This window comes from Hemitrygon akajei, unplaced genomic scaffold, assembly GCF_048418815.1.
Source record: "Hemitrygon akajei unplaced genomic scaffold, sHemAka1.3 Scf000121, whole genome shotgun sequence".
Taxonomy (NCBI): domain Eukaryota; kingdom Metazoa; phylum Chordata; class Chondrichthyes; order Myliobatiformes; family Dasyatidae; genus Hemitrygon; species Hemitrygon akajei.
The window spans coordinates 516294-660472 of record NW_027332007.1 but is presented as its reverse complement, the minus strand read 5'-3'; the positions used below and the strand labels follow the sequence as shown (position 1 = coordinate 660472).

The 144179-nt window shown below is 45.7% G+C and overlaps 1 protein-coding gene across 1 annotated transcript; it reads right to left on the bottom strand.

The window, feature by feature from the left end:
• Positions 1-71905: 71905 nt before the first annotated feature.
• Positions 71906-128540, bottom strand: LOC140723622 (NACHT, LRR and PYD domains-containing protein 3-like). Its single transcript, XM_073038196.1, has 11 exons — positions 128384-128540; positions 87048-87139; positions 85424-85578; positions 84343-84514; positions 84193-84243; positions 74952-76689; positions 73700-73786; positions 73372-73542; positions 73046-73216; positions 72723-72890; positions 71906-72558 (listed from the first exon to the last, which is right to left on the bottom strand). The coding sequence occupies exons 2-11, from the start codon at positions 87106-87108 to the stop codon at positions 72471-72473; spliced, it is 2862 nt and encodes a 953-aa protein (XP_072894297.1). The 5' UTR covers positions 87109-87139; positions 128384-128540; the 3' UTR covers positions 71906-72470.
• Between the last annotated feature and the right edge of the window lie 15639 nt (positions 128541-144179).

Sequence of the window (144179 nt, the reverse complement as noted above, 5' to 3'; positions counted from 1 at the left end):
TTCTGATCTGTTGTTACCTCTGAGGATCTATGGGCTTAAACGTCTAGAAATACTTGTCCCTTCAGACTCAGCACAGATCTGCTATCGCTGGCTTGTGTTCTAACCATACCCGACTTTCCAACATGCATCAAAGTCATTGAATCATGTTTGTAGAAAACAGTAGAACAACGCAAGGCCGATCACTGACCCACAACACTGGTCATTCGATTAAATAACGAAAGGTAGTGAAATTTGCATTGGAGTGACAGATGCAATTTCATGCAGTTAAGTGCCAGGTTTTATACTTCGGCAGGACAAGTCGAAATAGGACTTATGTTGAGAATTTACAGGTACCCAGGAGTGCCATGGAGTAGAAGGATCCTGGAATACAGGTCCTGAATTTCTTGAAAATGGCATCAAAGTCGGAAAGAGCGGCTTTGGCACATTGGCCTTCACAGACCAAAGAATCGAGTCCAGGCGTTTTGATTTTATTTTAACGTTGTATAAGACACTTGCGGATTAATTTGGAAGAGAGCTGTGTGCAGTTCTGGCCACCTACCTAAAGGAAACATATCAATATGTTTGAAAAAGCGCATAGATATTTTACGAGAATATTGCCGATTCTTTACGAGCTGAGTTATAAGGAAATGTTACATAGCTTAGGACTTTATTCCCTGAAGCGTGGTAAAACGATGGGATATTTGACGTTTGTGTAAAAAATTATGAGGGGTATAGATGGGGTAAATGCAAGTAGGCCTGTTGAATTGAGTTTGTGTGAGACTAGTGGTCAGAGGTTAAGTACGTACGGTGAAAGGTTTAAGAGGAAAATGATTGGGAATTTCTTCACTCAGAGTATGCTGACAGCGTGGAACAAGCTGCTGGCGGAAGTGATGAATGCAGCTTCGGTTGCAACATCGAAGAGAAGTTTGGATAAATACTTGAGTGGGAGTGTTACGCGGGGCTGTCGTCCAGGTACAGGTCGATGAAATTAGTCAGAATAGTTCCGCACGGACTACATGGACAGAAGCGACTGTTTCTGCGCTGCAGTTCTCCCTGTCTCTATTCTCTCCTAGTCTTTAGAAACATGTCTGCTTGTCTCGCCCAACCTACCCCATGGAATAAAGTTTCACTCAGACCCGGTGAGTTATTCTAGTTTAGGCACATTCGGATATCGACCGTATTTATGGACACCCGTAGCAGAATTCCCCCTCCCTTTGGTGAAACACGTAAGTCTAAATTCCGCCCTCTTGACGAATACCGACGAAACGTATTAATTTGCATCCTCTCCCATGTCTTCCCTCGTTTGCCCATGACTTGCTGGAAAATAAAACTTTTGCTTGCGCCTTTGTCATATCAGCCAGTGAAATCCCTTGAACACCGCGGGTTCTTGCTAATTTCACTTGGAGCAATTCTCCAGACTTGTCATGTACTTGGCAGGACACTGCGACTAGTTGCACGCTGTATATAGTGAATTCAGTTATTACACGGTTGTGAGCATAGTTTCCAACAAATCGAGCATTATTTCACCGTCGAATAACAAGGCATTTAATTTTATTTCACGTCTGAAACCTGAGCAATCACGGATGCAGTTTCCTCCTTCAAACTGAGACGTCACCAGCATAAACAGAACCGTCACTATTACAACAGGTGCATCACTGACGGTATTGACCACACATACAGTGACAATGGTTGTCCAGCTCCCTCAATGACGGCAACGACTTTAAAAATGTTTTTATTCAGGTCCGTGAATGTCCGCACTGACAATTACATTGCGCAAACAAAACTTTCTCTGACTAAACTAATACTGTCGTTCCATTTCCAGTCCCTTCTTGGACACAGCAGTAATGTCCATGTTTAAATTCGTAATAATATTGCAGACATTAATCCCCAATCATCACTGACCACACACTGCGACTAAATAGAAACATAGAAACATAGAAAGCCTACAGCACAATTCAGGCCCTTCGGCCCACAAAGTTGTGCTGAACGTGTTCCTAACTTAGAAATTACTAGACTTCCCCATAGCCCTCTATATTTATAAGCTCCATGTACCTATCCAAAAGTCTCTTAAAAATGAAACTATTGTATCTGCCTCCACCACCGTTGCAGGCAGCCCATTCCACGCACTCACCACTGTCTGAGTAAAGATCATACCCCTGACATCTCCTCTGTTCCTACTCCCCAGCACCTTAAACCTTTGTCCTCCATTTCAGCCCTGGGAAAAAAACTGACTATCCACATGATCAATGCCTCTCATCAACTTATACAACTCTATCAGGTCACCTCTCATCCTCCATCGCTCCAAGGCCGAGTTCCCTCAACCTATTCTCATAAGGCATGCTCCCCAACCCAACAAAAAACTTTGTAAATCTCCTCAGCACCCTTCCTATGGTCCTATAGTGAGGCGACCAGAACTGAGCACAGCACTCCAAGTGGGGTCTGACCAGGGTCCTGTATAGCTGCAACCTTACCTCTTGGCTCCTAAATTCAACTCCGCAATTGATGAAGGCCAATACACCGTACGCCTTCCTAACCACAGCGTCAACCTGCGCAGCTGCTTTTAGTGTCCTATGGATTCGGACATCAAGATCCCTCTGATCCTCCATACCGCCAAGAGTCTTACCATTAAGACTATATTCTGCGATCATATTTGACCTACAAAAATGAACCATTTCACACTTCTCTGGATTGAACTCCGTCTGCCACTTCTCAGCGCAGTTTTGCATCCTGTCAATGTCCCGCTGTAACCTCTGACAGCTCGCCACACTATCCACAACACCTCCAACCTTTGTGTCATCAGCAAACTTACTATCCCATCCATGTACTTGCTCATCCAGGACATTTATAAAAGTCAGGAAGAGTAAAGGTCCCAGAACAGATCCCTGAGGAACACCACTGGTCACTGACCTCCATGCAGAACCTGACCCGTCTACAAAAACTCTTTGTCTTCTGTGGGCACGTCAGTTCTGGATCCACAAAACAATGTCCCCTTGGATCCCATGCCTCCTTACTTTTTCAATAAACCTTGCATGCGGTACCTTATCAAATGCCTTGCTAAAATCCATATACACGACATCTACTGCTCTCCTTTCATCAATGTGTATAGTCACATCTTGAAGATTTTCACTCAGGCTTGTAAGGCATTACCTGCCCTTGACAATGGCATGCTGATTATTCCTAAACATATTATACCTCTCCAAATGTTCATAAATCCTGCCTCTCAGGATCTTCTTCATCAACTTACCAGCCACTGAAGTGAGACTCGCTAGTCTATATCCGAGCACAGTCATCCCGGTGGGAATACATTTGACTCTAAATGCCACTCCTGTGCCAGCAGAATAAATTGCTAATTTTCCAGCAAGGTACAATCAACACCAAACAGTTTCTACAGCCACCTGTTTAAGTACATTGTTTTCAGATCGAACAGAATGAAAATGAGACGTTATTAAAGCCCTGAACTAAAATATCAATCCGAATATTGCTTGACGGGCAGTATTCTTTCGGAATTACTTAAGTTCCGTTAAGTCAGTTAACAAAATATGCATCCTTTTATCTTACTAACATTTACAAAAGGGTGGAGGAAAGAAAGAGAAACGAAATATTTTGTTTAGCGAAATGCTACGCATTAACAGACAAACGCTGCCAAAAATAATGCGCAGAACAAGAAAACTATGCAAACGAAAGTAATTCTGAGAAAATGTGTTAAGGAGTTCGTGAATGTGAGTCTGTCAGCAGCAAGGGACCGAATCGAGAAAGAATCTACCGACGGAGAATCATGTGGACCGGTGCCTGGTGGATCTGCACCGACTCTCAGCTCGGCATACTGAACACTTCAGTGTTGCTTGCTGGGGATTACCTATCGGGACTGAGAAGGGTAGCGGGCGCCGACACAAACTGGTTGCAGAGCTGAAGCGTGAGAGTCATCACAGGCCTATTCCGGCTTTTCAAAACACACTTCAGTTCAATAAGGAAACAGTCTGTGCTTCTATCGACATTTCAGAGATCACATTGTTGTAATCGGCAATAATGGGGAGAGAAGCTTTTACCTTCATCCGGCCACTCTCCAACTCAGCTGGCTTCAGCTCTCACCTTTTAGTTTGTCTACCTTCCTTCCCCAATTGTCTTCTTCTCGCATCTTCCTACTTCCTTTCTGATCTGGATAAGACCATTATGCACAGCAGCAGCCTTAGTTCACTTCAGCCAATTCTGCTCTGGTCTCCGCTACCATCCCTGCTACTGTCCCATCCTAATCAACTATTCCCAAATCTCTCTGATGCTTCCCTGATTCCCTTTATTTATCTGTAATACAAATAGATCTCGTTTCAGTTTCACCCTCACACCGCAGGGTGAATTCCTTCACCGTAAACTCCCCGATCAAATACGGTTCAGTACGCAATTCTCAATCCAGGATTGCTATTTCCCTCGTGAGGGCGGCTAAATCAAAAGCTGCTCTAAAAAGACATCGCCATTCTCGCACCTTCCGTCTGCCAATGTCATTCAATTTTTTCCAGATTGCACAGACCGCTGCAATCTTTGACAGACTTCCAGGCTGCCCACCACACTTACAATCGTGCTGTCATCCGAAAATTTGCTGACCCAATTTTCTCCATTATTATCCAAATCATTTGTGTTGATGATAAACACCAACGGACAAGGCTATTTTCCTGGCAATCTTCTTAGAAAACCGCACAAGGTTAGTAAGACAAAAACTATCAGACACAGATACGATAAGCTGACCGGATCAGCTGTGCCTATCCAAATACTTACAAATCCCTGCAGCGCACCAGTTGTCACAAGCCTCCAGTCAGAGAGACCACCATCCACTATCACTCTCTGGCTTCTTCTCCGAAGACAATGCCTAATCCAGTTTACTGCCTCATATTGATTGACAAAGGACTGAGCCTTCTTGAGCAACCTGCCATGCGAGACCGTGCCGAAGGTCTTCCCACAATCCATGTAGACAGCATCCACTGCTTCTGCTTGTACTTACGCTTAAAACGCCACAAAGTTAGTTAGACATAACCTACACGCTTGGAGACGTGTTGGCTATTCCTAATCAGGCCCAATTTACCCAAATAATAGATACATAAATAGATAGATAGATAGATAGATAGATAGATAGATAGATAGATAGATAGATAGATAGATAGATAGATAGATAGATAGATAGATAGATAGATAGATAGATAGATAGATAGATGGATAGATAGATAGATAGATAGATAGATAGATAGATAGATAGATAGATAGACAGATAGATGGATTGATAACGATATGTAAATAAATACATCAGTGTACTGAGAACATGACTTACAGAGCCCTTGAAAGTGAGTCCATACATTGAGCTCTCCGCTCAGGTTTGCGGCGGGTGAAGAAGTCCACGCTGATGTGATGAGTTCGAAGTCTCCGATATACCTACACAGATGGCAACCGCGAGAAAAGAGCGTCACGTGGAACGTGGGCATCCTTGACTATGGATGCTGCTTGCCTCTGGCAGTGCACGTTGTAGATTTGCCCACTAGTGGCTTGTCTTTTTACCATGTCTGGTGGGTAGGGATTGTCCTGTGATGGAACGGGCTGTTTCCTACACTTTGTGTCGGTGTTTCCGTTCTGGGGCTTTGGTGTTCCCATACCAGGCCGTCCTGCAACCAGATCAAATCCGCACTCAGTGCTGAGTGTTACAGCGCAGTCCAAGCCCAGATTAGACAACTGATGGCAAAAGTTTTTTTATTGTAAAACTCAAAATAAGGTATCAGCTTGTGTTCATTTACAAAATCTGCCAACGTGTTGGATTACCGGCATTCCACATCAGCCAAATTGTTTATCCACACCACGGGTGAAATACCGGAGTACTGGAGGAGTCCTGCCATGTGCAGAAGTTCGCTGATGACACGGCCATAGTGGGGTGTGTCAGGAATGGACAGGAGGAGGAGTATAGGAAACTGATACAGGACTTTGTGATATGGTGCAACTCAAACTACCTGCGTCTCAATATCACCAAGACCAAGGAGATGGTGGTGGACTTTAGGAGATCTAGGCCTCATATGGAGCCAGTGATCATTAATGGAGAATGTGTGGAGCAGGTTAAGACCTACAAGTATCTGGGAGTACAGTTAGACGAGAAGCTAGACTGGACTGCCAACACAGATGCCTTGTGCAGGAAGGCACAGAGTCGACTGTACTTCCTTAGAAGGTTGGCGTCATTCAATGTCTGCAGTGAGATGCTGAAGATGTTCTATAGGTCAGTTGTTGAGAGCGCCCTCTTCTTTGTGGTGGCGTGTTGGGGAGGAAGCATTAAGAAGAAGGACGCCTCACGTCTTAATAAGCTGGTAAGGAAGGCGGGCTCTGTCGTGGGCAAAGTACTGGAGAGTTTAACATCGGTAGCTGAGCGAAGGGCGCTGAGTAGGCTACGGTCAATTATGGAAAACCCTGAACATCCTCTACATAGCACCATCCAGAGACAGAGAAGCAGTTTCAGCGACAGGTTACTGTCGATGCAATGCTCCTCAGACAGGATGAAGAGGTCAATACTCCCCAATGCCATTAGGCTTTACAATTCAACTGCCAGGACTTAAGAACTTTTTTAAAGCTATTATTAATGCTTTTTGAGTTAGTGATTTAGATGCATATCATATTATTACTGAGTTAAGTATTGTATGTAATGAGTTTTTGCTACAACAAGTGTATGGGACATTGGAAAAAAATGTTGAATTTCCCCATGGGGATGAATAAAGTATCTATCTATCTATCTATCTATCTCATGTGTTCTGTTACTTAATAAAGGCTCTGGGAATAAGGTTGGAGATTATAGGCGTTGGAAAAGATCGGCAGAAATTCTACGGGATTGAGAATATGGATACACAGGGACTGATTTGGGATAGTCCGCTAATGTGGCTCTGTCCGTGTTAGGTCCTAACTCATCAGTCTTCCGACGTTTTTCGGGGAGGATACCAGGACAGTTATTGAAAGAATAGCAGCGGTTTGTTCCCGCATGGACTTTAGCAAAGCCTTTGTCAATGCCTCACATGAGAAGTTGGCCCAGAATGTTCAGACACTTGGCATTGAGGATGATGTAGCAAATTCGATTCAGCATTGGCTTACAGCAGTGGTTCCCTTCCTGGTGTCCGCAGTCATCTCGGTTAATGGACGGGCTCCATGGCATCCCCTGGCTTAGAGAGACAATCCAGAGAGTGGTGGTAATGGTGGACACTCTGACTAGAGACCTGACATTAATGGAGTGCCGCAGGGGTCGGGGCTGGGTCCGTTGTTGTTTTTTTTAATCTAAATTCACGATCTGATTGATAATATGATGAACTGAAACTACCAATTTGCGGATGGCGCCGTTATTGTTTGCGGAATGGGCGGTGAGAGTGACAAATGGCATTGAATACAGATAAGTGTATATTTTGCGGAGGTCAAACCGTGGTAGGATCTGCACAGTGACAGGCAGAGCATTGAGTAGTGCGGTATAACAGAGGGAACTGGGAATGTCGTTCGTCAATTCCTTCAAAGTGGCCTAACGGGTAGATAGCTTCGGAAGGAGTACATCGCCCTTCAGACAACAGAGTGATGCGTATCGGAGTTTTGATGTTATGTTGAAGTTGTACAAGACTTTGGTGATGTCTAATATGGAGTATTGTATGTGTTCTGGTCACCTACTTGCATGACCGATATCAACGACTTTGACGGAGTACAGAGAAAGTTTACAAGTATGATGCCGGAACCTGAGGTCCGGAGTTAGAGGAAAAGATTGAGCAGCTTTGGAATAAGTTCGGATTCCCTCAAGCGTCCGAGTAAGAGGGGAATTCTCTCAGAAATGTACACATCTGTGAGAGGTATAGATAGGAAAAATACAAGCAGGCGTTTTCCACTGAGGTTTGATCAGAGTTGAACGAAGGCTTATGGGTTACGGGAGAAATATTTCAGGGCAATAAGCGGAGGAACATTTTCACAGGGTGCTGACAGTTTGGAAGGAGCTTCCAGCAGAAGTGATGGACTGATTTCAACATTGAAGAGGAAATCTGAACCGAGACGAATGGGAGGGTTATGGACGGCATGGTCCAGGTGCAGTGTCCATGGGACAAGGGAGAGGATCAGTTCCGCACTGGAGGATGAGCAGAGGAGCCCGTTTCAGTGCCGGACTGTTCTATCAGTCTCTGCTCTGTGACTCTGTTACTGAATGCAACTGCGGGATGTTCTCCAGAGGGGTCAGCGTACATCCAATAGCTTGGGTGTCGGGTGGCATCAACACTGGTCCACTTACCATTTCTCCCATAGTCTATTCTCGGTTGAAATATATGCTGCATTTTGCGTGCAAATCTTTCAGGGAGATCCGCCGGCAGCCAGTAGCACATTCCACTCACTTACCGATCTCCGCGTCAAATAATTAACCCTAACATCTCCTCTGCACCTTTTTCTAAGCACCATAAAAAACACCATAGCCATTTCAATCCTGGGGAAATGCCACTGACTGTCCAGTGATCAATGCCTCTCATCATCTTATACACCTCTATCAGGTCACCTCTCATCCTCCGTCGCTCCAAGGAGAAAAGGCCGAGTTCACTCAATCTATTCTCAAAAGGCATGCTCCCCAATGCAGGCGACATCCTTATAGATCTCCTCTGCACCCTTCCCACATCCTTCCCGTAGTGAAGTTACCAAAAATGAGCACAGTAGTCCAAGTGGCGTCTGACCTGGTTCCTATATAGCTGCAACATTATCTCATCTATGTCCCATTACGCAGTTCATCTCTATTTATCAGCTTAATATGCACTTGATCATCTTCCCAGAATTAACGAATTTCTGAAGTCCGATTTTCAACATCATTTGGTGACTTTGTAATATATTTAAGAATTTAGCATGAAAAACTGCGTCGACATAAAGATTTCCCTCTTTCTGTGCCTCTGGAAGTAAAAGCGACAGCAACGGGAGGGGATCGGGTCTGTAAGAGGGTCAGTGTTTTGTATCTCGCGCTGTATACTTGTCAACGGCTCTGTTTGTGGCTGCCTTCGGTAACGAGAATAACAGTGAGAGTTTGCGTCAGTAACCCTAACGTTAATGTATCATATCGAAGAAGAATATCACCTGCACAGAGAAACTGGGAATCGTATTAATGGTCCGTTATCACAGAGAAACAACAAGGCAGTTAATTGTTTAATTAAAGCTTTTATCATTTGCATTGGAGCAGAGACTCTACTCGCAGGGTTAGAGGTGGAATGAGTGCTGGTGAGTTGGATAACAGAGTACAATCGCCACCAGTGACGCTCAGATAATGTCCTGTCATTACACAGAGTAGTTTGACAACATCGTAATTCATGTTGTGGTCCCAGCATCGACCGTCCCTTGAGGTTTCTTGACAGGTGAGCGTTCGGTTCCATGAACGAAACTGAGTTATTTCCCCATGGGCGTTACGGCTCGCTACTGCGGAGAAACAGCTGCTAATTAGCGGTAATTCACACTAGTCACTGTACCAGCTGTTTGGCAACACGCTGTTCTATAAAAGAATGCCATTCTGTGCATCAGCTACATATAGGACGGAAACATCCAGTGGCGGCGGATTCTCTAGTCTGATCTGTGGAAGTATTTTAAACAGGAGACGCTGAAGAACTTTCATGAACGGGCTTTGTTATATCTGTTTGAATATACTTTGCCGAGCAGAATTTTAAATTCCAACAGACCAGGATTAAAAATGCAACTAGCGAGTGCTATATGTTACACAGTAATCGTGATTGTCGGTATCCCGAGTAAGTACATTTTGGCTACTTGTACGGAGGCAGCGACCTCACGCCGCTCTCAGCTACTCTGGTTTGGTTTTATTCCGTGTTTATGAAAACGGTCGCGTCATTGTTTTCTTTACGAGGTGACCTTTTGTTTCTCACTCACATTCCATGTCAGAATCGTTGCGTAGGCGGGCCGCTTTCAAACGGGATTGTCCAGAAATGACCCGATTCCTTGAAACAATCAGCAGAGCCAGAACTATTCACCGATCACCTGATCTCTCAGCACTCCCTTTCAGATCTTCAACTCGTGTCCCTGTCAGTCATTAATGTGCTGTCTCGTCCCTCTCAGTCTCCTGTCCGAACTGTACAGTCACACCACACACAATCCATGTCTATCAAGCTGCCTGTCATTAGCGAACCCCATTCCTTAGATCTCGGTCACGTGAGCATTTGATTAAGTTTTTTAACGCACAGCAATAGTTTCGCTTTCACCCTATGAAAGTTTATACTGCTTTCTTGTACGGGTTCACGGCAATTTTGATATTTATCAACCCTCTCTAATGTCCCCGATCAGAGGAATAACGTAATTTAGGTCACATAAATCAAGGTAAGACGATGATTCCCCATCTCTAAAATTCATTTGTGAAACATGCGGCTTTACAGCGACATGGTGGTTTCGTGCGCTTCGGCACCGAGGCTGGCTTTTGTTTGGGGAAGGGTGAAAGGGACTCGTCTGATGGCAGGAATTCAAATGTTGCAACATGGTTACCATTTTCAACCAGAAATCTCTTTCAGGCCTCTTCCCGAAATCTAAAATCAGCTCTTTGCCTTCTATTTCTCCGGCCACTGTTGAATTAACGCTATTTTCTGTTCTCTGGCAATTCCCAATCCTTTTCCCATCACCAAATTCTTATCGATGTTCCCGGGTGTCAGCACTGGCCCTTCTAAGATGCGCAGGCGCGCAGCTGCGCGGTAACTGAAATGCTCCCGTGAACATAGCATTTGTGGCCGAGCAGCTGGTATATTTATATAATGTTAATATAGTTTTGGAATTACGCTAATATTTTTCAAAATTGCTGTTAATATAATTATGAAATAGTCTGAAATTAATTGTGTCATTGAACATAATCCATAGCTCTCCTAAATCACAACCTTTACACTGAATTTCAAATTATTTACATAGTCAGTGTAACATTAAAGACAGATTAGAAGTCGGCAGCTCATTTTTAATAAACCAGCGACGCCGTCCAGTCAAATCGTTTTACTTTGCCATAGCGCCAGCCAGTTGCTGTGACCCCCTGGCGTAGATTACTCGTGTTGTGAGTTAAGGTTTGTCATTGTTTGATTTGCATATTATGGAAAAACAACATTTAAAGCGACGCGCAGTTTTATACCCATGTAAAGATTCCCTGCTCTGATCAATGGTTTGTTCGCCAATCAGTGAACGAAAATAGAGGGGAATTTGCTGACCTTGCAGTCGTATACTAACCAAGACCGTCAGAAAGAAACGCAGATGCCTGCCTCTCTCTTTGCAGACACTACGCTTGGTGTTTTGTGAACAGTTTTGTTCGCTCTGTTATAGGAAAGGCAGAAGTACGCTGAAAGAAATGCAGGCAGAATTTACAAAGACGCTGCAGGGACTCCCGGGCCTGAGTTATAGGGAGAGGATCGGCCGTGTAGCATTTCATTCCGTAAGGCAGGTGATTGGTGGGTGATTCAATAGAGATGCGTGGCATCATGATAATGTATAGACTCAGTCCTTTCTATTCTCCATGGGCGTATGGAATCATGAACTAAAGGGAGTAGATTTAAGTTCGTAGGGCAGCGATGGAGTTGGAATCCGAGGGGTATTTTATCACACAGAAGTTAGCCTCTATATGAAACAGCCTGACAAAGGGTGAGACAAGGTCTTTGGCAATACTGAAATGACACCTGCACAGTTTGATGATGTGATCCAAACGACAAACTGATGGCCATGTAGATCGGTATGGGGATACTGAGACGAGTAGCGATAATGACAGGAGTCTGTTCTCTGTCATTCTTGCACTCCACGCACAGCGTGAACGTGAAGAGATAATGTGAATATGTGCAATTGTAAAGCGCGTTATGCTGCGGCCAGCTGTTCGAATAAAGACAGAGCTATTTCTGCTTCCTGTGATGAAGTGCGTTGGAGCTGAACGATGGATTTCATTTCAAGCGAACAAAACATGCTGGAAATTCTACACAAAATGCAGCTTGATTCTGTTTTTGTTATAATTATTGTGTTGGTTTTTGATCCTTTTTTGTTTTCCTGCAGTTAACCTTGTGGCAATCATCATTTTCAGCCGAGGAAACTGCGGTCTCTCCAAATGTGTCACGTGTTACCTGGTGGCGATGGCTGCGGCGGATCTAATGGTGGTGATTACCGAAGTCCTGTTCTACCAGATGGGTCAAGCATATGGACTTTACAGAGTCCTGGACAACGCTCCGTTCTGCCTTGTCCACTACGTCCTGTGTCACGTGGCCGTTGACTGTTCCGTGTGGTTTACTGTCGCTTTCACTATCGATCGCTTTGTGGCCATTTGCTCCGCTGAATTTAATACGAAATATTGCATCCCCAGAATTGCAGGGTTGGTGATTGGTGCAATATCTGTCGGTTTCTGTTTAAAAAACATCCCTTTTTATTTCATGCACATGAAAGGAACATCGTTGGTGACTGGTATCTGGATTTGTACTGGTAGGCCTGTACTTCCTTCCAGAGAATTGTTTGAGTGGTTTTATTGGGTGGACCATCTGTTGATTCCGCTACTTCCTTTCTTCCTCATTTTGACCCTCAATGCTCTGACCGTCAGACAGATACTGGCTGCGAGCAGAGTCCGCAGGGGGCTGAAGGGACGGGGAAATTGCGGGAAACAGCGAGATCCGGAGATGCAGAGTCGGAGACAATCCATCATTCTGCTCTTCAGCCTGTCGGCGAGTTTCCTTCTCTGTTGGGCGACAACCACTCTGGTCTTCATTCTCACGCGATGCCTCTACACAGACCTGGAAATGTCTATTCGACTTTTTCAGGCACAGTTTTGGGGTTCTGTGATTCAGAATTTCAGCAGCTGCACGAATACATTTATCTACGGAGTGACCCAGACCAGATTCAGAGAGCAGGTGAAAGCTCTTCTGCTCTCTCCCGCTACCTTAGTTTTCAAACATTTTAGAAGTCTCAGTCGCTCAGTCGAAAGGGTCAAATAATTTTCACATTCCAAAAGTAAATTCACACCTGCTCTACAAGTGATTCAATGAATTGAACTTCCTGAAAACGTTGTTGTTCCCAGCAGTTCTGCCTTTCCATTATTCCAGGAAATGAAGCATTGTTTTATATAGATCAGATTGCTTAGATATTTCCGTTCTGTAAAATGTATTTTAACTTGCACATTAATTCCTCTAATATCCGGTATTGAAAACAAAGAGATTTATTCTCGAATTGTCCACTATCTAAACCTTTGCAGTGACCCGGCCGTGTTTGCCATCCCGACATCCATTCTCTTTCCATTTTGTTCGGAGTTTTCATTTAATTTAATGTTCCAGTGTGCCTCCTATACCAGCATGTGATCGGGAGATTTATCGGTCTATTCTCTGTCTGGCTGAAACTTTCCAGTTTCAGCAATCGTCGCAGCCCACGATATAAATGACTGGATTGACTGATCGGCGAATACTGCTCCTGTAGTCTGATGATCTACTGGAACATATTTTGATTCCACGTGACATCACGTCAGTTTGTCAAGTCTTCAACACCTACACTCAGATTTTAAACTGTGAATGTAGAATCAAAAACGTCATTCCTCAATCTTTTTCTTTGTTATCCAAATTTTCCTTAACAAGTTATTGAAATATTTCTTTGTGCTCGTGTGTGACACGAAATTCACATTGTATTGCCAAAAGATCGATGCCTGTTTCTCATCCGATCACATTCACTCCGGCCACTCTCTGTCACGTTGCATGTGTTCTCAGGCTATCGTGGAAAGAGCGTGACACGTCTCGAAATCCGGAAGTCTGTCCTTGTACCGGTAAAACTTTGACTGCCGTCAGAGTAAAATAGAAAAAGAGCACTACAAATTGTCTAAGAAGTAGTACTAAACACGATTTATTATAAATTACTATAATTGCACTTTGCACATTTTGAGGGAGAAAAGTAAAGATTTTTGCTCCTCAATATACGAAGGGTGTCAGAAATATAGTCAATTCAATTCAGTTAACTTTTCTTAAGTCTATCTACCCAGTATTAACTCAAAATTAAAATGACGCGCTGAAAGTGAACTGTGCCCACTTAAACGGACAGTTTAATGCCATTCCAAATCACTTTACACACACATCCCAATCAGTAGAGCAACATATTATGATCGAGCCCCAACGGTAAAATTGCCTCTTGGCTTAATTCCGAATTTCTGGAAACATACTGTGCAATCCTGAATTGCTATCTCACTTCAAAAACATTGAACTAGTAACAAGTTGTTACCAATTACTGGAATAGCAAAACTCCCTCGAATTCCTCAAATTCTTCACGTTGCCCTCTCCAAAAGCAAAGTTGCAAAAATGTTAGGTTAGCTGTAATTTCAGTTTAGTTATCGCTATGAGAATGTTTGTAACTTGAGGTGTAACGAAATCAGGAATTCACTTCTAATTTTAGGTGCAAACAGTACTTGATTATTGTTTTACAATTCAGGCAGATTAATTTGCGTTCAGACTGATCTACCTTGCGGAGGCCCAGCGTCAGCTCTCAGACACATTCTGTTACTTACCCGTCGAACAGGATCCCTCCACGGAGCACCAGGCCTTTGTCCTCTACACCATCACCGACCTTATTAGTTCTGGGGATAAATTTCCATTGCAACACCCTGATCCGGCGTCTCCCGTTTCTACTTATCCCCTTCCCCTCCCCTTTATCTTTCCTCTGATTGGTTTTCCACCTAGCGCCTCTAGCCCCCCCCCCCCCCTTCCCTATCTCTATTACTGGGCTTCGGCCCTCTCTTCCTCCCCATTCCTGATGAAGGGTCTCGGCCCGAAACGTTGGCTACTCTTTTCTCACGGATGCTGCCTGACCTGCTGAGTTCTTCCAGCGTCGTGTACGTATTCTTTTATCCACAGCATCTGCAGTTGTACTTTTGTGTTTGGATGTTCTCAATTTTGTCTGGTACCCTGACCCATATCATATTATGTATACCATCGAGTCCCAGTCCCTATACATCCCCCGTCCCTAACCAGGAAGTTCCCAAAGCTCCCCATTTGTATTTGGACACCAAACCCAACGAGTTCCATTCCACCATCACTCTCCTCCGTCTGGCGGAGCTTGTCCTCACTCTCAATAATTTCTCCTTTAGATCCTCCCACTTCCTCAGACAAAAGGTGTACCCATGAGCACTCGCATGGGTCCGAGCTATGTCTGCCTTTTTGTCGGCTCCGTGGAGGCGCGGGGAAATAAATTCAGACAGATATACCAAACACCAGAAAGTCTGCAGATGCTGGATATTCAAAGCAACGCACACAAAATGCTAGAGCAACTAAGCAGGTCAGGCAGCATCTACGGAAACGAGTAAACAATCATTGTTTTTCGGGCTGAGAGCCTTCATCGGTACCGGAAAGGAAGTGGAGGAGTCAGATTAAAAAGCTGTGGCAGAGGAGGAAAAAGATAAAGGGGCAGTTGATTGACGTAACGGGAGAGAGAGTGGGGTGAAAATAAAAGCTGGGAGATTGATTGGTGACAGAAATAAAGGTCTGGAGAAGGGAGAATCTGAATCGAGCAGAGAGAAGTCCATGGAAAAAAGAGACGTGTGTGGGGTGGCGGGGGGTGGGTAAGGGAGAGCACCAGAGGGTGAGGATAAACAGGTAAGAAGTTGTGAAAGGGAGACATGAATGCGGAATGGTGAAGAGGTTGTGGGGGTGAGTGTGGGTCATGACCAGACGTTAGAGAAATCGATGTTCATGCCATGATATTGGAGGCTACCCTGACGGAATACAAGGAGTCAGTACTCGAACCTGTGTGTCGGCGCCTTGGCAGTAGAGGAGGCCGCGGACGGGCATGTCAGAATGGGAACGGGAAGCAGAATTGAAATGGACGGCCACCGCTTTTCGTGGCAGGTGCTCGACGAGGGGGAGGGGTCTTCCGATCTACGTTGGGTCTCACTGATATATAGGAGCTCTCAACGACCGAATACAGTAGATGACCCCAACAGACTCGCAGGTGAAGTGTCGCCACACCTGGAAGGACTGTTTGGGCCCTGAGGGAGGGGGTGCAGGGGCAGATGTTGCGCTTGTTCTAGTTGTAATGATAAGTGCCAGGAGGAAGATCAGTGGGGAGGGACAAAGGAGTCACACAGGGAGTCATCCCTGCAGAAAGCAAAAATGGTCGGGAGTTGTATGAGGATGGGAAGATGTGCTCGGTGGTAGGATCACGTTGGAGGTGGAGGAAGTTATGTCCAATTATGTGCAGAATGTGCATTGTGGTGCGGTAAGTGAGGACAAGAGGAACATTATCCGTGATGGGACGGCGGGAGAATGGTGTAAGGGCAGATGTGTGTGAAATGGAAGAGATGCGGGTGAGGCAGCGCTCATGTTGGGGGAGAAGAAGCCCCTTTCTTTGAAGAAGGAGGACATCTCAGTTGCTCTGGAATGAAAAGCCTCAGCCTGAGAGCAGATACAGGGGGGATGGAGTATCTGAAAGAAGGGGTGGCATTGTTTACAAATGACAGGGTGGAAAGAGGTACCGTCCGGACTGCTGTGAGGCAGTAGATTTATTAAATATACCAGTGGATAGACTGTCCCCCGAGGTGGAGACAGAAATGGAGAAAGAGAAGGGAGGTGTCGGAAGTGGACCTGGTAAGCTTAAGGCCAGGGTGGAAGTCGGAGGCAAAGTTGAATACATCGACCAGCTCAGCACGAGTGCGGGAAGCAGCAACTATGCCATCGTCGATGTAGCGTTGGATGATTCGGGGAAAATTGCTGTTGTACGTTTCGAATAAGTCCTGGTGACTTATCCAACTTGATGCTTTCCAAAAGCTCCAGCACATCTTCGTCCTTAATATTTACATGTTCAGGCTTTTCAGTCCGCTCTAAGTTGTCCCTACAATCGACAAGATCCTTTCTCCGTAGTGAATACTGAAGCAACGTACTCATTAAGTACCTCCGCTATCTCCCCCGGTTCCATACACTCTTTTCCACTGTCACACATGATTGGTTCTATTCTCTCATTTCTTATCCTCTTACTCTTCACATACTTGTAGAATGCCTTGGGGTTTTCCTTAATCCTGTCCATCAAGGCCTTCTCATGGCCCCTTCCGGCTCTCCTAATTTCTTTCTTGAGCTCCTTCCTGCTAACGTTATAATCTTCCAGCTCTCTATCATTACCTAGCTTTTTGAACCTTTCGTAAGCTCTTCCTTTCTTCTTGACTAGATTTACCACAGCCTTTGTACATTTCTTCGGCTTCTCTGCTCCAGGACGAGTAATAGCAGCTTTTCCGGTCTAACCTGCGTCTGAGGTTCCTTCCCGGTAGAAATATTCCCGGGAATATTCTCGGCTACATGACGGAGACATCCACATCCATCCGAAATTGACGGGACCTGAATTGGGAGCCACAGTCCAGCTGTGCCCAGCCCTGCTCCAACATCTTCCTGCTTCTGCCTCTGGGCTTCAAATTGACCGATGTCCATCACTCCCCACTCTCTTTGCGAAGTAGTGAAACTGTCCAACGCATCACAATCACATCGCTTCTCGGAGTGAGCAGTATCTATAGGAGGTGCCTCCTCAAGAAAGTGACGTCGTCATCAAAGGTCCCGTTACTCAGGTCATTCTGTCTGTCACAGCTACAGTCAGACAGGACCCGTATGCGCGTCACGTGCTTTTGTCGTCATGCGGTAACCGCGCATTGTATTACAGAATAACGCAGCTATAAATTACAATAACTAAAGTATCTGCAGAAATAAATTAAATATATCGTGCAGAACGGAATAGAAAAATACAGAGGAAGACATCATCAGCCGATCGATCTCTGTTCTCAAATCTGATTGCGGATGGGCAGAAGCTGCTCCTGAAACACTGAGTGTGTGTGGTCGGGCCCCTGTACCCTCTAGGCGAGCGAAGGGGGTGGTGGTGGGCTGAGCTCTTTACTGATGGATGCAGCATTTTGAGGCATCGCCTTTTGAAGGTGTCTTGGGTGCTTGGGAGGCTGGTGCCTATGATGCAACATTCCGAGAAAACATCTTCCAGCAGATTGATCTGATCCTGTGCAGCGGCCCCTCCATGGCGGACGGTGATGCTTTCAGTCAGAATGCTCTCCACGGTACATCTGTCGAAATGTGCGAGAGTCCTCTGTGACATACCGATTCCTCACAAACTTTGAATGAACTATCGACGCAGTCGTGCTCTCTTTCAGACTGCATCAATATATTGGGCCGGGATGGATCCTCAAAGAGTTTAACACCAATGAAATTGAAACTGCTCACCCCTTCCACTTCCGGTCCGTCAACGAGAGGACTGTTGGGTGGTCCCTCGACCTCCCCTTCCTGAGCACAGAGGCTGAGGGGAGATCTGGCAGAAGGTGCTAGAGTTATGAGAGGCCTAGAAGGTTATTTATTGTGGCCAAGGTAGAAATATCTAGTGTTTGATGGTCTGTATTCAACGCGAGAGGAGAGTAGCTTAGAAGAGATGCGCGGGACAAGTTTCTTTTTTTTTCTACAGATAATGGTGGGTGCCTGGATAATCTGACAAGTGTGGCAGTCGGTAATATATTGTTGTTTACGACTTTGTTGGCGTAGCACATGAACACGCAGTTAGTGAATGGAGATGGGTCATGTACAGACAACAGAGTTTAGTCTCATTCGGTATCGTGTTCAGCGCAGGAGCAGTGAGTTACAGGGCTTGTTCCTGTTCTCTGCTGTTCCATGATCCCAACACGTCCAGGTGATGTGTGCACATTGTATTATCAGTCTGTTCATCATCTTTTGTCCATTCACCCCCCATTCATCTCGTTATTCTGCACTGATGGGTGTAATATAAGACATTGTATCCTGCAACACTGGAGTAACTCTTCCGCGCATCATGTCCCTGACGGGGGGAGCGTTCCCGGCTGTGCAGTGACGTAATCAGTGACGCCAAATTCTCAGGATTCTTCGATCAGCCGCGTGCGGCAGTGTGTAGCTTTGGGTGATTCCAAATGTGAAACTGGAGTTCCCTACGCATTCCCACTCACAAACTCTCTCAGTGCTGCACGGAACAAAGCTGTCACTATTTTATCAATGAAAAATGCATGGCATATTGCAGAGCAGTCTGAAGCCGTCAGAAGAAAATCGAAATGAATATTATATTATTTGTGAGTGGGAAATAACTCTAGTTAATTCATGGACAGGTGCACATTCAGGAATATGTGACAGAATCGGCAAACATAAGAGTGCGGAATACACGGCGGAGGGCGCAATTTAGAATTGTGAGAGAAATGTCTATACGGGCGGGGGGCATGATTGATAAGTTCGTGGCCTGAGGTAGACGGAGTCAACATTAGAGAACTAGTGCATTTATTTTTCAATGAGTTATGATGAGCTTTTAACTTCAAACTTTCTGCGTAATCACTGAAAGTGCTGAAATGCACGTGCATGTAACGTGAACTGTGTAATTCATCTCCTTCGACCTTATCAATCACCCCTGCTGTGGACCACTTCTGGAGGTCCAGGACGGCGACTTCTACAAAGAAGGAATCCGTACGCTTCACGACCGCTGGACTAAGTGTGTAAATGTAGGCGGGGATTATGTTGAAAAATAAATGTGTTTGTTTTTCTAAAATTGATTCCTTCTACCTTAGCCCACGAACTTATCAATCACGACTCGTAAATCCTGCTCAAACAGGAAACTCGGTGCCTCTATGGGTTTTATTTCGATCAGTTTATTAATTTAGTTATGCACTTGTTTGATTAAATTAAATATAATATTTATTTTCCTTATTTTCATTCGACATTTCAGAGATTGTTTTGTCAATCCACAGAAATATTACGGATCGGCTGCTGTTCAAATGACTCCACGTGTTTTAGCAAGAATCGCATGCCGTATAATGCCGGGACGAATGGTCTGTATGCCATGTGACTCTATTACACAGGATGTACCGCTCCACACAACCGTCATCATCATCAGTGCACTGTCTCTCTCACAATTTTAACATAAACCAACTGCAGGGGACTCTTGTTCTAAAAATAGCTCAGGGAATACAGAATCTATTTTAAGAGTATGTACTGAATTTGAGGAACAGCGGCAAAGACGGAGAAAGATAAACCCGCTCACACTGAATCAGAGGCTCACAAGTACAGGACTGAGACGACACCCGTAATACTCGAGAAGAGACGAACAGATAAAGAATGACACCCAAAATCCCGACTTTCACACTGTAGTAGAGACGGACAGATACAGAATGAAACCCACACTCTCACACTGTAGCAGAGACTGACAGATACAGAATTAACCCCACACTCTCACACTGTAGCAGAGACTGACAGATACAAAATGAAACCCGCACTCTCACACTGTAGCCGAGACTGACAGATACAGAATGAAACCCACACTCTCACACTGTAGCAGAAACTGACAGATACAGAATGAAACCCACACTCTCACACTGTAGCAGAGACTGACAGATACAGAATGAAACCCGCACTCTCACATTGTAGCAGAGACTGACAGATACAGAATGAAACCCGCACTCTCACACTGTAACAGAGACGGACAGATACAGAATGAAACCCGCACTCTCACACTGTAGCAGAGACTGACAGATACAAAATGAAACCTGCACTCTCACACTGTAACAGAGACTGACAGATACAGAATTAAACCCACATTCCCACACTGTAGTAGAGACGGACAAATACAGAATGAATCCCACACGCACACACTGTAACAGAGACTGACAGATACAGAATGAAACCCACACTCTCACACTGTAGCAGAGACTGACAGATACAGAATGAAACCCACACTCTCACACTGTAGCAGAGACTGACAGATACAGAATGAAACCCACACTCTCACACTGTAGCAGAGACTGACAGATACAGAATGAAACCCACACTCTCACACTGTAGCAGAGACTGACCGATACAGAATGAAACCCACACTCTCACACTGTAGCAGAGACTGACAGATACAGAATGAAACCCACACTCTCACACCGTGGCAGAGACTGACAGATTCAGAATGAAACCCACACTCTCACCCTGTAGCAGAGACAGACAGATACAGAATGAACCCCACACTCTCACACTGTAGCAGAGACAGACAGATACAGAATGAACCCCACACTCTCACACTGTAGCAGAGACTGACAGATACAGAATGAACCCCGTACCCTCACTTTGCACCGGAGACAAGTGGGTATAAAATGAACTAGCCTTCAGCACCATACTGGCAACAATCAAGTAGATATTTAAACCAGCAATCTCATATTATCCGACTGAATGTCTCCCGTTAGTTGACTGTCTCTGCATTGCTGTCGTACTGTCTCACTAGTTATTTATTCCATGTAAAATGCATCTAAAGTCTCTCTTCATTTTCAGCTTGAAGCCTCCTGCATAATAAGTACTTTGCTCTCCAGCAGACTGAGTAATTACGGTATATTCTTCCAACTCACTATTCATTTTTTCTTTTTCCTGCAACGTGGTACTGCGGCTGTTTAAATATCTCTTCTCTTTCTTCTGTCCCTATACCGATGATATGATCGATTGTAAAATAACCTGTTTCACGGGTACAGCAAGGGAAGAGAAAGGAACGGACAGGGAAATAAGCAAATAATTTAATATGTGCACGTGTGTGTGTGTGTGTGTGTGTGTGTGTGTGTGTGTGTGTGTGTGTGTGTGTGTGTGTGTGTGTGTGTGTGTGTGTGTGTGTGTGTGTGTGTGTGTGTGTGTGTGTGTGTGATTATGTTGGTTTCTGATATGACCTTATCTGATGAGGTGACCTTACCTGGCGATCCTGCATTTATTTCTACAAGGGCACCTACGAGGGAATGACAAGGACAAGTTTATTATTTATGTTAAAGCAGCAGATGAAGACCTTTGTGTACCGAGTGGAATCCATACTCGGCAGAGAATATTCTGTTCAATGATGCCGGTATTTACACCAGAGACAAACGTGTTGATGTTTGCGCTCGTAACCCACAGGACAGTGAATGGTCTTATCCGCCCATTGTATTCCTACAGCTAATTGAACGCCACAGCATTTCAGCCTCTCACTGTTCCTCAGGTAGATTCAACAGAGAAGACAGTTTAAGAGATGGGGGTGGGGGTATACATGGACAGATCTGGACTTCAAGATAACGGAAATAATCATAACCATGGAGCAGCTGATCACAATGACGAGAACATCGATGTCCCTCAAGTCTGATGGGGAACTGGACAGGGTGTCTCTGTACACAGCGGGTATGTTTTATTTCTGATGGCACATAGTGGGACGGGATGGGATGGGTTTGGTGTCTGATGGAGGACTGGGCAGAGTTTCCCTGTACACAGCGGGTATGTTTTATATCTGATGGCACATAATGGGACGGGGTGGGGAGGGTTTGGTGTCTGATGGGGAACTGGACAGGGTGTCTCTGTACACAGCGGGTATGTTTTATATCTGATGACACATAGTGGGACGGGGTGGGGTGGGTTTGGTGTCTGATGGGGAACTGGACAGGGTGTCTCTGTACACAGCGGGTATGTTTTATATCTGATGGCACATAGTGGGACGGGGTGGGGAGGGTTTGGTGTCTGATGGGGAACTGGACAGGGTGTCTCTGTACACAGCGGGTATGTTTTATATCTGATGACACATAGTGGGACGGGGTGGGGAGGGTTTGGTGTCTGATGGGGAACTGGACAGGGTGTCTCTGTACACAGCGGGTATGTTTTATATCTGATGACACATAGTGGGACGGGGTGGGGTGGGTTTTATGTCTGATGGGGAACTGGGCAGGGTGTCTCTGTACACAGCGGGTATGATTTATATCTGATGGCACATAGTGGGACGGGCTGGGGTGGGTTTGCTGTCTGATGGAGAACTGGACAGGGTGTCTCTGTACACAGCGGGTATGTTTTATATCTGATGACACATAGTGGGACGAGGTGGGGTGGGTTTGGTGTCTGATGGGGAAATGGACAGGGTGTCTCTGTACACAGCGGGTATGTTTTATATCTGATGGCACATAGTGGGACGGGCTGGGGAGGGTTTTATGTCTGATGGGGAACTGGGCAGGGTGTCTCTGTACACAGCGGATATGTTTTATATCTGATGACACAGTGGGACGGGGTGGGGTGGGTTTGGTGTCTGATGTGGAACTGGACAGGGTGTCTCTGTACACAGCGGGTATGTTTTATATCTGATGACACATAGTGGGACGGGGTGGGGTGGGTTTGGTGTCTGATGGGGAACTGGACAGGGTGTCTCTGTACACAGCGGGTATGTTTTATATCTGATGACACATAGTGGGACGGGGTGGGGTGGGTTTGGTGTCTGATGGGGAACTGGACAGGGTGTCTCTGTACACAGCGGGTATGTTTTATATCTGATGGCACATAGTTGGACGGGGTGGGGAGTGTTTGGTGTCTGATGGGGAACTGGACAGTCTATCTCTGTACACAGCGGGTATGTTTTATATCTGATGGCACATAGTGGGACGAGGTGGGGAGGGTTTGGTGTCTGAACGTACCAAGTGGAGCTGCTGTGTAAAAATAAAATGAAAGTCTGCAGGAGGAGACTGGGAGGGGTTTTCATGTGTCCCTGGATCCAGAGCACCGTGAGGGGAAACCGGATCTAATTGTAGATGAAATATTAGGCCTGACCGTGAAAATTGCTGAAAATACTGGAAACATCGATTCCGGAATGTTTGTGGAAAGAGAACCACAGTGAAAGTTTCAGGCTGGAAAATGGGAACAGTCGTCAATACACCTGTGGAATGTTGGAAATAGAGCCGCTCATTGCTCATTTTCTGGTCTCATTGCACATTTTGCTCTAATTGCACAGAGGGATCTGACTGAGGTAATGCCAATGATACTGACGTGTTAATGTTACATTCCCACAGCATTCACACCTGAGACACTGCCGGTGATGTAATTTGTTTGTTCAATAACAATGGTGGGAGGTGGGACCTTGTCACTGGAGATCGATCCCCTGTATAAATCAGAGCCTGTTGCAGTACGTCAGCCCAGAGTGTCTTGCCGAGCTGTGGAATTCAGAGCAATCGTGTTCACTGCGTCACTCAAATGGGATATCCAGTAATCTGGCGGATTGAAGACATTTACTACCCTGTTATTTCAGCCGTTGGAATTCCCGGTAAGCCGCCGTCATACCTGCAAACGGCAGAAACTGAGAATTAATTCCGATGTTCTGAAGTGTTTCTGTCGCTACTTGTTTCCACAGCCACCTGCCCAGTCCCCGCATTTCAGTCATGGGCGGAAGGCGCTGACAATATTAATCCCATTGCTTTCGTAGCAGGCAGCGCTCCATATTGGAGCCGAGATGCTGCCTTTGACTGAAATCCTCTCCGCTATCTCGATATCATGTAATAATTGTGAATCGAAATGTCTGCACAGGAGGACACCGGGCTACACTGCATCCGTGGGAGCCAGCCGACCTTCTGTTCTGTCAGTATGAATCGACTGTGAATTGCCTGACTGGGTGATGGAACAACGCGAGTGGCTCATTTATGTTAGAAATATGAGCAGAGGGAACCGCCGATGTGGATTTCATTTCATTCCCGTGCGTCTCAGAGCCAGTGATGCTGATATTTAATGTCCATCCCTTACTGCCGCCGTGAAAGCATTTAAACAGCCGTCCTCTCGTCGGTTTGGGAATTCTTCCAAATTTAACGCATTTACGAAACTCCCGGCAAGTTTTCTGTCAGGCGTCTTCATATGTTCAGCGTCCGGTATCGAGCCTTTGAGGCAAAAAAAAAACATTATAAGATCTAATCTGATACTATCCCATTGCTGTTCTATTTCCCCGACGAGTCAGTAATCTGTCTGCTCCTTTCCCTCTCTCTTACAGTTAACCTGGTGGCGATTGTTATCTTGTCCCGAGGAAAGTGCGGTCTCTCCAAATGCATCACTCGCTACCTGCTGGGAATGGCAGCGGCCGATCTCCTGGTCGTTATCTCTGACCCTCTGCTGAAGTGGACTGTTCTCATATACTTCTGGTCTTCCTTCCTCCATCGAACTCCCGTTTGCAGGGTCGGTCATTGCCTGCTTATAGGAAGCACCGGGGTCTCTGTCTGGCTGACAGTTGCGTTCACCTGTGACAGATTTGTGGCCATTTGTTGTGAAAAGCTGAAAACAAAATATTGCACCGAAAGAACGGCGGCTGTGGTTATCGGGGCAGTGAGTGTTCTGGGCTGTTTAGAAAGTGTCCCTTTCTACTTTACATTGGAGCCTAAGATGCTAATTAATGGAGTTTTCGATGGCTGCTTGACCAAAGAGAACTTCTCTACGTCCCCCACGTGGGTCGCACTTCGCATGATACATCGCATTTTCATGCCTTGTCTCCCGTTTGTTCTGATTTTATTGTTCAATACTCTGACAGTCAGACGGATTTTTTACGCCAATAAAGTCCGGATGGGGTTCCGGGGCCGCAGTAACGGAAAGAATGACAAGGACCCGGAGATGGAGAACCGAAGGAAATCGGTCGTTTTACTATTCAGTATAACTGGTAGTTTTATATTTCTGTGGTTAACACTGCTGGTTTCTGATATTTACGTACTGATTGCAAACATCCCTCGTTACTCGGCCACGGATCCGATTTATATCGCAGACTCCACGGCGACGATGCTGCAGATCCTCAGCTCCTGCACCAACACATGTATTTACGCCGTGACGCAGAGCAAGTTCAGAGAGGAGCTGAAGAACGCGGTGAAATACCCGCAGAAACTGTTAACTAAATTCCTTAAATCATAGAGCGACTTGTTGGTTTCTGCCGGAGATTTAAGTCAAACACCATGTTTCCTGCATAATCTATCCACTTGCCGATATGTAGAACCATGGGTAACAACTGAGCGCTGTGAAATACGCATGCGTTTTGTGATGATATATTTCACTCGCTGTTTACCCCGGACGGGTGAAATGTGTCCTTCATCAAATATGTAATATGTAGCGGTCACCACAGCTGTAATTCACCCCGATGGAGGGTCTATAGTCGGTCCCGCCCGTTTTATTTTAATAATCTCCATCGCATCTGATAGAGTTTTGCTCTGGGTTGGTCCAGTGAGGAAGAATCCTCTCCCTTTTCTCCATTCTCTCCGGTGTTTCTGATTCACCCTTTTCAGTGACGCTCACAGTGTTTTACTCCCAATATCCCTCACGTTGTCCTCGCTCACTCATTCCCCCACGCCGGTGAGGGGAACGTGATCAGATTGAAACATAGCGGAGGTGTGTGTGTGTGTGTGTGTGTGTGTGTGTGTGTGTGTGTGTGTGTGTGTGTGTGTGTGTGTGTGTGTGTGTGTGTGTGTGTGTGTGTGTGTGTGTGTGTGTGTTCCTTTCCATTTCCAACTCCTTTTCCATCTCCGGACTGCGTCCGGTCCCGTTCTGAACAAAATTTAATCTCATTGCAGAGTAATGATTTTCACCGTGAGGGAGACATGATCGAGCTTGAACAGAGCGTGTGTGCGTTATTTTCCTTCTTTTCCAACTCCATCTCCATCTCCGACCTGCTCCCTCGTTGTCCCCGCAAATCTCCGGCTTTATCTCTGTTCACATCCCGAGGCTCCGTCACAGTCTGTTTCTTTCCCTCTGTTTCCCCCTGTTCTCTTTTTCTCTCTGACCACAACTTCCGTCCGGTCGCGTACAGAGCAAAGCAAATGTCATTGCAGGAACGTATGTTTATATTGATCATCAATGTACGCTTAAATTTAATCAATTTCCAGAGCCACGGGAAAAAGTTATTTGTTTATTTTTTCTCTCTCGAACTAACTGAGCTCTACCTGGAAGTTTTATCGATGCATGAAAAATAAAAGAATGATACTGGAAATCCGAATTGAAATTACTTAAATTGATGTTGTACCGCTTTCTGACGGAACATTAGTCACTCTGTTGCATTTCCAGTTCCGTCTCACTGATGTCTGTCCTGCCACCGATCAGCGTTACACAACACCGGTGATTCTCCTCGCCCGGGGTTGACGGAAGTAAGAGTCGACACGACAGATATCTTTCCGAGCGCAGGATAGATTTATGCGCCTCGCGTCAGGTATTACCAACTCAACGCTTTATCATAAATAATGCTTCCAGTGATACTTAAGGATTGTGTCCCATCTCCGGCCACCGTGAACACAAAAGCAGCGTGAATCCCAAGCGACGTCATTCTAGTCTTGTCCAATTTAACTCCCAATCAGATTGACTGGCTTAAAGACTGCAACATAATTGCCTGGCAAGATTAAATGACAAGAGCATCGCGTTCCGGAGTTGGTAATGACCTGGGGTTAATTTTTTCTCGTGTAGGCAGCGCAGTTTCTAATGTTGTTGACTGTTGTCCAAGTGTAATCGCAAACTGGAGAACATCTGCAGACGCTGGAAATCAAAGTAATACCCACACAATCCTAAGGAGCTCAGCAAGCCGGGCAGAATCTGTGCAAAAGAGTAAACAGTCAATGTTCCGGGCCGACACACTTCATCAGGGAGATCCCATTTAATAGGATCGGACGTTTCTACCATAATTATATGTATAAGACGATGAGCGGCATTGATCGTGTGGATAACCCGTGGCTTTTTCCCTGGGACAAAATGACTAACACGCGGGGTATACTTTGAAGGTGCTTGGGAATAAGTACCGAGGGAATGTCAGAGTCCAGTTTTCACACAGGGAGTGTTGGATGCGTGGAATACACTGCCGGCGGCGGTGATTGAAGTGAATACAATAGGGTCTTTAAGAGCCTCTCGGACAGGTACATGGAACTTTGAAAAGTAGAGGTCTATGCACCAGGGAAATCCAAGGCAGTTTCTAGAGTGGGTTTCATGGTGGGCATAACATTGTGGGCCGAAGGGCCTGTAATTGACTGTAGGTTTCTATGTTCTATGTTTTTTTAATTGTAGTATCGGCGACAGATGATGATGTTAGACACCCAGGCATGCCTCTCACAACTGCTGGTAATTGTGCAGAGCACTATGCACTGGGTTCTCTGCGGTCCCGTGTCGTTCTGATAAATTGCCATTAGTAAACCCTTCACATGCCATCCTGCTAATCGCCCTTAAGTATTGCCAAAAAAGTCACTCATTATCACGACCTGTTTTTGGAACTGGTAAACTAAGAGAATTACCGGGACTGCAGGTTGGTACAAGCCCTTCCTGATCGAATAGTGCTTTATGACAGGTTTCATGCTTTACATTGCCTCCAGTGACAAATCATGTAGCCGTATACATGATTTGTCGTGTATATAAAAGTACGAGGAAAGACATTCTTGCCATAGAGGGAGTACAAAGAAGGTTCACCAGATTGATTCCTGGGATGGCAGGACTTTCATATGAAGAAAGACTGAATCGACTAGGCTTATACTCGCTGGAATTTAGAAGATTGAGGGGGGATCTTATTGAAACATATAAAATTCTAAAGGGATTGGACAGGCTAGATGAAGGAAGATTGTTTCCGATGTTGGGGGAGTCCAGAACGAGGGGATCACAGTTTAAGGATAAAGGGGAAGACTTTTAGAACCGAGATGAGTAAAAACTTCTTCACACAGAGAGTGATGTATCTGTGGAATTCTCTGCCACAGGAAACAGTTGAGGCCGGTTCATTGGCTATATTTGAGGAAGTTAGATATGGCCCTTGTTGCTACAGGGATCGGGGGTATGGAGAGAAACCAGGTACGGGGTTCTGAGTTGGATGATCAGCCATGATCAGACTGAATGGCGGTGCAGGCTCGCCGGGCCGAATGGCCTATTCCTGCACCTATTTTCTATGTTTCTATGTATAGAGTCTTCGTGTGGTGGGGCGGAATGTACAAGTCCCTCCTGATGTTTGTTTATCGCCCACCGAGAGGGAGGTGCCTCCGAAAGCCACGCGTGTACGACATGCTCAGGCAAAGGAGGGGGAGCAAAGATGACAAACTTTGTTTTAACGATGAAGAAGGAAATATTGTACATCCAGCCTGAGCGGAATGGAGTTGTAGAGCAGCGTTAGTATTAGGCAGAGTTAGACACTGTGTGCGGTTTAACTCCTGTAACGTCTGAAGCACGGGTCCGAGTAGTTGAGAAGTTGCAGTCTTTTCTGACTATAGTGACATGAGGGGTTGAGTTTGGCAATTCAACTCGTCGATTCTGTTGTTCACTCAAAAACCCTACTGCCACTTTGTCCATTGGACCATAATAGATGTGTCCGGTTAAAAAAAGAGTTTCTGCTCTGTTACGCACAGAAAGGAGCTTCTGGTGATCGCTCGGCTGAGATGTTTCGGTGTATCGGGCGGTGCGATGGAAATGCATGAGAGGTCGGCATGTCAGGATAAGCTGTCGTTGGTTAACATCTTAGTCCAAGTGTATTTTTGAATTCTGTGTTTGGCAGCGCAGAGTTGTTCTGCAATTCTATCATGTGTCAGGGAAACGGGAAATGAAGTCAGTTATATTGTCTTCTGATTTTTGCCTGCACCAGGTTCCCTCTCCAAAATCACACTGCTGACGGATTGCCCCACTCGGGCAGTCGAACACGGTCCCCTTTAACCACGTCCCCATGGTAACGGAATATCCATCATTATCGTTTCCCCCTCTATTCCTCTGGGGAATTCAAACGCGCTTTGTACTGCAGGCCAAGTGGGTTCCGCACACAACTTTTCAGAACATCTCAACATTTCCAGGCAAAGAGTTATAAATTTCACAAATTTGTCCCATAGCCCGAACTTCATAGCCCAATTACTGCGGCGGTGCCAATAATACTTTTTTTGGATATTATGTAACAGGATCGAGTTCTGAACTCGCTTCTTTCTTATTTCTCCCCGTTTCCTGTTCCAATACGCAAATTATAGACATGTCCTTTTTTTTGAGACCCCTCGACCGTTCAGAAGCGACCTTAAAACTGGGCTCATCTTTCCTTGCATAGTTCTTTGTCTTGCTGTTTGTCCCCTCCGGTCCCTCTGCTTCGTTTGACTGAGCGGGGTCGGGGTGTTTGATTCTGTAGTATCGCATCTGCTGACATGAAAACTTTGTCCAGACCTGAATCCGGCCTGGTCACAGGCTGTCTAGGTGAGGATATAAACATTGAGACGCCTCCACTTTCTTTTGTTTGGACACTGTTTGGTCAGTCAGTCTATTTTGTTGTTGTTGTTGTTGTTTCGGAGTTTGGTGTCTCTTAGATGACTCCAGCACTTATTCAACTCAAGTCCAGTTTACTGTCATTTAACTACGCACACGCACACCGACAAACGAAACAACGTTTCTCCGACCCAGGGGTGTAAAGCACAGCAGCGCACACAGAACATACACAACACAGCACCACTTCTCAAAGCAAGGACAACATCCTCCGATGAGACAGGCACCAATAAACAAAGTTAAGTGCATAAGTCAAAGCACGTTTTTATATAATCATCCCACGTAGGATCTCCGTCTCCGCTACCAGTTTCCTGTTGAAACTATTTGATATACTTTAACTAAAATTATCCCCATAGAGCCACCGTCCTTTGGCCCGACTACACAAGCCACTAGTAAAAGGAATCACATGGCTAGTATACCCACTTTCCAACCAGACCTCATCAGCCGGGAGACACCAGCGGATCTCCCAGTGGTTTCTTTCCTCGTTCAACCTTCGGATGCTTCTTTCTCGTTTTCTTCTTTACCTTTACAGATAAAAATCTCCCCGCATTACACTCATCAACATTACTATCATTACTTATCATCTTCCTTCAATCTACTTACCTTGTTTTCATCTTTATCTTTACAGGGAATTCTCTCAACTCCTCCGCATTCCTGATCAACGTTACTGTACTACTTCCCATCCTACTTCAATCTACTTACCTGGTCCTGCAAAGGAAAGACAGTCAGTCGCAGGCACAAGCGCGAAAGAAATTTCGTTACATTCCTCTCTTCAAATCTTATTTATATCTATTGGTTTTATTTCCTAATTGGAGAACATCTTGGGTGGGACTAGGATCCGGTTCCGGATCTCCTTATCTCACACAATACTTCACATAATGCTGCCGTCTTTCCTACTTGGTTCCGCCGATCCCATCCTTTCTACCCGCTCATGGGCTAGGATCAGTGAGGCTCAAAGCTGAACACCCAACGGGGGGCGAACTCGAAATTGCCTCTGCGACTCTCAGTTACTCCATCGTTCCACCCCGTTTTGTCGGGATCCTGCTGGACTACAGCAATTTGTCAGAGATAATTCAAAATGAAATTCGGCACCAGATTTCAATAGGAGAATATTTTATTTTAGCAAGATATCATGGAGAGTCCACATGTGTGGAACTCTGAGGTACAAGTAAAAGGCTTGCCTTTAGATCTAGTAGCAGGAAAGCGTGCGAAACCGTAGAACAATAGAATCTGGTCATAATGTTGTTTTCTTGATTTGTGGTTCATCCTTTTCCACCCATCTGACTTGTGCGGCCGCGTTATCGTTCCGAGGAGTATTGGTGAGGAGAGGATATTCTTCAGTGGAAAGCGCAAAAGTCTTCAATTTCACAAACTAAAGCAACATCAGGTAAAACATCGGGATAATCAACGATACAAAGTCCTGCACCGCTTGATTGAAAGACAATGCAAAGAAGCGAAAGAGAATTGGATGAGTGAACAGTGCGGTGAAATTGAGCAGAATGAACGAAGTCATGATTATAGAGGCCTTCACCAACAGGCAAAGGATATGAGGAAATGAAGGAGGACTGTGCCATCAGTTGGGTGTATCGAAGACGGTAGTGGTAATCCATGCCATGATAAAGAAGAGATCATGGACAGATGAGTTGAGTACATCTCGGAATTATTTGAAGATAGCAGGATTGAGGATTTACCACAATCAAATCAAATGACTAATCAGTAGAAAAACAATTGATGTCAGAGATGGAAAGTGCGATTTGGAGTCTAAAAGTCAGAAAGGCGGCCGGTGAAGATAAGATTTCCACTCAAGTTCTGAAATCACTTGGTCCGAAGGGAAAAATGAACCTTTCAGCGATACTAAACAACAGTTATATGACAGGAAATCTTCCGGAGGACTTTCTCAAATCGGTATTTATCGACTTACCAAAAAAGCCATGGACAATAAAATGTAACGAACACAGGACTATAAGTATAATGTCTCACTGCGTCAAGTTAATGTTGAAAAAAGTGTTCGGCAGAATGAAAGGTACAATCAGCGGTGAAACTGAAGAAACACAGTTTGGTTCTCGTAAAGGCTCAGGAACAAGGGAAGGAACATTTGCGATGGAAAACTTCCTGGACAGATGCACTGAGGCACAAAAGACCATCTACTTATGCTTTATTGAATATGAAAAGGTTTTTGATAAAGAAAGACATGAGAAAGTAACAGAGATGCTGAACAAGTACGATCTGGGATGGGAGAATAAGGAAATTGTATTGGAAACAGGAAGCGGCGGTCAGGGCAGAAAATGGGCTATCACCATGGGCATGTATTAAACCAGGCGGAAGGCTCTCCGGATTTGTCCAACATCTATGGAGAATGGATATTTCGGGAATGAGACCATCAGGAGACAGGGATTCCAATCGGAGGCCGGAAGGTGGGAAACATCAGGTGTGCGGATATTGCTGAAGGTTGCGTTGGCTCGCCTGGTTTGATCACCCTCTATGGAGAATGGATATTTCGGGAATGAGACCATCAGGAGACAGGGATTCCAATCGGAGGCCGGAAGGTGGGAAACATCAGGTGTGCGGATATTGCTGAAGGTTGCGTTGGCTCGCCTGGTTTGATCACCCTCTATGGAGAATGGATATTTCGGGAATGAGACCATCAGGAGACAGGGATTCCAATCGGAGGCCGGAAGGTGGGAAACATCAGGTGTGCGGATATTGCTGAAGGTTGCGTTGGCTCGCCTGGTTTGATCAACCTCTACGGAGAATGGATATTCCGGGAATGAGACCATCAGGAAACAGGTATTCCAATCGAAGGCCGGAAGGTGGGAAACATCAGGTATGCGGACGAAACCGCGTTGTTAGCTGACAGAACTGCAAATTATGCTGAATAAAGTGAATGAGAAAAGCCTTGAATGCGAACTAAAAATCAACCCTATGAAAACAAAATCGATGGTGGTAAGCAAAACAAACACTGAAGACTCACTCATGATGGCATCGTTACAAGTGAATGGACAAGACATTGAATAGGTGCGGAAGTTTGAATAGGTTGGCAGCTGTCTGACAGATGACGGGAGATGTGAAGTTGAGATCAGAAGGGGAATAGGTATTGGCTAAGACCCAGTTCATGAAGTTAAAATATCTACTATGCAATCAGAAGGTAGACATCCAAAAGTAGAATCCGCTTCCTCGAGTGTTACGTGTGGTCAGTGCTGAGGTAAGGATCAGAAACATGGATCCTGAGGAATGATGACATGAAACGAATTGATGCTTTTGAAACGTGATGCTGTCGACGAATGTTGAAGATCAGCTGGTAGAGTAAATTTCAAATGAGAGGGTTTTGTCTGAAGTTGATAGACCACGGATATTGCTGGAAAAGATCATAAAGTTAAAAGTTGCTTATTGTGGACATATCGTGGAGAGATAACATCGTGTCGGACTTGCTATGTGGAAAGGTGGAGGGAAAGAAACTAAGAGGAAGGCAAAGAACAACGTGGCTGGATAACGTCAAGGTTTGGACCAAGCTGGACAAGACTAGGGATGTTGTGGACAAGTGTCGGGACAGAGCGACATGCGGGAAATCGTTCGCAAGCTGGAAATTCCAGATGCGACCTAACGACGACGACGAAAGCAGCATACAGCACTGTAAACGTTATATTCGGAAATGTCGTCCACAAGGAGGGAGGTTGGAGATCAGAGAGAGAGAGAGAGGGGAGAGAGAGAGAGAGAGAGAGAGAGAGAGAGAGAGAGACAGAGAGAGAGAGAGAGAGAGAGAGAGAGAGAGAGAGAGAGAGAGAGAGAGAGAGAGAGAGAGAGAGAGAGAGAGAGAGAGAGAGAGAGAGAAGAATGTTACGAGGGAGGGAGAGCGCAGATGCGGGTTGGATTATTCGGCCCCACTTTACAATGGTGGCACTGCAGTCCCAGAATGCTATGCGTGGCGGAAAGCCCTCTAGACCCTCACGGTACATTTTTCTCGGTTTTGACTCACTCTTCCCAAGACCCCCTCATCCATGACTTACCACGTCCGCACAGTCTCCCACATCTCTGCCCAGGCCTGGTCACTTTCTCCCCCCTGTGTCTCTCTGGGCATCTCGGTCTCCCCCAGGCTCCTATATCTTCAGCCATTTGAAATCTCTCTCGTCACCCAGCCTCTCTCTCTACACGGTTTCTCTCTCCTGTCTCTGTTCTCCACTGTCCCCTCCAGTCATTCTCTCTCTCTCGCTGCACATTGCTCTCTCCTACCTCACTCCCAGGTTCTTTCTACCCCCAAATCCCCCTCTCTCCACACTCGCTTTCTACACAGTTTCTCTCTCTCCGTCTCCATGTCCCTCTTCCCCTCTCTCACTCTCTCTACCTATCTCTATCACTCTCGCCACCTTTCTCTCTCCCGCTCCCCCCCCCGTATATCACCCCAATCTCGCCCTCCCACATTCTCTTTCTTCTACCCCAGTCACGCTAAGTTTTATATCTGTAATTAGTTTAGATCACGTTTTAGAGATCTGCTTTCACTTTAACATGGAGTGAATTTTTTATGTTTATTGCTGATAAAAAAAATCCAAATTAAATCCACTATTATACAATGCTGTACAACAATAAAACAAGAACTTCCAAGTTGGTGAATACTTTTCATAGGCACTGTATGGGTATTTGAAAGAAAGTTTAAACTCTTAAAATTGTATATTCATTGGCACAGTTCCGGAAAACGGTAGAGATGTGGATCTGGTTAGATACGTTGCTACTGCGAAGCAAAAATCGGTTCGTTCTGGATTGGAAAGCTCTGGAGCGAGCCTGGGATTATCTCTTTGGAGGATGAGAGGTGACTTGATAGAGTTATGCACGATCGTAAGAGGCAAAGATAGACTCAACCGCTTGTGCCTTTTTTCCAAGATGTGAATAACAAATACGAGTGGGAAAATACGGTGGGTGGGTGATGATAGGTTTTCTATACAAGGAGAGGTAGGGGCTTAGAAAGCTCTCCGTGGTCTATCAACTTCAGACAAAACCCTCTCATTTGAAACTTACTCTACCAGCTGATCTTCAACATTCGTCGACAGCATCACGTTTCAAAAGCATCAATTCGTTTCATGTCATCATTCCTCAGGGTCCATGTTTCTGATCCTCACCTCAGCACTGACCACACGTAACACTCGACGAAGCGGATTCTACTTTTGGATGTCTACCTTCTGATTGCATAGTAGATCATTTAGCTTCATGAACTGGGTCTTAGCCAATACCTATTCCCCTCCTGATCTCAACTTCACATCTCCCGTCATCTTTCAGACAGCTGCCAAGCTATTCAAACTTCCGCACCTGTTCAATGTCTTGTCCATTCACTTGTAACGATAGTGGCTGATATATTGGGGCGATAAAACAGACATTGGCACACCCAGGCTCTCATTTTGATGTATGATTTCTGTACTTCTGCTTTTCACAGTGAACGTGGTGACGATTGTCATACCATCTCGGGGAAAGAGTGCAATCTCTGAAACTGTCAACCGCTATCTGTCGGCCATATATATCCTTCCTTTAACATGCCTTTGCATGTCGAGATGAGAGTTACTTGTGTCACTATTTTGGACAGTAATGGGTGTCCTTCGTTCTGTATTTTCAACTCTGATCCCATTCCTCCTTGTCGTCCTGCTCGATGGTTTCACCATCACGAACAATTCAGTGGCCAGTAGAGCCCGCGGCAGACTCCAGGCTTCTAGTAGTAGTCAGAGTTTCAGCGACCCCAAGATGCGGGACCTCACAAAATCTTCGGTTGTACTGCTAGTCCTCTCAGGAGATTTCATCCTGTATGGACATTGTATGGGGTGATGGTTATCTGGAACAAGATGATTCATGCGGTGGACGTCCCACATTGTTTGAAAATGCCTTCATTCTTTATGACCTGTGCTACGTGCTGCAACATCTGAGCTCTTTACCTCGTCTGTCACACTGAGCTCAGGCAGCAGCCGGAGGAGGGGCTGAACTCTCCTCTGTCACTCATTGTCAAATGGATTCCACACTGGTGGCCTACGTGACCAGCGTCAATCTCTTCTCCTTTCAATAAGGAGATCAGAATGTTGCCCATTAATTATCGGTGTCATTCCAATTTCTCCCTGGATGAATGGACAGAACTCTCCAGTTTCAACACTTTATGCCCTTCACTCTTCCCTGAGGATCCCTGCCAAGCTCATCTATTGTCATTCGGAACTTTGCTCATTTCCTTCAGCAGGCTGATACACTCGGTAACCTCTCGAATGTATCACATAAAGTAGACTAGAACAAAATACATGGTGTGACATAATCCCAAATGTTAGCGCCAGACCAACAAAATGAGAATACTGGAGAACACACCCTGAATATCAAGCAATGTTGTTCAAACACATTGCAAGTTTCAATGTTATAACGAACCACTACCTAATCAACTCACTCATAGCATTCACCTCGTCAATGGGATAGTCACAAATCGGAGCCATGAAACTGACAAATAAATCCCACACTGTCCACCTACAAATCTACTAATGTATCATTAGACCAATGACCACTTCAGAATCACATCGTGAGACAATGACAGCTTGATGTTTCTGAGAGTAACTCGTTCCAAATGTTTGCAGCCGCAAGGATGGAAAGCTCCTGGCCATTAAAGTGCTTTATCTGAGTACAGGTTTTCAGAGTCATTAATAACATGAACATTATGGGGCGCCCGGCTTTTAATTCAACTTCATTATTGTGAAATGCAAGAGGCATCAATGGCTCAAAAATATCGCAATGACACATTTGACTTTCAGCTCCGTCACGATGTCTCTCAACAAAAACACTAAAAGCGACAGAAACAAACTGCGAGAGGAACTCGGCAGGTCAGGCAGCATCTTTGGGAATGAATAAACAGGCGAAGTGTCGGGCCGAGACACTCCTCCAGAACGAAGTGGTGAGACGCCAGAATAAAAAGGTAACAGAGGAGGAGACGGATAGCTGGACGGTAATAGATCAAGCCTGGTGGACAGGAAAACGAAAAGGATCGAGAGGAATGAATCTGATTAAACTGGAGAATGGACCCTACGAGAAAGGGAAGCTGGTGAGGACCGACGAGGAGGTGATAGGCAGCAGAGAAGAGGTAAAAGGCCAGATTGAGGAAGAGAACAAAAGGAGAAGGGTGATCATTATTTATACCGGAAGGAGATTCGATATTCATGCCGTCAGGGAGGAGGCTACCCAGACAACATATAGGCTGCTGCTCTTCCACCCTGAGGATGGTCTCATGATAGTAAAAGGGAGGAAGCTGCTCCAAACAGGAGTAGGAAGCGAAATTAAAATGTTTGGCCTGCGGGAAGATCTGTTTTTGGCGGATGGAGCTGAGCTGCTCGACGAAATGTCCCCCGATTAACGCTGAATCTCGCCAATGTAGAGAAAGCCGCTTCGGGAACATTGGACACACAGACTATCCCAGTGGATTCGTAGGTAAATTGTTGCCTCGCCTGGAAGGGCTGCTTGGGGACAAAGACCGTGGTGGGGTAGGAGGTGGATGGGCAGGTGTAGCGCTGTGGCCGCTTGCAGGGATAAGCGCCGGGAGGGAGATGAATGGTGAGGGACGGAATGGCAATTGAATAACGGAGGAAGCGATCCCTGTGAAAAGCAGAGTGTGGTTGGGGGTAGAGGTAAAAATAAGTTTGTTTCTACGATCTCTTTGGAGATGGTGGAAGTTGAAAATTATGATTTTTTTTGGGTGTGCAACGTCATGGGATGGTAGGAACTCCATCGCCGGTAAAGTGGCGGAAAACGTGGTGAGCGTGGATGGGATGATCCCATTTTTAAAGTGATGCTACCAACAAAGATATCACTAACTCCCGTTCCCATCTCTCGCTTTCCACAGGGATCTTTCCCTCCATGACGCCCTGTTTCATTCAGCCCTCCGCACCTATCTCCCTCACGATGCATATCCCTGCAAGCACCCAAAGCGCTACACCCGCACATTCATCTCCTCCCTCACCATCAGACCGGGCCCAAACAGTCTGCCTGGTAAGGCAACACTTCACCTGCGAATCTGCTGTGATCGTCCATTGTGTCTGGTGCTCCAGGTGCGGCCTTCTCTACATTGGAGAGACCCGAGATAAACTGGGGCTGATTTCGTCGAGCACCACCGCTCCATCCGTGAAAAGTGGAGCTTCCCGGCGTCCAAACATTTTAATTCTGATTCCCATTCCCGATCCGACAAGTTCGGTCCATTGCTTCTTCTTGTGCCACAGTGAGGCTGACCTCAAGAGGGACGAGCGACAACTTATTTTCCGACTAGGTAACCTCCAGCCTGGTGTCCTGAATGCCGATAAAAAGAGATCCCCCCCCCCCCCTTTCCTTCTCTTCACCACTCTGGGCTATTCTCACCCGCCTATCACCTCACACGGCGTCCCTAACTACTTCCGGTTTTCCTGCACTCCACTGTCCTCTCTTATCAGATTTCTTCCGCTCCAGCTCTTCGCCTTTCACCTGGATTCAACTATCACCTTTCCCCTCCTCACGCCATGTAATTCTGGCGCCAATTTGCCACTTACTTTCCAGACATGAAGAAAGATCTCGGCCCGATACCTCAACCGCTTATACAATGCTGCTCGCCCTGTTGAATTCCCCCAACGTTGTGTGTGTGAGTGTGTGTGTGTGTGTGTGTGTGTGTGTGTGTGTGTGTGTGTGTGTGTGTGTGTGTGTGTGTGTGTGTGTGTGTGTGTGTGTGTGTGTGTGTGTGTGTGTGTGTGTGTGTTGTCTTGGATTTCCAGCATCTGTTGCATTAGTTATGTTTTTAAATTTTGAAATAGATGGAGACGCACGGACGAGTGAATCATTCGGAAATAATTCACGCCGTACATGTTTTCAAACATTCCGTTGTTGGAGAAAATGCAAAAGGAAGAAAATCATCTCTCATCACAAATTCGGCAGGAATAAAACGAAGAACTAAAATAAACAAAATTTAATCACGCCTGATTATCCGCTGCTAATAGTGATGGATTTTATACGAACGACACAACACCTCAGAACGGTGGTGCATCTCAAACTAACACAGTTTGTTAAATAATTTCAATATTAAATAAAGTGTAACACAGTCACACTTTATCAATTCAGGTCACTTCAGCTTCAGGAGTGGAACAAAATATCAGCAAATTTGCAGAAATTTATAATCACTGTCCCAGAGAGCAGCATCATTGCTTTAACTCGTTTCAGTTCGCAGGAGCTATTTCTAATGATTTGCATTTCAGGGAACGTTGTATCAATGCATTTCAATTGAAATCGGATTTTGATCAAGAATCTGTCTTGTTCAGCTGTGGCGGGCAATTGAGAGCTCTTTAACATCTTTTCTGTCTCAATTTCAAATCCGCCGTGATTCTTCAAAACTCGTACAAAATGCAGAAGTAAACGGTTTGTCCTTTGTAGGGAGAAAAGACAGCCTGGGCTGTCAACTTAATTCTGGAAATTAGGAAGGTGGTTATATTTTCCAAAGACTTCTGTGCTGCCAGGCCTTTTTCCTCGGTAAGAGGAGAACACTGCTAATTAAGTACAGACTGATCGGCATTTAGTTCATCCCGGAGGCAGAGAATAACACCCGGACAGAGAAAGACGCAAAGCCATGCGCTTGAAATGGCCGCTCTCAGTGATAAATGATTCATACAGAATGCCTACTACATCAAACAATTATCATGCCGATTATATCTCAAATTTAAGAGATAACGCAGATGACGGAGATCTAGTGAAATTCACTCAAAATGTTGGAGCTGAATAAACAGTCGATGTTTCTGATCGAGCCCCTTCTTTAGGATTTGTCTGGGGTCTTTATCGCCGGAGAACTTTGTCCGGATATGGAAGGACATTTTGCACTCGGGTGTTGTGTTACATACCCCGTAACTGGGTGTCAGACCAGCAGAGAATGAAGAATCCGTTGGAGTCTGGTGGTACTATATTCAAAAGTGTTTATTAGTAAAATAAGCAAAACGATACCACTAATGAATATATATATATATATATATATATATATATATATATATATATATATATATAACACAAGTTAGCAATAATAAACCTAAAAGTGTAGGAATAATAATAAGCAATAATAAACAAGCTCCATCGATGTCTAGGGGCAAATGAATTGTTATAGAAAAGTATAAAGTTCAGTTCAGTTCATGAGTGCTGATGTAGTTATGGTTGTTGTGATGTAATCGCTGGAGAGAGAGAGAGAGAGAGATGTAACAGCAACTGTTGCGGCAGGCAAACCTTTTACTCCTTTCTAAATCCGTCGGGTCGTTGTGGCCATTCAGTTATAACCCCTCTGTCATTCAGCTAGACCGTTCTTCTGTGGTGGACTCGTCACTCTGGCATGAGTGGACGCACACACAAGTCTCCACCGGCCCTGCTGTAACACTGTGAGTTTAACTGACCAATCTCCTGGTTCGGTCTCCGATGCCCCCACCTTTCCTTGTGGGTTCCAACACTCAATCAGTGTCCACTGGTGTGTCTCCTGGTGTGTCTGAAGGGTGTCTCTCCAGACCTGTCTTTTATCCCTACTCAGATATCAATCAATTTTGAATGACTGTGTCCATCAAACCAGCGCACTCCTGCATTCCACTGAGGAATGTTAATGAGCAAAATAGTAGAAGATAAATAACCCTTGCAGAAGTCATAATACAGTAAATCAACAGTCTGTCTCCCCTCTCTTATCTGTAGCAGATGCTCTTGCATGTTTTCCATCTCTCTCTCTCATGAGCAGCATAGCAACAGTAATGGTTCGTGGTTCTCGGGGCGGAGGTGATGGGTAACTCTGCACCCCACTGTCCATCAGGACTGTTCATCACTCATAACAGTTGCAACACAATACTTGCTCACGTTTCAATTATAAAAGAAATCGGGAAAATACGCGTAATGTTCTCTCCTGCTCCTCAGTTAAATAACCATCTGTGGCAAAGCTACAGCGGTCACACAGGCAATGAAGGAATGCTTCCGTCCCTTGCTCACAAAATGTAAAAAAAGAACATGCTCTGCTTTGAAATCTATTAAATATAATGCAAGATTCAACAGTAATATTTTCCGTTGCAATAGAGTTTCCATTCTGGTGTCCACGAACCCCTCTGCTAATGGTAAAAGTACATGGCATAAATAGTTTCGGAAACTCTTGGACTACAACATAGTTAGATCTGATTTAATGGAAGGAAACTAAATGACACAGTACTATAATCCCAATGAGTTTGTATAAACGCGGGAAAAGGACGTAATAACGAAAGGCACTGGTGATCCTTCAGGTGCCTGAAACCCTTACATGGTCATGAATTCCTGCAATCCTGATTACGTGTTTGTGAAGGGAATAGGATGTCCCCAATCACACCCCACTTCCACAACATGCATAGCTGTTGACTTCGTAATACTGAAGATTAGCACGTGACACTGACATGATCAATATCTGCACATGCATAAGGGTCCCTGACGTACAGCACGCATTTAGATTCAGCCGAGTTTTTATACACGCAACAAAAAGCTAAGCAATTCAGGCAGCATCTATGGAGAGAAATTTGCAGTTGTGACTTCCGACCTCTTTCGCAATGGAAAAGAAGTTAGCAGAGTTCGGAGTAATGTAGTTGGATTGGAGACCACATATTGCAAATGTATTGCAAGTATATTCATAAAAGTTTCCCCAGATTCGGTATTTAAACTTTTACAAACTTCTACAGACTCACAGTGGCTTGTACATTTTGTCTGCTTTTGCATGTTCATTGTCGCATCTCGTGTCATCGTCGTAATTATTTTATAAAACTACTTTGATATTGAACTTCGTCATTCTTAGTTCTGAGTTTCAGTTCTTCATTTACCGCAGAGGAATTTTAATCCGACGTTATACGTATGAATAGTCACGTGGTGCGCAGAGATAATAATCACATTGTTGCTGCTTAATCTGCTGGTCACGTTTCCATGAAAAACACAACGAGTTATAGAGTGAAAACTGAAACAGTCACCGAACAGCGATACAAAAGTAACCCTCTACATATTTATGGCAAAACACAATTAGGGATAATTAAATTTACATTTTATTTAGAGAGCTTCCCGTTCAGTGTAAACAGATACTTCGCCCCATTCTTCAGCTCCTCCCTGAATTTCCTCTGTGTCAGTCCATAGATACACGTGTTAGTGCAGGAACTCAGCAATATCAACATTTCCCTGGACACTTGTAGGATAAATGTAGGCGTGTTGTAATATTTGTCTGTGAAAAACATATTTACCGCTGCCCAGGTCATGGAGTGTACAATATTGGTTATCCACAATAATATGAAATTGGCAGATAGAGAGAACAACAAAACCATTGACTTTCTCCAGGTCTTAATCTCTGGATCACTTTTGTTGTCAGTATTGTTCCGAAGTCCACGACGAACCATATTCGCTGCTATAATAGATCTGGTGGTTAAAACATTGAACAGCAGAATTAAACCAAATGGTAATAATGGGGTAATGATGGTGTCAAATAACTCGTAACCTCTCCACAGGGATGATGTATAGTACTCGGGTTTGGGAATGCACGTCCCTGGTTCTCCTGCAAAGTAAAATGGAATTGTCTCAACACAGCCACCTACGGCCACTGCCACGATCACCACGGTCGCTCTTCTCTCCGTACAATATCGGGGCCGCAGCTTCTGAAGGCAGATTGCGACGTAGCGATCGAAAGTGAAAACGACCGTCAGCCAAACGGAACAATCCAATGCTACAATCGTCAGAATAGGTCCCACAACACACAGCGGGGGTTTCACGACAAAAACAGCATACTGATAGAGAGCATTGACTTTATCCAATACAACACCAAGGAGAACGACCATCAGATCTGCTGCCGCCATGGCCACGAGGTAGCGAGTGATACATTTGGAGAGCCCACAATTTCTGCGACACAGGATCGCAATCGCCGCTAAATTAACTGAGAAAAGAGAGATAGAAAGAGACAGTAATTTCTCAATGTGTCTCGATTGCTCAGTGTGACGTTGCTTGCATGGTAAAACTGGTAGTCCATATCGCGCCGTTTAGGTAACAGTCCGCACTATTGTTCGTTTTACCAAAATGCATTACCGTACATTTCCCAATACTGTATTCCATCTCTCACTTTTGTGCCCATTCTTCCAATATGTCTAAGCACTGCTGCAATCGCATTGCTTCCTCAGCAATACCTACCTACCCACCCATCATTCGTATCATCCGCACACTTTGCCACAAAGCCGTCAGTCCCATCATGGTAATCCTTGGTGGTGGGGAGAAGAAATCCATGGTGGAAATTTGTGTCTGGGATCGCAGGTCAGCGAATAGTGATTTGCTCAGCGATTGTTGCCGGGCCAGTTGCCATGTGTCATCTATATCGAAGATTTGGATAACAATGTGCAAAACCCGGGGAATAAATTTACAGACGGCAATAAAATAGATTGTCTAATGGAGAGTGAGGTCAGCTATCAAACATCAGGCTGCTATCTTCATCGGCTCAGTCAGTTGGACAAAGAATGGAATGGTGGAGCTTAATTGGGACACATGGAGGGTTTTACTTTTGAAAAGATAAGAAAGGTAGGAGAATCTCAGCGAACCTTAGGGATCCGTGGAGTCTCGAGAATAGAGGTGTGTATATTTCAAGAACATGATTCACTGAAAGTGGAACATAAGGCGGACAGGGTGGTTATGAAGCTCGGATCGAAAGGCTTCATCAGTGAAGGAAATGAGCAGACAAATTTGGATGGGAATGGAAATGCGCATGTCTGTGTTACGCCTGTACACAAACAACTGTGAGCATTGTGGTCACCTTGTAGTTGGAAAGGCTCACACTGAATTAGTCCAGAGACAATTTACCAGAATGTTTCCAGGATTGTAGAAACTGCTTTGCAGAGAGAGATTGATCAGAGCCGGACATTATTCGCTGCAGCGCAGGTAAATGGGAGTTAATCCGCACAGAAAACCACAAGGGACAGAGACAGTGTAAATTCACCCAGTCTATTCTTACAGGGTTGAGGAATCCTGATCCTGACGGCGCGGGTATAAATTGAGTGGGAAATGTTCAATAGGTATTTGAGGCGTAACGTTTATACAAATGGGGCAATTAGTTGAAATATGCTGCGCGATGACGTGGCTGCAGGAGATCCATAATAAAAGGCCGTTGGATGGGTAAATGGTTATGAAGCGTTTGAAAGGTTGTGAGGCGAACGCTGAAACATCGCGCAGCATCTTATTTGACATGGAATCTTTGGATCAAATATCTCTTTTTAGTGCTGCATAGCTCTACCCCTCCAGAATAAACTGGGTTCTCGTTAATCTTAAATTCGAGGTATTTCCATAGAACACTTTTCCCTCTGGATTAATTTCACTTTTCTCTTGTATCCCTTATGAACATCCATTGACCCTTCAGATATCAGTTTCCAATGGACTGACAGCCCGGACAGCACATACCCTTTGGCTGAATACACAGGACAGTCACCATAACTATTCCAGATAGAGGACATCATGAATCACACACAATCACTGTGTATTAGAATCTGAACCAGACTCGGGTTTAATATCAGCGGCAAATTCATTACATCCAAAACATAAATGTGTAAGGATATGATACAGTACATTAAAACAAACAAGAAAAAAACAATAAATGCATCGAAGTCAAGTAAATCATATTTTTAAACAAATCGATGGAAAGTGTTTATTTTTTCAGTATTTCCTGAGTGATTTTACATGAAAAGACTTGAATAGCAAAACACGTCCGCTCTAAATTGCAGCACATCATTTAAAAACTACAGTATGTCGCAGATCTCGGCATTTCCGTGACCTTAACTGGAATACCAACGGCTGCCAGTATGGGATAGTAAATTGAGACGATATAATAAATCGCTGGGTATCCCATTTTCTGCCAGAAGCGTCGAACAATTGTACGAAAAGTGCCAACTTGCCTAGATGCGCTAGTTCGGTGAGCCCTTATACAGCAGGAGGAATGTCCCTTAAGCCAATTTATGCCCCCTTAGTTACGTTAGCTACAGGACAGTGAACAAACAACCAGTGTTTGTTTGGGTCTATTTTTACTCATTGTGACATTGGGTAACACACTGAATGCTTGGCGGTGCATGACAAACAATGGGTTCGATGTTCATTCAATGTATTTCAGAGGAGTCAGAGAAATAGTGTACTACAGCACAAAAAAATGGACCCATCCAGTCCGTGTCAAATTCTGCCTCGACTTCCGTACCGTTACATTTACGTACTTACCCACATTTGTCTTAAATGTTACATCAAGCCCACGTTCACCACTTTCACTGGCAGCAAGTTGCACAGTCTCCCCACTCGTAAAATAGAGTACCCCATCAGTTTCCCTTAAATACTTTACATTTCATCCCTGACCTATGCACGGCAGTCTTAGTCTCACCCAAATAGTGACATAAGCCTGCTTCCATTTACCCCTCATAATTTGTATGCCTCTGTGCAATCTCCCCACATTCTCCTGTGCTCAGGATAAGGAAAACAAAATCAATGTCCGAACCAATTCAAACATTCCCTATAAATCAGGTCTTCAAGCTTCATCAAAGGCCTTGTAAACTTTCTCTGTATGTGCTCACTCTCAGTGATTTTTGTGCAGGTGATCAGAACTCCACACAGAACTCCAAACTGAGTATCGCCAACGTACAATTCAACTTCAGAATTACATCCTCAGCTAAGTACTCTGATCTGTCAATGCCTAACTGCCCAACACCCGCTTTACGACCCAATCTCCCTCAGACACCACTATCAATGAATAATGGATCTGTACTCACAGACCCCTTTGTTCACTGCGTTACTCAGTGCCGTACTATTCCATGTGACCGTCCCACGCTGGTCAGTCGTCCCAGTGTGCAACATCCCACACGTCCGCATTAACAACAGAGCCGGCGGTGATCACTGCGGCACTCCACTATTTTCAGGCCACCATTTAGTGTGGCAACCATATAACTTCACTCTCTGGCTTCCACCGTAGTCATGTTGAATCCGGATTACCACATCCCACCGAAAGAAAGGGACTGAACCGTCTGGACTAACCTCCTATGTGGGCTTTGTCAAAATTCTTGTTGATGTCCAAGTCAACGAGGTCTACTGACACGTCTTCTTCAGATTTTCTGGTAACTCCCAGAAAAAAAGTCTGTAAGATTGCTGATATATGACGTACCACTCACAAAGCCACGTTGAATTTCGACAATAATGCCATGTCTGTCGATATACTTACTATATATATACTGTCCCTACGATTACCTTGAAATAATTTACCCACTACCGGCTTCACATACACTGGTTTGTAATTTCCCGACATAATCCGAACCTTTCCTGAGCAGAAAAAAAGGCCACAACCTGTTCTCCAGTCACCTGGCATCTTAACCGCGATCAAGGATCTTTCAAATATCTCAGCCGAGACCCCAGAAATTAATGGACTTGCCTCCCACAAGGTTCGCGTGGACACCTTTTCAAGGATCTGGACATTAGCCTCCCTAATTGATTCAAAGCAAATTAATCCGTCTATCTATCTGTCTGTCTACATACTAGTTATCTGTCTGTCTGTCTATCTATCTATCTATCTATCTATCTATCCATCTTACTTTCTATCTATCTCTCTGTCTATTTATCTGTCTTCCTAAATCCCCTTCACGTTTTCTGCTAGAGCAACATCAGGACAGATTTTAAACCTGCTGATTTCCCTCTTGTGTTCTCTTAAATGGTGTTTATTCCTCACGTTTGTTATTCAGCCCGTCTGCCTGACAAAAGTAAATATACCCCTTGAAAAGCAAGCTTCTGTAGGAAGGGTGGACTTTGGATTTTGTTCTAACAGGAATATAGGAGCAGTGCACACTCAATACCGCTTCTGAAGGCCTCCCACTTACCCGGCATTCATTTGAACAGATTTGGTCAATTCTATCCCATCCATTTCTTTACAGAATCAAAGTCCCAGTCAATATGTTGAAAGTTAAACTGAACTACGAACACAACCTTCATTTTTTCTGACATTTCTGCAAGTTTGCTCCTCTCAATTCCGCCGCTCTTCAACGTAGTCAGTGACGTGATCATCGCTTTGGTTTAATTCCGTTGTACTCATGCAGACTCATTGGAGGAGTCCTCCAGTCGGACCTGACCGAGCTCTGTTGTCACATCTTCCATGACAAGTAATGCCGCCCTATCCTCTTTAATAACCACCTCACCTTTCTATCGTTTATGAAACAACTGAACCGCGGAACATTGAGCTGCCAGCGCTGCCACCCCGCATGCAATTGTTACCAATGGCTATAATAGCATAAACCCACGTATTGATCCTCACCTAAATCACTCATTGTATTGAAATAGACGCGATTCAGATTATTAGTCCCACCATGCCCAACCTTTCAATCATGTCTTTTAATGCAGACATAATATCTACATTCCCACAACTACTTCACTAGATGACCTGTCACACTCATTTCCATATCACCACAACTTCATTTTGAACGTCTCGGAGCAGAACCAGGAAACCTCCACACAGCGGAATTGGTTCCCGTGCAGTTGACGTGCAATCTGTTCCCGTTGTGAACGTCCTGCCTTCCGTGGAAGAGAGTCCAATGATCCACATTCTGCATCCTGTCTCCTTCCCCACGTGCTGAACTGTGTCATGTTCATATTTCAAACGTCAGTGACATGTGGTACGGGTAGTAATCTCGATACCACCAACCTTGTGGTCTGGCCCTTTAACTTATCACCTAAATACCGGAATTCACTTTGCAGGACATCGTTACTCGTCCTGTCCATGTAATTGATAAGCCTGCGGTTCACAACCTTGGCTGCTTTCCTCCCACCGCCAACACCCACATTAACAATGCTAAGGACATTATCCGAAATTTCACCGACGCTGCTACCTGGGGGCCATACTATCCTGGAAACTCGCTCTATAGCCAATGAATTCCCTGTTATTTCTATCAGTTTGCCCTCTAATCCCAGTCCAGTTGTGAGGTGGTGGACAATATAGACAAGGGAGGCACTGGAGCATTTACAGGACTGGACTGTATTCAGGGATTCACCTTCGACTCTGGAGTTCACCATCTGTGCGGATTGGAAATAACATCTCCGCTCGCTGTCAATCAGCACTGACGCGCCACCAGGATGCCACTGTTGACACCGACTACATTAAACCCTGTGTGGATGAGTGTTTGCCTATGAAATCTCTCTGTACATTCTCAATCACAAACCTGCGGGCGAACAATGAGGTTCGTAGGGACAGATCTGTGGCATTTGACTCCGGTGAACCAGGTCTGTACGGGAAAACCTGGTATGACTTGCTGAGGACTATTTCCAGAGCTAAAAAACAGTTCCGAAAGAGTTTAGAGGCGACGTCGGAAACACATCAACTCTGGCAGGGTTTGCAGCTATGACTTCCTACAAAGCAAAACCCAACATCATGAAGGACAGTATTGTTTCGCTTCCAGTCGAGCTCAACCCTGTTTATGCTTGATTAGAAAGGAAGAATAAAGTTTCAGCTGTGAGAATCCCTGCAGCATCCGGTGACCTTGTGATCTCTGCGTTGGAGGCCGACGTCAGGTTGTCCATCAAGAGGGTGAACCCTGCAAGGCGGCAGTCCCCTATGGAGTACCTGGTAAGGCACTGAAAGCTGTGCCATCCAACTGGCAGGGGTATTGAGAGACATTTTCAATGGCATTGCTACGGTTGGCATTGTTCGCGCCTGCTTCAAAAGAGCAGCAAATATACCAATGCCCAGCAAGATCAGTGAAAGCTGTCTTAACGAATATTGTCCAGAACACTCACGTCCACGGTGATGAAATGCTTTGAGATGTAGGTCATGGCTAGAATCACCTCCAGTCTCAGTAAGGACCTTGACCTCTTGCAATTTGCCTATCTATAGCAGATCTATAGCAGAAGCGATCTCAGTGAATCTCCTCGCAGCCTTGGGTCACCTGGACAGTACAAATACCTACATCAGGATGCTTTATATTGGCTGTGGTTCAGCGTAGAGCAGCATCATTCCTACAGTCCTGATCGGAAAACTACAGACCATGTGCCTCAGTGACTGCAATCGCTCGTCCGTCAGCTGCAACCGCCTTGCCGAAACTTTGACGTTCCTTCTACCCCGGAGCCTCGGCTGGCGACACCGGCATGGAATTGGTCGTCTACAGGGCAGCGCAGGGACGCTTCCCGGTGTCGCGTCGTCCGGGACGGTCCTTGTTATGTCGCAAAACGGCCGGTCAGAGAGCTCCGGGAGCAGGAAACCCAAACGGGAAATGACAGTCTGAGTGCAGCCGCAGATCCGAGGCTTCAACAGATCCCCATCCACCTTGGGAAGAAAAAAACCGAAAGAGATGAAGTAAAACTGTTTCCGTGGATGAGCTTGAAAGGGGAACCATTTGGCGACATTTTATCTCCTCCTCCCCTAAACCCCTCACCCCCTTCCCCAGATTCCTTAGCTGCTCCTTGGGTGGTGTTTTCGGCATAATCTGAATTTCTGCTTAAACCACGCACTTCCTCCAGCTAGTGTATGGAATACTTATAGCTCTTGATGTTATTTTCAATGAGGGACGCTTTTGCTTGTTAGATCAATATTGCCCCGCTCAGTCTCACCAAACAACACGCGAATCGTAGCCTTCTTGCAATATTTAACTCTGACTTGACAGTGACACGACCCCCGTTTCGGAGAAGTATTTATAATCTGATTATTTAACATTCGAGTTATCAGTTTTCTAAATAAATTCAGTATTTGTCAGGTTTGTGTTTCTTGTCCGGAATCCTGTCACTCGCAGTGAGTTCCATTTGACCTACAGCATGTTGAAGATGCTCCACTGTTACAGCACTAATATATTTACTCTGTTTGCCGGATATCTGTACAGTGTTATAAACGATCGATATGACATGAAACAGCGGACAGTGTCGGGCTTTGTGAACTCGGTGTCCGAACGTGCACTAAAACACGTCACTGTGAGTTTCACCGCTCTGTACAGACACAGTCACTGCTTTCCATATACAGGTTGGTCTCTGTAACTCTCCACCTCAGTCAATGTCCACATCCCTTTTCCACTTCAATTCTCTATCGCTCGCTCTACGGCTCTGTCGCAGTCTGTTCTGTTCACGTGACTACTGCCCTTCGGCACCTAGTAACACGGTCTCGCGCTTATTCTTCGGTCACGAGCAGAGCCGGATCCCCGTCCATTCGTGTGCCCGAGAACCTCTTGAGCGCAGATATCGCATTCGCTCCGCTACTATCCGCTAATTCTGGTGCCCGCCGCTCTGTGTTAATCATTTGCCGCTCTCATATGTTTGTCCCTATGAACTTCAATGCATGCAATCGGATGATAGACGTTTAACCTTGCGAAACGTATACCGACTCCCTGCTCTTAACTCTGCCGCTCATAATCTCATAAATATATAACATATCTCCTCTCGGACACACAAAATAAACCAATAACCTGATCTTGTCCACACGGATTCTAACAGGCGTAATATGGAAAATATCACCTGCGCCGTATTCAGAGCCTCGTTACTGAAGACAGATGGAAAGTACCCATTAAGTTCTACAATTTCTTTGCCCCACGTCACTACCTCACCAACATCATTTTCCAGTGATCCAGCATTAACCCCCAGCTCCCTTCTACACATTACATAACGGGAAAGCGTTTTAGCTTCCTGTTTTATGTTATGGCCTTGTTCACTCTTAGTTCGTCTTTTCCTTTTTTATAGCCTTTTGTTGGAAATTAAAAGCTTTCCAATCATCCTTCCCCCTGAATTCTGCGTCCTTATCTGCTCTTTACTTGGCCTTTATGCAGTCCGTAACTCCCCCTGTCAGCCACGGTTGCTTACCCCTGCCATTTGACAGCTTCTTCCTCCGTGCGACATATCGATCCTGCGCCTCGTGAACTATTCCCAGAAACTTCAGCCATCTCTGCTCTGCCGCCATCACCGCCAGTATCCTCCTCTGATCGGCCCGGGCAATTTTCTCCCTCGTACCCCTGTAATTCCCTTTATTCAGTAGAATGATGAAGAATTCTGTAACTTACCCACCCACCCCCAGCACCCCAGCAGAACATCTCTTGCAAACAGCAGTAACTGAGTGGACGGACATCTTGTTCTGTGGATTACAATCACATGTAAATTCATTTCCAGCGAATGAAACTCACATGGGTTTAAACACATTTAGCTGAACAGAGTTTTCATGAATACTATTTATAACAAAGTGGACATTGTTTTCAATGCTGAAATTTACTGCCCAACCCACTTTTGTCCGATGTGACGGTCCCCTTTGCTAATTCACGGATACAGATTTTGCACAAGTGAGCGACCTTCTCTATTTCACACGGCGGTTTATAGTGGACTCTTGCTGGCCGTCGCTGACCTGAGCACAATTTTGTCAGCAGGCGGGAGAGTTTATTTTCCAAATGCTCGAAACAGGCGTAAAGTACCGAGAGGCTGGAGAATGTTAACACAACTGGGATGCTGGAAACTACTTGGGAAGAGCTGAGAGGTATTGTGACCCAGGCCTATGGAGTGATATTTTGTCTTTCCTCAAGACTGAAGCAACAGCTCAATGTGAAGGGGCTGAGGGGTAACTTTGACTCTTGGCCACTGATTTTATCTCCAGTAAACAAGTCAAGTGCGGCACCATGAATTTGACTTTAATACCATTCGGGTTGCTGGCCTCAGGTTACGAGGAGTAAAACGGTTTTTAGAAATAAACTCATCATTTAAAGTCGGGCTAAGGAATCGGTCGGATGAAAATTGAGTTTTAGTCATAGGTTACGGAAACCGACCCATCGCCTCAGTTGCTCCACGCCCAGCGAGCTGGTCCCATTTTCCCTCACTTTGCCAGTATCCCTCTGAACCTCTGAAATCCTGGCAAGTATTGAGATGGCTTTCTAAGTGTTGCCGATATTTCCACCTTAATCGCCACTTCTGACAGTTCAGTCAAAACATGTCCCGGCCTTTATATGAAGGAACTGCCCCCATGTCAATTTTAAACCTCTGTCCTCTGATCTCTCTCGTTTTTATTCTTGTTTACCGCAGACCAATAATTGCTGCACAAATTAGCAGCAATACGGAACGTCATATGCTTGTCACTGGAAAACGGGGAACTCATTCGGCAGCTCCTCAGCCCCCAGACCCTGTCACTTTATCCCGCTGCTAATTCCGGCCTGGGTCATCTTCCATTTTCCATGATTTCCTTCAGGCTGTGTCACCAGACAATCAAATCTCGCTTATTTTGCTTCTTTAGGAAATTGGCTTCTCCTTTCGGAACGAATCCCTTCAGCCGACTGGCGGCCTGATGCTCACACTGACAGTCAGGTTTGCCGCATGTTCACAATTTTTGAAGTATTTTTCATGCAAAATAAAAAAAAACTGTTTAATTTCTGAATTTCAGGCGTTCTTGTAATAGATCTGCCTGACAATAAACAGTTCCATTGTTACTTTATGTTTCTTCAGCACATTCCGACACTCTTTTCCTTCTGCATTCCACAAACTTTCCGTTCATTTATTTTTCCTGATGCCAATTTATTCCAGTTGTGCACAGGGAAACGTGTCAACAACAAATTGTGTCATTAATGACTCTATCGCTCTCTTTGGAACTCCCACCCCCACCCTCTACTTTCAGTTAGTTGCATTCCCACCCACACTGTTCTTGCTCGCCTTGTCTCAGTTTTGTTTTCATTCCACACAGCACCGCTCTTTCAGCCGACACCGCGCCAGTAAAGTCTCTTGCTTTTAACATTTTTGTTCTTCGTCCGTCCTTCCAAATTCTCCTCTCAATCTCAAAGCCAGTAATATCACAGACAGGTCCACCCATCTGTTATTTTCAGGAAAAGAACATCACCGTTGCCTAGGGTCCCGGGGTTTGGCTGATGAGTTGTTATGCGCCATCACTTGCCGCATGACTTTCCGTGAAGGAATGTGGCAGCAATGATTGTCAGTCTGAGTCGGAAAGGGACAGCGGCATCTATCGACGCTCCGGGGAACTGCAGTTTCGAAACTCGGATGCCAGCCGCTGTTCAGTCGGGACAACGACAGTGGAGCTCTTCCCTGGTTGTGGACTGCAGGGTACTCGATGTTAGTCTTCGCCCTCTCCTGAATCATTATTTTTTACATTATTCCGTTGTATCTCCAGTCTCCACATTATAGCTGAGAACAGGTATTTCCATTTGAGTTCATTGTCCACTCACTGTGTTTCATTTCCTCAGCCTGTTCATGTGGACCTTCACTTAGGCTTTGCTGTCTGTCTCCACCAAACCATATATCATCAATGTAGTGAAAACTCGTGCACCAAGTGAGAGATTGGGTGGTTCATGGGTCATGAAATTCAGTCGGACTTGGTAAACGCCCATAGACTGACCATGGAATGGTAAAACGACGTCATTCTCACGTCACAGCGTATCCATCATGTAAACCTTGATCCGGTAAGATTGAGAAAATGAGCATTTCCATCTTCATAACGGCTTCGCATTGTCCCTCTCCTTATGAAACCCTCTCGATCAAAGTGGCAATATCTGGCAGAGCCGCAGCTGAACAGTTAGACAGGCAAACAGACAAGCAGGCAGGTAGAGGACAGACAGCCTGACAGTCCAATAGACAGAGAGATAGATAGATAGATAGATAGATAGATAGATAGATAGATAGATAGATAGATAGATAGATAGATAGATAGATAGATAGATAGAAAGACAGACAGTCTGTAAATCGGTAACCAGGAACGAGACTAGACGAAGGGAAATTCGTTGTTCTTGCCATGTGCTCGCAGGAATGGAAGTTCCTCCTCCAGGCTGACTTAATTAGAGCAAATAAAAGCGGACGCAATGAGTTGTTTATTGCTTCTTTTGATGATGATCTGCTGGACCTGAGTCCATGTTCAAGGTCCAAGACTGAAACATAGACTGAAACATAGATTCGGAGAACTCGTCCAGTGAACCAGACTTCGTAGAAAGAGAAACTAGTTAGCACTCACCCTCGGGACTGGGTCAATAACGGTTCACAAAGAAAGCCAACACCTTACGTGAACTTACGCTAAATCTTCCACTTCTGCCTTCAGTGAATTCTGACCGTCCATTTCCTTGTCCGTCCCTGCATCAGCACTCTCCAGAACCTCTCACTCTTTGTGAATATTCCAGCTCTGCTCATCCATGGAGCGGAATCAATATGTACATCAATATTCACCCCTGTTTGCCCTTCGAGGACCATCTGACAAGCTGATCAATTCCATACCATATCTGACGAACCATTGACTTAAAACCGCACGGAGCAGCTGGACACGTGAAAGGTTGTTTATGTGCGTCATTCGATTCAGACCATTCAATGGATGTGCACAACGGAGGACAAAATGAAACGGAGTATACAATGTCGTGTTATCTTTGCCGTGAAAGGTCAGTTCAGATCGTCCAAACAAGTAAATGCGACTTTCTACCTCACTGTCAACAGCGCTATCAATTTTGTGCATCTGTAAAACAATTATCATTTTTCGTACAGGTGCAATAAATGTAGAAGGTTTAAACATTTGAACCAAATGGAGGGTCGATTGAAATGCCTGGCTTCACGCTAGCGCGAAATTGATGGGTGCTGGTTCACTGCGTGAGGGACTACATCAGTTTGATGCACAAACAAAATGCCGGAGGACCTCACCAATTCAGGCACATCTATGGAAAAGAATAAACTGCTGACGTTTCGGGCTGCGACTTTTCAAAAGGACGGAGAAGATGCCGGAGTGAAAAGGTTGAGTGATGGGAATGCGGAAAAGCATGAAAGTGACAGGCGAAGCCAGGTGCGTAGGTGGGGGAGAGGGGTGGCGAATTATGTGACTGGAGATATTTGGAAACGGCAAACGGCCTGGAGAAGAAAGAATCCGATAGGAGAGGAGAGTTGATCATGGAAGAAAGGGAAACAGGTCGGGCACCAACAAGAGATGATAGGCAAGTCAGGAGAAGTGTGAGAGCCCAGTGTGGTGAAATAAAGAAGAGGGAAAAGGAAGGGGGAATACCAGAATATGGAGATATCAATGTTTATGCCATTAAACTGGAGGTTACCTGCACAGAATATAAGATATTGCCCCTCCAGCATGTGGGTGGCCTCATGATGGCGCAAGAGGAGGCCATGGACCGACATGTCGGCTTGGGATGGGGATAGGAATCGAAATGTTTGCCCACCGGGAAATTTCGCTTGATGTTGATGGACATGAGGCGCTCGACGAAGCGTTAATTAATTTGAAGAAGACGTCTAGGCCAGAAACATCGACTGTTGATTCTTGTCCATAGATGCTGCCTGATCTGCTGAGTTCTTCCAGCAGTTTGTGTGTGCTACAATTAATTTTATTCACGGTTTGCATGTGTTCAGTATCGGCGTCATCAGATTCAATTGCAAGATCCATAACCGAGAAGATTTCCTCAGTGAACAGAGCAGCCCGATAACGGTTCACAATTGCTCAATGACGACCAAGTCTACGGAGCCAAGGAATGGACATCACATGATCAACAATGACAATCATGAAAACGGGAGCTGACCCTAAGAGTATTTCGTAACAACATTCACTGATTGCTAGAACCGTCATTTCTTTGTCTTTGAGATTTTGCAAACTCTTCACAATTGGGATTTTACTTGAATTACGTCATTTTTATTTTTACCCCAGCTGTTGGAAGACACGTCAGCCTTGTGTAGTATTGAATATTCAGCGTGCTGGAGCGAGTATAAATGAATGACCGTGGAGATTCATCAGTTCAGAGTTTCTTCAGCGAGATCGCGGGCAGCTAGAAGACAGGCTGAATTTCACACAGCATGCTTGAAGTATTTTCCCGCGTGAGAAAGATATGGTTCATGATCATCGCCGTTATCGGCGTTCCTGGTAAGAACACAGGCGAACTAACAATTGCGGTTCTGTGTGCGCGATCTGTGAACTCGTTCAGTTACCGACAGCGTTGTGATGCCGGTGTATCAATGAATACGGTGCAGACATTGTGATAAATCTCCGTGTTCGTTCAGAAATCTCCTTGCTGTTTAATCCGTGCCCTCGACTGAAGATCACCTGGCGGTTGAAATAGATGCAGAGTAGAAGATCGGAGATATGATTCATGGCAGGCTGTTGAAGTAAACTCCGATACCCCCGAGCTTCTGCACCTTTACGGACTAATAGTGTTATTCCGTATCAATAGAATAACATGTTTTAAACTCAAATTTAAATTATTGCGCAATGTTTTCAGAAATCGCTGCAAGTTTGTAGGGAATGCACGAAGCGGATCTTCGGTGAGATTCAGCGGGGAGAAGTAGACATCTGTCGTGATACACTCACAATGAAAAAGTGTGCAGACGACGTTACGGGCCGAGCCCCCTCAGCCAGTCCGTCCTGCTGAAGCGTCTCGGCCTGAACTGTCGACTGTACCCTGTTCCATTGACGCTGCCTGGCCTGCTGAGTTCCTCCAGCATTTTGTGTGCGTTGCTCGGATTTCCAGCATCTTCAGGTTTTCTCTTGTTTGTGATTGGATTACATCACTTGCGAGTTAGACTCCGAAACATCGGGAGTTTCCAAAATTAAAATACGGTTCTGCGTGCGTTTGCGTGCACCAGGATTTGTTCCCCCGTGAAGTGAAGCGACATTTCAAAACCAACCCAGCAGGGTCAGCTGGAGGTCAGACGGGGCAATATGCATCCGATATCATGACCTCCTCTACTGCCATGATGAGGCCAAACTCAGGTTGGAGGAGCAACACCTCATCTACCGTCTGAGTAGACTCCTGCCTGGTGGAATGAACATTGAATTCTCCAATTTCCGGTAATTCCCCCCCCCACCCTCCCTTTCCCCTTCCCTGTCCCTGGTCCCTCTCTGTCTCTCTCCCCTTTCAACTTTCTGCTTCTTTATCTCTACAGTTCTTTCATGCTTATCCCCTCCCCCCTTTATCTTTCCTCTGATTGGTTTTCCACCTGTCGCCTCTCGCTCCCTACCCCCTCCCCTATCTCTATTACTGGGCTTCGGCCCTCTCCTCCCCCCCCATTCCTGATGAAGGGTCTCGGCCCGAATCGTTGTCTACTCTTTTCTCACGGATGCTGAGTTCTTGCAGCGTTGTGTACGTATGCATACGATACTCTGCTCTAGAACAATAAACATCGAATCATTCAGAATCATCCTGCAGCAATCTCGAAACAAAACTAAAAGAGACAGATGTCTTGAAGGCCCTATATTGCCTTCCATTTGGAAATTTGGTAGATTGAGCACTCTCGTGCAAAATAGCTGAGAATTCAGCGGGTCCGACAAGATCTTTAAAATAAACGGAAGCTGAAGCTCTCTGACCGGATACCGTGCAATGTGGGCAGTGACTGTGGGTTTACGGCGATTAGTTGACAAACCATGACACTCTTCCAGTGGCGAGTACTGTACCCTTCCACCCAGCATGTAGTTGTGCGAGGCAGCTTCCACTCCCGCTCCACACGCTTTAAATCTTCAGAAATAAGTTGTCTGCAAAGTATGATTGTTGTCAATTCCCAGCTTATTTCTTTCCTGTGACATAGGGAGCGGTGAGAGAGTAATTATCATACTTTTTGCTGTTTCCCAGTGAACTTAGTGGCTATTGTGATCCTATCCCGGGGCAAGTGCGGCCTCTCCACCTGCACCACGCGCTACCTGGTGGCCATGGCAACGGCGGATCTACAAACCATCATCTTGAATGTTATATTCTGGCGGGTCAGTTATTATTACTTCCCCGGGACTTTCCTGGACATCACCCCCGTGTGCAGTGTGATCACTGTCCTGGCAGAGGCAGCCACTGACTGTTCTGTCTGGTTCACCGTCATGTTTACATTTGATCGGTTTGTCGCCATCTGTTGCCAGAAGCGAAAACTGCGGCTGTGGTTCTGACAACAACCGGCGTTCTGCTCTGTTTTGAAAACGTGCCCTACTTCTTTATATATCACCCAGTGAAAGTGATTGACAGTATATCCTGGGACTGTATTACAAAGCCGGGTCTCGGTGGGTGGGATATGACTGGCTTTCTACCGTGCTTGTGCCATTACTCCCGTTCGTGTTAATACTACTCTTCAACGCTCTGACAGTCAGACACATTTTAGTGACGAGTCGCGTCCGTAAGGGGCTGAGGGGTCAGAACAAGACGGAGAACCGCAGTGACCCGGAGATGGAGAGCAGGAGGAGGTCTGTGATCTTACTTCTCACCGTCTCCTGAAGGTTCATCATCCTGTGATCGGTGAATATTGCCGAATTCCTTTATTACACCATTGCCAGGTTGGATCCAAATAATTACAACGATTCGGAAGACATACTTCAACATTCCGGATACATGCTGATGATATTAAGTTGCTGCACAAACACTGTTATTTATGGGGTAACTCAGTCCAAGTTCAGACAGCAGTTCATCAGCGCAGCGAAATATCCGCTCACGTCATTTGATCAGAAAGTCTTTCCTCCTTTTTTGGTCGCATCCTCAGAATGGACTGCCCAGTCTTTTTTTTTTTCTCTCCTTTTTTTCATATAGTGTAGCGGTTTTTTTTCTTCTTCTTTTTAAATTTAATGTCTGTTTTTCTTTCTTTATGAACTGATAAGAGGATAATTAGCTGTTTTCTTTTTTATTATATACTACATATTAGCTAAATACTATGCATGATTTTGACAATGTTTATTTCACTTTCTGTTTGCATTGTTATTGATATGCGTATTTGAGATAATTCTCCTTTTGTTTGTAAACATGCTTTTGTTAAATCAATAAAATTAATAACGAAAGAAAGAAAGAAAGAAAGAAAGAAAGAAAGAAAGAAAGAAAGAAAGAAAGAAAGAAAGAAAGAAAGAAAGAAAGAAAGAAAGAAAGAAAGAAAGAAAGAAAGAAAGAAAGAAATATCCGCTCACCTCAATTAGACAACTAAATATCTAGCCTATTCTTACAGGCGATCGCTGTGTTCTCACCGAGACACTACAGAACTGTTGTCAGCCGAGACCGCGACAGCCGGGAGAGTTAAACTCGTTTAGAAGCCCAGAGAGACTCAGCACCATTCGGCTCACGCATCCCACCATCTCCACGTTTTACCAATTATCACTCTCATCCGATGTTTTATTCGCGCTCTCGTCACTGCCACGCCCCTTTCGATCAGGATAGAGCGGGTCAGGGTTGGAGGGTATTCAAGGGAAGAAGGTACCATCCCAGGGGAGTGCAGTGAATTACGACTTCAGTTTGCACAAAGCCTTGCGTCCGAGTAGATTAACGGGTGAGTTATTGGCTCTGACTAATGTTTCTTCAATCCCTCCACCTTCTACACTAATCTCTACGGGCTGGGAAAATGGGTCGGTCATGGGGAGTCCGGTTATCCGCACGGTCTCCATGCTCCGTGGCAGTACTCTCAGGCAGTGCCACAGAGGGGCTTACGGACGGTATAGTGGCGCCGGAATCGACCAGGACACAGACTCGTTTCTCAGCGATTTCTACATCCGGGAATGGATCCTCCTGCGGCTTCTCATGGAGCCCGATCAGAGCCGGTTGTATCGTCTTCCCCTCGTGGCCTCCCTACTGGGACCTGAAGGGGTTATGCATAGTGAAATGAGTCACTTCCCAGGGGTATTCGCAGATCATCCTTTCTCCCTATCCTATCCTATCCCTTCCCTCCACGTCGCCTCGGATCTCTCTGGCCTAATGCCCCTTTCGTGCACATTTCCTATATACGCCCTGCCTCTCGTCGCGGGGCCTTGGCCGAACTCCCGCTTTCCAGTCCCCTTTTTGTGTGTACTGCCCCCTTTCTCCCGTGATCTTAAACAACCCATTTCGTTCCATGTCAATCAGGGTCTCGGTTACCACATTCCGTTGCTGGGTCTGCCAGCTCAGATTTGGCGATTAAAAGGCAGGGGCGACATCGGGTCGGAGGCTTTTCGGGAAGGTTTGTCCAGCCCACTGGGCATTTTGCTGGTCCAGGGGTGTTTCCGCATTTGCGTCCCAGGTATCTTTGAACCGAGCGATGACGTCAGTGACGGTCTTTCCTTTCTTTTGCACTCGTCGGGCAACTTCTCCGAAGCCCCCATGCTATCGAGCTGCGGCAAGGATAGGGGGATTTAAGTTCGCGCACCCTCGTTTCCATAGCCTGTCGGGCATCCTCGCCGACTGACGGTGGCCAGTCTCCCTCGGGAGTAGCCTCGGCAGGAGAAGTTGGTCTCCGCCCCAACCCAGGAAGTTCCGTATATTATCTCCGTGTCCTTATTCACTGAGGCCTTCGTGTTCGGATCGGCCGGGCGTCGTTTTTGGGGGCGTCCTTTGTTCTTCTCCAGTTCGCTTGACCAAGACTTACTGACCTTAGGGAAGAGAGGGTAGAAGTCGGGAACAGCGGGGCTGACTGTGAGCAGGTTTGTGCTTCGTTAGGGAGTTGCTCTGTTAATGAACCGGAGTACTGAAATTAACGGATATTTCACCGCGCTTTTCACCTGCTCTCGGAATCTGGACTGAGTGGCGGTGTAAATGAATGTGTTCGTGGAGCAAATACCCGGCATAGGCGGAAATAATTTCCGAGTCATTCCCCTGTGTCCCTATCCCGGTGATGTGATAGTAGATAAATTCTGCAACATTCGTCAGCCACAGGAGGATGGAGCTGCTGGCGAGGGTGAAGAGTAAAACCACAGACCCTCTCCCGACTCTCCATCTCCGGGTCACTGTTGTTTCCCCCCTTGCTCTGACCCCTCAGCACCCTACGGACCCGACTGGCCACTAAAATGTGCCTGACCGTCAGAGCGTTGTGCGGTAGAATTACGCCGAATGGGAGAAACGGAGTCAAAACTATGTCAAACCAGTCATACGCCAACCACGCCGGTTCAGTGAAGTAACTTGGCTTCGAATAACAGAACATTGGTACATTGTTAATGATCTCTCTGTAAGTGAAGTAGAGTGGGCCGTTTTGCAGACAGAATACACCGCTAGATGGCACAAGAACCACGGCCGCCGTTCTCCCCGTGCAGTACTTTGTTTTCAGTTTCCGACAGCAAATGGCAACAAACCGATCGAAGGTGAAAGTGACGGTGAACCAGACGGAACAGTTCACGGCAATGCGGGACAGGACACGGAGAACAGTGCACACAGAGAGAACGTTCAGGAAGCAAACGGGAAAATAATGATAATTGAGTTGATACAAACCGGCCTCAGTGATAATGACCAGTAGATCCGCCGCTGCCATGGCCACCAGGTACCGCGTGGTGCAGAAGGAGAAGCCGCACTTTCCCCGGGACAGGATGACAATCGCCACTAAATTTACTGGAGAAAGAGAACGGAATGACATAAACATTATGATTCGAAATCAGGCACCCCAACTTAATCGCCTTCCACTAGCCATCAAGGGTAAGGTTGAGTTACTGTTAACCTCAGATTCACTGCTATCGGATTCCGATGATTCACCACTCACGATCATTAAAGAATTTCATCTGTTATCCGTCGTGAACAGTGTATTCATTCTTCTGAAATTTTGCCTCCTCGGACTCGACTGCACGGTACAGGATACATATTCCCTGCACCCAGACTGTCAATCATAGAATCATAGAAATCTACGGCGCATTACAGGCCCTTCGGCCCACTATGTTGTGCCGACCATGTAATCTCTGACGGAGATTATCTGCAATATTTGCAAATCATTCATCTTGCTCAGTGTGAATGAATGCTCAGGTCATTGTTTGAATGAAGCAGCTTCGTGACAGAGCCTCCAGTCCACGTGATCCAATCCCCGTCACAGTACAGCCACGTCAGAAGCCAAGATGGTGAACATTCCTCTATTGCGAGTAGGTATTTCTTAAGCTAGGAGCACAATTTGCACGCGACACTCCAATTTTTGCCTCATCATGTCGAGACGAATTTGGAGTAGGGAAACATGACTCTGACAGTGGGATAAAAGTTACTTGCTGCGAATATCAACTGACCAGCTCTGAATCTGACTGGTTGCCCTATTTACACGTGAACAGTGAACAGTGTTCCAGGCGATCTGAGAATTGGCACACGAGAAATTTCCAATGTATTATGCTAGTCGCTATTTTGGTAGCACTTCGCTTTTAATTTTCCACATACAGTACATTTATCCACGTTACTTTTTTAATTGCCATGGATTTTCGCACACATCGAGATTCAGTAAATTGCACTGGATCATCCCGGTGTTCTAATAATTCTCCACATCGCCCAATTTCACCTCGCGGGAACGCCAGAACAGAATAAAACGCCCGGTCCCGACCTATCCGACAGAATCGATACAGTCTATATCATGACATACGGGTTCCATTCTGTGCGGTACCGCACATGTGATTGACTGTTACCCTAAAAAATGAATATTTTGTTGCCAACATCTGTATTTTTCGTCTGACAACGATTGTTCAAATGCAAACTCGCAGGTCACTGCCTATTCCACGGGGGAAGTTATCCGAGATAATATTTATAATTTCATACTTTATAGGGAATTAGAGAATCGTTCCTGTTATTGCTGATGGACTAGACAGTTCAGAGAGATGGGGCAGATAAGGGATAAAAGGGTGGGGAGAGGGGTGGGGAGAGGATAGGGTGCGGAGAGGGGTGGGGAGAGGAGGATAGGCTGGAGTGATACAGGTGGGGGAAAGAGATGGAGAGAGAAGAGGGGACAGGGAGGGTAGGAGGGGACTGAGGAAGAGAGAGGCTGAGGGAGTGGGTAGTGGGACTCATCTCCTCTCCTCACCTTTTCTTTCTTCTCTCCCCTCCTCAATCTGACCCCTCGCTCTCCCCCACCCTGCAGAAAATGGTGGTGATTCACGCCAACCAGCCCGCACAGCCAGACCTCGCCTCCATCTTCTCCGGCAAGCCGGCGCCCACTCCAGCCTTTGACGGGCCCCAGTGACACGTCCCTCTACTCCACGGGACAGCCTGAACGATTCGGGCCGAGAGATCTGAGGCTCGGCCAGAAAGAAAAATCAAGGCGGGATTTTGGAGATGGAGGGAGGAAGGATGGTAACGGTGCTAGTCACATTCCTCCCCGTGGGAACCCCCTACAACCAGCTCCCTTGTTACGAGCCGCCCTCTCCCACCCTCGGCATCCCGTCACTCCTGAAACACTCCGATCTCTGTCCCCTCGCTCTCCCCTCTATCACCGCCCATCTCACCCTGGCCGGCGGCCATTTTGTGATGGTTACCATTGACAACCGCTCTCCCAGCATCATAGAATGAGGCACACCGTTTTCCTCACCTTCCACTAACTACCCTCCCTGTTTATTCCATCTCAACTTCTCATTCCTCTCCTTTTTCTCCCACCTCGCTCTCCCAACTCTCTAATTAACCAACTGTCTGACAGCCATTTTGTCACAGTGTGAGACCCTCCCTCCCACTTCTTCCACCAGGAGGTGGGCCACTCCCTCACACTCACTATCTGGTCACCCTCATTCCCATCCCAACACTAGCAACCCCCCCCCCACCCCCGCTCTCCTCTCCCAACCACCTCGATGCTCTGCACCTTATGTTGGTTCGCTGCCATTTTGCGATGACAATTTTCCCCTCTCCTCATCGCCCTCTTTCTCTCTCTGTCACCCAGTGAGTCTCTCCCCTACTCACCCCATCACTCCTGGCACCCTTTCCCCTCTCTGTCCCCTTGCCTTTACTCCCGCCATCCACCACGTCTTGGGGGTGACCATTTTCTGATGGGATATTTCGCTCCCTCACCCAATCCCTTCCCTCCGTCATTCAGTGAGTCGCTCCCCTCTCCCTCCGTTGAGACACTCAACTCTCTGTCCAATCAGCCCTGACCGCGTCCCGACCCCTCGCTTCCCTTTTCCACGTCCACGCTCCCACTTTCTTGCAGCTCGTCTTATTTGCGAAGGAAATGTCACCACCCATCCTTCCTCCACTATTGAAAAATTCACTCACCCCACACTCCCCATCCTGTTCCTCCCCACTCCCTTCCGTCCTATTACACCATCTCCCTTCCAATCCCATTACTTCCCCTCTCTCCCCCGTCCCATCACTCCTGCTCCCTTCCTGTCGCTTCACTCCTTCTCACACCGTCTTTATCTTCTCCATGTCGGCCACCAGTTTGTGACAGGAACTTCCGCCCCTCCACTTTCCGTCCCCTATTGAGTCAGTGACTTCGCCACGATCACTGTCTCATCAGTCCACTCCTCTTCCTCCCAAACCCTTCGCCGCTCCTCCCGAAAACCCACATGTATATGTGTATGTGTGAATATCTGAGATATATACATTAGTTTATTCAACGACAAAATTATTAGAATTAAAACATACATACAATAGCAAAACTATATAAATCACAAATTAAAATACTGTTATTACAATCAATAACACACTCAATCCCGGGATTGTATCCATGGGCACCGCATGTTCCTTCGCCATAGATTCTGAGTGCGACAGTGGCCATTGTAAGTCAATGTCTCACTCCATCCCTTCCCGGAGCTCACTTCAAACAAGGAATCACTAACCCTAAACTGCCCCGTCAGAAATTTTAAGCGAAGCAGCGGACATTTTATGACAGAGCGTCACTCTCTCCCTCCCTGAGACCATTTTCTCTGGTGACAATGTTATATCGGCGCGTCACTCCCTCACTGGGGACAATTTTATATTCTGGCTTTAATCCAGAATCCTATTTTTAATCTGCCCATAACACCCTCCCTGGTGATAATTTTCAGTCAGTGCACAATCCCCACCCTGTCGGACGTTTTAACTCTGCCTGTCACTCCCACTCTCTTGTCAGTGTATCACTCCCTCCCTGTCGGCCATGAGAAACAAGGTGACCACGGACATCTTAATTCCGCCCATCGCCCATCCATGGCGCCCATTGTCACTCAGCCCATCACTTTCTCCCCGGAGACCATTTTCAGTCCTGAGTATCGTCAGTTTTACAAAGTCGTTAATGTCAACACGACCTTCGAGTTTCCGTATAACTAATAAACCCATCGGCGTTCTCGTCAATTTCCGTAAACCCCGCCCTGAGTTCTGTCAGACAGGGAATTCCCTACCAATTTCCAGGATCCCAGTCCCGTTGGAAATGAACAGGAGGAGTTCCAATGGGAGGCAGACGGTGGGAGTAAATGGGAAGGGGCGCGTCCCGTTAGGAATGAGGATGGTGGGGATGAATGGAAATGGGTGGTGTTTGATTGGCAGCGGGGCCCGTGTGAACGGACGGGATGGGACGGCTTCCCGTTTTTGCTAAATTTTCCTCATCTTCGATTTCATCCTGGGCCACTTCTCGACCCTAAAATTCAAAAGTGTTTATTAATCGCTAGGGTTCTAATATCCACCTGTACACCGCTACCCGTTTGTGCCCCCTCCCACCCAGTATCGCTCCCCGCCGTTCCACTGCTTCTCTCCGTCTCTTTCACCACCTCTACTGAGATTCGTCTCGTGTGTACGTGTGTGTGGTGTGTGTGCGCGGACCCCAAGAGTGTGTGAATTAACGGTTTGGAGAGAGATTCACTCTGTATCTGACTCTGGGAGTGCGTGATGGGACAGTATGGAGGGAGATTCACTCTGTCTCTGACCCCGGGAGTGCGTGATGGGACGGTGCGGAGGGAGCCGGGGCAGATAATCATATAACAATTACCGCACAAAAACAGGCCATCTCGGCCCTTCTGGTCCGTGCCGAGCGCTTACTCTCACCTAGTCCTACTGGCCCGCACTCAGCCCATAACCCTCCATCCCTTTCCTGTCCATATACGTATCCAATTTTACCTTAAATGACAATACCGAACCTGAATCTACCCCTTCTACTGGATGCTCGTTCCACACAGCTAGTAAAGAAATTGCACCTCGTGCTGCCCTTAACCTTAAAATTTTGCCCCCTAACACTCAACTCATGTCCTCTGGTTTGAATCTCAGCTACTCTCAGTGGGAAAAGCCTATCCAGGTCAACTCTATCTATACCCCTCATAATTTTAAATACCTCCATCAAGCCCCCTCAACCTTCTGCGCTCCAAAGAATAAAGACTTAACTTGTTCAACCTTTCCCTGTAACTTAGGTGCTGAAACCCAGGTTACATTTTAGTAAATCTCCCCTGTACTCTCTCTATTTTGTTGACATCGTTCCTATAATTCGGTGACCAGAACTGTACACAATACTACAAATTTGGCCTCACCAATGCCTTGTACAATTTTAAATTTACATCCCAACTCCTATACTCAATGCTCTGATTTATAAAGGCCAGCATACCAAAAGCTTTCTTCACCACCCGATCCACATAAGATTCCACCTTCAGGGAACTATGCAGCATTATTCTTAGATCACTCAGTTCTACTGCATTCTTCAATGCCCTGCCATTTACCATGTATGTCCTATTTGGATTATTCCTACCAAAATGTAGCACCTCACACTTATCAGCATTAAACCCCATCTGCCATCGTTCAAACTACTCTTCTAACTGTTCTAAATCTCTCTGCAAACTTTTAAAACCTACTTCATTATGCACAACACCACCTACCTTAGTATCATCTGCATACTTACTAATCCAATTTACCACCCCATCATCCAGATCATTAATGCATATGACAAACAACATTGGATCCAGTACAGATCCCTGAGGCACACCACTAGTCACCGGCCTCCAAACTGACAGAAAGTTATCCACCACTGCTCTCTGGCATTTCCTATCCAGCCACTGTTGAATCCATTTTACTTCTTCAATATTAATACCTAACGATTGAACTTTCCTAACTAACCTTCCATGCTGAACCTTGTCAAAGGCCTTACTGACGTCCATATAGACAACATCCACTGCTTTACCCTCGTCAACTTTCCTTGTCACCTCTTCAAAAAATTCAATAAGATTTGTCAAACAGGACCTTCCACGCACAAATCCATGCAGACTGTTCCTACTCAGACCCTGTCTATCCAGATATTTGTATATATCATCTCAAAGAATACTTTCCATTAATTTACCCACCACTGACGTCAAACTGACAGGCCTATAATTACTAGGTTTACTCTTAGAACCCCTTTTAAATAATGGAACCACATGAGCAATACACCAATCCTCCGGCATTTGAAATATTTCTGTTAGAGCCCCTGCTATTTCTACACTAATTTCCCTCAAGGTCCTAGGGGATATCCTGTCAGGACCGGGAGATTTAGCCACTTTTATATTCCTTAGAAGAGACAGTACTTCCTCCTTTTTAATTGTCATAGTTTCCATAACTTCCCTAGTTGTTTCCCTTACCTGACAGAATTCAATATCCTTCTTCTTAGTAAATACCGAAGAAAAGAAATTGTTCAAACTCTCCCCCATAACTTTCAGCTCCACACATAACTATCCACTCTCATTTTCTAAAGGACCAATTTTATCCCTCACTATTCTTTTGCTATTAATATAACTGTAGAAACCCTTCGGATTTATTTTCACCTTACTTGCCAAAGCAACCACGTATCTTCTTTTAGCTTTTCTAATTTCTTTCTTAAGATTCTTCTTTCATTCTTTACATTCCATGAGTACCTCATTTACTCCATGCTGCCTAAATTTATTGTAGATATCTCTCTTTTTCCTAGCCAAGTTTCCAATATCCCTTGAAAACCATGGTTCTCTCAAACTTTAAACCTTTCCTTTCAACCTAACAGGAACATAAATATTCTGTACACTCAAAATTTCACCTTTAAGTGACCTCCATTTCTCTATTACATCCTTCCCAAAAAACAAATTGTCCCAATCCACTCCTTCTAAGTACTTTCACATCTCCTCAAAGTTAGCCTTTCCCCAATCAAAAATCTCAACCCTGGGTCCAGTCCAATCCTTCTCCATAATTATATTGAAACTAATTGTATTGTGATCACTGGACCCGAAGTTCTCCCCAGCACATACAAACGTTATCCCTCACTATCCTTTTGTTATTAATATAAATGTAGAAACCCTTCGGATTTATTTTCACCTCACTTGCCAAAGCAACCCCATATCTTCTTTCACCCTGCCCTCAAATTTACCTGGTCCATTTCCGACACCTCCCTCCCCCTTCTTGATCTTTCTGTCTCCATCTCTGGAGACGGCCTATCTACTGATATCTACTATAAGCCTACAGACACTCACAGCTACCTGGACTATTCCTCTTCCCACCCTGTCTCTTGCAAAAAGGCTATCCCCTTCTCACAATTCCTCCGTCTCCGCAGCATCTGCTCTCAGGATGACGCTTTTCATTCCAGGACGAAGGAGATGTCTTCCTTTTTTAAACAAAGGGGCTTCCCTTCATCCACCATCGACTCTGCTCTCAAACGCATCTCTCCCATTTCCCGCACATCTGCCCTCACCCATCCACCCGCCACCCAACTCGGGGTAGGGTTCCCCTTGTCCTTACCTACCACCCCACCAGGCTCCAGGTCCAACATATAATTCTCCGTAACTTCCGCCACCTCCAACGGGATCCCACTACCAAACACATTTTCCCTCCCCCACTCTTTCGGCTTTTTGCAGGGATCACTCCCTACGCGACTCCCTTGTCCACTCGTCCCCCCAACCCTTCCCACCGATCTCCCTCCTGGCACTTATCTTTGTAAACGGAACAAGTGTTACACCTGCCCTTACACTTCCTCCCTCACCACCATTCAGGGCCCCAGACAGTCCTTCCAGGAGAGGCGACACTTCACCTGTGAGTCGGCTGGTGTGGTATACTGCGTCCGGTGATCCCGGTGTGGCCTTTTATATATTGGCGAGACCCGACGCAGACTGGGTGACCGTTTCGCTGAACACCTACGCTCGGTCCGCCAGAGAAAGCAGGATCTCCCAGTGGCCACACGTTTTAATTCCACGTCCCATTCCCATTCTGATATGTCTATCCATGGCCTCATCTATTGTCAAAATGAATCCAGACTCAGGTTGGAGGAACAACACCTTATATACCAGCTGGGTAGCCTCCAACCTGATGGCATGAACATTGACTTCTCTAACTTCCGTTAATGCCCCTCCTCCCATTCTTACCCCATCCCTGACATATTTAGTTGGTTGCCTGTTCTCCATCTCCCTCTGGTGCCCCCCTCTTTCTTTCTTCTGAGGCCTCCCGTCCCATGATCCTTTCCCTTCTCCAGCTCTGTTTCACTTTTGCCAATCACCTTTCCAGCTCTTAGCTTCATCCCATCCCCTCCAGTCTTCTCCTATCATTTCGCATTTCCCCCTCCCCCCACTACTTTCAAATCTTTTACTATCTTTCCTTTCGGTTAGTCCTGACAAAGGGTATCGGCCCGAAATGTCGACAGCGCTTCTCCCTATGGATGTTGTCTGGCCTGCTGTGTTCCACCAGCATTTTGTGTGTTGTTGTTTGAATTTCTAGCATCTGCAGATTTCCTCGTGTTTGCTCGTATCTTCTTTTAACTTTTCTAATTTCTTTCTTAAGATTCTTCTTACATTCTTTATATTCCTTGAACACCACATTTACTTCATGCTGCCTATGTTCATTGTCGATGTCTCTCTTTTTCTTAACCAAGTTTCCAATATCCCTTGAAAACCATGGCTCGCTCAAAATTTTAACCTTTCCTTTCAACCTAACATGAACATAAAGATTCTGTACCCTCAGAATTTCACCTTTAAATGTCCTCCATTTCTCTATTACATCCTTCCCATAAAACAAATTGCCCCAATCCACTCCTTCTAAATCCTTTCACGTCTCCTCAAAGTTAGCCTTTCTCCAATCAAAAATCTCAACACTGGGACCAGTCCTATCCTTCTCCATAATTATATTGAAACTAATAGCATTGTGATTAGTGGACCCGAAGTTTTCCCCAACATACCTCTGTCACCTGACCTGATTAATTCCCTAACAGAAGATCCAACACTGCCCCGTCTCTAGTCGGTACCTCTATGTATTGCTGCAAAAAACTATCCTGCACACATTTTACAAACTCCCGACCATCCATCCCTTTTACAGTATGGACTTCCCAGTCTATGTGTAGAAAATTAAAATCTCCCACAATCACAACGCTGTGCTTACTGCAAATATCTGCTATCTCCTTGAAAATTTGCTCCTCCGATTCTTGCTACCCATTAGGTGGTCTATAATACACCCCTATAAGTGTTACTACACCTTTCCCATTCCTCAATTCCACCCAAATAGCCTCTAATCTATCCTGCCAGAGCACCGCTGTAATATTTTCTCTGACTAGCAACGCAACACCTCCCCTTCTTGTCCCTCTGATTCTATCACACCAGAAACAACGAAATCCAGGAATATTTAGTTGCCAATCACTCCCCTCCTGCAACCATGTTTCATTAATAGCTACAACATTATATTTCCAGGTATCATTCCATGCTCTAAGCTCATCCACCTTTCTTGCAATGCTCCTAGTATTAAAATAAATTAATTTAAAAATTCTCCACGTCTTCCTCTCTGTTTATCTCTAACAGTACAAAGAACTTTACTATCTTCTTTTTCATACTTCTCCCATACATCTGTTCCTACACTCTGGTTCCACTCCCCCCTCGTTTCAAAATCTACTGGAGCCTCTCTAGCAAACCTACCTGCAAGAATATTTGTCCCCTTCCAGTTCAGATGTAAACAGTCCCACCAGAACAGGTCCCACCTTCCCTGGAAAACTGCCCAATTATCTATAAATCTGAAACCCTCCTTCCTGTAGCTTGGCTTCAGCCACGTGTTGGTGTGCACTATCTTACTATTTCTAAACCCACCTGCATGTGGCACTGGTAGCAACCATGAGATTGCTATCCTGTAGGTCCTGTTCTTTAACTTGGCACCTAGCTCCCTAAACTCACCTTTCAGGACCTCCTCACTCTTCCTACCCACGTCATTGGTGCCTACATGGACCATGACATGCAGCTACTCACCCTCCCTCTTGAGAACTCTGAGAACTCGATCAGAGATATCTTAGACCCTGGCAGCAGGGAGGCAACAGACCATCCGGGATTCTCGATCTCTTCCACAGAACCTCGTATTTATCCCCCTAACTATCGAATCCCCTATCACTACTGCTCTCCTCTTTTCCCTCCTTCCCTTCTGAGCTGAGAGTCCTGTCTCGGTGCCAGAGACGCAACCACTGCATCTTGTCCCTGGGAGGTCATCCCCACGAACAGTATCCAAAACAGTACACTTATTGTTGAAGGGAAAGGTCACAGGGGTGCTCTGCTCTTCCTGTCTATTCCCCTTCCCACTCCTAACAGTCACCCAACTACCTGTCTCCTGACTCCTAGGGGTGACTATCTCCCTGAAACTCCGGTCTATTTCTGCCTCTGCCTCCCGAATGATCTGGAGTTCATCCAGCTGCAGCTCCAGTTCCCTAACACGGTTTGTCAGGAGCTGCAGCTGGATGCACCTTTTGCAGGTGTAGTCATCAGGAACAACAGTGTTCGCCCTGACTTCCCACGTACTGCAAACAGATCACTCAACTGCCCTAACTGCTGCCCCCATTACCTACTCCTAAGCTAATTAGATTAATTAAAGGAGTTTACCCAGCCTTACCTCACGTGGAGGGAAGCTCGCACTCAGCCTCCGCTCGCTATTTAAATTCCTCCGCCGACTTTCATTAGCTGGCGCAGTCGTGCCCCGTTCAACCTCGCCTCTGCCTGTTCTCGCCGAAGCCTAATTGAGCCAAAGCCGTCCCACTCGGCCTCAGTCCACTCCGACAATGGCCGCACTATATGACGGTCTTTCTTTTAAACCTTTGGCGTGCTACTTCACACGCCTGCGCAGTTTAGCCTCTTTGCCCCGATCAGTTAAAAAAAAACAGCTTCTCTCTGAGCTTCCTTTACTTGTTCCCTCTCCGCATTTTGCTTCGATTTAAATGACCGTTGAAAACTTCCTCTCTTTTTTAAACCTTTTGCGCACTACGTCAGTGGACTCACGCCTGATACAATTGCACATTATAACTGTTTGCGGGGGGTAGGAGGGGGTCAGTTAGCCAGGAAGGGGGTTGGGTGGAGATGAGATCCTGGACACCCAGACTCAGCCAGTCCGACCTCCCTCAGCCTGGAGCTGAGACGCTACTGTGTCAGTGTGAGGAGCTCCGACCCACTGTTGCAGTGCACAGGGTGCGGGGGGCAGCAGAAACCTCAAATAAAACTCAAGGCTGACACCAGGACAGGAAGTTACAGCGGTTTATTGATTTCATCATGACAAATGTAAATTAAACAATGTGTGAGCTGCTGACGTGCGGGAATAAATAAGCTGCTCCCGACTCACTCACAGTCACACACAATTAACTGACCGGCGACAACGAGTGAGTGTTTGAATAATCAGTCCCGTTTCTCACCATCACTCTGCATCGGGGAACCGATGATTATAAAATCACACTTCAGGGCCGTGTCCGGGATCGCTGCAGATCCAGGGTCACTGCCGAGGGATTTGTCAATTTAACATCATTATATCGGCCAGGCTGCCAAATGCACCGTCCTCAGCAAAGGGAGCAAAAGGATTCTCTCCCGGGATAATCCCACCCGGGAGATTATCCCGGGATAACCCGGCCCCTGGGCTCTTCCTGTCTGGGTAATTTCCCGGGGTCTCACGTGGGGAGTCTTGAACCTGCACATTCGGTGGAAGCTGAGCCGCCAGACAACAGTCAGAAATACGTCACCGCAGGTGCGCTTCCGATGTCAGCGAGCTCAAGACCGGAGACAGTTCCGTTAGTGATGTTCAAATATTCAGATGTTTACAGGGACACTGTCAGTCTGTGTCTGGGTTCCTGTAGAGATCTCAGTTCCTTCTCCCCGGTCCCACTGAACCGATTCCCATACAGTCTGAAACAGATGGAAGAATAAAGATGAAATAAACAGATTACACAACAGTGTCAGTAACAGGGGACTGGGGTTAATATTTCAACAACACTCACAGACAAATATCACCAGAAAACCCACGGATCCGCTGACATTTTATCACATTGAACATTAACACAAACACTCACTCGATCCGCTCCAGACTCGGGAGGGTCAGTATGAGGCGGCGGAGAGCGGGGACAGATCCGTCTGTCAGAGAGTTGTATCTCAGGTCCAGCCCCGTCAGTGATGGGTTTGTACCGAGAGCGGAGACGAGATCCTCGGCACCAGAATCTGTCAGACCGACACCCCTCAGCCTGGAGATGAGAGAGAGTCAGGGTGAAGGACATAGAAAGACAGGAGACGGTACAAATCCCCAGTATTTATCAGTAACACAAATACTGATCACATTAATGTTCAGTGTCAGACACCCAGTGACTGTAAACACAATCTCGCACAGTCTGGTACTTACCCCAGTTTCTGTATTTTACACTCCAGGTTCCTCAGAGCCGCACACACCAGTTTCACTCCTGAATCTGCCAGTTTATTACCACTCAGGTTCAGCTCCATCAGTGATTGGTTTGTACTGAGAGCGGAGACGAGATCCTCGGCACCAGAATCTGTGAGACCGATCTCCATCAGCCTGGAGATGAGAGATAGTTAGGGTGAAGGACACACAGAGACAGGAGACGATACAAATCCCCAGTGTTTATCAGTAACGCAATTATTGATCACATTAATGATCGGTGCCAGGCACCCAGTGACTGTAAACACAATCTCCCACAGTCTGGTACTTACCCCAGTTTCTGTATTTTACACTCCGGGTTCCTCAGAGCCGCAGACACCAGTTTCACTCCTGAATCTCCCAGTTTATTACTACCCAGGTCCAGCTCCATTAGTAATGATATTTTACTAAGAGGGGAAGCAAGATCCTCGACACCAGAATCAGTGAGACCGACATCCCCCAGCCTGGAGATGAGAGTGAGAGAGAGGGTGAAGGACACAGAGAGAAAGGAGACATTACAAATCCCCAGTGTTTATCAGTAACACAATTACTGATCACATTAATGCTCGGTGCCAGGCACTCAGTGATTGTAAACACAATCTCCCACAGTCTGGTACTTACCCCAGTTTCTGTATTTTACACTCCGCGTTCCTCAGAGCCGCAGACACCAGTTTTACTCCGGAATCTCCCAGTTTATTCTCACCAAGTCTGAACACAAACAGAGAAATTGATGAACAAAGTGATTCAAACTGTGGGTCTGAGGGAATTTCTCTCACTCGGATTTTTTAGGAAACATTATACCCTTCAGTTAATCACTGATCGGAGTTACCATCGCTGTCAATGTCCCTCACTGCCCAGCTCCAGGGTATTCACCAAATGTCAGTAATTTAGTCTGCCGGTGTGACCCTGTAAACTCTATATATTCTGTCTCATTCCCAGATGGTCAGAAAAGTGTTTCTGACCTGTGAGGGTCAGAAAGGGCAGGGCCGAAGGGTGGGAGAGTGTCTCACAGTGAGAATGTATTTGAGTGGGGAATGTCGCTGAGACATTGTTGAAGAGATCACCTGAGGAAAAAGGATAGAAAGACTGAACCTGCAGCAGGAAGCGGAATGGGGAAGAGAGATCCCAATGGAGTAAGGAGGATGGGGAAGAGAAAACCCACAGGAGGAAGAGGATGGGGAAGAGAGATCCGAAGGAGGATCGGATGCTGAGGTAGATCACTTGTGAGGGGAAGGTCTGAATTAGTGCCCATATATAGAGGACATAACCATTTGGGGGCGGGGTAGTGCCCACATTGACACAGGTGGACTGATGATGATAGTCACACATGGGGAAGGGCAGAGGGAGGACAATCTCACAGAGGGAATTCGCTCACTCTCACCGGGACAGTCCACTAACTTTCTCTTGTCCTTCACCAGGAAGGCATTGTAAAGCTGGGACAGTCCGGTGCTGGTCTCCCGTCCCTCACCGGGAAGGGGTTGTAAAGTTTGGACAGTCTGCTGATGGCCTTTTGTCCATCGGAAGGGGGTGTGAAGCTCTGACCCACCTGCTGCAGTCAGTGTTGGTTTAGGCGTCAGTGACTGAGAAGGAACATTGTCAATGGACGTGTCACAGGCAGCGAGAAACACGACCATTCCTGTGATTTACCACCATTAAACCAATGGCCGTTGTTCACTGATTTGATGAAGTCTCCAACATCCCTTCACAAGGAACCACAGAACCCTCCCATCCTTGGGGAATTACTAACCGATCCCCTGGCATTTGTCACAATTCTTCACAATCTGATTTACTACAGTTTTACCCAAATACCGTTACATTGAAAGAACGCAATGGAACAGTTTCACAGTTCAGAGTGAGAGATAAGTCAGGTTACCTCAACTCCTGGCACTTGTGCAGCCCGGGTCCCAGCCGCTGGATTCCTTCACACTGAATGTGGCAGCACTCCAGGTCGAGCTGTTTTATTGTATCACAGAGTCCGATGGCATGAGATAGGACTGCGCAGTCAATCGGGGTCAGTGTCATTCCACTGAATGAAAGTATTTCCAAAGATTCCAGTGCAGCCTGAGCCAGTCCACGATTCTGAGACTCAAACAGGTAGTGTAATGTGTTCAGGAGGCTCCTTTTACCAGTTTCAGTCCATGTGTTTCCACTCTGACGTTTAACCTCCTCCTTCACCCAGTCAATCACCCGGCAGGTTGTTTCATTGAGAAATGGACCCAGAAACTCCTCCAGACCCCGAGCTGTCATTGGGTTGGAGAGACCAGCAACAAAACGGAGAAATACCTCAAATCGTCCATCTGTCGTGTTGTGGGATTTAGTGAGGAATTTCAGGTTATCCCCGGGATGTGGATTCAGGAATTGTGCGACTGCAGCTACAAACTCTTGGATGGTGAGGTGTGGGAATGTGTACACCACGCTCCGAGCAGAATCCTCTCTCTCCAAAAGCTCCATCAGGAACCCGGACAGGAACTGGGAAGGCTGCAGATTGTAGTTGATGAAATCTCCATCTGTAAACACAATCTTCTTCTCGGACACTCCTCTGAAGGTCATCTGACCAACCCTGAGTAAGACATCACGGGGGTTCTCAATCTCACGGGTGTGGTTTTTCAGAATGTTGTAAATATAGTAGGAGTACAGTTGGGTGATGGTCTTGGGAACTCGCTGTGGGTCCCTGACTCTTTGTCTGAAGAAGGGGCCCAGTGCCAGAGTGAGGATCCAGCAGTAGGAGGGGTTGTAGCTCATGGTGTACAGGATCTCATTCTCCTCCACGTGTTTGAAAACAGCTTCCGCCACCGTCTGATCTTCAAAATGCCTGATGAAATATTCCTTCCGTTCCTCACCAGAAAATCCCAGGATTTCAGCCCAGATACTGATATCAGCCTTTTTCAATAAATGTAACGCAGTGGGGCGGGTGGTCACTAGCACTGAACACCCTGGGAGCAGCTTGCCCTGGATTAAATTGTACACAATGTCAGACACTTCACACCACCACTCGGGATCTGGGCACTGATGCTTGGGTTCTGTTTCTCTCCAACAGTCAGCAAAATCAATTCTGTGCTTGAATTCATCCAAACTATCGAATATAAACAGCAATCCCTCTGGTTTCTTCCAGACCTCTCTCAGAATATTCCCAAAGTAAGGATACTGATCCAGAATCAGTTCCCTCATGTTTATCCTGCAGTTAATGGAGTTTAAATCTCGGAATTTGAAACTGAAGACAAACTGGAATTGTTGGAATATTTTCCCCGTGGCCCAGTCATGAACAATCTTTTGAACCATTGTTGTTTTCCCAATCCCTGGGACTCCAGCCACTGTTGCTGAACTCCCAGATTTGGATTTACTCCAGGAAAAGCTGCTCTGGAACAGCTGATCAGTCCGGATTTTTTCCAGCTCTCTGCGGAGATGTTTTTCTCTCCAATTCCCATGGTCTCTGCCTCTTGCCAGCAGTTCATGTTCCACCAGTCTCCGATCTCGAACAGAAGAAATGACCGTGAGCTCAGCGTATCGATCAACCAGCTGGAAAACCTTCACCTTCTCCCTCATCAGGATCGTGTTCACTCTCAGTGTTTCAGTTTGTGCCCGCAGAGTCTCCTTGTGTTTCTGTTGAACATCTTCCATGGGAACAGGAACATAGCCAAAATGTTAAATGGCTCAACTCAGTACTCAGTATTTAAGTACACAAGAGTTAGCTCAAAGCTATTGCCTTGACTGAATTCATCAATGGATGTTCGTACAGTGAAGTAGATGTGATTAACAGACCCCTGACTGGACAGAGAGGCCTGGACTAGATAAACACCAGATCTTCACATTTCCACATTAACTGTGCTGTGAAGGTGAATATTTCCCTAATAGTTTACTAACCCCCGACTGCCCTGTACTGGATAAACTCCCACCACTGCCAGAGCTATCATTGTTCCAGTGGAAGAACTTTGAAAGCCGGATGTTTAATGTGGCGTATGGAGATGGAAAAAAGGATCGTGGGTATTCTGTCAAAGGAACAGATCGGGGAATCACAGATTACCCCTCCCACCCACCATCACTGATTCAAAATACAAAGAAGTAGCTTTATTGAGCAGCACGTGCACTGTGGGTGGGTGATTGGGGGAGAAAATGTCAATGTCTTGTTCAGGAGATTGAGACGGTCAGCATTTTGACACAAAACGCAAACAGTCCTCCCCCCCACCCCATCATCACAGATACTGCTCAGCTCACGGAGTTCCTCCAGAAAATGGTTTGAGATGGCAGATCTGCAGTCTCGTGTCTCTTAAAGAGTACGTGTTGTAAATACTCAACAGATTCAAGATTGAGGATACACAAGTGTAAAAGATAAGGAAATAATTGTTATTCCGGATGTGATGCAGCACAAAATAACTCAGAAAAAGAACGTAATGGAAAGCACAATAAATATAAATACATACGATACAGGAGTCACTCTGACCTCAGGTGGTTGTGACAGAAAATTTTCAAATCGTGCTGGTGGTGGGTGGGGGTTGTTAGTTGTGTAGGGGTGGCTTAATCATTGGAGGTGTTGATCAGTCTTACTGCTTGAGGAAAGTAACTGATTTTGAGTCTGGTGGTCCTGCTGTGGATGCTACGTAGCTTCCTCCCTCATGGGAGAGGGGCAAACAGCCCACAGGCAGGATAGGCGGGATCCTTCCTGATGCTGCTGACCCTTTTCCAGAGCCTTTCTGTATATACGTCCCCGATGGAAGGTAGGCTGGGGATGCCGGTGATGCGTTTGGCATTTTTGACTCCCCGTTGTAGAGCCTCCCAGTCCGCCACAGTTATGCAGCATGTTGGCCTGCCCTCTGCAGCACAGGACGGGAGTGTAGAAGTGAGTACAGGTCAGACAACGTCTATGGAAAGGGGAGAAAGGGGAGATGCTACTGGTCTGTGACTTGAAATACATGCCGATTACAGGTCGGGTGCTGAAGAAGAGAGCAGAGACCGAGGAATTTCGGTAGCAGGTGGTTCAGGATTTCAGCTATCACAAGACCTGCATAGTACAGTACAGGTATGGGACCTTCAGCTCACAAAGTTGCTGCTAGCACGATGTCCCCATAAACTCCTCCCACCTGCCTCCAAAGCTATGGATATGGATATCAGGATCCCTGTAGACACTAATGACATCAGGGTCGTGACCTTTACTCTATACTTCCCCATACATTTGATCTCCTGAATTGCAAGAACTCACACTTCTCTGGATTAAACTCCACCTGATATTTCCCCCATCCGCATCTGCAACTGATCTGTATCCCAATGCATTCTTTGGCACGCCTCTTCACTCTCCACAACTGACTGTCTCATTTCAGCATCATGAAACTCATCTCTCCCTTTCAGATTAAATTTACAACATCTCCCATCAAGATCTACAGGCATTGCCGTCGTTGGCTTTAATCCTCTTTGCAACACGCCGGACCCAAATTCTGCTCAGCTAATATTTAATCATGCCCATTGGGGATTTGCCTAACAAGAGCTGCTCTCAGTCTAACCATTTGCCACTGAATCTGCCTTCCGCCAAGTTATCTTTCCCACACCCAATACTGCACACCCCACTCTTGGCAGTGTGGAGAATCGGAGTGACCTTGGGGTCCGAGTCCAGCGGACACTCAAAGCTGCTATGCTGGTCGACTCTGTGGTTCAAAAGGCATACAGTGCATTGGCCTTCATCAACCCTGGGATGGAGTTTAGGAGCCGAGAGGTAATGTTGCAGCTATAACGGACCCTGGTCAGACCCACTTGGAGTATTGTCTTCTGTTCTGGTCACCTCACTACAGGAAGGATGTGGAAACTATAGAAAGGGCGCAAAGGAGATTTACAAATATTGCCTGGATTGCGGAACATGCCCTATGAGAATAGGTTGAGTGAACACGGTCATTTCTCCTGGGAACAACGGAGGATGAGAGGTGACCTGATAGAGGTATATAAAATGATGAGAGGCATTGATTGTGTGGATAGTCAGAGACTTTCTTCTTGGGCTGAAATGGCTAACACAGGAGGGTACCGTTTTAAGGTGCTTGGCGGTAGGTACAGAGGGATTGTTAGGGGTAAGTTTTTTTTATGCAGAGAGTGGTGAGGGCGTGGAATAATCTGCCGGCGATTGTGGTGGAGGCAGAAACAATAGGGACTTTTAATTTCTAAACTAATTACATGTTCGGTACAGCATAAGCTGCAGACTTCTCCTTATTCATAACCATCTGAGAAGTGTTCACTGTTCCCAAAGGTTCCAGCACTGAAATCTCAGCAACTTGTCGGCTTACATTCAAATACCAGCTGCAGTCTGGCCTCACTTCCAGTTCACACATCCCACTCATTATTCCCAGAACACATCTCTCCATCAGAGATTCCTAAAATATTCTTGCAGGTAGGAAACACAGGACAGAGAATGAAAGGTCATCAGCAACAGAGGGAAAGTTCAAATTACCCACTACAACAAACTTGCTGTTTTTGCATCTTTCCAGAATTTGCCTACATATTAGTTCCTGTATCTCATGATGACTACTGGGATTTGTAAAAACCCATCAGTGACTGTATCGATCTTATTGCTATGCTTTCATATTGCCTCAGTACTTGAACTCCCCGTATGTCCTCTCTGAGCGCAGCTGTGAAATTCCCCAGGGCAGCAAATAAACCTCCCCAAATGTATTACCTCCCCTCCCTATCTGAAATATTGTAACTCTGGAATATTGATCTGCCAATTTTGTCTCTCTCAATCAAGTCTTCATAAAGGCAACATCATCACACTTCCAATGTGCTGATCCACTCTGAAGGTCCAACTACATGACCCACAACACTCTATCCAATGAACTACCCACTTAAGTCCCAACCATCACATCATGTTCACTCACCTGGACCACCACCCATACAATAAGGATTATTAGCCTAACCTGTATCTTCCGTTGACCCGACGAGGCAGGAGATAATGTAGCTTGACAAGTGTCAGTGGGAGAGTATTCTGGACACAGAGACAATCTGTCTCAGTTATGGAAAGCGATATCGATGCCCCGAGTATAGAGATTCTGAATTAGGGGAAGGCAAGCTACACCACTGCTGAATACAATCTTTTGAAAGGACGTGTAAAAGTATTTTAGGACTCTGCAAAGTGTGTCCAGGATTTCACAGAATTTGAAGGGCCTGTCAGGAGTGTGCGGGATCTCAGCATGTCAGGATACTAGCAGGGATTTGTGGGGTTTCACAGTGTGTCAGGACTCTCCTAGGGATGTGTGGTGTCTCACAGTCTGTCACAACCTGTCAGAGATGTGTGGGGTCTTGCAGTGCGTCTGGACCCTGCCAGGGGTGTGTGCGGTCACACGATATGTCAGGAACCTGTCAGAGGTGTGTGGGGCCTCACAGTTTGTCAGGGCTCTGTCAGGCATGTGTGGGGTTTCACAGTGTGTCAGGATCCTGTTAGGGGTGTGTGGGGGTCTCACAGTTTGTCAGGGCTCTGTCAGGCATGTGTGGGGTTTCACAGTGTGTAAGGATCCTGTTAGGGGTGTGTGGGGTCTCACAGTGTGTCAGGACCCTGTCAGGGGTGTGTGGGGTCACACAGTGTGTCAGGACCCTGCCAGGGCCGTGTGGGGTATTACAATGTGTCAGGACCCTCCTAGGGATGTGTGGTGTCTCATAGTGTGTCACAACCTGCCAGCGATGTTTGGTGTCTCACAGTCTGTCTGGACCCTGTCAGGGGTGTGTCAGTTCTCACAGTGTGTCAGGACTCTATCAGGGGTGTGTCAGTTCTCACAGTGTGTCAGGACTCTATCAGGGATGTGTGGGGTCTTGCAGTGTGTCAGGACACTCCTAGGGATGTGTGGTGTCTCACAGTGTGTCGAAGGCTCTATCAGGGATGTGTGGGGTCTCACAATGTGACAAGGATCCTGCCAGCGATGTTTGGTGTCGCACAGTGTGTCAAGACTCTGTCATTGATGTATGGGGTCTTGCAGTGTGTCAGGACCCTCCTAGGGACATGTCGGGTTTCACAATGTGTCAGGACACTCCTAGGGATGTGTGGTGTCTCACAGTGTGTCGAAGGCTCTGTCAGGGATGTGTGGGGTCTCACAATGTGTCAAGGATCCTGCCAGCGATGTTTGGTGTTGCACAGTGTGTCAAGACTCTATCATTGATGTATGGGGTCTTGCAGTGTGTCAGGACCCTGTCGGGGGTGTGTGGCGTCTCACAGTGTGTCAGGACCCTGTCAGGGGTGTGTGGTGTCTCACAGTGTGTCAGGACCCTGTCAGGGGTGTGTGGTGTCTCACAGTGTGTCAGGACCCTGTCAGAGGTGTGTGGGGTCTCACAGTGTGTCAGGACTCTCCTAGGGATGTGTGGTGTCTCACAGTGTGTCACAACCTGTCAGAGATGTGTGGGGTCTTGCAGTGTGTCATGGACCCTGCCAGGGGTGTGTGCTGTCACACGATATGTCAGGAACCTGTCAGAGGTGTGTGGGGTCTCACAGTTTGTCAGGGCCCTGTCAGGCATGTGTGGAGTTTCACAGTGTGTCAGGACCCTGTCAGGCATGTAAGGGGTTTCACAGTGTGTAAGGATCCTGTTAGGGGTGTGTGGGGTCTCACAGTGTGTTAGGACCCTGCCAGGGCCGTGTGGGGTATCACAATGTGTCAGGACACTCCTAGGGATGTGTGGTGTCTCATAGTGTGTCACAACCTGCCAGCGATGTTTGGTGTCTCACAGTCTGTCTGGACCCTGTCAGGGGTGTGTCAGTTCTCACAGTGTGTCAGGACTCTATCAGGGATGTGTGGGGTCTTGCAGTGTGTCATGGACCCTGCCAGGGGTGTGTGTGGTCACACGATATGTCAGGAACCTGTCAGAGGTGTGTGTAGTCTCACAGTGTGTCTGGACCCTGTCAGGGGTGTGTGGAGTCTCACAGTTTGTCAGGACCCTGTCAGGGGTGTGTCAGTTCTCACAGTGTGTCAGGACCCTATCAGGGATGTGTGGGGTCTTGCAGTGTGTCATGGACCCTGCCAGGGGTGTGTGCGGTCACACGATATGTCAGGACCCTGTCAGAGGTGTGTGGGGCCTCACAGTTTGTCAGGACCCTGTCAGGGGTGTGTGGGATCTCAGAGTGTGTCAGGATCCTGTCAGGGGTGTGTGGGGTCTCACAGTGTGTCAGGACCCTGCCAGGGCCGTGTTGGGTTTCGCAGTGTGTCAGGACTCTCCTGGGGATGTGTGGTGTCTCACAGTGTGTCACAACCTGTCAGAGATGTGTGGGGTCCTGCAGTGTGTCATGGACCCTGCCAGCGATGAGTGGTGTCGCACAGTGTGTCAGGACTCTATCATCGATGTATGGGGTCTTGCAGTGGGTCTGGACCCTGCCAGGGGTGTGCGGAGTCTCACAGTTTGTCAGCACCCTGTCAGGCGTGTGTGGGGCCTCACAGTTTGTCAGGGCCCTGTCAGGCGTGTGTGGGGTTTCACGGTGTGTCAGGACCCTGTCAGGGATGTGTGGGGTCTCACAGTGTGTCAGGATTCTGTCAGGGGTGTGTGTGTCTCACAGTATGTCAGGACCATGACAGGGGTGTGTGGGATCTCACAGTGTGTCAGGACCCTGTCAGGGGTGTGTGGTGTCTCACAGTGTGTCAGGACCCTGTCAGGGGTGTGTGGGGTCTCACAGTGTGTCAGGATCCTGTCAGGGGTGTGTGGGTCTCACGGTGTGTCAGGACCCTGCCAGGGCCGTGTGGGGTTTCACAGTGTGTCAGGACTCTCCTAGGGTTGTGTGGTGTCTCACAGTGTATCACAACCTGTCAGAGATGTGTGGGGTCTTGCAGTGTGTCATGGACCCTGCCAGCGATGTTTGGTGTCTCACAGTGTGTCAGGACCCTGTCAGGAGTGTGTCAGTTCTCACAGTGTGTCAGGACCCTGTCAGGAGTGTGTCATTTCTCACGGTGTGTCAGGATCCTGTCAGGGGTGTGTGGGGTCTCACAGTGTGTCAGGACCCTGCCAGGGCCGTGTGGGGTTTCACAGTGTGTCAGGACTCTCCTAGGGTTGTGTGGTGTCTCACAGTGTATCACAACCTGTCAGAGATGTGTGGGGTCTTGCAGTGTGTCATGGACCCTGCCAGCGATGTTTGGTGTCTCACAGTGTGTCAGGACCCTGTCAGGAGTGTGTCAGTTCTCACAGTGTGTCAGGACCCTGTCAGTAGTGTGTCATTTCTCACGGTGTGTCAGGACCCTGTCAGGGGTGTGTGGGGTCTCACAGTGTGTCAGGACCCTGTCAGGGGTGTGTGGAGTCTCTGTTCAATGTATTCGGGTGGGATGGGGAGCGTAGGAAGATATTGGTTGATTAAATCGTTACTTCAGACATTGTGACAGTGTTAGAAATGATATTCTTAAATAATCAGAGAGTGAATCGGTTTTGTATTAGAAATGGGTGTGGGAATTTCACTGCTGTGTCTGTTCCTTCGGCAAACAACATGAAGAACCGTGAAGAACAAGTTTGCAGGCTAATTGCCGCAATCCCACAACCCTCGGTTTCTCTGTCCTAATTCCTATCTCTCACCTTTCCACAGTGTCCATCACACATCACATCAATTTCAGCTTCTGTGGACTGAGCTGAGGATTTTGTCCCCCAATCTCAACCTCACTAACACTGTCTCCTGATGGAATTCCCAGGATTATTGAGTTAGAAATTAAACTGGATAACGTTAGCAGTCTTTGCACTAAGGGTGAGTTGGATTCATATGCTGCTTTGGGGTTGAACAGAGCAGTTGGGTGTTACGTGATTTTCTCATTAAATGGATGCTCTCATTGTTATTACGTGATGAGGGCTGTTGCTGTGTAGCTGCAGGGGAAGGATTTCACTTTTTGGAGTGAAGAATTTCTGAGAATTTCACACCTCCAGATCGTCCTCTTCTCCACTCTGGCTCGAAGGAGGGACCTGTCGTTGTCGGAGTCAGAGAGGAGTGGTCCCTTTCAGAAAACTCCCCAACTCTCTGAGTTGTTCCTCATAATGTCCTGAGAAAGATATCCCTCGAGCAAATATTTTCCATGTGTCGCACTGTGCACTATGTCATGGTGCCACCACTTACCTGGTCAAATCCAGATGGTTCAACAACGACATGGCCCTACACAATATCAACCATTGGTGGAAACAGCGGTTTCTTCACTTACCTTTCAGTTCTCTGGGAATCTCCGGTACGGGTCGATGGACCGAAACACAACCTGTTCGGAATAAAACAATTTGAGGAATTAAAATGCATAAAATTATAAAGTCAATTGTGATTGAATCCAAAATTAAATTCATCAGTGATGCTTTCTCACCATGCTCCTGTATTTCGTTCAGTATTTTGTCAAACTTTGGGACTCCAATCCTCATTTTCACAAAGGTTTCCCACATCACCCTCCGGGCGTGGGAGCCTTTCTCCATCACCAGGCTCAGGAGGAGTTTAGAACTGTCCGCCCGCTCTCCCATATCAGCGAGATCAGAGATTTTCTGTGAAGAGTAACGGTGAACATATTGGGGACTGACAGATTCACACAGAGAATGAGAAGTAAATGATGTGCTCTGTAACGGGATCACACTGAGCAGTCACCCGGACGTGTGCTGATCCTGTCTGGACATGGACTGTACATTCTGAGTGCAGAGCACACGGAGGGACATTCACCGTGAACCTGGTCCACCAGTCAATGAGATCCTGGCTGGTCTGTGACCGCTTCATTGACGTGGCTCCAAATCCATAAATAATTCCTCACCGGATTTGACGGTGTAAAACAGAAATCAGAAAATAACCATCACAGATGAAGAAAGAAGTCAGGCAGGTTTTTATAACAGAGTGAGCAGTCACAGAGAAGTTGCGGAAAAGATGATCTGATTCATCTCCTCAGTCCGCCTGTGTCCAACATGACAGCGGATTACTGGCTGACACCTGATGCCTTTCCTTTGCCTTTTCCAGTGGAGGTTTATTCAGTGATTACACATTACAACATGGCAGTATTCCGCGATCCACACTGTTTACAGTTACAGATTGTAACACAATCATCTCTACCCAGAACAGATCACACACGAGCTCCTGTGGCATCCAGTGTTAATGCCCCGGTTCTCACTGACATCCTGCCGTCACGCTGCACGGTCTTTTCAAAATGAAAATTCCTACCGTATTTCCATTTAAACTCCTTTATTGCAACCTCATACAATTGTTCCCTGCTCCCCTTGCTCTGAGCATTGAGCCGCCACTGGAGTGTTTACACCTCTTTCAATCATTCCTTCTGATTCAAATCTTTAAGAATTATATATATTTATTTCTGATTTGTTTTTATGCTTTATTATCCGATGAGTGAGAGTTCCGACACCCATCAGTCCTGTGCTGTGTGAAAATTCAAACCCATTCTCTCTCCCACTCACCCGATGTTCCTCTCCGCTGAACTGATTCTCGGCCGTTAACGCCAGGCTCACTCCATGCACCCCTCCTTCCATCGCCTGCTCCAGCCTGTCCCGGTAGAAGTCCGTCAGCTGCAGCAGCTGGAAATCATTCCAGCTTGCCAGGAGCTCAGTGATCACTGTGAAGCACAATGGGGAAAATAAATAAATCATTGACTCCATATTGGGCAGCAACTTTCCCTCTGGAACCTAACGATCGCTAAATACTGTCCAATATATATATGGGGGGGGGGGGGGCTGGGGCATGGGTGGTCCCAGTCAGGGCAAGGGGTGGTTTGGAAGGGGTTATAGCCCCATCTGTTGAAGGCTGCTCTTTCAGGTCTCTGTGAATATACCTCTCTGTTTTGAAAGGACTGTGCTTATTGCTGAGAATATAGTAACTATCACCATCACTCTCCTGGTACTGTCCATCACCACCGCTTTGCTCTGGGTTACTGTCTGCCTGCCTGGTCAACCCCTTCCTCAGCAAATCTCTGGGATAGCTCACGAAATGCGGGAGGAACGTAGCAGGTCAAGCAGCATCTATGGATGTCCTGGGTTGGATGAGGACATGAGGCTCAGACGTGGACGAGAACATGAGGGTCAGCCTTGGGATACATGAATGCGGAATAACAGAGCCTTGGTCGAGGGAGAGCAGGAATGCAAAACATAGAGTTAGGACTTCTCCTTGGGAAGAGGACGTAGGGCCGGGACTCATACGCTGCACACGACGAGACAGTTCCCAACGCTAGGTAGCAGCAAATGTCCGGACCTATACAGAGACAGTTACAAACAACGAAAGACGGTTCCTTATCTAGACACAGCAAGGCTCCTGTCTTGCTCCGCCGGTAGAACTTGACAGCGAGAAAAGGTTAAAGGTTGCAGGCAAGGCTCCAGACTCAGTGTAACGGCAAAGACTTACCCCACAGAGACAAGGACAGGATACTGACGAGACGAAACAGCAACCACACTCGAACTCAGAGCCACTTGTAGTCCCAGCTTCAACATGAGAATAAGTTGTCTGTGATTAAGCCCAACTGAAACAACGGACAACCAGAAGACCCGGAGTCCGGAGTCCACGGACTGGACCATGAACCGGAACGCGGAATTCACGGACCAGACCATGACAATGGAGGAGAATAAACAATCAACGTTTCGGGCCAAGGCCCTTCTTCAAACTGGAAATGAGGGGACAGAAATTCTAGCTATTGCCACATTACTTTCTCTTCCGTGTGATGCTGATCCAAAATGTGAAATGTTTATTCCTCTCCATAGATGCTGCCTGACCTGCTAAGTTCTGCCAATATTTTGTGTGTCTTGGTGTTACCCAAAACTTCCAGCATCTGCAAGATGTCTTGTCTTCTGGAGTAACTCACTATTTTAATGTGCATCACAATCTGTCAGAGGAGCAGGAGCAGACGGTAACTGTACTCCTTCCACGTTTGACTGTGTTTTCCCCAGAGATGTTAACTCTCTCTCCCTCTCTATTTCTCTCATCTTTCTGCTTATTTTTCACAAATGTTTTGTGAATTGTTGATATTGAATTAAACCCAGACGCAGAACCCTCAGAGTATGAGTATTTATAAATTAAAATAATTCGGCAACATACCCGTGTCCTTTCCCGATGTTGACGCCACTGGAACTCCTCCCCTGCTCGAACACTGAGCCATTTGAGGACAGGTGTGATCAGTTTTTGCTGCTCTGTAACAAACAAAAGTACCAGGAGGGTCAAACAGTAATTGGGGTTTGAAGGAGAACACTGTTTTGTTTTTAAACTGAGGAAAACACTTCCAAACATCTTGGAAATCTTCAGGATGTCAGAGTGTTTCTACATAGAATCAAACCATATATTGCCACAGGTGTCAATGCCAGACGATGTTAAACTGAAAGGAGACGGTGAGAATCAGGCGGGACTGAGAAATCTGTATAGTTCTGTGACGAGAGGAATAGATGTCACATTGGTCAGCAGAAATGTTTCAACCCACACTGCTATAACAGTTGGCCGTTACTCATCATAGCGCCACCAGTCGTAGGAGGACCAAAGCAGTGGGCGCTGTCTGTCATCTTGGAAGATTTCCGGAAGGTTTGACACGTCCTGATCCACCTGCGCCCATCCACCCACAGTCACGCAATACCCATTACATGGATTGTACACCATGTCGGGATTCTCCGGTCGATCTACTAGCTATACTGCAGTCAATTCCGTTTTAGGAACCAATCACGTGTCGTCGACCAGGATTGATTTGTCAACGGTAAGGCAAAGTGTTCTATTGCGGAGCAGCAGTGAACCATCTGATTGGCCTATCACAGTTCTCTTTGGGAACTAGTTGACTTGATCAGCATTTCTGATCTGGCTATTGTTCACGATCGCACTTACTAAAAAAAAAGAAAGACGGGTTGAGCAGACAGTGCCCACTGCCTGGCATTCACAACTGTGGCAATATATGGTTTGATTCTATGTAGAAACACTCTGACATCCTGAACAATGCAATGTCACACATAGCATCGTGACATCTTGTCCTGAACCACACCACCTTCTCCGGCAGGATTTTAAGATCAATATTATCACCTAAACTCCGATTAAAGTACCTTTGAGCATATCACCTGGCCGTTATCAGATAGTTACATGTCTCCTTGTTAAACACAATGTAGTCCCGTCATGCATCCAAAACAGCAAGTTGGCAAAAATTCCTTAACGTAAATAAAACAAAATGCTGGAATTACTCAGCAAAAGAGATAGTACGTTCATATTTCAGGTGGAAGACCATGTATCAGAGCAGAGCTTGTGTGTATGAGCCATGTATCTGTTCTCTATCTGCACTGTATTCCGCGTTGCCTATTTATGATGGTATTTTTTTGTTTCTCAATCTGTTGCACAATGCTTCATGCTCTCCCATTCACTGTACCAGTGGTTTGACTGTCCAAATGCACCATCACACCCTTGCCCAATTTGAAAACCATTTGCCATTCCTCAGCCCATCTCCATAACTGAACAAGATCCCTTTGAAATTCATGGTAACCTGTTGCAATATCAACGAGACTGCCGGATTCATTATCAAACTTGCTGACCTTTCATGAACAAATCAATGGAATGAATAGTGAATTACAGAGTTCTCGACACTGACACCCACATCCCACTCGTCATAGTCCTCCATTCGCTAAAACCATCTTCAGTCATCACCCTCTGCTTCTTTTCATCGAGTCCGGAGTCAATCCACCTCGCCAGCTCCCCGTGAATCCCACGTGACCGAACTTTCCCAATCAGCTGCCATGTGGGATCTTGTTAAAGGCTTTACCAAAGTCCTTATAGACAACATCACACCTCAAAGTCATCTAACTCCCCAGTAAACTCTTAAATAATCTCCAAAGTACATGGTAGACATGATGTCCTACTGAGTGGTTTAGACGACAATTTCCCCATAACCAATGTCCAACCGCACGAGACTTCAGCTTTACTGCAGACTGAGGAAATTCCGATCCCAGCTGTAAACTGAATCCGAATTACCAACCTGGACTGAAACCTGTTTTCTGCCAGTTCCATATCCGCTGAGTCACCAGCCCAATATTATCACCCATACAAAGACGCTTTGGTGCCGGTTATTTGCCGTGGTGTTCCTGCCCTTTCCGATTACAAACTAATGTGGAAATGAAACCTAATGACCCTCTGCCGGGGTGAGTGCTCAGGTTGATTCACCGGTCTGTAGATTGTGAGAGGATGCGGATACACTTCAGCTTGCCTCCGCAGCTAAACTGAGCACGTTTGATCACTATCTTATTGCTGTGTGGCATCTTGCCCCGCACAGTTGGCTGCCATGTTTACCCTCAGTGTAGCAGGAACAAAATGTAAAATTATAAAGTAGAAAATTATGGAAACTCTGTACATCAGGTTACCGCTGTTAAAGGAGAAATGGTGGAAGACCCAATATGTGAAATGGGACTCCAGAGCTTTTTCCAGTATTTTCATCTTCTGACTTTAAATTTCCTGCAACTGTAGTTTTATTTCACCTCTTCATTTTAGTGCAAAGATGGTAACTGATTGCAAAATATCAGTACACACTAAAATATAAATGCCACCCCACCCCAGCCAATTTGTTAGTTCTGAGTTTATTCTGACCCTGCTGTAACACATCCCACAGTGCTCACAGCATCCTTTCCTCCTACTATCACTCTGGTACATTTGCCCCTGAGGCCATTGTCTCTACATTGAGAGGCGGTGACCACAGAGCGATAAAAATGTGCAACACTGTCTGCAGCTGTGACAGGCTGTTACCCTGGAAACGGAGGACGTGGCTCACCGAAAATAACCGAAAAAGGAATTAACAAACTCAGCATCAAATGCTATGAGTTTAATTATGACAAATATTAACACTGCAGCCATTTTCTAATAGGGACTATAAAATTACAATGGCTGCCTTTTCCCTGTCAGCTGCTGTGTTCAATTAAACTTCTGGTATTTCTAGCTAATGAAATAAAAAACAATGAAGACAAAGTTTAAAAGAGAGATTGTTGAAATATATCATTGCAGCAATGGGATACAGGCTAGACAGAGATTGAACAAGTTGGTTGATATATATCACTGAGGTGGTGAGATACAGGCTGGACAGAGGTTGAACAAGATGGTTGATATATATAATTGCGGTGGTGAGATACAGGCTGGACAGCGGTTGAACAAGATGGTTGATATATATCATTGAGGTGGTGAGATACAGACTGGACAGAGGTTGAACAAGATGGTTGATATATATCATTGAGGTGGTGGGATACAGGCTGGACATAGACTGAAAAAGATGTTGGTATATATCATTGAGGTGATGGGATACAAGTTGGATAGAGTTTGAACAAGATGGTTGATATATATCATTAAGGTAGTGGTATACAGGCTGGACAGCGATTGAACAAGATGGTATATATATAGTGCAGGGAATTGAATTGAATTGACCTTATTACTTAGAACTTTCATATACATGAGGAGTAAAATGAGGACTAAATCTAAATCTGCAATGTGGATTTATAGTACAGTCAATATAACAGAGAAAAACATTTGCATCAGCATGAATTAATCAGTCTGATTTCCTGGTGGAAGAAGCTGTCCCAGAGCCTGTTGATCCTCTCCTTTATGCTGTGGTACCATTTCCCGAATGGTAGCAGCTGGAAAAGTTTGTGGTTGGGGTGACTCGGGTGCCCGATGATCCTTCAGAACCTTTTTATACAACTGTCACTGTAAATGTTCTGAACAGTGGGAAGTTCACATCTACAGATGCACAGGGCTGTCCGCACCACTGTCTGCAGAGTCCTGAGATTGAGGGAAGTACAGTTCCCATTCCAGGCAGAGATGCAGCCAGTCAGGATGCTATTAACTTTGCTCTGTAGAAAGTTCTTAGACTTTGGGGGTCCATACCAAACTTCCTCAACCATCTGAAGTGAACGAGGTGCTGTTGTGCATTTTTTCACCACACAGCCGGTATGTACAGACCACGTGAGGTCCTCGGTGATGTTTATGCCGAGGAACTTAAAGCTGTACACTCTCTCAACCCCAGATCCATTGATGTGAATAGGGGTTAGCCTGTCTCCATTCCTCCTGTAGTCCACAACCACATCACTGTGTCAGGGTGTGGACTTCTTTTCTGTAGGCTGCCTCGTTATTATTTCAGATTAGGCCAATCAGTGTAGTATCTCAACAAATTTATTTAGCAGATTGGAGCTGTGGGTGGCAAACCAATTCATGGGTGCACAGAGATTAAAGAATGGCGAAGGAGGCAACACTGAGGGGCACATGTGCTGAGGGTTAAAGGGTCAGAGGTGAGGGAGCCCACTCTTACTACCTGCCACCGATCAGACAGGAAGTCCAGGATCCAGCTCCATAAGGCAGGGTGAGGTCTCCGAGATTCTTGTCAATACTTCACGCCTTCATATGGCTACTGCTCTGCCCATGACTGCAAGGAACTGCAAAGACCTTCGAAGAACAGAACACTCAGCTGAGGACATCAGAGAAACAAGCCTGCCGTCCATGGACTCTTCCTACACATCTGCTAGATTCAGAAAAGCAGGCCAAAGAATCCCAAAACGTGGGACATTCTTGCTGCAAACCCACTGTCCCATAGGGGAATAGATACCACCAGGCCCAAGGATGGTTTCCTGTCTGTGGTTATAAGCCAAGTGAATGATAAAATGGGCTCGACTACACAGTGAACTCGATGTGACCCTGCACCATATGTCTGTCTGCACTGCACTTTCTCTGCAGCCATAATGCTTTGTTACAGTGATTGTTTTGTCGAATATCAGCTCAATGTACTGTTGTAATATATTGATCTGTGTGGTTGCTACGTCAGGCAAGATTTTCACTGTAGCTCAGTACGTGATCATAAGAACAAATTCCCCATTTCAATTGTGTGGAAATACTATAAAGACTGAGATTCTGCTTTGGAACTTCAGAGGGAAAATTGACTGACTGGGTTGTTGCTTTGGAAATTCTGAAGCGAATCTTAACTGAACTGTACACATGTATGAGAAGCTCAGATTAATGGAAAAAGCTAAATTCTCAAATAAATAGGTAATATACCCTGAAATATTGGCTGCACTTTGGGAGGTCAAAACAGAGGAATGAAACAATGTGTTATATTACAGAAAAAAGTACATACTGTCCACATAAAACGAGAGAATGTGACAGATCTGGATCTCACTGACTTGTTTGAAAGGCAGAACGATGAAGCTACACGTACACGTAGAGCAGTGACCCGTAGATGCTGCAGATTGGCATAAAGAAGTGAACAGAGCGTTACTTCATATTTACACTAGCTACATATTTAGTTTTTCTCTCGGAGGGAAATGGGAATAAACCAAAAATGGGACATTTACTTTGAGGTTAGCTCCACTTTGACGGGGAGTTCGAGGCGGGACCGGGAATAACGCCCTCTTGGCTGTTCCGTCTCTGCTATTGGGTGCAACCAATGATTGACATCGCGAATGGTAATAGTGCAGATAGTAAATCCTCTGTTGACTGTGGGCGTTCACGTGATTAGTAGCTCAGCCATTAAGCCGATCAAGCTCGAGCACAGCAGTGCCTGCGCACGTGAGGGCAGACCCCGGTGTTGGTGGCCTGTGTGTGACGTCAGCCGCGTAGGGGCGCCAGTGTGACACTGTGTACCTACATTTATGGCTCTAACAGTTAGCGAACACACTCTGAGCAATGTTAAGTTGATAACACTCTCATAAACCTGAACTTCAGTCTATTCAACATTTAACACCACACCCTGTTCCACGACGATTGTGTTGAAACACAAGAAGTATCGCTATGCTTGAATTAGTCTTTCTAATATGTGCTTCGAGCCAGTAATACTACTTCAGTCCACGATAGCAATGATTACGTTTCTCTCGAAATTTGACCTGCTCCGGAGAGAAGTAACAAACTGTTGGTGTCTTCTCTTTGATTTATTGCTCACCTTGAGACCAGTTTATTGTCCAATGATAAAGTCCAGTGACAGCTCAGGGCAAAGGTCACCTTGGGTTAATTGCACAAAGACTGCAGAAGGAAGGGGTCTGTGAAGTCTGATGAAATATTATGCATTTGGAGTTTTTTTTGTTTGAACACTGGGTAATCTCTTTATCGGGGTTTAACTGTGCTCCAGCTGTCTGGAGCTGACTACAAGGTCATCCTGTTTATAAAGAGCCATTTTAACAGTTGTCCACAGTTGGATCAGTGCAGTAATGGACTAGCTGGGGAGCAACTATGCCGAGATAACCATCTCCCAGAGATAACATGCCGTCAAAGTCAACAGCAGGGTAAGGACGCCCTTTTCCTTCAGTTTATTGCTCACTGTCCGGAAACAAGTTACCATGTCACCGCACCAATCATATGAAATTAGGATCATTTCCCGCTGGCGAATTTGCCTGGCATTCGATTTACTTTACACATTGATCAACCGGCATCGTCCTTATTTTACAAAGACATGTGCCACTCCTTGTCAGAGAACGATGGAAAAAAGAAACACATTAAATTCTGATATGTCATTCTGATATGTCTATCCATGGCCTCCTCTACTGTCAAGATGAAGCCACACTCGGGTTGGAGGAACAACATCTTATATACCGGTTGGGTAGCCTCCAACCTGATGGCATGAACATTGACTTCTCTAACTTCCGTTAATGCCTCTCCTCCCCTTCATACCCCATCCCTGACATATTTAGTTGTTTTTTTTTTTCTTTCTCTCTCTCTGCCCATCACACTGCCTGTTCTCCATCTCCCTCTGGTGCTCCCCCTCCCACTTTCTTTATCCCGAGGCCTCCCGTCCCATGATCCTTTCCCTTCTCCAGCTCTGTATCACTTTCGCCAATCACCTTTCCAGCTCTTAGCTTCATCCCACCCCCTCCAGTCTTCTCCCATCATTTTGCATTTCCCCCTCCCCCCACTATTTTCAAATCTCTTAGTATCTTTCCTTTCAGTTAGTCCTGACGAAGGATCTCGGCCCGAAACATCGACAATGTTTCTCCTTATAGATGCTGCCTGACCTGCTGTGTTCCACCAGCATTTTGTGTGCATTGTTTGAATTTCCAGCATCTGCAGGTTTCCTCATGTTAACACATTAAATTCTTTTCAAATCTTTTTTTTTTATTAGTTTTTAAAAAAAAAAACAGAAGAAAAATATTGTTACAAGACATTTGAGAGTACATAGTAGATTGATAAACATTCAAATATATATTGATCCATACATAGAATCTCTCAAACTCATATAATAATATACATGATTAAGAGAAACCCCCCCCCAAAAAAAAAACAACAACTAAATAGAAAAAAACTAACCAACATGGGCAATCGCATAATGTTATATATATACAGTAGTGCCTATGACTCCCAACCTCCATCCACACAATTCAGGATAGTGACAATAAGGTTCAGGATCAGACCGTTTAATTCATATGAAAATGCTGAATAAATGGTCTCCAAGTTTCCTCAAATTTAACTGAAGAATCGAAAACCACACTTCTAATTTTTTCTAAACTTAAACAGGAAATAGTTTGGGAAAACCACTGAAATACTGTTGGAGGATTGGCTTCTTTCCAATTCAGTAAAATGGATCTTCTAGCCATTAGTGTAATAAATGCAATCATTCGTTGGAATGAAGCGGATAAACACTTATTATCTATCATTGGTAGGCCAAAAATTGCAGTAAAAGGATGTGGTTGGAGATTAATATTTAAAACTCTTGAAATAATATTAAAAATATCTTTCCAATAGTTTTGTAAGCAAGGACAGGACCAAAACATATGAGTCAACGAAGCTATATCAGAATGATATCTATCACAGGTTGGATTAACATACGAGTAAAATCGAGCAAGTTTATCTTTAGACATATGAGCTCTGTGTACGACCTTAAATTGTATTAGAGTATGTTTAGCACATATAGAGGATGAGTTTACCAATAATAAAATTTTTTCCCATTGCTCAGTAGAAATGGGGCAATGCAGTTCTTCCTGCCATTCCTTCTTAATTTTTTCAGATATATCTGGTTGTAGATTCATAATCATATTATAAATGATAGCAACAAGACCCTTTTGACAAGGATTAAGAGCTAAAATTCTTTCTGTAATGTCCAATGGACATTCTTTCGAAAAAGACTTTAGTTCATTATATAAAAAATTTCTAACTTGTAGATATCTAAAAAAATGGGTTTTAGATAAATTATATTTATTAGATAATTGTTCGAAGGACATAATGTTATCATCCAAAATCAGATCAACACATTAAATTCACTGGGTTTCTTATTTGTCAGAGTGTGGTGCTCGTATGCTGAATTAGTAACAGGACATTCATCCCCTCAGTCCTGTTCCGCCATTCTCTATGATCACAGCTGGACAGTGATCTCAGTGACTCAACCCTGCGACCGTCTGTAACACTTCACTCCCTTGTCTGTCCAGAAACTGTGTTCGGTGGAATTAAACACATCGAAAGAAAGCTCTGCTTTTCTTACCCTTTGAGGAAGAGAATTCCAATGTCACATTAGTTACGCCTCAGAAAAAAAAACCTAATCAATCTTCATCTGTTTCAGCTCCCCCTACAGTAGCAAACATGTTCTCCATATGCCTATTCAGAATCCATGTGATGTTCAATGTCCCCAACAAGGGCTCAATTTCTAAACACCAGCGGATAACAAATCTCTTCTCCTTCAGCTAAATAACAACGAATACATTCAACTCCCCGTCTTTATCTAATAACAGCAAATGTAGTCAAATGCCTCTGTCCATCCAGTACCGGAAGATAAAATCGTGTTACCTCTAATTCTACTAAGACAGCGAAAACAACCTGCTGTTGATAAACGTGGCGGTGCGGTAGCGCAGTGGTCAGCATTGAAGTGGACGGGAAACGGCCCCCGGACATGCACTCAGTGGCCACATTATTTGGCATAGGGTGTTCATAGTGAAGTGACCTCTGAGTCTAGAATCTGCTGTTTTTATCTGCGGCCAGAGAGAATTACCACAATATTTATTAATATAAATATCACTGCCAGAAGTACCTCGTCTTTCCGAAAAAAAATGCACACACAGAATAATAAAGCTCACAGATCCATAAAGCCGCGCGATTTCAATGATAATATTGATATGGTAGCAATACTGGAAATACTGCCGTTACAAGTGGGCTTATTAAAATACCATAACACTGCCGAATACAGTCCCTGTTCCTACCTGGTGCTGGACTCTCGACTCCGGTTTCAGTGAATCCGAGCATCTGAATTGTATGTCCCTACCAGTAAGTGAACACACCCTGAGCAATGTTCAGTTGATAACACGCTCATAAATTAAGTTCACCCTACTCAGCATGTAACGCCACATCTTGTTCCACAACGTGTGTGTTAAACCACACAAAGTCTCATTTTCCTTGTACGAGTCTCTCTTACAAGTGCTCCGAGCCGGAATGAATACTTCAGTGCGAATGCAATGATGAACTTTCTCTAGAAAGTTTGATTCGCACCAGTGAGGAATCACAACCTGCATCCTGGTTCGGTTTGGCTGGTGTTAATGCTTTAATTTATTGTTCATCTTGGGACCAGTTTATTGTCAGATTATAAACCCCAGCAACAGCTCAGGGCAAAGATCGCTGTGGGTTTATTGCACAGAGACAGCAGAAGGAAAGGTGCTGTCAACTCTGATGAAATATTATGAATTTCGTGTATTTTTTTTTCTTTTGATCTCAGTTCAATCCTGGTCCAGATTCAACTGTGCCCCAGTTGTCTGGAGCTGGCCTAAAGGTCAGCCTATTTGTAAAGAGCCATTTTTACACTTCCTGTTAGTTGGATTGTACAGTAATGGGCGAATTGGGGAGCATCTGTGCTGAGGTAACCGTCTCCCAGAGGTAACAACTGGTCAAAGTCGACAGAAAGATAAGAACGCCCTTCCCCTTCAGTTACTGGAAACAAGTTAGTGTGTCACAGCAGCAACCGTACGAAATTATGACCATTTCCCGTTGGCGAATTTGCCTAGCATCGCACTTATTTTACAAATACCTGAACCATTCCTGGTTAGAAAACGATGGGGAAAAAAAACTAAACATAAAACTCACTGGGTTTCTTATTTCTCAGAGTGTGCTGCTCGCATGTTGAATTAGTAACAGGACATGCACTCCCTCAGTGCTATTCCTGCATTCTCCATTATCACAGCTGGACTGTGATCTCAGTTGGACATCTCTGCGACCACCTGCAACACTTCACTCACCTGTCCAGAAACTGTGTAAAAAAATCTGCTTCTCTTTTCCTTTGAAAAGAGTTTCACCTCATAAAAATAACCTAATGTATCTTCACCTGTTTCCGCATCCCCTGGAACAGCAAATGATAGTATAGATATGGCAGCAATACTAGAAAACTGCCCTGATAGGTGGGCTTATTAAAACACCATAACACAGCCCAGTACAGTCCCTGTTCTTACCTGGTGCTGGACTCCTGAGTCTGGTTTCAGTGAATTTGAGTGTCTGAACTTTATGGGCCCTAACAGTAAGTGAACACACCCTGAGCAATGTTCAGTTGATAACACGCTCATAAACCTGAACATCAGCGCCTTCAGAAGGTAACGCCACACCCTGTTCCACAAACCTTGTGTTAAACCACACAAAGTATCATTTTGCATGAACGTCTTCCTAACATGTGGATCGATGCAGAATTACTACATCAGTATACGGTGGCAATGGTTACCTTTCTCTCTAAAATGTGATCTGCTCCAGAGTGGAATCATATCCCGCATCCCGGTTCAGTTAGGCTAGTACAGTCTGATACACTATTCACCCTGGGGCCGGTTTATTGTCAGACTATAAACCAGAGCACCGTCTACGGCTTTATTGCATTTAGATAGCAGAAGAAAGGACAGTGGTCAAATTATGCATTTGGGATAATCTTTTGCATTGAACACTGCACACTTCCTTTCTCCAGATCTAACTGTGCACCAGCTGTCTGGAGATGCCGTGATCTCAGGTTCAGCCTTTTCATGAAGCCATTTTCAACCGTTGTCCGCAGGTGGATCACTGGGGCAATTGACCATTTGGGGAGCAACTGTACCGAGATTACCATCTCCCAGGATTACCCTTCCCTTCAGTTGATTGCTCACTTACTGGAACAACTTTCCATGTCAGAGCAGCAATAATGAAATTACATTGAATATGCCTGACATTGCCTTTATTTTACAGACACATCAACTGTTTCTCATCAGTCAGTGATGGGAAATCTCTGAACTCTAAATTCACTGCGTCTCCTATTTGTCTGAGATTGATACTGCCATATTGTATTAGCACTAGGATATTCGGACTCTCAATCCTGTTCCGCCGTTCTATAAGCTCATCTCAGCAGCCCAATCCTGAGTCCGCCTGCAGAAACCTTTCCTGTCAAGAATCTGTGCCCTGCGGAATTCATCACATTGAAAAATAAAAACTCTTTCATCCACCCGACAGGAGCAAATATATTTTACGCAGTTTTTTCCTCAGAGAATTGTGAGTGCGTAGAATGGGCTCCCGGCAACATTGGTGGAGGCGGATAAAATAGGGGTCTTTTAATAGTCTTTTGGATAGGTACATGGAGCTTGGAAAAATAGAGGGCTATGGGTAACCCCAGTAATTTCTAAGGTAGGGACATGTTCGGCACAACTTTGTGCACCGATGGGCCTGTATTGTGCTGTAGGTTTTCTATGTTTCTATATGCTCCAGATTTCTGTCAAGATCCCGCTTGAGGCTGTGTGTTCCAAGCAAGGGCACAATTCATTTATCCATATAATATCAAACACAATCGTCCCCGTCTTTGCCTAATACCAATGAATACAGTTATATTCTCCATTCATCCACTAACAGTGCATTAGATAGATTCAACTCTAATTCTTCTAATTCATCAATCAGAAACAAAAGCTCACAGGTATTTCCTGAAAGGGAATTCACACCAACCATCAATGTACTAAATCTTCTTTGATTGACATTCGTTCTGAAAAAAAAAACGTCACAGCTTGCGGTGACCCTCCTCAGGTCTGAGAAACAGGCAATGAAATGAACCAATTAACTCCTTACATCGGCAAAATGGATCGACCTTACCTCCAAATTCTTTACACTGCATTCAGAAATGTACAGAAAGTGTGATGTGGCCAGTAGAACTGCTCAGAAAGTTGCTTCAGATAGCTGAAGAAAATAATCAGGATAATTTCAGACAAGAGAAATTCTGCAGATGCTGGTAATCCAAGCAACACACCCACATAAAATGCTGGAGGAATTCAACAGGCCAGGCAGCATCTCTGGAAAAGAGTACAGACAATGGTGCAGGCCGAGAGTTAGTCCTGCTGAAGAGTCCCAGCCTGAAACTTTGACTGTACACTTTTCCATAGATGTTGCCTGGCCTGCTGAGTTCTTCTGGCATTCTGGGTGTGTGATCGGAATAGATTACTGCGAGAAGCTGTGGTTTTTTTAGTGTTCGAGTAACTATCACAAAACGTGCGAATTTGCGCAGATCCTTTTCCAGAAGATTTAAACCATCCCAAGGTGAAAGTAATAGAAAGAAACTGTAGTCATGAGAAACGCTCTGCAGGTAAGCAACAGCTTTGGGAAGAGGAGCAAAGTTAACGATTCGCATCACAACCTTTCATCAGAATAGCTTCAAACGTTTTCAGGTTCAGTGCAGATCCCCAGCATCTTGAGTTTCTGTTTGATTTCCTCTGACTGACAGCCGTCAGTGAGGGTGGATTTCTAAACCTGATTTAAACACTGAACCCCCGGGTCTATTACTACTGGTGTGAAAACAGCGCAGTCTATTTAATCAAAGCCTCTTCCTGTGAGGAATGGAAAAGGAACTTGTTCTCTCCTCAGATTATCAGACATTGTTGCCAAAGGAACTCCAGAACCAAACAATGGAGCCCAGAGGAAAAATATTTGCTCAGCACCTCATAAAACCAAGTAGCTTGATCCGCAGTCCATTCTAACTGGGCGAAAAACTGTGATATCCCATCACCCAAGCTCACAGGGACTTGCCACTTAACTACCCGGTGTGGTGAACTACATATACCTGTCTGGACAAGCTCCCCCTGCTGACTGCTCCTGTGGCTCCTCCCACTGACCGTGGCTCCTCCCACGGAACCCGGTATAAAGGCAATTGGGGACTCCACCCTGGTCTCAGTCTCCAGGATGCAGTGTGGTGGTCAATTGCTGCTTGTTCTTTCTTCCAGCCAATAAAAACGGATATCTCACCTCACGTCTCCAAGACTTATTGATGGTGCATCAATTTTATTGGCTGGAAGAAAGTAGACAGTGTCTCACCCCGGGAGTGTGTGATGGGACAGTGTAGAGGGAGATTCAATCTGTGTCTGACCCTGGGAGTGTGGGATGGGAGAAGTGGAGGGAACTTCTCTCTGAGTCTTACCACGCGTGTGTGTAATGGGACGATGTGGAGGTAGCTTCATACTGTTTCTGACCCTGGGAGTGTGTGATAGGTCGGTGAGGGGGGAGATTAACTATGTGTCTGTGGTGAACTACATATACCTGTCTGGACAAGCCCTCCCTGCTGACTGCTCCTTTGGCTCCTCCCACTGACCGTGGCTCCTCCCACGGACCCCGGTATAAAGGCGATTGGAGCCTGAGCCCCGGCCTGTCTCCAGGATGTAGTGTGGTGGTCAATTGCTGCTTGTTCTTTCTTCCAGCCAATAAAAGCCTATACCTTGCCCCTCGTCTCTGAGAGTTATTGATGGTGCATCACCCGGCAAGTCTCAGACTGGTGGCTGTTGTTAGTAAATTCCCAACAATCAATATCCATCCACCGGAAACTTCTGTTTCACAGCAGGACGACGAAAATCCCGTCACAACCTCCGAAGTCCAAACACTGCCAGTTCCATATTCCCAGAGTCCCCATCCCTGGATTTTAATCCAAGCACCAAAACACTCAAGACTCTTTGCTGCCGGTAATATGCTCCAGCACCTCGGTCATACCCAGTTCAAAAACTAACACTCCCACACCAACCCACAGAACACTGAGAACATGATGATCCTCTGAATGGGCCGGAGATCGCGCTGGAAAACCTGGCAGTCACCAGAGGGCAAGAATACGTCTCACATTGTCTCCTGAAGCTAAACTGAACTCATGTTATCATTATCTTATTGAACGAGACCTTCCCCAGCATAATTAATGATCACATTTCCTGCAGGGTAACAGGAATAAAATGTTTTTTTTTAAAATTATGATACTGAATATGTGCTGGTAACAGTATATGAGATAGGATCAGTGGAAAGAGAAATAGTGGAAGACCTGGTATTGGAATCGTGACAGAGCAAGATGCTGCCCAATTACTGAATGTTCTGACCATGAAATATATGAGCATAAATAGATCGTTTGGCCCATCGAGTCTGTTCTTCCATTTCATAGTTGTTCCATTGTCCCTCTGAGCCACAATCTCCTGCTCTCATCCCATATCACTTTCATCTTCCCACAGTAAAAACTGATCCAAGATACTTTTTCACTTCATCCTCTGTTTTCTTGTCCCACATTATTATTTTCTCAAATTGCGGGGTAAATTCTATCATATTATGATCACTGGCCCTGGATGTTTTTTTGTTTATCTGAATCTCTCTAATAACTTCCAGTTCACTGCACAACACCAATACAGAATAGATGATCCCCGAACGGGATCAACCACAAGCTGCTCTCAAATTCTGCCTCTTGGGATCCAGCACCAACCCGATTTTACCATGTTAAAATATCCCACGACTATCGTAACACTGCCCTTTTGAGATACATTTTCTATCTCCCGTTGTAATTTTTAGACCATGTCATTACTACTGAGTGGGGGTCTGTATATAATCCCCATCAGGGTCTTTGTAACACTTGCAGTTTCCTAGATCTACCCACAATGATTCAAGACCTTCCTACCCCATGTCAGTTCTTTCTAATGATTTGATTTCATTTTTCACCAACAGTCACGTCACCCTTTCTGCTGACCTGTCTGTCCTTTCGATACAGTGTGTATCCTTGGTTGTTAAACTCCCAGATAAAATATTCTTTCAGCCACGATTCAGTGACACCCACAATGTCATACATGCCAATCTGTAACTTTGCTGCGTTCGTCTACCTTATTCCGTATACTGCTCGCATTTAACTGTAACACTGTCAGTCTTGTACTCTCCCTTTTCCATTTTGTTTGCTTTTACGTTGCAACTCATCCCATTGACTGCAATTTTGCCCTATCGTCAGCCTCGCCATTCTAGCAGTATCACTGTACACTGCCTCTGTTTGTGAACCAACTACCCCATTCTCAGCATTATAACTCCAGTTCCAATCCCCCTGCAAAATTAGCCCTCCTGAGTTGTTCTGGAAAACCTGCCCGCAAGGATCTTGGTTCACCTGGGATTCTGGTGTAACTCATTCGTTTTGTACAGGTCATACCTTGCCCAGACGAGACCCCAATCATCCATATATCTGAACCTCTGCCTCCTGCACCAGTTCCTCAGCCACTGCCAAATCATTCTGTTCTTGTCCTTGCTGGCACGTGGCACAGCAGGCAATTCAGAGATTACTGTGCTGTAGGTCCTGTTTCTCAGCTTTCTATCTAGCTTCCTGTATTATCTCCCAGGAACCCCTTCATTTTTCCTGCCCATGTCATTGGTGCCAATATACACCAAGACATCTGGCTGCTCACCCACCCCCCATAGAACACCATGGACCCGATCTGAGACATCCCTGACCCCTGATGGCGCTTTTTTCAGACCGTGTGAAAATCTCTGTCTCAGAGCAATGGTTGATCCACGCAGCGGCAAAAATAGCGATTAGTGGGAACATTGGAGACCGGACCATGGTAGATTTTATGCATATTAATCACGATTGAATATGATACATTCTCTTCCGAGCCAGAGACCCAGAGGTTGTGCTTCCAGCTGGTAGGTCGTCCCTCTCACTAGGAGTATATTCAAAGTGATATATATTATTGAGGGGCACGTCCACGGGGCTTGTCTGCACTGGCTGCTCATTTCGCTTTCTTCTGCCGATAGTCACCAAGTTACTCTCCTCCTGCAACCTCAGGGTGACTAACTCCTTGTATCTCTGAACTGAAACTTAAACCATACCGGTACCCTAGAAGAGTGTGGTTAAATTCCTCAAAGACTTTCGCCCAGTGGCACTTACATCCACAATGGAAGTGTTTTGAGAGGCTGGTGTTGAAGCATATCATCTCCTGTCTGAACAGTGACTAGGATCCACTCCAATTTGTCTACTGAAACAACAGATCTACAGCACATCTACGTCTTCAGTGATCAACGTTAATCCTGAATTGTAAAGCACTTGAGTCTGATCGCCTCACGGTACAATTCCCCTGACGAGGTGAATTCAGTTTCTGTGTGCTACACATTATCATTTCCATGATCCCTGTGTGTCGCCAATAAAACAGTTTTGGTTGTTCTTTTCAGCCTCAGTATCCCGTCTGTTAGAGGTGTTATGTGTGATGAGAAAACCAGATGGAGATGGGGTCCAGATTTGAACCATCCCGTGAACTATACTGCTAACGCGAGAGAGAGATGAAGAACAGAAGGGAAGGAAAGGCATCCTACACAGATGAGAGAGAGAGACACACATAATTTAGTGTTATGGCTTCTTCACTGATTATTTACCTTTGCTACAAGGACACTCTTCTTTGCTCGTTAACATTCTTGCTGAGACAGGAGGGAGTGGTCCATTTTGATGGACATGGACATGGTCAGTTGATGGATGGCTGGTACCCCGGCAGGGGGGGAAAAAAGCGAGTCTGCTGAGACACAGGCAGACACGCCACGAGGACACTGAAGGAGAATTGTGCACCCTCAGGAAGGTGGGGGCTTGCAGAATCGATTCGGGGGAATCGATCAGAGGCTCACAGTGGGAGAAGGCAGACCGGTGGGGGCTTGTGTGTGTGTGTCCACCTCGCCTGGGTGAAAGGCTCACCACTGAAGAACGGTCTAGCCGAGAATGGAGGGGTCTTAATCGATGACCACAGCAGTATAACAGAACAAGAAGACAACGGAAGGTTTGCCTGCTGCAGCTGCTCACACCTCTCTTTCTCTCTCTCTCTCTCTCTCTCTCTCTCTCTCTCTCTCTCTCTCTCTCTCTCTCTCTCTCTCTCCAACATCACAACAGCAAATACCTCGACTTAAACTGAACTGAACTGAACTGAACACTGAACTCTGCATTATCTTAAGACTATTCGTTTACCCCTGGACTTCGATAGAGCTTGTTTTTGATTCCTATTTCCACACTTCTATATATATGATTGCTCACCTGATTTGTATATTTGCATCTTATGGTTCTATATTACTTAGTTTACTAATAAACACCTTTAGTTACAGTACCACCAGACTCCAACGTATTATTCCATTTCTGCTCGTTGGGTAACCCGGTTACGTGGTATGTGACAGAGGGAAGTGCGATACTGTGCCGTGTTCAAATGCGTTTGTTCTTTGCGATTAGTATGCATAGGTTCCAGGATTTTATGCTAAATTAAGATTAAATGACGAAACAAATTGATGAAGGAAGAGCAATAGATTTAGTGCATATGGATTTCAGAAAGGCATTTGATAAGGTACCCCATGCAAGGCTTATTGAGAAAGTAAGGAGGCGTGGGATCCAAGGGGACATTGCTTTGTGGATCCAGAACTGGCTTGCCCACAGAAGGCAAAGAGTGGTTGTAGACGGTTCATATTCTGCATGGAGGACATACAAAGGGTGCAGAGGAGATTTACAAGGATCTTACCTGGATTAGGGAGCATGCCTTGTGAAAAGAGATTGAGTGAACTCAGCTTTTTCTCCTTTGAGCGACGGAGGATGAGAGGTGAACTGATAGAGGTGCATAAGATGATGAGAGGCATTGATCGTGTGGATAGTCAGAGGCTTTTTCCAAAGGCTGAAATGGTTTCCACAAAAGGACACAGGTTTAAGGTGATGGGGTGTACGTACAGAGGAGATGTCAGGCGTAGCTTTTTTTTTTACGCAGAGAATGGTGAGTGCGTGGAATGGGCTGTTGGCAACGGTGGTGGAGGGGGATATGATACGGTCTTTTAGGAGACTTTTGGATAGGTACATGGAGCTTTAAAATAGAGGGTTATGGGTAAGCCTAGTAATTGCTAAGGTAGGTTCATGTTCGGCACAACTTTGTGGGCTGAATGGCCTGTATTTTGCTGTAGGTTTTCTATGTTTCTATTAACCCGCCCTTGTCATCATGACAATTTTTATTTCGCTGTTGTGCCATCCAGTTGTGGGAAACAGGGGAATGAATAAATAGATCCAGATCTCATTTATGATAACACCGAGTTGGGTGTGAGTGGGTTCTCTAAATCGGAAATAAACTCAATGGTAATTTTACAAAGTGCACCTGTACACCAGCTTATTATCAACAAATCACGTAGCACCAGCTCAGTCACTTTAATAAAAACATGCAGAAATGGTCAAGAGGTCCAGCTGTTGTTCAGAACATCAGATTGGGGAAGAAATGTGACCTCGGTGACTTTGACAGTGGAATGATTGTTGATTCCAGACGGTGTAGTGTGAATATCTGCGGGATTGTCACCCACAACTGTCTCAATTTACCAGACAGAAAATTGTGTGAATGGTGTGAAATACAAACAGACAAACATCCAATGAGTTGCAGTTCTGTATGGGAAAACGCCGTGTTAATGAGAGAGACCAGAGGAGAATGGCCAGACTGATTCAAGCTGCTGCGAAGGTGATAGTAACTATAATAATCACAAGCTGCAACAGTTGTGTGCAGAAAAGCATCAATGATCACGTAACATTTTAACTTGGAAGTGGACAGGCTGCAGCAGCAGAAGACCATACGACCTTAAGACATAGGATCATAATTAGGCCATCTGGCCCATCGAGTCGGTTCCACCATTCAATTATAGCTGATCCTTTCTGTTTAATCTGCATCTGAATCCCAGTTCCTGGCCTTCTCCCCGTAAACTTTGATGCCATGTCCAAGAACACGAACATATACTCAGTAGCTACTTTATTAGGTACAGGAGGTACATACTAAACTGCCCACGGAGGGCAGACTTTGATATTTGTATCAACACCCACTGAAATTCAGTACAGCAAGTTTTACATTAAGTATCACTGCCAGGTGCATGTCTGTTTTCCTTAAAAACACACAGAAAAAAAAGCATCCATGTCCGTAATGCCACACAGTTTTAAAGACGATATCGAACAGGATAAACACTGGAAATCCTCTCCTGACGAGGGGACATATTGAAACACCACAACGTTCCCCACCCAATACAGTCTCTGTGTGTACTCGGTGCTGAGCTTCTGTTTCTGTTCCAGCGAATCCGAGTACCTCAACTTTGTGGGTCCAAACAGTAAGTGAACACACCGTGAGCAAGATTCAGTTGATAACACACATATAAACCCGGGCTTCACATCAGTCAGCACGTAATTCCACACCCTTCTCCACAGCGCATTAAGTATATGACACAAAAGCTGATTCAAGCAAATGATTCTACTGGGCTGTTCGGTCCAGGCTTCCTATTGTGCCTCAGTGCCCGGTGACACAATTCTGTATCTGTCCACAATTCGATCCGCTCCAGGGAGCAACCGCGACCCGCAACCCGGCTCCGTTCAGTCAGTGTCATCACACTAATTCAACACGCTCAGAATGCTGGAGGAACTCAGTGGGCCAGGGCCAGGAGGCATCTACAGAAAACAGTCGACATTTTGGGCCGAGACCTTTCAGCAGCACCGCTTTCCAGAATACCTACACTCCTTTCGCCAGAAAAGGTGGTGCCTTCCAGTGGCCGGCCATTTTAATTCCACTTCCCATGCACATCCTGACATGTCAATATATGGCCTCCTCAGCTGCCGTGATGAGGAAGCACTCAGACTGGAGAAGAAACTCCTTATATTCCGTCTGGGTAGCCTCCAACCTGATATCATGAATATCGATTTCTCAAACTTCAGGTAATATCTCCCCCCCCTTCACCATTCCCCATCCCCCTTTCCCTCTCTGGCCTTATCTCCTTACCTGTCCATCGCCTCCGTTGGGTGTTTCTCCCCACTTTTCCTTTTCCATGGCCTTCTGTCTTCTCCTATCAGATTCCCACTTCTCCAGCCCTGCATCTCTCACCAATCAATTTCCCAGCACTTTACTTCATCCCTCACCCTTCCAGTTTCACCTATCATTTTCCTTCTCTTCCTCCACTCCCCTCCCCTCCTTCTAGCTCTGACCCTATCATCTCTTTTTTTGTCCAGTCTTGCTGAAACATCGCCTGTACTCTTTCCTGTAGATGCTGTTTGGCCTACTGAGTTACTCCAGCATTTTGTGTTTGTTGTTTGTATTTCCAGCTTCTGCAGATTTTTTCTTGGCATTAATTTATTGTATATTTGGGGAGCAATTTATTTTCAGACTATAAACTGTAGCGATAGCTGAGGGCAAAGATCCCTGTGAGCTTATAGGAAAAGCACAGCAGCAGGATGGGCGCTGTCAACTCTGGTGAAAAGTTATGATTTTGGAATAATATTTTCTTTTGAACATCCGACATTCCCTTTCGCCAGATTGTGCCACAAATGTCTGGAGCTCCACTGATCACAGAGACAGACCTTTGATAAAGCAAACTTCAATATTTGTCCACAATGGGGCCATTACAATAATGGGCAAGGCAGCAACTGTGTCAAGATTACAAACTGGTGATAACCACTCCCTAATGAGTACAGCAAGATAAGAATATATTTCACGTTGAAATTAGTGTTCACTTATTAGGAATAAGTAACCTGATCGATCAGATAAAATTATGACTAATGCGTCTGTTTACTTTACTCCCGTCGGTGTGTTTCCTCGCTATCACTCATACTTTACAAATAGCTGAGCTGTTTCACTTTACTGAATGATGAAAATCCCTTTAACATTAAATTCACTGGATGTGTTTTGTCAGCCAAAGGAGATTTAATAAAATTCACATGCTGAATTTACTGTGACTGATCTAGGTCTGTCTGTGATCTCCGCGCCTTACTCCTGCTTCGCAACTGTAACATCTCACTCACTTGTCCTTCAAAGACCACTACACTGCAGAGATTACAGAATTAATTGTAATAATCTGCTTCTCCTGAATATTGAGGAGGCCATTCTAATCAGATGAGAGAGAGAGAGAGAGAGAGAGAGAGAGAGAGAGAGAGAGAGAGAGAGAGAGAGAGAGAGAGAGAGAGAGAGAGAGAGAGAGAGAGAGAGAGAGAGAGAGAGAGAGAGAACTTTTCAATTGCCAACTGGTGGTGCCTGCTTTCAGTTCAATCTGATATATTTAGTTTTAATTTCCCCCTCCCTTTCTCTCTCTCCCTGCCCATCACTCTGCCTGTTCTCCATCTCCCTCTTGTGCTCTCCTTTCTTTCTCCCTTGGCCTCCAGTCTCATGATCCTTTCCCTTCTCTAGCTCTGTATCCCTTCTGCCAATCACCTTTCCGGCTCTCAGCTTCACCCCACACCTTCCGGTCTTCTCCTATCATTTCGCGTTTTCCCCTCCCCCTCCTACTTTCAAATCCCTTACTATCTTTCCTTTCAGTTAGTCCTGACGAAAGGTCTCGGCCCGAAACGTTGACAGTGCTTCTCACTATAGATGCTGCCTGGCCTGCTGCATTCCACCACCATTTTGTGTGTGTCTCTCTGTCAAACCTTCTTTTGATCTCCCACCTACCCACATACTTCTGACAGAAGGGAACCAACACTGCAGGCGGTGATGCACAACAGGTCTCACCAACCGACTATATAATGGAACAATCACATCTTTACACCCCCTCCCCGCCGTCCACTCCCCCACTATAAACTGCAGTGTGAGGAGTTCTCATAATTTCACCCTCTCCCAGCAGCTACCTACCGAAATGTCGTAAAGGGCAGACAGATAGTGTCGACCCCGCCTGCGATGGAATAAGCAAAGCGAATTCTCAGTTCCCTCGGTCAGGGATCAGTAAATCCCTGAGTGTGGACGGATTGGCCTCCTGCTTCTGCAAGCAGTAGCCCGGGGACAGTTCCAAGATGCGGGAAACTCGCACCTTCCGAGTCTTTGCTGATGATTCACAGCCGGGTTGAAAGTGCGGCATTTCCGATAACACCTTCAACTACACCGGTCTCCCCCGGGACATGCACAGGAAGTCGATGCATTCAATTAGCTGAAGGGAATTATTAATTCATTTAAAAGCGATTGGCTACAGTTCTAATGTCGATCAACACAATACGTTATCAATCCCATTCGTGTTCATAAAAGTGGCTAACAGCCTTTATGATGTTTATATATCAGTATATACTGCTTCTTACCGTGTACCGCGGCTCCAGGTTCTGTTACCACCCTGTCCCAGTAAGGCTGTGTTACGGGTTCTGTAAGTAATGAACACACCCTGGTTAATGTTCAGTCAGCTCCTGATGATAATCATTAACTAAACCCACAGCTTTATCAGTGGGTCACTCCGTGACCTGTTCCTTAGTACAGGGTACGTTCTGTCTCCAACAAACATCACCATGGAGATGAAATGTGATCTCAGTGATTTTGAGAGTGGAATGTTTGTCGGTGCCAGAGGGTGCAGTTTTATAGACAATGAACAATAGGTGCAGGAGTAGGCCGTTCGGCCCTTCGAGCCAGCACCGCCATTCAATGTGATCGTGGCTGACCATCCGCAATCAGTACCCCGTTCCTGCCTTCTCCCCATATCCCTTGACTCCGCTGTCTTTAAGAGCTCTATTTAACTCTTTCTTGAAAGCACCCAGAGAATTGACCTCCACTGCCTTCTGAGGCAGAGCATTCTGTAGATCCATAACTCTCTGTGTGAAAAAGTTTTTCCTTATCTCTGTTCTAAATAGCCTACCCCTTATTCTTAAACTGTGGCCTCTTGTTCTGGCCTGGGGAACATTTTTCCTGCCTCTATGTTGTCCAATCCCTTAATAATCTTATATGTTTCAATCAGATCCCCTCTCATCCTAAATTCCAGTGTTCCGGTGAAAACACTGTCATTCAAGCGTGAAGAAAGTTTAACTCTTTGTGGTACAGGCAAGAGCGATAGAACCAATGACGCGATGTAAAATCCATTAGCTGGGGTCTCGAAGGTCGACTGTTCTTTTCTCCATAGATGCTGCCTGGCCTGTAGAGTTCCTCCAGCATTTTGTGTGTGTTGCTCAGATTTCCAGTATCTGCTGATTTCTCTTGTTTGAGCGAGATCGGTGACGGGTCACTGCCCCGAGGGATGTTTCACATCTCACTACCGGGGTGAAAGATGCTTTCTGCTTGCACTCAATAGAAACCAGCCAGGAGAGTATTTCTGGTTGACGGCAAAGACGTTGTTTCTCTTAATCCATTTGGACAATAATTGACTCGTTAACATGAACATGTCAGGACGCCCTTCTCCCACTAAATTTACTCCCGATCTCGACCAAAGCCGAGCCTCGCTCTAAACGCTGAATCGTTGTGCAGAATCATAGACAACACTTACCTCTGATGTTGTAACCGGATGGTGTTCAGTGTGGTCCTGGGAAATCACAGTCTGACTACCCGGATGAGCGACAATGGTCCTGCACCGGTGAGCTCACCCTGTACGGAGAGTTGAGTCTGAGCTGCTGCTCCCGAGGCCACTCGGCTGTGATGTGTCCGTCGCTCATTACAGATGGACAGGGCCAGGTGAGCCGGGGTAGAACGGGACTGCCGCAGTCCGGGTCACACTAACACTCACCGGCTCAGGACGGGCCTGACAGCAGGAGGAGGCGGGAGTGGGATCAATGTAGCAACCTTGAAGAGGAAAACAAACAGGCTGCGTTAACCTTTCTGTCCGGATTTCCATGTGGATCTCTCCTTTTTCTTTCATCGTAACCAGTGGGGCGGAGTTTCTCTATTTAACTCAGCGAATCCCAGGCTGCGGATTTGATCCAGCCCGGGTTCTGGGAGGGTCTGAGCTCCGCCCTCTGTGTAAGAAAGACTGCCTGACATGGATAGTGTTTCAGTTCAAACGGGATGTTTGTTCAGGTCCAGGGAGCCGCATTTCTGCTGAAATTAAAACAAACACGTTCGACTATATATTTAGATAGATAGATAGATAGATAGATACTTTATTCATCCCCATGGGGAAATTCAACATTTTTTTCAATGTCCCATACACTTGTTTTAGCAAAACTAATTATATAAATTACTCAGTAAAAATATGATATGCATCTAAATCACTCTCTCAAAAAGCATTAATAATAGCTTTTAAAAAGTTCTTAAGTAGTTTACTTAGATACATTAAATACAATCAACCCCGGCACTTTAACGTATCTTACTCCTGGCGATTGAATTGTAAAGCCTAATGGCATTGGGGAGTATTGACCTCTTCATCCTGTCTGAGGAGCATTGCATCGATAGTAACCTGTCGCTGAAACTGCTTCTCTGTCTCTGGATGGTGCTATGTAGAGGATGTTCAGTGTTTTCCATAATTGACCGTAGCCTACTCAGCGCCCTTCGCTCAGCTACCGATGTTATACTCTCCAGTACTTTGCCCACGACAGAGCCCGCCTTCCTTACCAGCTTATTAAGACGTGAGGCATCCCTCTTCTTAATGCTGCCTCCCCAACACGCCACAAAGAAGAGGGCGCTCTCCACAACTGACCTATAGAACATCTTCAGCATCTCACTACAGACATTGAATGACGCCAACCTTCTAAGGAAGTACAGTCGACTCTGTGCCTTCCTGCACAAGGCATCTGTGTTGGCAGTCCAGTCTAGCTTCTCGTCTAACTGTACTCCCAGATACTTGTAGGTCTTAACCTGCTCCACACATTCTCCATTAATGATCACTGGCTCCATATGAGGCCTAGGTCTCCTAAAGTCCACCACCATCTCCTTGGTCTTGGTGATATTGAGACGCAGGTAGTTTGAGTTGCACCATATCACAAAGTCCTGTATCAGTTTCCTATACTCCTCCTCCTGTCCATTCCTGACACACCCCACTATGGCCGTGTCGTCAGCGAACTTCTGCACATGGCAGGACTCCGAGTTATATTGGAAGTCTGATGTGTACAGGGTGAACAGGACCGGAGAGAGCACGGTCCCCTGTGGCGCTCCTGTGCTGCTGACCACCGTATCAGACCTACAGTCTCCCAACCGCACATACTGAGGTCTCTTTGTCATGTAGTCCACTATCCAATCCACCATGTGAGAGTCTACTCCCATCTCCGTTAGTTTGTGCCTTAAGATCCTGGGCTGGATGGTGTTAAAGGCACTAGAGAAGTCCAGGAATGTAATCCTCACAGCACCACTGACCCCATCTAGGTGAGAGAGGGATTTGTGCAGCAAATACGTGATAGCATCCTCCACTCCCACCTTCTCCTTATATGCAAACTGAAGCGGATCCCGGGCGTGCCTGGTTTGTGGCCTCAGATTCTGTATTATCAGCCGCTCCATGGTCTTCATAACGTGCGACGTCAAGGCAACAGGTCTGAAGTCATTCAACTCCTTTGGTTGTGGTTTCTTCGGTACAGGGACAATACAGGATGTTTTCCACTGTCTGGGTACTCTTCTCTGCTCCAGGCTCATGTTGAAGATGCGCTGTACTGGTTCTCCCAGCTCAGTCGCACAGGCCCTCAGTAATTGTGGGGAAACCCCATCCGGTCCAGCTGCCTTGCTGGTACAGATCTTCCTCAGTTGACCTTCCACCTGTGCAGCCGTAATCCTGGGCGTGGGCAAGGTCTCCTGTGAGTGGCTATTTTCCAGTGAGGGAAGTAAGCCTGGTGTGGAGTTCTGCGGTGAGGATGAGATTGTGCTGTCGAACCTATTGAAGAAGTTGTTCAGCTGGTTCGCTTTCTCCACATCTCCACTTATGTTTGCCCCCCGCTTTGCACCGCATCCGGTGATGATCTTCATCCCATCCCACACCTCCTTCATGCTTTTTTTCTGCAGCTTTTGTTCTAGCTTCCTCCTATACTGCTCCTTTGCCCCCCTTATCTGTACTCTGAGTTCCTTCTGAACTCTTTTAAGCTCCAACCGATCACCATCTTTAAAGGCCCTCTTCTTCTGGTTTAGGAGGCCTTTGATGTGACTAGTGATCCAGGGCTTATTATTGGGATAGCAGCGAACAGTTCTAACAGGAACAACGGCATCCACACAAAAGTTAATATAGTCCATTGTGCATTCAGTGACCTCCTCAACGCCCCCACAGAGCCCCCCCTTGCAGTACATCCCAGTTAGTAGTACCGAAGCAGTCTCTCAGGGCCTGTTCAGCTTCAGGAGTCCACTTTCTAAAAGAGCGTGTGGTAGTGGGATGCCTCATCACAATTGATTTATATCTGGGCTGTAACAAAACCAGGTTGTGATCAGCTTTCCCCAGTGAAGGCAGCGGGGATGCACTATATGCATCCTCTACGTTTGCATACAGTAGGTCAATAGCTGGAAAAACTAACTGGAAAAAAAACTGGGAGAGATGTCTGCATTTCCATCCGGACAACTATTGTCACAAGAACTCTCCTCGCCCACGGTTTCATTCCACACCCCGCCGGAAATACTTGTTGAATTTATTTCTCTTAAAAGTCATTTATTCCAAATGGCCAAATGTTTTACCGAGGGAGGGAGTGACTCACTCACTAAAAATTGTCACACACTTTGAAATGATTGACAGGGAGGGAAGGACGCACTGATTGAAATGAGCATGGAGGAGGGGGGAGTTGTTTGCCGATTAAAAATAGTTGCCTCACTCCCTTCTATCCCCTGACCCTCACTATCCTCATCCCTCTACCCCATCTACCCTATCTATACCCTTCATGATTTTGTGAATCTCCATCAAATCTGCACCAAATCTTCTGCGTTCCAAGGAACAAAGTCGTAACATATCCAATCGCAGCAACATCCTTGTAGATCTTCGTTGTGCTCCGTCAACCTTATTTACATCTTTCCTGTGGGTAGGTGACGTAAACTGCAAACATACTCCAAATTAGGCCTCATAACTGTCTTATATCATGCAGTCTGCTGTACTGAATACTTTAGCTTATGAAGGCCAATGTGCCAAAGGTTTCTTTACTACCTTATCTAGGTATGCTGCCACTTTCAATGAATTGTGGACCCGTATTCCCAGATCCCTTTTTCCTACCGCACCTCACAGTGCCGAACCCTTCATTGTGTAAGTCCCACCCTGGTTGATCCTACTGAAGTGTACCAGCTCACAAGCCTGCACTAAAATCCATCTGCCATTATCAGACATTTTTACACCTGGCGCAGATCCCGCTGTAAGCTCCGATAGTCTTCCTCGCTGTCAAATACACCCCAAACCTTGGTGTCATCCGCAAATTTGCTGATCCGGATAATCTAATTATCATCGAGATCATTGATATAGATGACAAACAACAACGGATATCAGCACCGATCCCTCTGGAAATCCACAAGTCACAAGTCTCCAGTCAGAGAGGCAACCATCAGCTACCACTATCCGCCTTCCTCCTCTATGCTAATGTCTACTCCCATTTACTAACCCAACTTGAATGCCAAGAGAATGAAATTTATTGGTCAACACCCTACGCGGGACATTGCCAAATGCCTTGCTAAGGTCCATGTAGAAAATATCTAGAGCCTTGCCTTCATCAACTTTCCTGGTAACATTCCTTGTAACCTCTTCGAAAAACCCAATAGATTGTCCAGAACACACAAAGTCATGTTGGATGTCCCTAATCAGTCCTGTTTATTTAAATACTCCTATATCCGGTCCTTCCAATGTCTTCACATGACTGATGTCAAGTGCACCGGCCTATAATTTCCTGGTTTAATTTTGGAGCCTTTTTTAAACAGTGGATCAAAATTAGCTATCCTCCGATCCTTTGATAGCTCTCCTGTCTTTGAGCATAATTTAAACATAACGGTTACATCTTTGCAATTTCTACATCCACCTACATCGGGGTCCAAGGACTGAACTTCTCAGTCACTGGGGATTTATACACTTGAAGTTGCCCAATTTGCCCAAAACACTTACTCATCCGTAATTTGTACAACATCCATGCTCACTTCTCCTTTGTCTCACTTATATAGATTATTTTCCCGAGTGAACACAGAACCAAAAATCCACTTAAGAACTCCTCTATCTGATTTGGCTCCATGCATATATCGGCATTCTGATAATCCAGACAATCAATTGTGTCCCCTGAAATCCTTTTGCTTTTAAAACATCTGTATGATCCCTCACCTTGTCTGTTAAGACAACCTTATGCCACCCTATAGCCTTCCTGGTTTCTTTCCTCAATCTTATCTTGCATTTTCTCAACTCCATAAGTACCTGAATTTTTTCCTACCAGCCTGCACCGGTTATGCATCTATTTTTTTTCTAAACACAAAGTACACTGCAGATGCTGTGGTCAAATCAAGACGTACAAACAAGCTGGATGAACTCAGCAGGTCGGGAATCATCCATTGAAATGAGTGGTCAACGTTTCGGGTTGAGATCCTTCATCAGGACTAAAGAAGGAGGGGGCAAGTGCCCAATAAAGAAGGTGGGGGAGGGTGGAAAACCAATCAGAGGAAAGATCAAAGGGTGGGGGAGGGGAAGCAGGGAGGGGATAGGCAGGAGAGGTGAAGAAGGGATCTAAGGGGAACGCACTATGGGTAGTAGAAGAAGGCAGAGTCATGAGAGGTGACAGGCAGCTAGAAGAGGAGACAGAGTGAAGGTGGGATGGGGGAAGGGAGAGAGAGGGAATTACTGGAAGTTTGAGATTTTGATGTTCAAGAATATTTTTCCTCTGATTGGTTTTCCACCCTCCCCCCACCTTCTTTATAGGGCCCCTGCCCCCTCCTTCTTTAGTCCTGACGAAGGGTCTCAACCCGAAATGTTAACTGCTCCTTTCAACAGATGATGCCTGACCTGCTGAGTTCATCCAGCTTTTATGTACGTTTTTTTTTCTATACCAGGGCCTCAATACCACGGAGCAGAGCTATCGTTCTCCATACTTCCTTTGAACCTGATGGCATTGTGATCACCGGATGCAAAGTTTCCCTACACAGACTTCTGTTAAGTTTGTCCTGTCTCAGTCCCTAATGGGAGATCAAGTATCACACTTGAGTCTTTGGGATGTACTGATTAATGAAACTTTCCTGAAGACATTTGTCAACTACATTAAATACATCTACAGTATGAGAGTTCCAGTCCGTATGTGGACGGTTAAAATCAAATTATAACAAATTATGTTTTTTGCAATATTCTCTGACGTCTACTAATTTGTTCCTCTAAATCCCACAGACTCTTGGGCAGTCTATAAGACAGACCCATTAACATGTTCAAACAAATTTTATTTCTCCGATCTACCCATAAAGACTCACTAGATGAGTTCTCCCATCTGCCCTTACTGCACACTGCCGTGACATTTTCCCTGAGTGAAACCACCCCTACCCTTTAATCCCCCACGCTCTGTCAACTCTAAAACAACAGAATCCCAGAATACTGAGCTGCCAGTTCTCTGCAAGCCAGTCTCAATAATGGTGACAATACCATAATGCCATGTGTTGATCCATGACCTAAGCTCATCTGCCTTTCCTTCAATACAATACATTGTGGGATTTTTTTTTGTGTTTCTATCGACTTCAGGAGAGTAAGGAAGTGATGGGTGCTGTCATCACACAGATTTACAAAGGATTTCAGCCACCCCAGAAAAACAGGAGTTGTATTCTGTGAATGCTTCAGAGATGGGGTCATTTTTGCTGCAGTTGGAAGTTTCCACATCCCTTAAAAGGCTAACAATTACACCAGTGCCCAAGAAGAGCAGTGTGAGTTGCATTAATGACTATCATCCATAGCAATAACAGTTACTGTGATGAAATGCTTTGAGAGGTTTGCGATGGCTAGAATTCGCTCTTCTCTCAGCAAGGACCTGGGCCCACTGTAATTTACCTGTATCCACAATAGGTCACAGTGCGATCTCATCGGCTCCGGATTACCTTGACAATACGAATACTTACATCAGAATGCTGTTTCTCAACCAGAGCTCAGCGTGTAATGCAATTATCCCTACAGTTCTGGTCAAAAGGCTCGAACCGCTGGGCCTTTCTACCTCCCTCTGCAACTGGATCCTTGATTTCCTCACCGGAAAACCACAATTGGTGCGGATTGGATATAACGCCTGCACATCACCATCAATACTGGGGCACCTCAAGGATATGTGCTTTGCCCACTGCCCTACTCTCTCTGCACCCATGGCTGTGCAGCTCGGCACAGCTCAAATGCCAGTGACAAATTTGCTGTTGTTGGCAGATTTTCAGATGGCGAGGAGAAGGCAAACAGGAGCGAGATATATCACCTGGATGAGTGGTGTTGCAGCAACAAACTTGCCTCAATATCGGTAAGACCAATGTTCTAATTGTGGACTTCTGATTGTGTAAGATGAGGGCACAGACACACACCAATCGTCATTGATCGGTCAGCAAGAGTGAGCAACTTCATGTTCCTGTGTGTCAACATCTCTGAGGATCTATCCAGGACCCAGCATATCGATGCAGATACAAAGAATGCACGGCAGCCATTATATTTCATTCTGAGTTTGACGAGATTTGGTATGTGACCAAAGACTCACAGATTGATACAGATGTACCGTAAAAACTGTTCTAACTGGCTGCACATCACTTGATATGGCGGGATAGGGGAAGTGGTGAAGCTACTGCACAGGTTTGAAATACTCTGAGGAAAGTTGTCAATTCAGTCAGCTCTATCATGGGCAGTAGCCTCCGTAGCATCCAGGACATCGTCATGGAGCGATGCCTCAAAACGGCGGCATCAGTCATTAGGGATCTGCTTCACCAAGGAGATGCCCTCTTCTCATTGGTATCACCAGGAAGGTGGTACAGGAGATTGAGGACACACACTCAATAAGTCAGGAACCGCTTCCTTTCCGCTGCCATCTGATTTCTGAATTGACATGGACCCATGAACCTACTTCATTGAATTCATTGTTGCAATAATTATTTAACTTTCAGTAACAGATACTTATTGTAATACAGTTTTTTCTCTACTAATATATATTGCATTGTACTGCTGCCACAAAGCCAACAACGTTCACGATGTATGCCTGTGATATGACACATCCTCCTGATGACTCTACGGGGATTAATCCCAATTGGGCCTATCAGGCTGAAGATCCACTTCCCGTGTTCTTCTCAGTTTCCCAATAACAAACTGTGCAGCTGGACGGCCAAAGATCACATCCTCATCCCTGGGACTCAATCACAGCCGTCATGTGCCAGTAATGCCGCTGCTCCACTTGTCAGTGATGGGAAACCATCTTTATCGTTTCACTTTCCAGAGAGCCGGACTCTAGGCATTGCCGATTTGGGGCTGTGTTCACAGGGATATCCGAGGCTTTTTGAAACAGACTTGCTCCACTGCCTTGAGAGGACACTTGCAGTGTGGATGGTCCTGCAGCAGCCCTGGGCTCATCAGATCCTGGACTCAGACAATGGGCAACAGCACAGCTACACAAAGTCTCTACACCCCCCCCCCCCCATTTCCTAACTTTTATGGTTCGTTTCTCCCCAGAGCAGTGAAAGTATGATGTGCAAGAATGTTGTTGGACAGTTATCAAACTGGAGCAATGTGACACTTACTGCTCTGGGAGAGAGAACAGTTAATTTACTGAATTAAAAATATATAGTTCAGTACAATGTAGGAAGACATTTGGCAGAGTCCCACCTGGGAGATTAGTCAAGAAGGTTTGGCATTCAGAATGAGGTGGTAAATTGGTTTGGACATTGGTTTTGCGGGAGAAGCCAGTAAGTGGTGGAAGATGGTTTGACTCTCTGACTGGAGACCAGTGACTCGTGGGGTGCAGTGGGGGTCGGTGCTAGGTTCATTGTTGCTTATCATCTCGGTCAACGTTCTGGATGATTTAATTACTGCATTAGTTGTTTTTTGTTCAACAGTAGGTTATTTGCCGTGGTCCGGACATTAACTTAGTTTACAGTAACTCTGTAGTCAGAGCTTTTCTTGTGCACAGACCAGCAAGAAATTGGCCATTCAGCCCATCGAGCCTGCTGCCCCACACTGTGAAATCATGGTGTTCGCTCTGCAATGCCGCCTGTCACCACCCCACCCCCAATGTTTGTTATGTATCGAGACCTTGAACAGAATCAACGTCTTTTCTTTTAAAGGACATTGAGGAAATCAGCTCGAAACACCAACAATAAACACAGTCATGAGAAAAACGACATGCATTCATCTGAAGTCACAAGTTTTGGAAACAGAAGCTGTGTTGACTAAACATCTTTTGGCACACTTGCTTTGGAATTTTAACCCCTGATTTGGGAACTGTTTTTAACCTTGACATGAATTGTGGAGAATCTCAACCGTGCAGACAGGATAATGCAAAAGTACACAAATATCACAACCGACAGAAGGGACAATATAGAGCGAGTAACTTCTTGCAACACACACAAAATGCTGGAAGAGCTCAGCAGGCCAGGCAGCATCTGGGAAAGGAGTCCTGCCGAAAGATTACGGCCCAAAACGTAGACTGTTCACTCTTTCCCAAGATGCTGCCTGGCCTGCTGAGTTTCTCCAACATTTTGTGTGTGTTGCTCCAGCATCTGCAAATGTTCTCTTGTTTGCAAGTAACTTCTTGATCACTGATCCAAAACACGGTTAACGTGTCAACTGGAAGTAAAGATCAGAAATAAAGAACAGAAGCTGAATTCACCTTAATTCACTAAGAATGTTCAGTCTCCCTGTGGGTATATTTTCAAGTCGTTTCCTTCTAACTTTACACCAGACCATCAGACGAGGGTCATTTAGTATCTATGGGAGAGGGGCCGGTGTTGCTGCTCTCTGAGACTCGCAGTGCAATTTTCTGTGTGCAAGCTGCTGCCTGTCCGCAGGGCAAATTCTGACACGCAGGCATTCCTCGGAGCAGGGAGCGGCTTCTCTGCTGAAAACGAACAAACTACTTCAACATTTCGCGTTCACCTTCAACTGTGAACAAAGCTAATTTCAGACTGAATTTAAATAGTTCTGTAACAGGAAAAAAAAACAGTAAAACACCGATGATATAGAAAAGAAAGTTCACCAATGTCTGCAATCTGAATGTCTACTTATTACAATTGCTATCAGACTTTGAGAGTTTCCAGTAGTTTATTTTACTTCGAACACCTAATATCTGTAGTTTATATATATATATATATTTGCGATTTACTTAAATGAATCGATCTGTGGCATAGTCCACGACGATGTTCCGAATGCCAATATCTTACAGTAGCTCTGTATCCTCAGTAGTTTTTCCTGTGTATGTAAGTGAGTGTGTGTCAGGGAGGGAGAAGAGGGAGAGAGACTCTTTCACTGCCCTGTGGGGACATTTCGCATATCATTGCAGAAAGGTTTTTCTACAGCGTCTCAGTAGAAACCAACTGGAGAATGTTTGTAGTTGAAGGTAATTGTTTCTTTTAATCCATTTGGTCAATAATTAATTTGTTAATTTGAAGATTTCAGAGTTCCCTTCTCCCACTGACTTCCCTCCCGAGCCCGACAAAAGCCAAACCCCATTGTAAACGCTCCCTGGTTCTGAAGAATCGGAGACAACACTTACTGTGATGTTGAAACCGGACGGAGTTCAGTGAGGTCCCGGGTGAGCGGTGTGCTCACCATAACCAGAGATTTCTGTCTGAGCCGCTACACCCGAGGTTATTCGGTTATATAGTGTCTGTCGCTCATTACAAAACACTCGCTTTCCTTCCCGTGCTGTCCTCCCACTTGCCCCTTCCCCGTTGCGCTCTTCTCCCACACCCCCTCCACTTTTCCTCCCACCCTCTCCTTCCCCACCTACCCCGAGCTCTCTGCTTCCCCCTCCCGCGCTCTACTCATCCCATGCTCAACTCTCCTTCCTCTTTCCCCACACCCTTCCCCGCTCTCTCATGCCTTCATCCCTCTCCATCTCTCCTTCTTTTTCCTGCCCAGCTAACGCCTGTCTATCCCTATCTAACAATGTAGACTGTCATCTAAACGGGAGAATGTTCAAACATCAGAGGTGCAGAGGGAATCAGGTGTACTCGGGTCTGACTCCTGGAAGGTTAATTTATAGGTTGAGTTTGTGATAAAGAAGGCAAGTGCAATGTTGTCATTTATTTTAAGGTGAATAGAATATAAAAGCAAGGAGAAAATTCTGAGTCTTTATGAGATATTAATCAGGCCATATTTCAAGTGTCATCAACAGTTTTGGGCCCAATATCTCAGAAAGCATTTGTTGTCTTTGTTGAGTGACCGCAGGAGGTTCATGAGGATGATTCTAGCAATGAAGGGGTTCGCATATGAGGAGCATGTAGATAGATAGATAGATAGATACTTTATTCATCCCCATGGGGAAATTCAACTTTTTTCCAATGTGGCAGCTTTGGTAATCTCATTGACACCTACTGACTGTTAAAAGGCCTGGCTGGGGCGAATGTGGAGCGGATGCGTCCTGTGGTGAAGGTATCAAAATCTGGGGGTTGCAGCCTTAAAATTGAGGGGCGACCATTTAGAAAAGATTAAAGAAGGATTTGTTTTAGACAGAGAGTAGTGAATCTGTCACAGACTGTAGTGGAGGACAATCCGTGGGTGTATTTAAGGCAAAAGTTGATTGTCTCCTGATCATTCAGAACATCAAAGGATATGGTGAGAAGGCAGATGTATAGGGTTGAGTGGGATCGGGGATCAGCCATGATGGAATGTCGGAGCTGAATTCTGCTCCTGTGTCTCATGGTCCGGTGACTGTCACAGACTGAGTTTTTAAGGAATCATGAAAAGAATTTTTTAGAAACATATATAGACAATGTGAGTCTGAAGGAAGAAATTATAAAAGTCCCAAAACTCACAGCAAGCAGAGCATCAACTGTAATTGGTAACGTTGTGGTTTCGAAATCATCGGTAGTGTTCTTTATATCAGCTTTCACATTCATTGACCCTCCCTGCAGCAGAAATAGTTAAGCAGACTAATAATGTGAATGTTTTCAAACCCAACTGAGAGGGAAACTTCAAACCAGTTGGATATGGTTTTAGCAGAATGGCCTAAAGTTCTGCTTTAAGAAGAACTGCCTATGTTCTGTGGAATGTGCAGGGCCAAACAGCTGCTTACACCAGACCCTGAGCTTGGAATCTCCCAGAAAAACAACTCGCACCTTTTCACAGTACTCTTTCAACCTTATTTATTTCTCTTCTATAGATAGATGACCAAAACTGCAGTCAATACTCCAAATTCGAACTCAGCAATGTCTTATTCCTTTTATTCCACCGCACTCTTTAGTGCACCATTGTTTACTGTGTAAGACCTACACAGTGCAACACTTTGCACTTACCTGCATCTGCAATTTGCAGCTCAGTATTTGCAGCTGCGCCGGAGCCCACTGTAACCTACGATAACTTGCCTCTCTGCCAACTACACCCCTGATCTTGCTGACATATGCAAATGTGCTTATCAAGTTAAACACATTATCATAGATGACAAACAGCAATGGCCCAACTACCATTTCCGTGGCTCTCCACCAGTCATAAACCCCCAATCAGGGAGACAATCATCTACTATCATTGTCAGCCTTCGCCCAAAGCTCCACTATCTACGCCAATTTACTTCCTTACGTTGAACGTGGAGCAAATAAATTTTCTTTACCAAACTCCCTCTCTGTCCCTTTCTCTCTAATCATATTCCCTCCCACTGTCTCCCCATTGTGTCCCATCATCTACCCCCGGTCTACCTACTCCACTGTCTCACCTTCATCTTAGTTGCTCCCTGTCCACCTCATAGACCTGTTATGAGTGATGAATAGACCTGATGGACAATGGGGTACAGAGTTAACCATTCCCCTCCTGAGAAACACAAACTATTACTGTTGCTATGCTGACCATGAGAAAGAGAGACAGAAAAACAAGCACAAGAACATCGGCGACAGATAAGAGAGAGGGTGAAATTGCTGATTAACCATATTGTGACTCCGTTTTGAATTATTTACTGTTTCGCTGCAAGGACAATAGTTTGCTCATAAACATTCCTCAGTGGATTGAAGGAGTGGCCTTATTTGATGGACACAGACATTCAGGAGTGATGGATAGCTGAGTCCCCGTGAGTAGGGATAAAAGACAGGTCTGGAGAGACATCCTCCAGACACACCAGTGGACACTGACTGAGTGTTGGAACCCACAAGAAAGGTGGGGGCTTTGAAGACCGAACCAGGAGGTCGGTCATTAAGGCTATCAGTGTAAAAGCAGGGCCAGTGGGGACTTGTGTGTGTGTCCACTCATGCCAGAGTGACGGGTCCACCACAGAAGAACGGTCTAGCAGAAGGACGGAGAGGACATAACTGAATGACCACACCGATACGACGGATTAAGAAAGCAAAGGAAGGTTTGCCTGACTGTAACTGTTACATCTCGCTCGCTCTCTCTCTCTCTCTCCAACCATTACAATACAACAGCTATAACTACATCAGCACTCATGAACTGAACTGAACTTTATACTTTTCTATGACAATTTATTTACCCCTAGACATCAATATTATTGATTATTATTATTCCAACACTTTTAGGTTTATTACTGCTAACTGGTTTTATATGTACATTTGCATTATTGATATGGTTTTGCTTATTTTTATTAATAAACTCCTTTAGTATAGTACCACCAGACTCCAACGGATTTTTCTTTCTCTGCTGGTTAGACACCCAGTTACGGGGTACGTAACAGACCCTCGCCCTGACTTTTTCCCCTCTCCCTGCTCAACCTCTCTCTCTCTCCACCTCATTCTGCCCCTCACCTTTACCCTTACATCAACAATATTTTAAGGGTTATTGGCAATTTTGGGAAAGATGCACTTTTCATACACTGTGTCGTGTCTTTGTATTAAGGAATGTCACAGTTGGGAATGACATGGATCTTTTTTTTAATATCATAAAAAAAAGTTTAAAAACAACTGCAGATAATGAGAGTTTGAAGTAAAAATAATTAAATTCTGCAAACTCACAGCAAACAGGACAGTAACTGTAACTGGTAAGGTAGCTGGTTCAAGCCCATTGGCAGTGTCGTTTATGACATGTTACAGGTTCCTTGCAAACTATTAACAGTTTAGCACATTTGCATATGCAGAAATAGTTGAACAGAACACTGAAGTGACTTTGTTTATGTGATAGAGAGTGAAATGTCAAACCAGTTTGAATTGGTTTCAGCAGAAAGGCTGCTCCCTGTTCTGAGGAATATGCAGGCAGCTGTTTAAACACAAACCCTGAGCTCCGAGTCTCACACAAAAGCAACCTGCACCTTCCAAATCAATCAATGATATTGCCTCTTCCCTCATCCTTTCCAGTTCCACTGAAGGGTCCCGGCCCAAAACGTTCCCGTTGTATTCAGTTCCATACATACTGCCCGGACCTGCTGAGTTACTCCAGCATTTTGTCTTTCCCTGGTTACGAAATATCCGTGACAGGGAGTGTGTGGGCAGTTTAAAACCACGTCAAAACACATCCAGGCTGTTGAGTATTCTTGGGGAATTAAGGTGTGAATTATTCAAGTCTGATATTAATTTCGGATCTTTACTCAATCAAACTTCTGTCTGTGATCAAGGAGTCATGGTTAGAGAGTCATATCGAAACAGAACACAGTACAGGTGCATTGTCTGAGCCATTTAAACCACCTGTTCCCACCCACCTGCACAGTAGCCATATTCCCCCATCCATATTTTCAAAGGTGAAATCGTGCTCGCATGTACCACTCCTGTTGGCAGCTCATTCAACATTCTCTCGACCCTCTGATTGAAGACTTCTCCACTCATGTCCCCATAAAACTTTTCATCTTTCACCCACAATGCATGATCTCTGGTTGTCGTTCCACCCAACTTCAGTGGAAAAGACCTGCTTGCATTTACCTATCTCTACCCATCTTCATGTTGCACTGCTCTATCAAATCTCCTCTCAATTTTTAGCATTTCAAGGATTAAAGTCCAAAACTATTCAACCTTTCCTTATCACTCAGGGCCTCTGGAAACCTCCTTGAAGTTTTTCCCAGTACACTTTCAAACTTACACCTTTCCTGTAGGTAGGTGACCAAAACTACACACAATACTCTAAATTCGGACTCACCGATGTCATATACAACTTCAAAATAACATCCCATCTCCTGTAGTCAATAATTTAATTGATGAAGGTCACCATGCCAAAAGCATTTATTAACCACCCTATCTCCCTGTGGTGCTGCTTTCAATGAATTATGGACCTCTATTCCCAGATCCTTTTGTTCCACCGCAACGTTAGTGCTCTACTGTTTACTGTGTAAGACCTACCATAGCACAACACTTTGCACTTGCCTGCATTAAATTCCATCTGCCATTTTCAGCTCAGTATTTCCAGCTGTTCCAGATCCCTGTAACCTATGATAGATAATTTGCCTCTCTGTCAACTACACCCCTAATCTTGGTGTCACATGTAAATGTGCTTATCAAGTTAAAAACATTACCATCCCACTCATTGATATAGATGACAAACAGCAACGGACCCAACGATTAATGGAGACAATCATCTACCATCACAGTCCACCTTCTCCCAAAACGCCATTGTCTACTCCAATTTACTTCCTTACGTTGAACGTGATGCAAATGTATTTTCTTGACCAACCTCCCATGCGGGATTGTTAAATGCTTGCAAAAGACCATGTAAACAACATTCGCTTCATTGCCTTTATCTACGTTCCTGGTAACATACCCCATAACCTCATCAAAAAAAAATTGTGTGCATTGCCAGGAGTAAACAAAGTCATGCTGACTGTTCCAAGTCAGTCTTGTCTTTACAAATACTTATATATGCAGTGCTTCTAATAATGATGTCAGAAGCACTGGTCTATAGTTTGCTGGGTTTTTTTTAAGCCTTTCTTCAACAGCAGGTCATATAACCCATGTTAGTATGGGGAGCGGGATTTTACACCATATTCCAGGTACAATCTCAACAAAACGCAAGTAATTGTTAATGTCATTTCACTCTTACACCCAATAACTCTTACAATAAATAGAATGTACCTTTCACCTCCCTCTCTACCCACTGCACTTAAACTCTCCATTTTAACACACTCAGGATTTCAGTTTCTCCTACAGAAGTGGGTGATCTCCCATTTCCCACACTGGGCTCCAGTGACCTGTTGTTCCCACTCACTCCTTTTGCCTCCATTACCCCAAAACCTCTCAACAAGAGACACAGAACACAGAACAGTACAGCACAGTGCTCAGTCTATTCAATTAATGAAATGGCCAACTAAACTAATCCCATCTGCCAGCACAATGTCCATATCCTTCCATTTTCCTCACATTCATGTGCTGATCTAAATATCTCTTAAAAGTCCCAATGTATCTGCCACTACCATCACCCCAGGCAGCACAGACTGGATGGAGGTTGAACAAGATGGTTGATATATATCATTGAGGTGGTGGGATACAGACTGGACAGAGTTTGAACAGGAAGGGCGGGAATGAGCAGATGGGATCAGCTGGGAGAAGGGATCAAGGACGATCACTGATGGTCCTCAGGAGGAGGGGTTGGTCAACAGCCCGCCCCCTACATTTCTAATGAGCAGCACTGTTTATTGTTCTTGTGTTAAAATGCTTTTGTGGGATTATGATGGGATGTTCCAGTTCATTTATTGTTACCTTTTAGCTTGGATTATAGTTACTTGCTTGTGTATTTCTGGGTCACACTAACTGTAACCAGGGTGTGTGATGGTCACCTCCCGTCTGTATGAGACTGGTTGGGTCGAGCTGGCCGGTCTATTTTGTGTTTATCACTATAAAACTGTTATTGAGTTTAATGAACTGCCTCATCTGTCATTATGGACCAAATGTTCACCACAATACTACTGTATAAAAGATCTGAAAATAACAAAGCTAGAACAAACCATAAGAACTATGGAATATACGCTTTGCCCATCACCAAATTTTATCAATGCATCATAAAAAGTTTCCCATCTGGATACTCCACGCATTGGTCCGGCGACTGCTTTGCCCATGGCTGCAAGGAACTGCAGAGTTACGGACACAGATCAGCTCATCACAGAAACCAGTCTCTCCTACGTGAACTCCTTCTGGACTTCCCACTCCCTCGGTAAAATCAAAGATCCCCACAACCTGGGACATTCTCCTTTCTCCAATTAGGGATAAGATACATATCACCAGGCTTAAAAGCGGCTTATCTGAAGTGAAAAAAGTTTTTGAGACGTTCCAGGAAGCGAGGCGAAGTCGACAGTTCGGGGAGTTAACGTTACTCACCGGCCAATATCAGATCTACCGAACAAGAGAAAACATGCTGGTGCTGCAAATCCACGTCAGCACAAAACGGTGACTGGACTCCGCCGGCCAAAAATCACTGCATTCCGCAGACTGTGAACACGAGCAATGCGATTACTGCACGCGGAGGGTGATTACTGCGTCAGAGCGGAGGGTCACCCCAGGGAGCAAATTCCAGTGACCGACCCAGCAGACTCGGTGAGGAACATCATACACGCCCCTCATATCTCCATTAACCTACCACCTCTCACCTCAAATGAATGGCCTCTTATCTTAGAAATTTCAACCCTGGGAAAAATATATCGTCTATCCACTCTATCGTATAATATATATATTATATATCGTCTATCCTCTCATAATCGTATAAACGTCCATCCAGTCTCACCCCAGCCTGCGCCGCTCTGGAGAAAACAACACAAGTTTGCCCAGCCTCTCGTTATAGCTCATGCCCTCTAATCCAGGCAGTGTCCTGGTAAACCTCTTCTGCGCCCTCTCCAAAGCCCCGACGTCCTTCCGAGAATGGGGGCGACCAGAACTGTATGAAACACTATCGATGTGGTCTAACTAGTTTTACAAAACTGCAGCACAACTTACCGACTTTTGAACTCAATGTCTCGACTAATAAAGACAACCATGCCATTTGCCTTCTTACCCACCCGATCAATCTGTGCAGTCTCTTTCAGGGAGCGATGAACTTGGAGTCTAAGATCCCTCTGATCATCAACACTGTTCAGGGTTTTGCATTTAACAGTGTACTGTCTCATACATTCGACCTACCGAGCTGCCAAGATGATCATCACTAATCAAATCTCACTGAGATATCTCAGGTCCTGTTGAATTTATTGCCAAGTGCACAAGTACGGGAAGGTACAGGTACAGAGAAACACTGACTTGTGACAGTATCACAGTCAAGTACATTCAGATAACACACGGAACACAAATTATACAATTCTCTGTCAGTAACAAGATAGAAACATGTTTTACTTCATCCTGCTAATAGGACCAGAACACCAGGGGCTGAGCGGCGGCTCATCTCAGACGGTTCGGTGTGAAGGTCTCACAACCCGGACCGACCCCGGCAGATTCTGTGAAGGAAGCGAGGCGAGGCCGCCAGTTCGGGAAAGTTCATCCCCTCCCCCTTCAGGTTTCACCGATCACCTTGTGTTTCTCTCTCGCTTCCCCACCCCCACCTTTTATTCTCCAGTTCTCTTGTTTGAATTCGGGACCTCCCCGCTCCGGACCTGCTTCAACACTCACCGAAAGGAAACTGTTGTCGTCGCCCCGCAGAGAATAATCCGTCCCTGGCTCCCCGCCCCAGGGGGCGAGGGTGAGGACCCCCTCCCGATCCCGATCCCGATTCCACCGCCGACCCGCTTCAACAAAGAACGAAAAACAGCGCCCTTCCCGTACCGAGCATGCGCGATGTCGTCAGCGCGTCAACAGATAAGTGGGCGGGGCCTCGGAAACGCAGCTGCAGATCCACAAATCTGCCTGTTCAGGTAGACTCATTGTCTCAGATTGCTCCTGCCCCACCGAACTCATTTCTGCATACCTTGATACTGTTTTATCCCCCCTTGTTCAATCGCTTGCCACCCATGTTCGTGACACTTCTCACGCTTTGAACTTTTTCAATGATGTTAAGTTCCCTCGCCCCCACCGCCTTATTTTCTCCATGGACGTCCAGTCCCTCTATACCTCCATCCCCCACCTGGACGGTCTCAAAGCTCTCCGCTTCTTTTTGGATTCCAGACCTAACCAATTCCCCTCTACCACAACTCTCCTCCGTCCAGCGGAATTAGTTCTTACTCTCAATCATTTTTCCTTTGGCTCCTCCCACTTCATCCAAACCAAGGGTGTAGCCATGGGCACCCGTATGGGTACCAGTTATGCCTGCCTTTTTGTTGGCTTTGTGGAACAGTCCATGATCCAAGTCTATACGGGTATCCGTCCCCCTCTTTTCCTTCGCTACATCGACGACTGCATTGGCGCTGCCTCCTGCACGCATGCTGAGCTCGTTGACTTCATTAACTTTGCCTCCAACTTTCACCCTGTCCTCAAATTTATCTGGTCCATTTCCGAATCCTCCCTCCCCTTTCTTGATCTTTCTGTCTCCATCTCTGGAGACGGCCTATCTACTGATATCTACTACAAGCCTACAGACTCTCACAGCTACCTGGACTATTCCTCTTCCCACCCTGTCTCTTGCAAAAATGCTATCCCCTTCTCGAATTTCCTCCGTCTCCGCCGCATCTGCTCTCAGGATGAGGCTTTTCATTCCAGGACGAAGGAGATGTCTTCTTTTTTTAAACAAAGGGGCTCTGACGGTGGTGTCTGAAAAGAGGATGCTGTCCAAGTTGCATGCCAACTTTGACAATGACTCCCATCCACTCCATATGTATTGGTTAGGCACAGGAGTACATTCAGCCAGAGACTCATTCCACCGAGATGTAACACTGAGCGTCAGAGGAAGTCATTCCTGCCTGTGGCCATCAAACATTACAACTCCTCCCCCGGAGTGTCAGACACCCTGAGACAATAGGCTGGTCCTGGACTTATTTCCACTTGGCATGATTAATTTATTATTATTTAATTATTTATGGTTTTATATTGCTTATATTTCTTCACTATTCTTGGTGGTGCGTCTGTAACGAAACCCAGTTTCCCTCGGGATCAATAAAGTATGTCTGTCTGTCTGTCTGTCATCACCTCTGCTCTGAAACTCATCTCTCCCATTTCCCCCACATCTGCCCTCACCCCATCTGCCCACCACCCCACTCGGGATAGGGTTCCCCTTGTCCTCACCTACCAGCCTACCAGCCTCCAGGTCCAACGTATAATTCTCCGTAGCTTCCGCCACCTCCGACGGGATCCCACTACCAAGCACATCTTTCCCTCCACCTTCCCTTTCTGCTTTCCGCAGGGATCGCTCCCTATGCGACTCCCTTGTCCCCCCATCCCTCCCCACCGATCTCCCTCCTGGCACTTATCCTTGTAAGCAGAACAAGTGCTACACCTGCCCTTACACTTCCTCTCTCACCACCATTCAGCGCCCCAGAAAGTCGTCCCAGGTGAGGCGACACTTCACCTGTGAGTCGGCTGGTGTGGTATAATGTGTCCAGTGATCCCGGTGTGGCCTTTGGTGAGACCCGACGCAGACTGGGAGACCATTTCGCTGAACACCTATGCTCTGTCTGCCAAGGAAAGCAGGATCTCCCAGTGGCCACACATTTTAATTCCACGTCCCATTCCCATTCTGATATGTCTATCCATGGCCTCCTGTACTGTCAAGATGAAGCCACACTCAGGTTGGAGGAACAACACCTTATATACCGGCTGGGTAGCCTCCAACCTGATGGCATGAACATTGACTTCTCTAACTTCTGCTAATGCCGCTCCTCCCCTTCTTACCCCATCCCTGATATATTTAGTTTTTTTTTTCCACCCTCCTTTTTTTCTCTCTTTCTGCCCGTCACTCTGCCTGTTCTCCATCTCCCTCTGGTGCCCCCTCCCTCTTTCTTTCTCCCGAAGCCTCCCGTCCCATGATCCTTTCCCTTCTCCAGCTCTGTATCACTTTCGCTAATCACCTTTCCAGCTCTTGGCTTCTCCCCACCCCCTCCGGTCTTCTTCTATCATTTCGCATTTCACCCTCCCCTCGTACTTTCAAATCTCTTACTATCTTTCCTCTCCGTTAGTCCTGACGAAGGGTCTCGGTCTGAAACATCGACAGTGCTTCTCTCTATAGATGCTGCCTGGCCTGCTGTGTTCCACCAGCATTTTGTGTGTGTTATCTGCAGATGCTGCGGATCCGCGGCAAAACGGGATCACGTGACGGGTGGACGGTCTCTCACGTGACCCGGTGACTCCAGTCCGCGCCCCTCACACTCTGCCCGACCTCCCCACAGCATTTCCCATATTACTCCATATTTAGACCGTGTACATGTTTAACATTTTCCCTCCGTACATTCCCGTCCCATCCCTCCACCTCCCTGGGTTAGGGGTTACGAGTTTGAATCCCATTCCGGTCCGACTAACATTTTAGATCCAAAACAGAATTGTGCAGGTTTGATGTAAAACAGTCTATGTTTATAAACACTAATTTCTATTCACATTCCCCCGGCCTTACTGGACAGCAACACTGAAATATTAAGTGAGAAACTGCAGGAGGAGGCCGTTCAGCCCCTCTAACTATCAACAAGATGGCGGCTGCCCTCCCATCTCAGCCAGATGTTTTTGCCCGATCCATATTTCCTCGATCCTTTCGGTCTCCAAACATCTACCAGCCTCTGTTTTATGTGAAGAAGATCACTGAGTCTTCACCGCCCTCTGTGGTGTGGATTTACAGACATTCACCACCCTCGGAGTGGAGACATTTCCCCTCATCTCAGTCCCGGACAGTCCATCCCTGTTTCAGAGACTGGGATCCCTAGTTCAACCGGTAATGATGTTGTGCATTTCAATGAGTTCACCTCTCAGTCCTCGATTCTCTAAATGAAAGGGTTATCGCATTTGATCTTTCTTCATATGATGATAGACCACCCCAGGGATCAGGCTGGTGAATCTTCATTGCACTCTCTATAACAAATACTCTCTAACCTCTTTGTTCATCCTCTGTGGAATTAATTTCCATCTTCTGCAGCCCCGTGTTGCCCCAATCACTCACCTCCCACCCTTGTCACTATTTCCACCTTCCCACCTCCCCCTCACCTGGATCCACCTCTCACTCCCCAGCTCTTGCCCCATCCCCACCCCTCACCTCTTTTCTCTGACTTTTCCATATAACCATATAACAATCACAGCACGGAAACAGACCATTCCGGCCCTCCTAGTCCGTGCCGAACTCTTAATCTCACCTAGTCCCACCTACCCGCACTCAGCCCATAACCCTCCACTCCTTTCCTGTCCATATACCTATCCAATTTTACCTTAAATGACACAACTGAACTGGCCTCTACTACTTCTACAGGAAGCTCATTCCACGCAGCTATCACTCTCTGAGTAAAGAAATACCCCCTCGTGTTTCCCTTAAACTTTTGCCCCCAACTCTCAAATCATGTCCGCTCGTTTGAATCTCCCCTACTCTCAATGGAAACAGCCTATTCACGTCAACTCTATCTATCCCTCTCAACATTTTAAATACCTCGATCAAATCCCCCCTCAACCTTCTACGCTCCAATGAATAGAGACCTAACTTGTTCAACCTTTCTCTGTAACTTGTGCTGAAACCCAGGTAACATCCTAGTAAATCGTCTCTGCACTCTCTCTAATTTACTCCTAATCAGATCCTGTCTATCCAGATAATTATAAATACTATCTCTAAGAATACTTTCCATTAATTTACCCACCACTGATGTCAAACTGACAGGTCTATAATTGCCAGGCTTACTTCTAGAACCCTTTTTAAACAATGGAACCACATGAGCAATACGCCAATCCTCCGGCACAATCCCCGTTTCTAATGACATCTGAAAGATCTCCGTCAGAGCTCCTGCTATCTCTACACAAACTTCCCTCAAGGTCCTGGGGAATATCCTGTCAGGAGCCGGAGATTTATCCACTTTTAAATTTCTTAAAAGCGCCAGTACTTCCACCTCTTTAATTGTCATAGGTTCCATAACTTCCTTACTTGTTTCCCACACCTTACACCATTCAATATCCTTCTCCTTAGTGAATACCGAAGAGAAGAAATCGTTCAAAATCTCTCCCATCTCCGTGGGCTCCACACATAGCTGACCACCCTGATTCTCTAAGGGACCAATTTTATCCCTCACTATCCTCTTGCTTTTAATATAACTGTAGAAGCCTTTCGGATGTACTTCCACCTTATTTGCCAAACCAAACTCGTAACTTCTTTTAGCTTTTCTAATCTCTTTCTTAAGTTTCCTTTTACATTCTTTATATTCCTCGAGCAATTCCTTTACTCCATGCTGCCTATATCTATTGTAGACATCCCTCTTTTTTCGAACCAAGTTTCTAATATCCCTTGAAAACCATGGCGCTTTCAAACCTTTAACCTTTCCTTTCAACCGAACAGGAACATAAAGATTCTGTACCCTCATAATTTCACCCTTAAATGACCTCCATTTCTCTATTACATCCTTCCCATAAAACAACTTGACCCAATCCACTCTCTCTAAATCCCTCCGCATCTCCTCAAAGTTAGCGTTTCTCCAATCAAAAATCTCAACTCTCGGTCCAGTCCTGTCCTTCTCCATAATTATATTGAAGCTAATGCTATTGTGATCACTGGACCCGAAGTGCTCCCCAACACATACATCTGTCATCTATCGCATTCCCTAACAGGAGATCCAACACTGCCCCATCTCTAGTCGGTACTTCTATGTATTGTTGCAAAAAACTATCCTGCACACATTTCACAAACTCTAAACCATCCAGCCCTTTTACAGAATGAGCTTCCCAATCAATGTGTGGAAAATTAAAATCTCCCACAATCACCACCTTGTGTTTACTACAAATATCTGCTATCTCCTTACATATTTGCTCTTCCAACTCACGCTCCCCATTAGGTGGCCTATAATACACTCCTATCAGTGTTACTACACCTTTCCCATTCCTCAATTCCACCCAAATAGCCTCCCTAGAGGAGCTCTCTAATCTATCCTTCCAAAGCACCGCCATAAGATTTTCTCAGACAAGCAATGCAACACCTCCTCCTCTGGCCTCTCATGTGATTTCCAATACGAATTTCACGGCCTCTCACCTGCTTATCACTTCTCTCTGGGTCCACTGCTCCATCCCTTTCTCCTATTCTCCACTCCTCTCCTATTAGACTCTATTTTCTTCTGCTCTTGAGCTTTCCCACCTACCTGGCTTCACCTGTCACCTTCCAGCGAGACATTTCCTCGCCCGCCCCGATTTTATTCAGATATTTCTCCCATCCCGTCTCAGTCCTGAATGGGGGTTCAACTGGAAACTCTTTTCGATAGAGGCTGCCCGGCCTGCTGAGTTCTGCCAGCATTTTATTTGTGTTGCTCTGAATTTCCAGCATTTGCAGACTTTGTCGTGTTTGTGATTTACCTCTCCGTTGCCCCTCCCGCCTCCGGCCACTGGTGGCGCTGTGCAGACCTCTGTCCACCGGTGTTGCTTCGGAGTACCTCCTATTCGGGCAGCGGTGAGTAAGGGGCTGATCCCGGGGTTGTGTAAATCGGGGCCGACTGCAGAGGGAAAGGCCTGGGATCGAGCTCGGCCGGACGGCTGGAAGCTCCGGGCTCTCAGGTCCCGCAGCCCCTGTTTCAGCTTTGCGCCCGAACCCTGTGTGATCGGTAAGTTGTGGTTCCCCGAGCCGGAAGGATGCTTGGAACGAAGGGATTTGTCTGTGTGTGTGGATAGAGCTGATAGGTGGATGTATAGGTGTGGGGTGAGTGGTCGGCTGAGGGGTGTGGGAGCAGAGTGATGATCGGACGATCTGTAACCCGGGGAAGAGAGGTCTCGGGACAAAATAAGTTGTTAACTGGGGAGAATCTGGGCAATTGGATGAGTCAGTTGGCGTGTCCTTTCAGGAAGCAGCAATTCTCTGTTCATGTTAATTACTGTGTAATGTTGCTGTTAACATTGTGTTTGTTACAAAGCCCCAGAGTCTGGGAGCCCATGGGCTGCGACTGCAGATTGGGAAGTGGGGGGGGGGGGGGAGGTCAGTGACCTTTGCATCAGAGGAGGACACGGGTTTGCACAGATGGTTCGGATTTAGTGGGACATCCGGTGTTTGCAAAGGGAGAGAGAGTTTTAACCAGCACAGCATGGTCAGAGGTGGAGGGGTACAGGAGCTGTCTGACAGATCGTTCTACAGTAATTGTATTTTTATATAATCTCACAGACGGTGACTGAGGAAGGAGCTTGTTGATGGAGGGTACCCGGAGGTGAGCAGGTCAGTCACGGTATCAGGAGAGTGACAGTGATGTGATTTCCTGTGTCACGGGTACACACAGTCGTCTCAAGTGAGGAGTTTGTGTGGAGATGCAGCTTCCCTGGAGGTGGAGGAATAGGTGGAACCAGCTGTGGGAAGACATGGTTTGTCAGGTCTGACGATGAGCTGAATGTACCATAACCTTCAGACTGAATCAGAAAACCATTCTGAGGGTATTTGAAATGTCAGAAGCAGGGGAGATGTGATCACATGTCTCCATCAGACCCTCAGTGAGATGGTTCCAGTTATAACGTGCAGGGATGAAAGCACAGTGTTTGGAGTCTGATTTAATCACCGATTCTGACACAGTGAGGTTAGTTTTGCTGTAGGGTGACAACATTAACGAAAGAAAACACAGGAATTTCACCAATTGCCAGTTGTTCAGCAGACGTGATCAATTGGTATATTACCTTGACAGAAACAGATATTCCCAGTGGTGACAAAAGGGTTCAGTCTGGTTTATTTCAGGTTGGTGAGGGGTGTGGAGTTTTGAAATCAATGCCTTGTGGTGCCACCATCGTTAATTTCGCATGTCCGGAGTGGCGGATCACACAGCACGGAAACAGGCCTTTGGCCAGCCTTACCTGTTCTGACCATCCACTCACTGTCTCCACTGGTCCCATTTATCAGCACTTGGTTCACAGCCGACTGTATCTCGGCAGTTTCAATGCTCATCCTCTTCGTAAATGTTGTGAAGGGACCTGCCTCCACCACCACCTCGGGCAGTGTGTTCCAGATTTCAGCTACCCTCTGAGTGAGAAATCTCTTCCTCAGATCCCTCTAAACCTCTTCATCCTCTGCTTAAATCCATGCCCTCTGATCGGTGACACCTCTGTCCCAGGATCGGGGCCGATATGGGCATCAGGGAGGCCTTTGATAAGGTTCACATGGTAAGTTGCTGTGGAAAGTCAGATCACACGGGATCCAGGGAGAGCTGGCTCACTGGATGCACAGTTGTCTTGATGGTAGGAAGCAGAGAGTGATGGTGGGAGGCTGTTTATTGGACTCGAGGCCCGGGCCTAGTGAGGTTCCCCAGGGTTACACCCCATTGCCCTCATTACCCATTGATATTTAATTATATGTGCATTTGCACAGTTCATTGAATTCTATGCTCCACTTGATCTTTCATTGATCCTGTTACTATTCTATAGATTTGCTAAGTGTTCCTGTAGGGAAAACTATCTCAGGGTTGTATGTGGTGACATATATGTACTCTGATAATAACATTTACTTTGAACATCAACCACTGCTACTTGTCATCTGGATCAGTAATTTGGTTAAGAATGTACAGGGTAAGGAAAGTAGGTTTGCAGCAAGTTCAAACAATTACTTTTTCTGAAAGATATTAAGTATAAACACTCCACTTTGTTTCCCTCTCCACACTCAACCACCCCCTCCCCCTTACTGTCTTCCCTCTCTGCCCCGTCCTTGCTCTCACCCTGACATTGGACATACGTTCAGGGTGAAAGTGAATTATTTCTGGGGAATCTGAAGGGGGATTCTTCTCTCAGAGGTTGGTGAGAGTGTGGAATGAGCTGCCAGTGGAAGTGGAGAATTTGGGTTTGATTTAGACACTAAAGAGGAATTTGGGTGAGGACATGGATGGGAGGTGTATGGAGGCTCGGGTGCAGTTAGTTGGAACTAAGCAGTAACAACAAAAACAGATCAGCATGGACTAGAAGGGCCAAAAGGGCTGTTTCAGTGCTGCTGCTGCTCTCTGTGCCTCTAACAATATTCTCATTTGTAATTTCCACAATCAGTACTTTGCTACTTCTGACTGAACCCCGAAATTTACTCAAACAATAACTGAAAGACTCTTGGCTGGCTACAAAAAGTGTTCACAAGCTGTGATACTTGCCAAAGGGGATGTTACTCTGTACTGATCAAGCAGGGTGCCCAAACTTTTGTTTCTGGCCCTTTTCCTTTTTGGTTATTTTGAAATTGTAAAAGATGGAAATAAAAATGTAATCTTGCTTAAAATATTAAAGAAATGTGTCATCTTTAACTATGCCTTTTGTAATCAGGTCATCTTTTAATCACTTAACTATTCAGAGTAACAGAAATTTTGACCAGGGGTGCCTAAACTTTTGCATGCCACTGTGTATATCCTGTGCCTTTCAAACTGCTTCCAAAAATTCCAGCCATTGCTGCTCTGTTTTCGTCCATGCCCACGTTTTTTTTTAAGATCAATTTTGACCGATTTTTCTCTCAGGCCTCTCTAATTCTCTTTGTTCCACATCGACTTTAGCTTCTCCTTCACTAATGTCAGGGTGGATTTGATCATATTAAATTCACTTGCCCCTAAGTGTTCTTTGGACTTTAGTGACCTAATTAATTCTGGTTCATTACAACACCCAATGCAGAATAGCTGATCCCCAACTGGGCTCAAACATGAGCTGCTCGAAAAAAGCATCTTGTAGGCTTTCTAGGAAATTCCTCCTCTTGAGACCAACACCATCCTAATTTTCCGAATCACCTGCATGACAATCCCCATGACTATCCTAACATTACACTTTTGGCAAGAGTTCTCTATCTCCCATTGTAATTTGTGGACCACATACTTACTACTGTTTGAGGGTCTCGAAACAATTCCCATCAGGGATTTTGTTTTACATGTGCTCTTCCTTAATTCTACCCACTGATATTCTACATCTTCCAACCCTGTGCCACCTCTTTCTCATGTTTTTATTTAATATTTTACCAACAGAGCTACACGACTTGTAGCTTCAAGAAAAATAAGTATCTGGGAAAAAAGAGGACCTGCAGATGCTAGAAATCTAGAGAACTACACACAAAGTGCTGGAGGAGCTCAGCATGTCAGGCAGCATCTATGGATGGGAATCAACATTTCGGGCCAAGACCCTTCACCGGGACTCTTGATACCCACATACCTGGAATATCAACAAGCAAAGACAATAGAAAATAGTGTGAAATAGGGAGAACCTTTGACAAAATTTAGTTTGAGGCTTAAGAAAACCTGCCAAACAGAGCTCAATAATTAACAAATACAACAAAGGCAATAAACACTTCCATCAATACCGACATTGACTTTTTAAAAATAAAAAATATCTTAGTCCCACTTCAATCAGTAAAATTTACAAAGATAAATAAGAACTTTAGAAAACTTCAGAAAAGATTACTTACACTCAAACAGTACTTTAGACAGGAGGAAGAGGAATAACACGAATGAGAAAAAAAATCACACAACAGTCAGATAAAACTTCTAAGTATATATTTTCTTCAAAAGTAAACAGGATTCAGCACTCCAAGTGTGTATATGCAATTGTGCTAAGAAGACCAGAAAACTTAAATGAGAGGCCAACTCAGAAAAATGAATAATCAATATGGAAGAAAACATTAACAAACGGAATGAGTATGACCCTCCATGGGAGACATCCCAACGATCTGAGCAGACTAGATGGTGACAAGGAAGCATCGAGCACCTGACTGAGAGTTGGACACCTCTTCCCAGAAACAGAGGGATTCCTTGCAGAAATACAGGACAAGCTGGTTAACAAAAAAACTCACAAATACATACAATACAAACAAACAAGGCAATAAATGCAGAAAATGCCAAGAGAAACCAGACACAATCCAACACATTCCAGGATCCTGCAGCAGTTTAACTCAATCTGATTACTTATGCAGGTACAATCAAGTGGCAAATATCATTTACCAAAATCTTGCTTTAAAACACAAACTCATGAATGACCTCCATCACCTCATTAAGGCACCATAAATTGAAGCCATATCCAGTTAGGGACAGAATCTCACAAGTTATATTATAATCAATACATTATAACAGACAGGTTAATCTAAAATAACTATCCGGATATAATATTACAGGATAAACAAGCAGGAACAACTGCTTCAATAGATATCACCATTCTCAACACACACGTGCCTCAACAAATGGGGAATCTCACAACAGGCATTGTCTGTGTTGGCAGTCAGACAACTGAATTATTTTCCATCAAATGAGCTTCCAAATCTTGCTATTCTGTCATTTGTTGCCACGCCCCGCTGCTGATTCTCTTCTCCTCATCATACATTCTTATCCCGACCATTGTCCAGAGCCCCAAACTCTGCTCTGTGCGGACCTGCCTCTGGTTTCTGACCCTGCTTCGTTGAACATCCAACGGATGGTTTCCCATTCTGCTTTCAGTCTTTAGAGGAGAGTGGTGTTTTCTAACAACCCTTTAGAAGCAGGGAAAATGGCCCAAAATATGGAAATGAGCCCTGAATAAGGAGGTTAACACCCGATGTCATTCTTTGTCAGCCCAGAGACTAGAGGGGTGAAGAACATCTCAGACAGAACTGCAATCGCTGCAACTTCTTCAGTCAGTAGAAAAATTAAGGGAAACCTCTTCACCCACAGCATGGTGACTGTTTGGACAGCAGGAGATGAACAACAGGGGAGGATTTAAAAGGACTGTCAAGGAACAGAATCACTGGCAGGGTCCAGCCGGCCTGAGTACACTAGTTGTGTTGTAAACTCACAGAGTTCCAAAGACAGAGTTTAAAATAGAACTGATTTATTTGTCTCAGACCCAGAATATTAAACTCCAGTCCCATTAAGGGTAAATATGCAGCAGAAGAAACTCCTCCCATGCCCAGTGACCAGGGTGCAGAACTGGGTGTGGTGAGCAGCAGCAATAATTGCAGAGTTCAGCACCAACAGTCAGTCTTGAAGTAGAATTCAGCAATGGTGATGGAGAAATATCCAGCATGCAGCTTATTGAAACTTTCTCCCCAGTGTGAACCCGGCGGTGAGTCACAAGCATAACATGCTGTAAGATTTCACTGCTAACGTAATGGCCTCTATGCAATGTTTCACTGCTGAGGTAATTGTTTCTCTGTAGCAGCAATATTTAGGTTATGACTAGAGATAACAGGGTTTGGGAATGTGGGGCTATCCAATGGCAGAAATGTTGTTCTTTCCTGTGAGTCTGGAAGAGAGAATTTCACCACCATTTGCTGGGGAGAGATGAGAAGACGTGAATGGAGAGAGCGGGCCCTTTTTCTTTCTTTTTGTTTTCTTTACTAACCCTATAGTCAAAGTAAGAATTATAAATCTCAATTGTTTAATCACATATTGTGTACAGTTTGTTATTTCAGTGTACTGATTAGGAACGGGACACATCATGAAGCATCCACCCGAATGAGATTTCTTAAGTTGGCTGGGTTGGGGAGTTATCACTCCAAAAGTTCAGCTGCTAGCCGAAGTGAGAGTTGCATAAGGTTAGATGACTGAGTGAATCGCTTCCCACAGTCTGAGCAGGTGAACAGCCTCTCCCCAGTGTGAACTCAATGATGCACATTCAGTTGATTTGGTTGAGAGAATCTTATGCAAAACTCTGAGCAGGAGATCATCCTCTATCCAGTGTGAACTTGCTGGTGTCTCTCCAGTTGAGATGACGAAGTGAATCCCTTCCCACAGTCTGAACAGGTGATTCGCCTCTCCCTAGTGTGAACTGAACGGTGTGTTTGTAGGGTGGATGACCGAGTGAATCCCTTCCCACAGTCTGAGCAGGTGAACGGCCTCTCCCCAGTGTGATTTCGCTGATGTACTTTCAGTGTAGATGACCGAATGAATCCCTTCCCACACACTGAGCAGGTGAACGGCCTCTCCCCAGTGTGAACTCGCTGATGTACCTTCAGTTCGGATGACTCAGTGAATCCCTTCCCACAGACAGAGCAAGTGAATGGCCTCTCTCCAGTGTGAATTTGCTGATGTCTACTCAGTTTAGATGACCAAGTGAATCCCTTCCCACAGACTGAACAGGTGAATGGCCATTTCCCTGTGTGGGCTGACTGGTGTCTCTGCAGGTGAGATGACCAATTGAATCCCTTCCCACAGACAGAGCAGGTGAATGGCCTCTCCCCGGTGTGAACTCGCTGATGTACCTTCAGTTGAACTGACTGAGTGAATCCCTTCCCACAGTCCGAGCAGGTGAATGGCCTCTCCCCAGTATGAACTGACTGGTGACTCAGTAGCTGGGATGACAGTGTGAATCCCTTCCCACAGTCTGAGCAGGCAAACGGCCGCTCCCCAGTGTGAACTCGCTGATGTAACTTCAGTTCGGATGAGCGAGTGAATCCCTTCCCACAGTCTGAGCAGGTGAACGGCCGCTCCACAGTGTGAACTCGCTGGTGAGCCATTAGGTTGGATGAGCAAGTAAATCCCCTCCCACAGACTGAGCAAGTGAACGGCCTTTCTCCAGTATGAACTCTCTGATGTATCTTCAGATTAGATGACATAGTGAATCCCTTCCCACAGTCTGAGCAGGTAAATGGCCTCTCTCCAGTGTGAAATCTCTGATGTGCTTTCAATTGAGAAGACCAGTTGAATCCCTTCCCACAGTATGAACAGGTGAACGGCCACTCCCCGGTGTGAACTCGCTGATGAACCTTCAGTTCGGATGAGCAAGTGAATTCCTTCCCACAGTCCGAGCAAATGAATGGCCTCTCCCCAGTGTGAACTCGCTGGTGAATCTTTAGCTTTGCTGACTGAGTGAATCCCTTCCCACAGTCTGAGCAGATGAATGGCCTTTCTCTAGTGTGAACTCGCTGATGGACCTTCAGTTCGGATGAGCAAGTGAATCCTTTCCCACAGTCCGAGCAGGTGAATGGCCGCTCCCCAGTGTGAACTCGCTGGTGTGCCTTTAGTTGGGATGAGCAAGTAAATCCCCTCCCACAGTCTGAGCAGGTGAACGGCCTCTCTCCAGTATGAACTCTCTGATGTATCTTCAGATTAGATGACATAGTGAATCCCTTCCCACAGTCTGAGCAGGTGAATGGCCTCTCTCCAGTGTGAAATCGCTGATGTACCTTCAGGTGAGATGACCAGCTGAATCCCTTCCCACAGTCTGAGCAGGTGAACGGCTTCTCCCCAGTGTGAACACGCTGATGTAATTTCAGTTTAGATGAGCAAGTGAATCCTTTCCCACAGTCCGAGCAGGTGAACGGCCTCTCACCGGTGTGAACTCGCTGGTGAGCCATTAGGTCAGATGACCTAGTGAATGCTTCCCCAAAATTCAACAGATGACCAGCCTCTGCCCACTATGAACTGACTTGCGTGTCCACAAGTGGGAAGACTGACTGAATCCCTTCTCACCCACAAAACAGGTGAATGGCCTTTCCCAGTGTGAACTTGCTGATGTACCTTCAGTTGAGAAGGCCGAGTGATTCCATTTCCACTGTCTGAGCAGATGAATCGTTCCACCCTGTGCAAAATGACGGGTGCGCCAGTCGGTCAGATGATTCAGTGAATCCTTCCCCACAGTCTGAACAGGAAGGATGATCGAGTGAATCCCTTGCTCCACTTCTTAAATATCTGGACAGAGACAGCAAAACTGGTGTGTTGAGCTCCAGATTCCTGTACACAAATTCCTTGTCATTTTTGACCTGTAAAAAGATTTACAATATCTGTCAATGGGTGCAGGACAACATTTCAGATGAGTTCACATAAGTTGTCAAGGTGTGATCTGGCATCACACTGTTACAGTGAAGTTCAACCCAAGTTGGAGAGAGAAATCACCTTCTAACTGGGCACAGTGCTGGTATCTGGAATGACCATCAAACTCTCTGATGCTCTTCCTGTCTCTATAAGAATGGGGCATTTCTGCCATCTCCAATCTGTGACCTGGCTCAGTCTGACTCTCTAGATTGATATTATTCCCTGTTCCCACTGAGCTGCATGGGTTCATGACCACACAGTAACTGAAACACTCTCACACAAATAGCCGGCAGTGTATTCCACACACCCACCACTCTCTGGGTAAAAAACGTACCCCTGGCATCCCCTCGGTATCTATTTCCAAGCACCTTAAAACTATGTCCTCTCGTGTTAGACATTTCAGTCCTGCAAATAAAACCTCTGGCTATCCACACGATCAATGCCCCTCATCATCTTATACACCTAAAAAATGCACTAAACATAGACAAGGTCATTAAACATTGCATGAGGATTTGTTGGAAGTATACAGAATTATGAGGGTACAGATAGCGTAAAGGCAAGCAGCTTTTTCCACTGAGGTTGGGTGGGATGACAACCAGAGGTCATGGGTAAGCGGGGAAGGTGAAAATTTAACGGGAACATGTGGAAAAGCTCTTTACTGAAATGGTCGTGAGAGTGTGGAATGAGATGTCAGCACTAGTGGTGAATATGAGCTCAATTTCACCATTAAGCGAAGTTTGATTGGTACCTGGATGGTAGGGGTTTGGAGGGTGATGATCCCAGTGCAGGTAGTTGCATTAGACAGCTTAAATGTTTTTAGCATTGACTAGATGGGCCTAATAGCCTGTTTCTCCACTGAACTTCTCCATGTTTCTGTGACAGAGAAGCAGGCCAAACTTGTTTGGAAGGGAAAAGGTAGGAGAGACAACGGAGCAGCAATGGCTGGAGTTTCTGGGAGCAATTCGAGAGCTGAGTGATCGATACATCCCAAAGACGTGGCAGCATTGGAAAGGCAGCAGGGCACAACTGTGGGTTAAATGAGAATCCAAAACCAACATAAAAGCCGAGGAGAGGGCAAACAAAAGAGCAAAAGACCGTTAGGAAGCTTTTAGAATCCAACAGAAGACAACTAAAGGAAAGTCAGATGACTTTGGGAGTGGAATTATGAAATGGTTGTCATTAATGAGTTTTGGTTGCACCCAACAGTCCGTGGCATTTAGAGGAATGAGATATCCAGGGCCTCAGTATCTGTTGTGCAACCCCCTGGGTCGCCTCAGGCTCGCTCAGCTTGTTCTCGTCTAGGGGGAGCAGCCTTCGGCCCCACCAAACTGGGTAATCAGCTGGTGTGGATGCTGTGTGATGTCCCCGCCTCGCCATAAACAGACAGTACACCATATGCGATTAAATGAGTACAATTTATAAAGGTTACTAAAACTAAGTTATTAATAACAATACAATATATATGAAGGAAAAAAAATAAAAAGGCGCCAAACTTATCAAAGTCCAAACCACTTCCTGCACAACCGTTGGAGCTCAATTACTGAAGTCTTCTGGCCACCATTCGATCCCCTCCGAACTCCTCGACTCGCAGCTTAGGACCACCCGAAGTGGTCCACCAAGCACATCTAGCTTCATCTCCTCTCCTCGGGATACCTCCTGGCCTCAGACCCCCC

Bases quoted from the DNA above. Each gene is read 5' to 3' on its own strand.
- LOC140723622 (XM_073038196.1), bottom strand. From the start codon at position 87,108: ATGGCTCAGTGTTCGAGCAGGGGAGGAGTTCCAGTGGCGTCAACATCG. The intron at 73,543-73,699 runs GTAAGTACCAGA...TCTCATCTCCAG, and splicing joins TGTAAAATACAGAAACTGGG to GCTGGGGGATGTCGGTCTCA. The intron at 72,891-73,045 runs GTAAGTACCAGA...TCTCATCTCCAG, and splicing joins TGTAAAATACAGAAACTGGG to GCTGAGGGGTGTCGGTCTGA.